Below are 144,179 nucleotides of genomic sequence, written 5' to 3'. Positions count from 1 at the left end.
ATGTTTCTTAAACAGGAATTTAAGAGTACCCTCCCTGTAGTAATGCCAAAGGCAAAATATTATGCCTCCAAAAGAGGCCTTTTCTTAGTTTGGGGAATGTCAAGTGAAGGGAGAGAATTGACTGTTTCCCAAAAGCTCTTTGTCATCCAAGTCCTATTTCTCAGTGACAAGGTATTTACTTCTGCCTGAAATTCAGTGATATTAAATCTTTGGAGAAGTTGTGTTTGGTACGGTCATAGCCCAAGGTTCCTAGAGGCTCTGATGATAACCCATAAGTCATTATGTTTTGTTCCATGATGCTGTTCCAGCTCAAGGGACAACCATTGATTACTATTAATAGGAGTAGTCTAGAGAGGGAAGAACTGGACTTTCAGCCAATAATTTAACATCAACTTCAATGTCCTAACCTCAATTTTTGGAACCCCTTTTTCTAGACTGAGGAGGGCACTGGCAACCCCACTGAGTGCTGCTATTAGAGATCTTAGAAATTTTGTTTGGAGCACTTCAGGCAAGACCTATTGTTAGCCATTTATTAAGGGCTTCCATACAATTGTTCAATATGTTCAATGTCTTTTGGACCCCAATGTATTCTGAGAAAGTGTGTTGGGATGGCAAATTCAGCTGTCGCTCATTTTGCTGAGCATTTATTTTCTTATCATTTATATTTTAGTCCCACAACATCTCAAGACATCTAAGGTAGCTTTAAATCATACTAGGCATACTTGCTATTCTAGGAGACTACTACTTTGCCTACATTTTCAAGCAGGACTTTTTAAAAACTTAAGTTAGTTTACTTATACTTTGTCACTGAATTATTTTTACTTGTTATTACCTATAAAATGAATATCCTATCAAAACCAAATGCAAATTTCATAATTCCATCCTACTTTCATTTAAAAAAAAAACTTAACTCGCTACATATTTCTCACAAACCAAAAAAATAACAAATCAAAGCCTGGATTTTAAGTAGTGAGCTAAGGTTTGTAGCATCTCCCTTTCTTCTGGTGGGATTTTTTTTATTTATTTATTTATTTTTTTATTTATTTATTTATTTATTTATCAAACACAACAGTATATATAAGTATAAACATGAAATAACCATACAAATTGGATACAATTAAAGGGAACCTATTAATTAATTAATTAATTAATAGAATTAAAGGGAACCTAAAAAAATCTTTACACCTAAAATAAGAGTATTTAAATGCTTCAATTCAATTCATTATTTGCTTCAATTATTGGAAAAAGAAGCTTCCATAATCCAACTGTTTAAATGAAATGAAAAGATTGTTTGTTGAGTGTTCTTCAGTGCAGTAATTTCTCAGGCACTTTTACACTGTCACAATTTTTACTACTCAATCCCTCATAAGAAGTTTGATGACAAGCCATATCATGACATCTTCACTTCCATTAACTTCCTGATCCTGAGAATAAAAAGTAAAAAAAAACCACACCACTGTTTTAAATTGAGTTGCTGCAGGGCCTAGAGAAACATTTCCCCCAATTCTTAATTTGCCCCAAAGAAACATGTAATAAAGTATATCTCCTCTCACGCACTTTTACATCTAATTCTTTATATATTTGTATGGTCCAGTACAAAAAAAAAGGTGGGGGAGTACAAAGTTATCAAACTTTCTTCCCTTCAGAAAGATGTGCTTGAGTGGCTGAAGTTGCAGGAGATAGAAAGAAGAAGAGGTACCTCAAAATAGGTGCATGAACCTACTACCACTAGAAAACCTCAGTATTGCAAAGAGAGTACTGCCATAGTTTTACCATGGTTTCAAATATATAATGCTAAGCCAGACACAAACCAGCTCAACTCTGTCATGGGATGGTGGCAATCACAGTAATTTCAAATTGTGGCAGTCCTTGTCCCTCAACTAGCAATTCTACGTTCCATTGTATTATGACTGTCTCCATCTCCCTGCTTCTATCTGACAGCCTCTATATCCATTGGGATAGATGGAAACTCCGAAAATTGAAGTTCCAACGTATCTATAAGATGCCAGTTGAAGAAGAATAATTTTGATGTTGGGCTCTTTTGTGGAAATTCAACCCTTTGGGCATTTGAAAGTAAATCTGGTTGAATCCATCTAATGACCATTACCCATGCAGAAAAGCACATACAGTTGTTTTGTATTTTAATTAGCTTTAATGGCATCTCTTAATGGTTCAATGTAGGACAGCAAAAATTGGTATTGCTGATGATGTCATTGATGGCTGTTGGCTGGAGTTTATCTCATGGCTGCCCCATTGGACCTGGACCCACCTGTTTGGAAGAATTGCCCAATGCTCTCTCAATCATCAATCGCTTGAAGAAGAGCCTGAAGGACTTTTACAAGACCTTAGTGGTATGTACAAGAGCTGATGGTAGGCTCTTTCTTTTCCCATGAATTGTGCCTTCTGCTTGACTAAGGTTCATGTGCTTAACTATGGTAGGAACTGGCGATATTTTTACCATTTAGGGTAAAGATCACCTTGTCCTCATGTGCATGAAGTTACATGGTGGACTGTAGTAGTATTTTTGCTTAAGCTGACAGCGAGCAGCAGCAGTTTCAAGGTGTATTAAATCTGAGAAGCTTCACTGTCCTTACTGACAGAAGCATACTCTTCTGTGCTTCTGTGTGTATGGGGGGGTGTAGAATCAGCCCAACATATATTACCCACATTAGATATGATTCCAGTGTTATTTATTTTCTTTATCAAGAGCTAGCAAAAACACTGGAGTTCAAAAGGAGGCTAAGCAGGGAAAACGGAAAAGTTTGGAGCTTGCAGAACTGGCCTTTGCAGGCCTGTAGCCAAAGAGCCATAAGCCCATTTTGGGTTGGCTGTGAGAAAAATTAGCTATCATCTGATTTACACACCATTTTTATTGAATTGTTTGCTTTTGACGCAGATATATTGATTTCCCAGAAGGTGCTTTCTGATCAAATGCCTGTCTTCCAAGAGATCAATATACTCCTGCCTACAAGCGCCATTCTGATTTTCTTTTTACCACAGAACTATCCATTTTCCATTTGGGGGAGCACACAAATGAAGTGGCATAATCAACAGGAAACTCTGTCCATCTCTGTAGCAGTGCTTTCTTGATTGGCAGTTATGGTTTTTTTACTTTTTGTTTTCCTATACAGGCAGTCCTCGACTTATAACTACCATTCAGCCCCGAATCTCCATTGCTACCCAAAACAGTTAAATGACTTTTGCCCCATTTTACAGCCTTTCTTGCCACAATTGTTAACTGAATCACTGCAGTTATTAAGTTAGTAACACAGCTGTTCAGTGAATCTGGCTTCCCCATTGACTTGGCTTGTCAGAAGTTTGCAAAAGGTTATCATATGTCCCCAGGGACACTGCAACCATCATAAATACAAGCCAGTTGTCAAGTGTTTGAATTCTGATCATGTGAACATGGGGATGTTGCAATTGATCATAAATTTGAAAAACAGTCATAACTCACTTTTTTCAGTGTCATTGTAACTTTGAATGGTCATTAAACAAATAGTTATAAGTCAAGGACTACCTGCACTCTAGAGCTATCAGTAGTTCAAGAAAATTATAGTCCCATAGTCCTATGGCAAAATAATCACTGTAATAGGAATCATAATAATAGTATTAGTGATCTTCTGACTGGCTCATTAGACAGGAGCAGGATGTAGATGGAAAGAGATGTCCATCTTCATGCCCCGTATATCCTAACTGAGAAAATTGGTTGGTTTGTTTTGACATAGGAATATTGATCTCCTAACAGATCAATTTTTTGTTTTGTTTTGTTTTGTTAACTCAATCAAGAAATCTAGTGGGACACAACACGAGCTCTGTCCTAGCACATATAAAGACCAAAGGGTGTTGCTTTTCCCATTAGTAGGAGACTTTGAGTAGAAGGGAAAAGGAAGCTAGGGAATCTACCAATTGTTACTCTGAAAGTATTCTGCATTAAATTTGTGAGTAAAGCATCACTTTCCAGTTTTGTGGCTGAGACATAGTGAAGCTTGGCTGTGTGAGCAGGGCAGTAGATATTTGCTAACCTAATTTTCCACTGACTCAAGAAAGGGAGGAATGCATGTGAACATGATCATGAGGAAGTACCCTTAAAGCGATGGTGCAATGGTTACAATGCAGCTACTTCTGCTGAATGCCAGCTGCCAGCAGTTTGGCAGTTTGATTCTCATTGGCTCAAGGTTGACTCAGCCTTCCATCCTTCCGAGGTGGGTAAAATGAGGACCCAGATTGTTGGGGCAATATGCTGACTCTGTAAACCACTTAGAGGGGGCTGTAAAAGCACTATATAAGTCCAAGTGCTATTGCTATTACTGGGCAATTCTTCCCCTTCTAAAAGATCATGTGTACTTCTGCAAATCCTGCTTCAAGCCAGAAGACATCCTCACCACTTCTGTGTGGATGATACAGTCTTTAGGAATATGAGATCACTACTAGAAGATTATCTTTATCATGAACCAAAGGAATGAAAAGTATTCATTACTGTTTTTACAACTGAAATGACTTAGGGCCAATTCTTTTGTTATTCTTTTTCTAATTTGCAGGATGAAGGTTTTGGAGTTAGAGAATTAAGAGGACCTGTATGTACTGGTGGTTTCAGAGACCAGTTGACGGATATGGTAAGAAGGCTGCTCCATTAGCCTGAAGGCTGCTACAGACTTAGCTCAGAATTGCCTCTCTAGACTATAGCAACTGACTCTGGTCAACTCTCAAAAGCAATAAATGGATGCAGTTCAGCAGTGTGGAGAAATTTAAAAACTTTTTATTTATTTAGTTAGTTAGTTAGTTTGTCAAGCATGTATGAGAAAACAAGTTTAAGTATGAACATAACATATAAACATATAAGTATAAATAGGTATAAGTATATACTGTACATATAAATGAGTATGGATAAATGGGGACAGTAGGACAGGAACGGTAGGCACACTGGTGCGCTTATGCATGCCCCCTTCCAGACCTCTTAGGAATGGAGTGAGGTCCACGGTAGACAGTTTAAGGTTAAAGTTTTGTGGGTTTGAAGATGTAACAACAGACTCAGGTAGTGCATTCCAGGCATTGACCACTCTGTTGCTGAAGTCGTATTTTCTGCAGTCGAGTTTGGAGCGGTTTACTTTGAGTTTGTATCTATTGTTTGCCCATGTATTATTGCGGTTGAAGCTGAAGTAGTCATTGACAGGTAATATTTGCAATGTACACAGGGAAAATGGGGTGCTTTGAGCCAAGTATTGTTGAGGTTCTTGGCATTTGTAAAGTTGGAGGGTGGTTTTTTTTTAAAAAAATAATCAGCTGAAGACAGTGGTGGGTTTCAATTTTTTTTACTACTGGTTCTGTGGGCGTGGCTTGGTGGGTGTGGCTTGGTGGGCATGGCAGGGGAAGGATACTGTAAAATCTCCATTCCCTCCCCACTCCAGGGGAAGGTTACTGCCATATCCCCATTTCCTCCCGATCAGCTGGGACTCGGGAGGCAGAGAATAGATGGGGCAGGGCCAGTCAGAATTTTTACTACCAGTTCTCCGAACGACTTAAAATTTCCACTACCGGTTCTCCAGAACTGGTCAGAACCTGCTGAAACCCACCTCTGGCTGACGATCTGTTCTAACTGGATGGCAAGACTACGGCTCCTGTCTGTGGGGTGTGGAGACTGTCCCTCTCATCCACAGATGCTATTGGAATAAAGCAGTGACATCCTTGGCAAGAGTTGCATTGTCACAAGCGAAAGGTCTTGCAGCTCCAGAGTAGGATTTTATGGGTTCATGAAGGCCCTGAATATTGTTCCCATCAAGGACAAAGATTTTTTTTCCTCTGCTTGAAGATGTCACAAAAACATTTCTTCACCAGTGGTTTTTAGAGTCTTCGAATGTCATAAGGCACCACTGAAAAATATAAGCCTTTTCCTCATGACTGTTACACATGAACTGTGGTTAGATGAGGCTAATGCTAGGAAGGGATATAAATCACCAATGAAGAAATGACCAGAATCTGGCCAGTAATGTCCTTGCTTAGTGTCTCTCTCCCTTTCCTCCATTTGTATCACAGGATACACGGTTGTGCCAATACAGCAGATGCTTTCAGCATTTTGCAAGTATCGTTGGAGAGTCCAGAGCACTGCAACCCAGCATTGAATATTGTCGGAAGTATCTCAATCAACTGGAAAATACTATTAAAAAAATGAAGGTAAGAGTGGTTCCTTTGGGTCTATTGGGGCAATTACTGGTTTTCCAAAATGACTTTCAGGCTCTGTGTGTTACAAAAGAAGAGTGGTCCTAGAGCAAAAGTTTGGGAAATCTTAGCAAGCTCCACAATGGGATTGTCTAACATTCAGACTTTTAAAAAATCACATTGAATAGGATTCTCTCCCACTTCATTTGCATGTATCACCCCACCTCTCACTCAACGTTGCTGAATCTGTATAAGTAAATTGAGACAGTTCAATTGACTCTTTTTCTTGTACAGGTTAGAATATTACATTGGGACTCAGGAGGAGAAACCTAAATTCAGAAGTTCATATGAACATGAAGTTCATTAGATGACTCCGGGTCATGTGCTCTCTTTCTCAGTCCAACCTACCTCATAGAATTGTTATTGGGGGTTAAGATGTATGCTCTCTTAAACTCCTTAGAAAAAAGGTATATAGTCATGTAATATTGTTTTTCACTCTTTCTTCAGCCACATCCCTCAGCCTCGTGTACCACATATTGCAGAATCTCCTGGTCCTCCACGGATCTCCGATGGCAGGACCTCATCAAAGGACCCCACCTGGCCCAGGAATTGCTTGAATATTTGGAGCAGCTCAACCTTTCTTGTAGCTGAGATGACCAGCACGATGGAACTGAATGATTATTGCCTTAGGTCATGCAACTGAGGTCAAAGTTTTCTTAGGAAAGTTCGACATCATTTATTTTATACTTTGTTATAGTGGAAAGGCAGTTTCTATATATCTTGAAGCGGTGTTTTGTAGAAGCAGAAATGATCTGTAATAGTGCAATACTGTACATATCTTTTTAGAAGTCAGTCTCATTGAGTTTAACGGCTCTTTCTTATCTGGAATGAAGTAAATGCTTCAGGAAAGTTGACACAATGTGCAACTTAGAGATGAAAGCAGCTGAATTGATTTTTGTTATTTGATTATTTATATATTAATAATAATAATAATAATAATAAATATTTTTGTTTGGTTAGCCATTATGTTCCCTGATATCTGTAAGGACAGAGTACAAAACTTTAACATTTTTAAAAATAAACTTGGATTCTTTTCTAAGTAGTTGATTGCACTGTATTTCTCAAAGGAATAGAAATTTCCTAAGACTGATCTGAATATTCTTACTGACTAGAATAATGTCTGTACATTGCTTTGTTGTCTAATCAGTTGCTTCCATGTAATTCCATCATTCCATGAGTGATCCCACCTATTATCTCATCATAAAGTTTGATAGTGAAATAACTATTTATTTGGAAGTCTTGAAAGACTCTCAAGATAATCGTGTGAATGGTTCACAGAAAATTGCATCTCTCTTTTCCAAAGAGGGGCCATGGTGGCTCAGGCTCTAAGATAGCCTGTTATTAAAACATAGCAGCCTGCCAGGCCCAAGGTTGACTCAGCCTTCCATCCTTTATAAGGTAGGTAAAATGAGGACCCAGATTGTTGGGGGGGCAATAAGTTAACTTTGTAAAAAATATACAAATAGAATGAGACTATTGCCTTACACACTGTAAGCCGCCCTGAGTATTCGGAGAAGGGCGGGATATAAATGTAAATTATAAAAAAAAAAAAGAAAAAGAAAAATAGTAGGAGTTGACTTTATTTAGGTACCTTCATCCTGCTGTGTTAGCCTCATATTCATCCACAAATATCAGGCAGACAAGTAGTACTTAATGTAGCTAATGCTCTTCCGCAGTAGGTTTATGGAAATGATGCTTGTTAAATCGTAAGAAAGCTACATTGGCATAAATGATAATCCTTAAATCAGCCAATTTAGACTGTTAAAAAAAACCCGAATGCTCTTGGGTTGAAATATTGCAACTGGCTATACAGTTTGTTTATTTAGAAAAAAAGAATGCTTAAAAAAAAGCAATTGAAAACATAAGAAACCAGGATCATGGCTAGGTCTCAGACAGCATTGCTCTCTGGTTGTTGTTAATTAATAATATTACGTCAACAGTCCATTGCTAACAAAGCCCCAGTGGCTCACTGAAATGGGAGAAATTATTATTTTTTCCCTAGAAGACTATTCAGTTATGCTAATGCCCATTTGCAGTCTAAATAATTTAACTCAGTTTAATCATTCCTTTCACCTTTTTTGTGAGAACTAGTTTAGGAGCACTTTTACATCACACTGTTTCCACTCTCCAGTAAACTGACCAGAATGCGCAAACTCATTGCTCAGTCAATGCTTTGTCCTCTGAGTTACTCAAGCACCAATTCTCCTCTCTCTTACTTTGTGCCTATAACACAGGTGGGCAACTATGGCCCCTTTATGAGCTGTGGACCAGTTTTCAGAATTTCTGAGCCAGCCTGCTGGCTCAGGAATTTTGGGAACTGAAGTCCTCAGGTCATAAAGGGGCAACCCACCTCTGGTCTATAAGGACAGTTTAAAAGATGGAAGTACTCTCCTGCCCTCTGATCTCCCCCCTCCCACTTCATGTTGCTGTGGTGGGAGGTTGAGGGCAGTTATTATGGGAAGAGCTGATATTATAAAGTCTTTCTTTGTCAAAGAGGGTGGTGCTGCCTGATCTGAAGGAGGCAGTTGGTGCACTCTTTCCTCAAGAGGCCATCCCTTGACCTCACAAGGTTAGACAAGTTCTGTCCAGTCTCCAATCTTCCCTTTTTAGGGAAGATCGGTGAGGGGGTGGTTGGCACAGAGGTACAAAGGGCCCTGGATAAAATAGATTATCTGGGTCCCTTTCAAGCTGGGTTCAGGTTGGGGCACAAATGGTGTTGTGGATGGAAGTACTCTCCTGCCCTCTGATCTCCCCCCTCCCACTTCATGTTGCTGTGGTGGGAGGTTGAGGGCAGTTATTATGGGATGATTTTTGGAGGGCTTGAGATGGGAGGGGTTCAACCGTTCTGGCCCTCCTGGAACAGTAACTTTTGATAATTTTTTTAATCCATTCATTTATTTATATGCCACCAGAGATGGGTTTCTGCAAGTTCTGACCAGTTCTGGAGAACTGGTAGCAGAAATTTTGAGTAGTTCGGAGAACCATTAGTAAAAATTCTGATTGACCCCGCCCCCATCTATTCTCTGCCTCCCAAGTCCCAGCTGATCGGGAGGAAATGGGGATTTGCAGTAACCTTCCATTGGATTGGGGAGGGAATGGCGATTTTACAGTATCCTTCCCCTGCCATGCCCACCAAGCCACGCCCACCAAGCAATGCCACGCCCACCAAGCCACAGCCACAGAACCAGTAGTAAATTTTTTTGAAAACCATCACTGTATGCCACCTTCATTTTCATAAACTATTCAAGGTGGCGAACATACCCAGATTTCCTTCCTCATCCTATCTTCCCCACAACAACAACCCTGTGAAGTGGGCTGGGCAACTGCCCCAAGTCACAATATTGTTCTGGATGATCTTTGGGGATTCAGAGTGGGATGGCGGTTCTCCTCTTTCCTCCTAGCTACTTCCTCGGTGTTGGTGCGAGGGGGAAGGTCAAAGCCTAGGCCACTGCAATGGTGCTCGAGTCACTCATGCCTTGGTAATTTTCCATTTGGATTACTTCAGTGTGGTCTACCTGGGGTGGCCTCTGAAGGCTACCCGGAAGGTTGCATAGGGAAAAGAGAATGGTATAAATGCAAACTTCAAGTTCAGGCTCCAGGAATGGAATAGCTGGCAGCTGGGGAGGGAAGAGCTAGGTCTTAGGGGCAGTGGTGGGATTCATTTTTTTTTACTACCGGTTCTGTGGGCGGGGCTTGGTAGGCGTGACAGGGGAAGGATACTGTAAGATCTCCATTCCCACCCCACTCCAGGGGAAGGTTACTGTAAAATCCCCGTTTCATCCCGATCAGTTGGGACTCGGGAAGCAGAGAATAGATGGGGGCAGGGCCAGTCAGAGGTAGTATTTTCTGGTTCTCCTAACTACTCAAAATTTCCACTACTGGTTGTCTAGAACTGGTCAGAACCTGCTGAATACCACCTATGCTTAGGGGGCAAGGCAAGGCAGAGGTTCCCTCCAGTGAGAGCACAAATCATCCACAAGCTCGCAGCCACAATGCTTTAGATGAGCCTTCAACTTTGCTCCAATTTCAGATTCAGAAGATTGGTTCAGATCTTCAAATTAGTCAGGGTCACATATACTCATGCACACTGAGAGTTGGTGAGCTCTGAGATCATCATGGGTAGACCTGGCTATACGATAATGGGTACTGACAAAAATCTTTTACCCCAAATTCTCTCCAGCAAATCTTAGTCTGAGATACAGCAATAACAGTCCAAGGAGACAATACAATTATATTTTATTTCTTAGAAGACCAAAAAGGACAGAAGGGGTAAAACATACAGAGATGGTGGAGCCCCTCTCATTTACTTCATGCCTGGCATAAATGAGTTTGGATTTCTCTTGGGCTCATAGATGCAAAAGGATATACAAAACACACCCAGAAGCAAGGAACAGATCTTTTTAAAAAAAGATAACCTGAAAAGATAAAAGAACCTTTTAATGGAAGAGACTAAATAAATGTGCTCCATGGAGTCACAGTTCCACAAGCCTCCTGATTATATTTTTCAGGTTGAGCTAGCTAGGGCAATCTGCAAGCTGGCTTTGTCCCATTAATGGAAGTTGGGAGGAAATGGAAAAGTTATGATGCCAGTGGGTTGGTGACACGTCCCAGAAAGACTGGGACCCTATGATCCCTCAAAAACAAAAAGATGAACGGCTGTTGCACTTCAAAGACTGTGGCTGTACGTGCTAAATTGATGGCTGTTGTGGCAGCTGCCTCCACTCCCTCCTCCGAGACTTCTAGGACAGCCTTGTGCTTGGCACTGGACACGGCTACTGATTCATCCGGAGTTATCCCACAGAAATCGGCATCAAAGAAAAGGCCAAAATCTGAAAGGAAACGTTGAAAGAATGCATAAGAAATGGCTCAACATTTGAAAGAAAAAAAGGAATTAAAATAGATCTAAATCTGCAAAACACCGTGTTCAGGTAATTTCCATATTACCTGCCTATACATAGCTGAAGTGTGCTGCTTTCCCATAATTATTTAAAGAGGAATTATGACATTTATTTGTAAAACACTACTCTAAAAACTTTGGCCACCTAATGAGAAGGAAGGACTCACTGGAGAAGAGCCTAATGCTGGGAAAGATTGAGGGCAAAAGAAGAACAGGAAGACAGAGAATGAGATGGCTGGATGGAGTCACTAAAGCAGTAGGCGTGAGCTTAAATGGACTCCAGAGGATGGTAGAGGATAGGAAGGCCTGGAGGAATGTTGCCCATGGGGTCACGATGGGTCGGACACAACTTCGCAACTAACAACAACAACAATTCTAAAAATTGGCAATGTCCTCCCTCATTGTAAAGGTCTTTCTGTGACACATATTGGCAAGTCAATCCCATTCTGCAATGTCTCCCATTTAGAATAATTCCTATTTAATTAAACATTAATTAAAGGCTCAATACTGTATTCAGTCAACTTCTATTACCTAATGTTTATGCATTTGATATATAGTTTTTTTTTCTTGTTATTTTCTTCTTCTTTTTCTTTTACAGCCATCTTTCTAAGTATCCTCTCACAAGGGAGGCCAAAATGACTAACATTAAAACAACCCTAAAAGTCTCAAAAGCATTTTCCTTTCCCCAACTCTTAATTATTTTCTAACATTCAAGAGAACTGCACTGAAAACAGAGCAAGGAGTGTTTTTTTCTATTTCCTCATTATCTTCCAAAGTTACAGGTAGTCCTCAACTTACAACCATTCATTTACTGAGCATTTGAATTTGCAACAGCACCGAAAAAAGTGATTTATGACCGGTGCTTGCATTCATGACTGTTGTAACATTTCCATGGTCATGTAAATCAAAATTTGGGTGTTTGGTATGAATGTATTTATAATGGTTGCAGTATCCCAGGGTCATGTGATCACTATTTGCAAACTTCCCAGCTGGCTTCCAACAAGAAAAGTCAATGGGGGAGCTGGATTTGTGATTCAATTAGCAACGTTACAGATTTGCTTAACAATCATGGCAAAAACTGCTATAAAATCAGGGGAGACTCACTTAACATCTGCTTTGTTTAGTCACAGAAAATCTGGTCACAGATTGAGGACTACCTATAATCCCGGAAGCAGAGATGAGATGTGAGCCCTAATTAGCTTCACTTTTCCAAGGAAGAAGAAAATATGGGAAAGAGAAAAGAAAATGATTTATTTTCAGTAACTTTTGAGCAATGCCAGTGCCAGGTATCCTTCCTGAGAATATCTGTTTTGGATGATGCCAAAAGACCCCACTAGGAGCAAAAGAGATGATGGCTATTTCTTCTCTGAATAAAGCCATATAACTGAAGTGAATTAAATATGCCTAGGATTGGCACGGAGGATGTTTATCATCCCCCCCCAACAATTGATTGACCTGATTGACTTGAAAGAAGCAAATATATTGTCCTCATCTCTAATGTTCCCACTGATTTAATTGCTTAATTTTTCTTACCCATTTCTCCAATGATTTCGGTAAGATCCTGAGATGATTCCAGCTTAAATTTTGGTAGAGTTACTATTGTTGGCTTCAAAGGCAAGGCCTCCAGGATGTTCATGGCAGACATGATGGTTGTTTCAGTGAGACGTTCCTCTATCTCAGAGAGGCTTATGAACTGGGAGCGAGGGATGAGGATCACCAAACTCAAATTGTCATGCAGCTGAAACCGGCCAACCTGACAAAGCAAATATCCATCAGCCTCTAGTGACTCTGTCTCTCAAATTCTCATTCTCTTTGACTTAGAAAAGCATTCATTTCCCTTTCTTTTCACTTTAATAGTCCTACCTGTCAATGACTACTTTAATAGTCCTACCTGTCAGTGACTACTCCAGCTTCAACCACAACAATACACGAGCACATAATAGATACAAACTTAAAGTAAATTGCTCCAAACTCGATTGCAGAAAATATGACTTCAGCAACAGAGTGGTCAATGCCTGGAATGCACTACCTGACTCTGTGGTTTCATCCCCAAACCCCCAAAATTTTAACCTTAGACTGGCTACTGTTGACCTCACCCCATTCCTAAGCAGTCTTTAAGGGGCATGCATAAGTGCACCAGTGTGCCTACCATCCCTGTCCTAATGTTCCCTTTAATTGTATTCATTTTATGTATTCAATTCATGCTTATACTTATATATATTATTTAATACATATTCGACAAAATAAATAAAATTTATTAATTAAAAAATTAATAGTGAAAAGAATAGTGAGGGGTTTGCATATAAATGTATTGCCTTTGTTGCTGTCCCCATGCTTACTTTTTATTTTTGTTTTATATTTCTAAGCAGCTAAAAAGGATTAAAAATTCAAATATAACTAATTATATATATACCGTATATACTCGAGTATAAGCCGAGTTTTTCAGCACGTTTTTTGTGCTGAAAAACGTCCCCTCGGCTTATACTCGAGTATATACGGCTTATACTCGAGTTTTTTTTTTCTTTTTTTCACATTATACCGGATGGTGCAAACTTGGCGGGCTTTTGCATTAGCGCGGGGAAGCCCTGCCGGTGCAGTGAGAGGGCGGGGCGGGGGAGCCGCCAGCCTTCTCGGCTGAGGGAGGGAGGCTTTCCCTGACCGGTAGCTGCCTCATTTCCCTCCCTCGGCTTATACTCGAGTCCCCAGTTTACCCCAGTTTTTTGGGGTAAAATTGGGGACCTCGGCTTATACTCGGATCGGCTTATATTCGAGTATATACGGTATATATATTCGTAGGTTTTCACGGGTATATGTATGCAGGTTTTGGTATGTTCAGGTCTTTTCCCGTGTAAGATTGGAAGTATTTAGGCAACGTTTCGATGAGATCTCACTCATCATCTTCAGGCTTCGGCTTTGTTCTTATGTGAGCAAAGTTTGTTCTTATGTGAGCAAACTTTGTTCTTATGTGAGCAAACTTTGCTCACATAAGAACAAAGCCGAAGCCTGAAGATGATGAGTGAGATCTCAACGAAACGTTGCCTAAATACTTCCAATCTTACACGGGAAAAGACAAAGTTTGCTCACATAAGAACAAAGTTTGCTCACATAAGAACAAAGCCAAAGCCTGAAGATGGTGAGTGAGATCTTACACGGGAAAAGACCCGAACTATATATATATATATATATATATATATATATATATATATATATATATATATATATATATATATATATATATATATATATATATATATATATATATATATATATATATATATATGCCACATAAAACATCAGCAGATGACATATCAATTTCCCAGAACCAATTAACTTCCCAGCTCCCTTATGGGAAAATAGCCACCTTTTAAAAGCTTTACAAAATGTCAGCAGGTTGGAACCAGCCAGGGATTCCAGAGTGCAGATGTTGTGATAGAATAGTCTTATTTCCTAGGTCCTTGTTAGAACTTACCTGTCAAGGAATTCATGGAATGTGAATACTTCATAGAAAGCATGGATCAGATAAAAGGGACTTGAAAGAGGCTGTCCTCGTCATGTGCACATTACCTTAGCCTGCAAATTGTAGTCGAAGTAGGAAGCCACTGGATATTTCTTACTGGTCATCATGGGTACCTTGATGGAAGGGAGACCAGGAAGGTAGAATTCTTCAAGGATTGTATTCTTTTTTCTAAATATAGTTTTCCATTTGGCTGAAAAGTTAAAAAAAAACTTGGATAAGAGGGAACCTTAATTCTTTAAGGAAATTCCTTAACAAGTTAAGGAAGCTAATTAAAACAGCATGGAAAATAGTATTGTCACAGCCCCCCCCCCGGTGTTTCTCTCCTTTTGTTAGAATTTTTGTAAAAGTAACTCAACAATCCACGTAACACCACTACTCCGTAGCCTGCACTGGCTTCCTGTGGTTTTTCGGGTGCGCTTCAAGATTTTGGTTACCACCTTTAAAGCGCTCCATGGCTTAGGACCCGGGTACTTACGAGACCGCCTGCTGTTACCTTATGCCTCCCACCGACCCGTACGCTCTCACAGAGAGGTTCTCCTCAGGGTGCTGTCCCCCAAACAGTGTCGGCTGGCGGCCCCCAGGAGTAGGACCTTCTCTGTGGGGGCACCAACGCTCTGGAACGAACTTCCCCCTGGCTTACGTCAAGTGCCTGATCTTCGGACCTTCCGTCGTGAGCTAAAAACACACTTATTTATTCAAGTGGGACTGGCGTAATAGTGTTAAATTTTAATTCGGGGTTTTATTAATATTTCTAAAATTTTAAAACTAAATTTTAATTATCAGCCTTTTTGTAATTTGCTAGGTTTTAAATGTTTTAATTTGTATATATGTCATGTTTTATTTTGGCTGTACACCACCCTGAGTCCTTCGGGAGAAGGGCGGTATAAAAATTTAATAAAATAAATAAATAAATAAATAAACAATGGATTGTACAAAGCTTCAAAAGTTTTCTTTGCTTCGACAAAACTTCACACAAATCATACCTTTGAGAAGCAATCTTCCTTCTCCACTTACAAACAGGAAGCAAGGCTGACATTTGCTTCACTTCATATTGCTCTAGATTTCATTTGGCAGTTCAGCTACTGGAAGTACCAGATGAATCTTACGCAATACTGGCGAAAAAGGCTCTTCAGATACTGGAATTGCCTTATGAGGCCTTTGGTGTCATGAAGTGTGATCAATCATATTGTCTCTGGGACATGAGGCACCACACTGAGGCCGGCTACAATCGCCTTGCACAAACTAATCAACACATGCCAATATCTGAATGTTGAATTTCTATATGTGTTTTAATAACATAATAATTGTATAACAATATAACTGGGTTGTTATATTTTTAATCCTTTAATGATTGCCATTCTTAATCCCAGATCCAGCAACATATTATGCGCAGTACAAAGAATACAATTATTATTATTTTCCCCCGGAGAAAATGATGATGGCAGTGAGTGAGTTCTAGATTATTTGACCCCCCTTTCTGTAGCATTTTCCTTCTACAGGAAATCAGAGAGAGTTAGATGTCAAGGGCAGAATCCCTAGAAATATTTTACTTACAGTGGAAGTAGACAGCGTTGAGGAGCACCATTTGGGTATCAGGATCTAGGTCATCCAAGAGTTTCTTGATCTTGTTACCAGTACGTTCACTCACCCATGAGTTGATATCAGTCACTGCCTGGTAGGTGTTGTTACTAAGGGGCTTCAGATTGGTTTGATAGAATGTACTTGTTAGATTATGAAATCCACTGCCCATCTTAAGCGCTGCGTGTCAAAAATGTAGATTAAAAAAAATTGAAATAGCAGGCATGTACCACTTACAATACAGATAATTATAATTCTTGTTCTCCTAAGATTTTACAGTTTGCTATTCATTTAAAAGATAAAGATGGATGGTTGCCAACTGTGGCTCATTTACAGAGAATATGTTATACTGTCATTAATTCATTTTCTTCACGGGACCAGAAGAGTGCTTTTTAAGGAGGTTCTTACATGAGAATTATAATTAATTCCTTTGTAAGCTATAGAATTTCCTTTAGAAGTACTTATCTGGAAAGCATTAACTCATTCTTTGTGTCTGTGCAAAAGGAAACAATAGCCCAACCTACCAAAAGTTGCATTGTAGGAGACAGAACATAAATAAAACTCAAAACAGTCAAGAAAGTGGTAACAGAACACCTATCCATTTAGACAAGCAAGTGTGAGAGTTGATGTAGGTGTCCTAGTAGACCATCACTTAAGTATGAGCCAGCAGTGTGCTGCAGCTGCCAAAAAGGCTAAATGGAGCCTAAGTGGCATCATTAGAGGGTTAATTTCAAGATCACTTGAAGTGATAATACTGCTTCCAATTCTGGTTTTACCACAATATAAAAGAAATGTTGAGACTCTAGAAAGAGTGCAGAGAATAACAACAAAAATGATAAGGAGTCTGGGGGCTAAACCATACGTGGAACGAACGAGGGAACTAGGTATGCCTAGTCTAGCAAAGAGAAGGACTAGGGGGTGATACGATAGCATTCTTCCATATTTGAGGGGCTGTCACAGAGAAGGGGGAGTCAAATTATTATTCAAAGCACCTGAGGGCAGGACAAGAAGTAACAGATGTAAGATCTAAGAGAGATTCGACCTAGGAGAAACTTCTTGACAGTGAGGAAAAATTAATCAGTGGAATGACTTTATTTATTTATTTATTTATTTATTTATTTATTTATTTATTTATTTATTTATTTATTTATTTTTGTCATAACAATATACACAAGCATCACACAAAAAGATTATATAGTATATAAACATAAATATGAGGAGAAACAAGGAAGTATAAGCATATATATATATATAAGAAAAAGAAACAATAGGACAGGAACGGTAGGCACATTTGTGCTCTTATGCACGCCCCTTAAAGTCTTCTTAGGAATTGGGTGAGGTCAACAGTAGATAGTTTTTGGTTAAAGCTTTTTGGATTATGAGAAGAGACCACAGAGTCAGGTAATGCGTTCCAAGCACAGATAACTGTTACAGAAGTCATATTTTCCAATCCAAATTGGAGCGGTTGACATTAAGTTTAAATCTGTTGGTTGCTCTTGTATTATTGCAGTTGAAGCTGAAGTAGTCTTTAACAGGAAGGACATTACAATATTCCAGACTTGTGTCTGGAAATTGTTGGTGGTCCATCACTGGAAGTTTTCAAAAAGAGACTGGACAGCTATTTGTCCAGAATGGGCAGGAGGTTGGACTAGAAGACCTTCAAGGTACCTTCCAACCATATTTATTTATTTATTTATTTATTTATTTATTTATTTATTTATTTATTTATTTATTTATTTATTTTTTTGTCACAACATCATATAAAAAGATTATATAGTATATAAACATATAATTTTATGTTCTATGAATTCATATGTATTTATAGATTAGCACTATGGGAAATGATCTGAATAATCAACTTCCCTTAGCTTCAAATCTATAAACAGCAATTAAATAGAATCCTGCTTATAGATCCAGGTAAAAAGTATATTTATAGGTGCTCAAAGAAGGGAAAATCAGCAACAAAAATGTTCAATCATAATAAGTCCAAAAATGTCACTAGAAGAAGAAAGGAGAAGCATAATAGTTTACATTACTGTGCCTTCATTTTTGTTCTGTTGCCATATTTTATATTTGTATGTTTTAAAAACATGCTAAAATTATTTTTGGATTACCGTATATACTCGAGTATAAGCCGAGTTTTTCAGCACGTTTTTTGTGCTGAAAAACGTCCCCTCGGCTTATACTCGGGTCTATACGGCTTATACTCGAGTTTTTTTTTTTTTAAGCCCCTCGGCTTATACTCGAGTATATACGGCTTATACTCGAGTTTGTTTTTTTTTTGTTTTTTCACATTTTACCGGACGGCGCGGGGAAGCCCTGCCGGTGCAGTGAGAGGGCGGGGCGGGGGAGCCGCCAGCCTTCTCGGCTGAGGGAGGGAGGGTTTCCCCAACCGGTAGGTGCCTCATTTCCCACCCTCGGCTTATACTCGAGTCCCCAGTTTACCCCAGTTTTTGGGGTAAAATTGGGGACCTCGGCTTATACTCGGATCGGCTTATATTCGAGTATATACGGTAAGTCTGTCAAAGGGGCAAAGAAAATATAGTCATAATAATATTAAAAAGTTCAAATTCAAAATTGTTTATAACATACTTACACACACAAATCTTTTTGCAGGGCCGTAGGAATATATGAATAGTAAAAAAAACAACTATTGCTAGTAACATTTATTAGCTAAAAATCCAATTATAATAAGTTATTTTTTTTCAAACTTTAAAAAACAACTGTAGGAACTACAGCCCCAAAGGGTAACAGGTTAGGGACGGCTATTCTAGCATTTGCTCATCAAACTGAAAGCAGGCTAAAAAAGTCCTTTTGCAATTTTATCTTGGAATCTTCCTTAAGGTAGACTGGTCTAGAGTTTAACCTAGTGATGAGACTGAACATCTGGCAGAACATATCTTATACTTCTGCAGAATGTAATTGTACAATCTGAAGTAAATAATTTTTGGATTTGAGCATTAATCTATTGATAGATTGGAGAGAGCCTCAAGTGTAATTTCCAGCAGAAGCCAGACTTCAGTTGTGTTGCAAGATTTTTCCTTTCCATTTGGGGAAATGGTGACTTTTAAAAATCAGGCCTTTAGTAGAATAAACCAATTGTTACTCACCCGGTTGGTAAAAAATTGCATTGGCTGAAGTCAGGGCTTTGGATTTCCCAAATACTTTCAAGGCTCTATGCACACATGCAAATTCTTTAGGATAGAACAGCAAACTCTCAAGACGATCTTTGGTTTCATCACAGGCTCCTGAATGGCGAAGATATGCGTATGGAGGAGTTATATGTCATTGTGCAAAAACACAGAATTTTTTTCCTGCAACCTACTTCAACTAATCATTGAACTCCCAAATTCTTGGATTTTATAACAGTGCCTTTGCTATGACAATTACTTTTCATGGCTGCCAAGTATAACTCATGGGCTTGATTCTGAGAGCTAGACCAGGGGTCTTCAATCTTGGCAACTTTGAGCCTGGCGGACTTCAATTCCCAGAATTCCCCAGCCAGCAAAGCAAAGCTGGCTGGGGAATTCTGGGAGTTGAAGTCCGCCAGGCTTAAAGTTGCCAAGGTTGAAGACCCCTGGTCTAGACAAAGGTCTATCTCTTCATTAATCTTACCCTTCACTTTAATGAACTTTCATGTTGCAAAACCACATTTGAATGTTCACATTGTATGGATAACACCAGCACTGGTGTTTCTTTTTGTTAATCAGGTAGAGGATACATTTTCCAGCTATATTAACACAATTCCCAGCAAAGAGAATGTTAAACTCGTGTGACATCAATCACTAACCACTGGATGATTTAGTGTGACAATGCGACCGGTTTCCCAGCTTGTTGTTACCAGCATTTGAGATGTGGATTAAGTGAAAGTACGGCAATTGTTTCTTCTCAGATATAGTAAGACATTTGAATGCCCTAAGATATTTCGGACCTTAACATATCAGCTTCAGCTGGTATGGCCAACAGGCATAAATTGTTGGTGCTGTAGCCCAAGATATCTGGTGATATCTGACTGTTCGTTTTCTGAAGAGCAGAAAACTCCTTAGACCAGAGAACAAGAGCTTGCAGTACTGACTCATTGTTCTGAAGACCTCATGGAAGGAAAGAAATTAGACAAAAATGGTGAAACAGATTGGATCAAAGGAAGGCTGGAATTTGATTATTGGAGCAAAACCTTTTAGTGAAAAATGAATTGTGTCCCCAGGGATTTTCAGCAATAGTAATCAGAATAATAGATTGTGCTTAACTGCCTGACACAATATATAAGGTAAAGGTAAAGGTTCCCCTGGAACATGTGTGCTAATCATTCCCGACTCTAGGGGGCACTGCTCATCTCTGATTCAAAGCCGAAGAGCCAGAGTTGTCCGAAGATGTCTCTGTGGTCATGTGGCCAGCATGACTAAACACCAAAGGCGCACAGAACACTGTTACCTTCCCACCAAAGTTAGTCCCTATTTTTCTATTTGCATTTTTTATGTGCTTTCGAACGGCTAGGTTGGCAGAAGCTGGGACAAGTAAAGGGAGATCATCCCGTTATGCGGCACTAGGGATTCGAACTGCTGAACTGCAGACCTTTCGATCGGCAAGCTCAGCATTTTAGGCACTGAGCCACAAGACAGTGGCACTGAGCCACTGACACAATATAGAGACAAATATATTCTGAGCAAATGCTGGAAAAATCTGTCCAAAGCTTTATTTAGGTTGCCAATGATTCCTAAGTGAATCTGACTCATTTCTAGAAAGATAGGAACTTTTTACTTAATTTAAATGAAGATGCCTGTAGTTTAGTACTATAACTTTCTCATAGCAAGAATGAGTTTGGAAGATAGAAATGTGTCTACTATATTAACAGTGCTATTTGAAACAGGGTTGCGTACAGCGGTGAAATCCCTCCGGTTCTATCCGGCTTGCCGAACCGGTAGCGCTGGCGGTGGGGGGCTCCGCCCACCCACTGGGACATTATTACATCCCATTTTTTAACCATCTGCGCATGCGCAGAAGGTTCTGCATATGCACAGAAGAGGTGCTCCCGCGCAGGAGCGCACCCAAACTGGTAGCGAAGATAAGTGGATTTCACTGCTGGATGCGTATGACAGGAGGGATGTTTCACAACTTACTTTTTTAGAGAAACATAATATCTAAGAAATTATGAATATCTTTTTATATTGAAGTGTAGCATACAAGGGAGCCTTTCATGCAAACATAAATCAAGGAGCTTACACATTTGTGGAAGTCTACATAGCAAGAGACCCACTCACACTGCACTTCAGATCCTCCAGGTAAGGGGAAAAAAATGATGCAGAGGCCCCAGTGGTGTATTCTTACCTAATAGGAGATTGGAAAGCGTTGTTATGATGCTAAGGGGGGAGAAAACCATGTTACCATCATTTTTCTGGACGGCTATTTTATAGAACCCAAGCGAAAATCTGGATAGAGCCTCAGCCAGCTTCTGTTCATCTTCTGGAGTGGATTGAGCACATGAAGGCCATGGTTTCCAGCGCTGTGAGCATGAATTGGGTGGACAACTGGTGTCAGACACTGTGGGAATGGGGGTAGTATTTATTGTGGTTGGTACTTCTGTTGGAACCTCAGCAGATTCTTTTTTGCCATTTGAAAGTTCCGGATCGATATCATCTTCTCCATTTTCTCCATTTTCATTGTGTATTGGTCCTTGTGTAATCTCATCTGAAGTCACCTATAAAATGTTGATATTGTAATAGTGGATTACATTTATACACATATGAATTATGTATCAGTAAAAGCAAAAATGATTGGCACTTTTTCTGACTCCAAATACCTAGGTTTTAAATTAGAAATAAGCATATTCAGCACTATATTGCATAGTAGTCACAATTAAATGTTTTCACATTTTGCAATTTAGATGGGTTTGACATATAATCAGTTTTGGAAGACATTTCATATAAAAGGAACTCTAAAAGATTAAACTTCAATACTTCGTTCCTTAAAACAAAACAAAATAAATTAGAAGTTTAAGTTCAGTACAAGTTAGGTTTTTCAAGAGGCTGACAGCCTGCTACATTGCTTTCATTGCTTTCTTTTGAGAAAAGTCTCAGGAGAATGGATTTGCAGAATTAGACAATTCTGGACACTGATTATTGCTATGAGCAGATTACACATTTTACCTTAAACGACTCTTTCTAAATTTTTGATTCTGAGATGTAGAAAATACATATTTTCTCCTGCATGCTGACCAGAGCACATAAATAATTTTTTTCTTTTATTTCTTCATGACCATATGGTTAATAGTTTGAAACTTATCAATAATGTTTCTAAAACAGAATGAAAATGCTGCTGGCTAGGAATGCCTAAGATAGTAAAATAGCTAAATTTTTAAAATAAATTCACTATTACTTTCAGTGCAAAAGAAAGCTGAGTTAAAAATTCCTCTTTCTGGTCTCCATTAGCCAACACACCTGATAATCCAAGTTCTTCTCCCCAAACTGTCCGTCATTGTCAAAGTTGATACCAGTATCTGGATTCACAGTTTCTTCACTTCTCTCAGTGTCTTGAAAGGGAGTGGGTGTTATATCATTTCTATTATCTTCTTTGATGCAAGGTGTCTTAGAAAAATAAATCCTCATTAGATAAATCAATATGGTCTGCTTTCATCATAAACAATACATTTTCTTTCTGATTTAAGGGAGGTTAGTTGTATTATGTTAATTTTTAGCTCAAAGTTTGGAGGAAAAGTTAGAGGACATGCTTTTGGAGAATTAACAAAATTGTGTTAGCTGATAGAATTAACACAATTGTGATCTGGATTTTGAATCACACCTTTTCCTTTCTCAAAAACCATGACCAGAACCTCTGCCATCTGGTTTCATCCTGGCATTTGACTACTTTCAGTTCTTCAGTCCTCTCATTAATTGTTTCTCTTCTGGATGCAACCTTGATGTAAGGTGTGATGGAGAAATACATCCGTGTTATTTAAATGCATATTCTTCCTTTTAAACTCTAAATACTAACCATGCATTTCTTATATCAACACTTCTTCCTGATTTGGTTAACAAATTGATAATTCAACAATTTTTAACAGTCAACATTCAAAACTTCAATACCTGAAGAAAGAATATTATTCCACCCTAATAATTTATCCTTAAAAGACAGACTTAGATTTGCTGACAATAGTCTGAGGTTTGCTTGCTCACTCTTCATTCATGGACAGGATGATTTTAAATTCAGACACTCTTCTTTCAGATAAATATTCTGTTCTGTTATTCTTTTGCACTGTCCTAGAAGACATTGAAAATCTGATTTGAACCACGAGGTGGCAGTGTCAGGTCACAAAGGACCTGAACTAGGAATCCTATTGGCTTCTTGGCTCCTCTCTAGGGAGTTAACTAGGGACTGTTTCTCTTGGGCATGTTAACGTGCATTTCTCCAGTCCATGAGTTGGCAGGAGAAGAATGTGCTGATATAAACGACACTGCCCTGATATCAGAGCCCTGTTGAGCTGCAATGCAAGGCTAGTATGTGTTGCCGTTCTTAATAGTTTTAATGAAGGCAAATTAAAGAAAGCAATTGGTGCATTTTTCTGGTGTTATTTCCCCTATCATTAAATACAATCTGCTAGAGGGAGATCATCTAGCAATTGCTCTGCCTAATGCAGAGTTCTCCAACCTTGGCAACTTTCAGACTGGTGGACTTCAACTCCCAGAACTGAGAGGGGATTCTGGGAATTGAAGTCCGCCGGACTGAAAGTTGCCAAGGTTGGAAACCTCTGCTCTAATGTATGATTGGATGGGTTGGGCAAATAAAGGCGAGTGCTTTGAGCCAGGGGAATTCTGGGAGTTGAAGTCCACCAGGCTTAAAGTGGCCAAGGTTAGAGACCCCTGCTTTGAGCAATGGGTTTAGCCAGCTGTCTAGTTGCCTAACGGTTTATAAATATGGAGGTGCCCCTCCAGTTTCATAATATGCGCTTCTTCACATTTTCAACCTGTCATCCAGGCTAGTTTTGGACATAAGTTTAGTGCTCTTTCAACAGTAATTAGACCTGTGTTTGGAAGAAGTGACAGGCATGGAGGCGGGCTCATGAGAACCATCAGGGTGCTCTTTCCCACTTACCCCACAACTTACCTCCATGTTTGTGACTTCACAGAGGAGGACTCTGGATGGAAGTGGGGAGGGGGAACGTTCAGATCAATAACTATTTTTGCAGGGACAAGTGCTGCAAAGGAAATTCAGTGCTGGCAATGACTGATAACGGAATAGGCAAAACGGGTGCCTAATCCCTTGCCCCATCAGGGAGTGAAGTTGGGGTTGCTGTTCTGTGCTCTGGAAAAGAGCTGCAGCCAGACAAAAATGCTTCCACCACCACTTATTATGCAATCATACATTCACTCCCAACTTTAATCACAAGCATCCAAGCTGGTGTGTCCAGCTTCTTGTGATAATGGAGCCACACTCTGGCATTTTAAGGGTGTGCTGATGTCTAGGGGCAGCTTCACCTGACCCAGGCCCTTACCTTACCAAAGCAAACACTAAGGTGGGGGAGTGGGGGTGTAAGAGAAAAAGTGATAACTGAATGGTGTACCAACAGAGGCATCATCTGGAAACGGTAGCTATTACAAGCAGGCAAGAGGGTTCAATTGCCAGAATCACAAGCTACCCTGGGGCAGAATATGCTTGATGAGACTCCTGCCTGGAGGTTGGAACTTTGCTGGGAGCTCAGTAGCCACCAGAAAAGGAGCAACCACACTGAAACAGCACCTCATCCCAACCACTGAGAACCTTTCGGAAAAAGTTAATGATTGTTTGCTACTTTATACATTTTAAGACTTTTGTTTGAACTGAACATTATAGGATTGAGTATTGAAAGACTGAGCATAAAGGACGGAGTAGCAGCAGCCACTCGCAAGTCCTAGATGGGTACTAGAGTTGACCTAGAATAATATAGCCTGTTGTTGGGGAAAGTGTGTGGTGCAGTAAAGCATTATGTACAGATTTGATATGCTGTGGCATATCCAGTCCTTGGAAAGCAAAGAACCTTCACACACTACAAGAACTAATAACCAGAAAATGGTCATAAGAAGACCTCATAGTCAGAAGAATACACCCCATCCCCACATACACACTCCTGCAAAGCATTTATTGGTGACAGAATTAGCAACACATAAGCTGCCAGAATGCCGTTTTCTCTCCTGTTTCAAACTATCTTCTGAGCACTACAAGGCTAGAACTTTCATCACTAAAGCTGAACGTAGTAGGAACATATATAAAACCCAACAAGCATTATAAAAGCATTGGTAAGGCATTACATTGATAGATGCCAATGACAAAGTCAGATTCTTATTGTCCATCCTCTTCTATAGCCCTGCTGAAAAATGGGAATGGATGGTGGTGCCCAGAAGGGGGTTTCCTATACCAGCTTATGGGGGCCAAAAAAAAGCAGGGCAGATGCCAGCCTCTAGCTGCATGATCAACCTCATCAGCAGTACTTCATTCTCAGATATTTGCCCTCATGACCTTGGCTTTCTCTTGTGATTGTGATCTCTCTAATTTTATCCCAACAACCAATATTAGGGTGCTGCATACTCTTAGAAATCTAATAAAAGTTTAAATCTTCTCCATTTGCTCTTAATAAGGTAAATAACAGGCACTCACCTGCTGGAGACTTGATATGGTCATAATGGCCAAACACAGAAGGATCAGCCAGGTCTTCATGGTGGCAGAAAGCCTACCAAATAAATGACTCTCGTTTTTAATCCCAGCCAAAGGTAGAGGCCTCTCTCCTATTTCTCAGATCTCCTTCCTTGAAAAGTATCAAAACAATTTCTTGCTGGAGGAATTCTGAAGAGCAGCCACTTATTACCTCCCTGTCTCAAGTAACTCCTTGTTGTTCTTCTCTGGCTGTTGGCAAGTTCCTCTCTCCCATTTTTCGCAATCTCTGATCACGTGATTAAGCACAACTTAGTTTCACTCTCTTTGGGGGAATTCCATTACTCCCGCAAATCTTGCTGAAAAGAAGCAATCAGAAAAATATGGTGAAATAAAGAGATTTTTTTCAAACAAGGAGGGGAGACAGGAAGTTCTCTGAATGGAAGAAAAACAAGAAGCAACTTTCTGCAAACTTCTGTAGATAATAGAATCAAACAGTTGTGACATATATTGCCTTACCTTGAGAGAATGGCACAAGAGGGAGTGAAATCTAGAGAACTATGAACAGTCCATTGGTTGGCTTTAAACGTAATCAGTTAAAAATTAAAGATGATTGATTCTCCTCTCAATCAGAATTCCCGTAAATCAAGAGGGTGGGGATAAAAGAATAGTCATGGCTCAGCCTGCAGAATATTCTATCATGCACAAAAAAGAAAGATAATATAGGTAAACAATAACAAGCTGTGACTGCAAACTGCTTATTGTATTCTGATCTCGCAACTTATTTTAAAAAGATGGCTTAGCCTTACATCAAGTAAATGCTTTTGCATAGTGATTAAAAAATTATTGTTGTTAACTTTGTTTTGAGAGGACTTTGTGAACTCGGAAGATAATTCAGTAAATGACATTTCACAACTATAAATTTGATCTGGAAATGCAACCTGTATGCTACAGGCTTTTATATGGAAACCAGAGATGGTATTCAGCAGGTTCTGACCAGTTCTGGAGAACCAGTAGCGGAAATTTTGAGTAGTTCGGAGAACCAGTAGTAAAAATTCTGACAGGCCCCGCCCCCATCTATTCTCTGCCTCCCAAGTCCCAGCTGATTGGGAGGAAATGGGGATTTTTCAGTAACCTTCCCCTAGACTGGGGTGGGAATGGAGATTTTACAGTATCCTTCCCCTGTCATGCCCACCAAGCCATGCCACGCCCACCAAGACACGCCCACAGAACCGGTAGTAAAAAAAATTGAATCCCACCACTAACGGAAACCATTTCTATGAACAGAAGTATCAGCATGGTAAAAAACTCCACGTCTCACAATCATTCATCTGTGTATATTCAGTTTGCACTTTATGATCCTCGGTTGCAAACATGTAGCAAAATGCTATGATACATATGTGATTTTTATTCCTATTCAATTATACATATTAAATCTCTTCTCATGTAGCAAATACAGCACTAGTTCCTCCTTTTCTTATTTCACTGCGCAAGCATGTTCACTTGTCCTTGATCTGAGTTTTCACGTAACTCCCTCTGTTGAATTTCTCAAGTTTCTGCAAAGTCTTGAAGCCCCTTTATTCTATTTGCACTTAAAATATTCCTGATAGGTGCCAGCACCAATATTGTGCACAAAGTGTCAGAAATTATTTCTTTGGCAGGCTTGTGCCAAGAGAAGACAGAAAATACTACTTTAAAACTGGAACGGCTAAGGAGTAGGTGAGGGATGAGATGAAGATGAAAATTTAGGAGGACATTTCCTCTAGAAAGGGCTAGCAGGCTATCTTGGTGCATTCAAGGACACATGTCATAAAGTGATTGGTTTGGTTTGGCTTTAGCATGTTGTGTAAACCCAGTCAATTATGGACAAGACCATAAATAAGGGGTATATGGGTGTGGCTTTTGTAATGTATGAACTTAGCCAGAACATCCTTAAAAAGATTACAAGTAGAACACTTAGTTTAGCATTTATTTAGATAGTTTTCAAGTATTACAGCCAATACTCTTAAGTAGCTTCATGAATGTCCTCATGAAGTTATGAGTTTCTGGGAGTCTTGATCCAATAAGCCAATTAGTTTTAGAAGGTAACTGCTGTTACTCTTGCATATTATATAATCCCATGGTCATCCATAACCCATGGTTTACAAATCATAATAGCTGAATAGGGGGAAGAGGTTGTGCAGGTCAGTTGCAGGCATAAGAGTGATGCAATTACTAGTGGACTATTGCATAGTTATGTCTGAGGATAAAACTAGAACGGAGAATTATGCCCCAGCACATGGCTTCCAAAGTAAAAAAAAACCAAAAAACCAGAATAACAGATTTGGAAGGGATCTTAGAGGTCTTCTAGTCCAACCTGCTGCTCAAGCAGGAGACCCTATAACACTTCAGACAAATGGCTGTTGAGTTTCATTAGCATTTTCTAGAAATCAGCTATGGTACTCATTTAGAACAAGATAAAATGGCCCAACATTCTGTTCCTACCATGATCATTAATGGGAAAGTCTGAAATTAGAATTTCAGCAACTGAGTACGATGTAGATTTAAACTGATCTGCACATAAATATTTCAGGTATGGTTGTACAATTTATTATTAACTGCAAAGTCATAAATGAATGAAGTTCCCAATTTTATGCTACTTCTCAATCTTCTTATATCATTTTGGGGGAAAAGACTTTAAAAAAATGAAGACAGCAAGCTAGCGACAAGTTAAATTTTAAGGCCTGTGAAAGATAATTAGAAAATTAGCAACTTCACATTTGAATGAAGTGTGAACTCAGATATAGATGTCATTATTTGCTTGTTTTTAAATATATTAAAAAAGTTATTTTTACCTTTGTCACTAATATTTGTCTTAATAATTCATATATGCATGGTTTGCTTCATTTTTGTTAAGTACAGTATGTGGTATGAACCTAGCATTTGGGTTTAACCCATGGTTTATGGTTTAGTATTTCTGCTAATCCAGCCAGGATTTAGTTTAGTGTGATTCATGATTCCAGCCTCAGGTTCTCAGACTCCCACAAATATCTATCCTGTGCTTTCTATAATGAATAAAATGCAATTATCTCCCCCCCCCGCCTTTAGTAAGCCATTGGTATCCAACAGTCCAAATGCCTTGTTTGACTGTTTCTGCCTCTGAGTTATTTAATGAAATGATGAAGTCATTATGATTCATGAATACGTGAACAAGTTCTTCAAAATCATTTTTTTAAAAAATCCTTATTGCCAATTTGCCTTTCTTTTTTTTCATACCTATACTCTGTTTTTTGTTATCTGCATTTCACCAAATTTCCATTTTCTGAAATGGATCTTTGAGTGTTTCCATGTGTCTAAGAGTTTTCTCGACATTGCTTGTCAAACATGCTGCTGATCTCCTAGACTTCCCTGATTTGCATCATGCTTTCTTAATTCACGTTACGTTGACTTAATGTTTCTTACTTCCTTTCTGCTAATTTCCTCATTTTTGAAAAAGTGCCTCTTTTGAAATGAAATGTGACTAAAAGATATTTCCATGGCAGTTTTCAACCCTATCGCTGCTCCTTTCTATCACTTCTCTCATTTCCATCTCTCACTAGGTCCTGCACATGACTTCAGGTTAAGCACAGAAACATATTTCTTTTGGATGATCCCCTCATCATATGGGGCAGTGTTTCTCAACAATGGCATCTTTAAGATAGGTAAAGGTAAAGGTTCCCCTCATACATATGTGCTAGTTGTTCCCGACTCTAGGGGGCGGTGCTCATCTCCATTTCAAAGCCAAAGAACCAGCGCTGTCTGAAGACGTCTCCGTGGTCATGTGGCCGGCATGACTCAACACCAAAGGCGCATGGAACGCTGTTACTTTCTCACCAAAGGCGGTCCCTATTTTTCTACTTGCATTTTTTTTATGTGCCTTCAAACTGCTAGGTTGGCAAGTAACAGGAGCTCACCCCGTTACGCAGCACTAGGGATTCGAACTGCTGAACTGCCGACCTTTCAATTGACAAGCTCACCATTTTAGCCACTGAGCCACCGCGTCCCAATATCTTTAAGATATGTGAACCTCAGTTTCCAGAATTGCTAGGGTATCCCTTGCATGGAGCCTTCTGTTGTGGGTTGTTTTTGAAATGAAGTATGAAGATCTACAAAGGCCTCTGCTTCAAAAACTACAAATCTTAGTTTAACAGCAGTTTAAACAGCAGTTTAAATCTTAGCAACTTTATACTTCGGTATGGTTTTTTTTCTATTTCTGACTCTGCACCTGGTTCATTTCAGCAAAACCAACAAAGTATGTGCAGTATGTACATAGATTCAGAGACGCATGTTTTCATAAATCTCCTCAAGAGTTATCTACAGTTTAATTTCAGTTTTTCTGCTCCTGATCATGACTGTGTTGAAATATACTGTTTCTTTTTCACAAGGGCCTCCAAAATTTAACAAAGCTTTTATATTATTTTACCCCCATGACTGGAAAAACTGCATGTAGCTTCTCACAGTTTATGACTGGGATTTGTCTCTATCAAACCAGAGTGATTGTTTCCATTCAGAATCTTCTGCAAACATGGTCTCTCTGACTCATCTTCTGTTCTTGCAAAAATATGTCAAACGTGCAACCCACCCTTTGTCCATGTGTATTACTATTATGACATCTCAAATATTATGCAAGCTCCAAAAGAGATATTTTAACTAGACTTTGCAGCCAGATTTCAGAAAAAGAAGGAGGTGGAAGAGGATAAATTATGGGTGCAGAAAATAATACCTTCTATATAAATAATTTGATAATTTGAAAAATAGACCATTTTTTCCTTTGTCCTTCATAATTAAACAATTACCATTATGAAGCAGGGTTGAAGCATTCTTTTCTAACACCTACTTCTATATAATATTATATACGTATTCTGTTTCACTTTTTTCCCATCAAGAGATGATAGGTTTTTCTCTACTGTGGTATCTGGTCCTTTGGGCATTGGTAGGTACTAGGTCAGTGTTGGCGAACCTATGGCACGCCTGCCGGAAGTGGGACATGAAACCGTCCCGTGCTGAATGCGCGGCCTCGCCAGCTCCTCGTCGCGCTCCTGCACTCATATGCGTGCCAGCCAGCTGGCCCCGGCGGACCTTGGAAGTGCGGCGGTCCATCGTGCATGCGTGAGCCGGCCTTCCGGGTTGGTGTCGCGCGTATGCATGATGGATCGCCGCACTTCCTGGGTTGCCGGCATCGCACGTGTGACAGCCAGCTGGCCAGCGTGCATTTGAGCGCAGGAACGTGACAGGACCCGACGAGGCCGTGCATTCAGCATGGGATGGTTTCGCATGCCACTTCCGGCACGTGGGCCGACATGCAAGAACGCGAAAGGTTCGCCAACACTGTACTAGGTGATTTGATAGTGGCACTTATAGCAATAAACACTTCTATGCCAAACCATTTTAAAATGCTGGCATTACCTTTGAAGCCCTGCTTAGGCCTTATCAGAAAATAAAATGATTTGCCTGGATTGAGTTTACACAAAAAGGGAATATATATTTTCAGTTAACAAATAACAGCGGTTTGCTTGTGCATACTTCTGAGTCACTTTATTTCTACACTAGTGATTTATTTATATCGCTTATATTGAAGTGATATTTTATTACGCTGGTATTTTAATACAATGCTGGTTGCATGGTTCTAGAAGTTATTATAACTGGAAATGAGCTGCATCTGAGTGAATCTACTGGCCCTTCAAGAAGACGCCTTGGACAAATTTTACAAATGCTTTTTAGGTACAAGATGCATATCAGTAGTGGGTTTCAAATCCTGTCACTACCGGTTCACTCGTGGATGCGTGCGTGCTTGCGCATGTGACACCTCTGCACAGAGACGTCTGGGCGGGTGGGTAGAGCCTCTTACCATTGCCGCTATCGGTTCGTCCGATCCGGGGTGAACCGGTAGCTACCCACCACTGATGCACGTATGAAACCACTAGTGCATCTAAGGATAAAGGAAGAAAGAATGGAACAGAATATTCAGTGCTATATGCATGCATGTGACTTGTACATATCTGAATATGTTTTCTGCCTAAGGCAGGAAAGAACTGTGGAGCTATGGTTGTGGTTACTATCTGAGAAATATTTGTCTTATCTATAGGGAAAATGACAACTGGAATGATAAATGCCTTCCATGGCACGCTCTGTAACAAAGGGCAACTAATACAGGGAGAAAAATCCCACGGCTAAGTTTAGACAGAAGCACCTTTAATATAAGAGGCCTTGCCCAGAAGCATGTGTTGGGGGACAATGTGTGTGTGTGTGTGTGTGTGTGTGTGTGTGTGAGAGAGAGAGAGAGAGAGAGAGAGAGAGAGAATATTAGGAGGTTCCAGCCAAGATGGAAGTGGGAGCAGCAAAAGAAGAGGTTGCTGGTTCAGAAGTGGCTGATTAGGGCATCACATTGCTCCTGGCAGGAATACAATGTTTACAGAGTCAAAAAGTCCCTACAAAATGCCCTGGCAGTGAACTGTGTGGAAATCATCACTAAAATGATTATAGTTTGTGATTATTGTGTCAGCAACTTTTGTAATGATGTTATCTTTTTAGTCTTAGAACATGTTTATTATTGTTATAGTTTAATTAGACTTTGAGCCATTTGATTTGATTGTCTTGAGGGTGGGGGAGAATTGTTCTACAACTTTAAACTTAAAAGGTATCTACAAATTTTATTAACAAAGATGTATAGAATCAAAAACATCATTAAAAAAGGACAACAAAGAATGTTCTTTCTGCGCCAACTCAGTAAGCTCAAACTGCCCAAGGAGCTGCTGATCCAATTCTACAGAGGAATTATTGAGTCTGTCATTTGCACTTCTATAACTGTCTGGTTCGGTTCTGCAACCCAACAAGAAAAACACAGACTTCAGAGGATAATTAGAACTGCAGAAAAAATAATTGCTACCAACCTGCCTTCCATTGAGGACCTGTATACTGCACGAATCAAGAAGAGGGCCGTGAAAATATTTGCAGATCCCTCGCATCCTGGACATAAACTGTTTCAACTCCTACCCTCAAAACGACGCTATAGAGCACTGCACACCAGAACAACTAGACACAAGAACAGTTTTTTCCCGAAGGCCATCACTCTGCTAAACAAATAATTCTCTCAACACTGTCAGACTATTTACTGAATCTGCACTACTATTAATCGTTTCATAGTTCCCATCACCAATCTCTTTCCACTTATGACTGTATGACTATAACTTGTTGCTGGCAATCCTTATGATTTATATTGATATATTGATCATCAATTGTGTTGTAAATGTTGTACCTTGATGAACGTATCTTTTCTTTTATGTACACTGAGAGCATATGCACCAAGACAAATTCCTTGTGTGTCCAATCACACTTGGCCAATAAAAAATTCTATTCTATTCTATTCTATTCTATTCTATTCTATTCTATTCTATTCTATTCTATTCTATTCTATTCTATTCTATTCTATTCTAGATAGACTCCATTTTGTATCTTGCTATATTAGTTACCATGTTTCTTCCTTATATACCAGCACTCCTTAGATGAATCTCTTACAGTTAAGAGAATACTTTAAATCTTTGGAGTGTTTACAGGCCTTCTACAGATCAAAGTTGCAACAGATATCCAAAAGGTGCTTATCATTCAATTCAGAATTTCCAACTGCTGCTGCCTCATTTTTTGAGGCAGTTGTTAAGCGTATTTGCAATTGTTAAGCAAACATTACAGTCACCACTATCACATGACTGCATTGGGGGGGGGGCCCTTGGCTACTGGGCAAAATTTATGGCTCTTTGCAGAATCCTATAGTCATGTGCTCGCAATTTATGTTTTTGCCAAGAATTGGTGTTTACTTCCAGTTTTTGACAAAACCACCCATAGCAAACAAGGGATTCGCTCAACAACTGTGGTGTTTGCTTAACAATTGCAAATACGCTTAACAATTGCCTCAAAAAATGAATGTGATGATCCATTTTATGACTATGACTTATGGCTGCAATGAGCAGGCTTCATTATGGTCGTAAGTCAAGGACTACCAGTACTCATTTCATTTTAGAACTAGTAGATATTGTTTTATTCAGGAATTATTTCTCATTTAATCACACTTATCTGTCAGACCAAAGGATAGCCACAGAATCTCCAGAAAAACTAAACTATTTATGGAATTTTTGAAAATCCACATGTATAATGAATTCAATAAATGAGATAATTTGTAGCTCAGGGTTGAGATGAGAGATCCTTGCTTGGTTGTTTTCTTGCAGGTGTTTCTAGCACTCCTAGCACTGATGATGTTTGGGTAATGAAACATCTGCAAGAAAACAATCAAGCTCAGAGAGCACTAATGACCCCTCAAAAGAAATTCAATTGTTTTTCATCATGTATGTTATTTTGATGTTGTTTTGCAGATGACATTTTCTTCATTTGGGTAGACGATTGTGAGCAACTTTATTTCACAAATGAATTAAATGCAGAAATAATGGTGTTCAATTTGTTCTCTAACTTTGTTTATTCCAGGTCCATTTGTAGGACATAATGATTAAATATTTAGGATTATCGATTTAGATCCGATGTAGAAAAACCTAGACTGTAATACTCTACTTAGTTTGATAGCCGTCACATATATTTACCATACAGTTCATTTTAAAGAGTTATGATTTTGACAAAATCAAACAAATTACAGAACAATAGATAGTGTATATTCCATTTTTCATTTTAAAGCAGAAAGACTAGAACTAGATCCAGGAGTGAACAGCATGAAATATTACTAAGAAAGTCATCTAGATCTAACATATGCAATAAAATAATGTGTAGTTTGATTCTATTTTCTTCTGGGAGGTGATATGTAGCTCAGTTCAGATAGTGATAAATTCAACTCTGTGTGAGGGGAGTGGTCCTGCCTGCACTGAAGGAGGTGATCTGCCTTTCCACAAGAAATCATCCTTCAGCTTGATAGTATCAGATAGGAACTCCTTCTTTTCAGCTTAGAACAATACCAGCTTTAGCAGACAAAAGTCTTTTTTGCACAAAAGCTAGATGTCAGCTGAAATGCTTGGCCTTGAACGGCCTCAGTGAAGGTCTTGGCTTTGCTGAATTACTCTAATTAAACCATTCTGCCATGTTTTTACGACCATGAATTATATTGAGTGTTAGGTATACCATTCTGTTTATTTTAACTAGTGGGAACTTGGTGGATAGGCTTTTAAGTATAGATGCAGTTATTTACCCGATTATGTGTCATTAAGCTATTTTTAACATCTATGACGACACTGATAGATTTTCTTCATAATTATCTGTCCTTAACCTGGTCTTTCAGTCTCCCATGGTGCACCCGTCTCCATTGTAACTACATCCTTTGCTGCTGGTCACCCTCTTCTCTTTCTTTTCACCTTTTCCAACATCCAAACCTTCTTCAGAAACTAGGCTTTCAAATGTGTCTGAAGTGGGATAATTTGAGTCTAATCTTTGCCCTCTGAGTGAGAACTTGTGGCTTTATCTGATCATTCGTCTGTTTTCCTGGCTGTCCATGGTATTCTCAAAAGAACTTTCTCCTATACCCAATTTCAAAAGTGTTAATACTTTTTCTGTCCTGCATCTTCAAAGTCCAATTTACAAGACTGAGGTGTTGAAAATTCTTTCTGCTCACATAGTTGCTGACAGTTATATATATAGCTGTATATGGATTTTTCCTAATTAATAGTACTCCCTCCCTGCAGCTAACAGTGTGAATGGAGACATATGCTTCTAATGTTATTTCCAGTGTAATCTTTTTTAATATTAGCAGTTTGTTGACTAATATGCTGTACGTACTATAAACTATCCAGCGTCCAATAGGAAATAAAATAAAGCATGCAATGCAATGCCTCATGCACTTCTCAAGCTAATGGAAACTGCTCACTTGTATATCCTTAAATAATATTTTTAATGACCAAAAAATGTTGACACCAGAGCACATCTACTTGCTTTCCCCATGCTGTGGCTACCCTATCAGACTTGCAGAAATCCTAACGTTTACTTTACTGTTGTTAGTCGTAAAGTCGTATCTGACCTATTGCGACCCCATGGATAATGTTCCTTCAGGCCTTCCTGTCCTCTACCATCCCCTGCAGTCCATTTAAGCTCACAACATTTGCTTCAGTGAGTCCATCCAGCCACCTCGTTCTGTCGTCCCCTTCTTCTTTTGCCCTCAATCTTTCCCAGCGTTAGGCTCTTCTCCAGTGAGTCCTTCCTTCTCATTAGGTGGCCAAAGTATTTCAGTTTCATGTTCAGGATCTGGCCTTCTAAAGAGCAGTCAGGGTTGATCTCTTCTAGGACTGACTGGTTTGATTGCCTTACAGTCCAAGGGACTCACAGGAGTTTTCTCCAGCACCATAATTAGATGGTAGCAAAAATTTAAGAGGGTTGTTTTTAAAAAAATCTTCTTGCTACTATCTGGGGTTTTGGTTTTGTAGCTCAGATATGCTAGCTGTAACCATTGGGCATCCTCATATATTAAACCACAGTTCCCATCTTCCTCAACCAGGTTGATGAAAGGCTGATATATGGACCCTGCTCCTGCTCCTACACAAAACTGTTTGAAGGGCATTCTTCGAAGACGTTTATGAAAATGAAACACAAACAGAGAAGGCAATTCCTATGCAAGAACGGAAATTATTTTTGACTCACCCACATCTCACTTTTTACCATGAAAGGTTAGCTTTTGCTCTCTGAGGAGTTAAAAAAAAAAGGAAAAGAAAAGACAGGGGCCTCTTATCTTAATAACATAACATAACATCAGAGTTGGAAGGGACCTTGGAGGCCTTCTAGTCCAACCCCCTGCCCAGGCAGGAAACCCTACACCATCTCAGTCAGATGGTTATCCAACATTTTCTTAATATAGGACCCTAGCTGGGGTTTTGAATCTGGTCTTGCAAGAAAAAGGGGAAGACTCAAAGGTCCTTTTTCAGGAGTCAACTGGACTGTCTTGTTTTTTCTTCGAAGACATTTGGCTTCTCATCCAAGAAGCTTCTTCAGCTCTGACTGGATGGTGGGGAACGGAAGAATGTATATGAGGAGCGAAATGTCTTCAAAGTAAAACAAGAAAATCCAGTTGCCTCCTGAAAAAGCATCTTTGATCTGGATGGCCGAGAATTTCCTTAGCCGGGAAAGGCTTGATCGCGGAGGAGAAAGCCAAGTTTCCGGCCAAGATAACGCAGCGCAGCAGCAAGAAGAGATCCTGGCGCGCGAGAGGGCGCGCGAGAGGGATCGGGGGTAGCTCGAGCGCATTCGGGGATCGGATCGAAGGAAAATGGCGTCAGCCGGCCGGAGGGTGGCGAAGGTAAGCGGATGAAGCGAGGTTGGGAGACCCTTTTAGAGCTTCGGAGGCATCTGGAGGAAGGCGGAAGAGGCGGGAAAGGAAGGTTGTGCTGCAAAAAAAGATCGCGAGCGATTGAAGTTGATAAGACGCGCCTCTTTTGAGGCGGCGACGGGGTCTCGAACCCGCAAGTCTTGGGGGGAAGCCCCTCCAGCATCTCCGGCAGGAAGGATACTTGCTAGGCAACCAGGCAGTTCTGGAGGCTTAGCCGGGGGAGTGAGCAAGCAGTTGCCGTCTTTGGCTCCTTTGACTAGGTTCACTGCGCGCCTTTTATTTTTAGAAAAGGCTTCTGCAGAAAATGTTTAGCTTCGGCTTTAAATACTTCGCTTCAGTTTTGGCTAGGGAGAGGATGGCTTTAACAGGATGCTCTCCGATACGTGGGCTTAGAGGAGCATCTGTCTGGACCAGGGGTCTCCAACCTTGTCATCTTTAAGCCTGGCGGACTTCAACTCCCAGAATTCCCCAGCCATCAAAGCTGGTTCTGGAGACCCCTGGAGACAAATTCTGGAGACCCCTGGGCTGGACTGTCCTAACATCTTTTTATACTTTGGTGCCCAGAATGCCTCCTTTAGAGCCGGAGAGGGATAATTTTGAGCGGGTAACCTCTATTTTGAAGGAAAATGCTGGAAACGAAGGCCGACAGAGAAAAGGAGCTGTTTAGGAGCTTTCGGTTTCGTTTCCTGCTGGCTGGAAAGCTTTCCGTGGAAAGGAGGGGGGGAGGAAATAAAACCGAACTGAAAAGCCGTTTTCAGAGATTGTGAAGTGATCTGTGACTCGGATAAGCCATAAAGCAGATCGGCGGGCTGCTAGATATAAGCCGTTGCTTATCTCTTTTTCACAATGCCTTGAAAATGAAAAGAAGATTCATTGGATTTCAACACACATCATTCCTCCTTAAATCCGGGATGAGAGAATTTAGATAGCTTGAAATGTGTCCGGCTGCTGTCAGCATTGATCTTGGAATTACTTTGTGGTGCGTGTTTTTTGTTGTATTCGTTGGTTCGTTCGTTCATCCATCCATCATCCATCCATTTTTGTCTTTTCAGGAACTTGATGTCATTAAAAAATTAAGGTTACGATGTTTTCGGGATATTCAAGCAGATGTGAACAATATTCTCCTTTGGAAAGGACTTTTAATGCCGGTGAGTTCAAAGAAGCTGGATAAGAACAATTGAGACTGACAGCTTGCAGGAGATTGTAATGTACTAGTCAGGATAATCTAGTATGCTGTCACTTCAAACAATGATTTAGGTTATCATGAAAACACCACAAAGTATCAGTGTCTTTATTTAAGTGGGAGTGGATTACATTTTCAATGTGGGTACTAGAAGGCTTTACATCAGGGGTAGTCAACCTTTTTATACCTACCGCCCACTTTTCTATCTCTGTTAGTAGTAAAATTTTCTAACCGCCCACCGGCTCCACAGTAATGCACTGTGTATTGTTGTCTGCGCATGACTCTCGCACATCGTGAATTGGGTTTGGGGGGGGGGGTGCCGGCTACCAGCTCTGCTTGTCTGTTGCAGCTGGGTGGTGTGTGGGGAGATGCGCGAGCTATTCTGGGATGAGGCTCTTTTGTTTCCGGTCACACTATAGTGCCATTTAGTTTCACTTACGTAACGTGAACTAAACTTATGCGCGGGCGATACAAATAGTATATTTTCAGAAATTTAAATTGTCACAGGGAATTTTATGAAAAACTAATGGCTATGAAATTTTTTAAAAAGTCAATTAAATTAAAAAAAAGGAAAGTGCTTCAGTATCAGACAAAACCCCTACTGCCCACCATGAAAGCTGGAACGCCCACTAGTGGGTGGTAGGGACCAGGTTGACTACCACTGCTTTACATATTCACCATTTGAGAAGGACTGACATCTTTAATTTTAGTTTGGTCTGCAAGGAAAACTGCATTCCTTAGCCTCCTATGAATCATGCTTGTTCCTGTCCTTATACCCAGGATAATCCTCCATACAATAAAGGGGCCTTCTGGATTGAGATAAATTTTCCATGTGAGTATCCACTCAAGCCTCCTACAATAAGGTTCAAAACCAAGATCTACCACCCCAATGTGGATGAGATGGGTCATTTCTGCCTGCCAATCATCAGCATGCAGAACTGGCAGCCTTACACAAGGATAGAGCAAGGTATGACATGGTCAGGATGGATAGAGCTGGGGCTGCCGGATGGCTTTCATTCAATTGCCACATTGTGTACGTTTTTCTCTGTTTCAAGGAAGTGTCACTTTTAATCTTTTCTGCAGTAATTCAGGCCTTGATAGAGCTGGTAAATAATCCTGAAATAGACCGCCCACTGCGTATAGACGTGGCCAAGGAGTTCAAGGAAGACCATGAGAAATTCCTGTTACGGGCAGAAGATCACACCTGCAATTTCAGTGAGAAGCGGCCATGTGAGTGACCTGTGCTCACCAACTGGAGTCTGCCTTATATAATTTTTTAGCCTCACAAGTCTTTGTCTACCAATGGGATGGTAGAGAAGAGGGACCAGACAAAAAATATGCATGATGAAAATTAGAACTTTTCTGAGTTTAAAGCCAGAACTACTCATTTAGGAACATTTAGATGCTTGAATAAGCATAGGTTCCAAGTTAAGATGCAGATGCATCTGAATTAAGTTTAAAATCTGTGCCTGTTCATGGTACGGATGAAAACCTGTGTTACTTTCTCCATCCTGGAGCTAAAATCTTATTATCTGAAAGGATAGTTCTGGCTTTAAAGTCAGTATTGGATTTCAATAAATTTCATATTGAACTGAAGAGATGACATAGTTTTCTAAAACAAAATATTTTCCCTCAAAAAAGCAGAACAAATGAGGACATTTGCAAAGTTACAGGAGTACATCATAGGAATAAAATTAGAATTCCACAGATAAAAAGTAGTAAGCTTTCTGTTTTCCAAATACTTTCTAAGCAAAGAATGGTTTATCTGGAACAGACCAATAGGAATACTTCTGGAAAAGAATATTGCAGTTGATGCTTGTTGCATGCCATTCTCTTGCTAGTATATCTTACCTTGGATAAAGAAAATAAGCACATTCTTAATTCTTTTTAATTTGTTCTTCATATAAGTTTCCACTTTCATAGTCATTCCTGTAGTACTTCAGGATTGTTTCCAAATCTTTCTTTTTCAATTCCAAGTTTAATTTATTTAATGTATTGTAGTGTTTCCCTTTTTTCTTAAACCTTAGTAATTGCATAGACTGTGTGGCTTTTTAACTTTCCTCCTGTCATCATGAAAGTATATGTTGAGCTGACTTTCTGTTCTGTAATAAATGTATGCTATAATATATTACAAATAATTATATATTACTACATTACAGATTCCTAGTGTCTCATTGTTTTCTTTTCATTTTCTCTATGTGAATTTATTTTACTTCTTTGCAGAGTTCTAACGACTGTTAAGAATACATGTGGCTTCACAAGCACAAAAATTTTCAATAATGCAACATTGTGTAACTGTATTGGTATGACATCAGTTTCAGTAGCAAAGCATGTAGACAAAGCACATAAGTAACCCTAGAAAGAGGGAAAGAGACCATTATTTCGGGCATTGTTTTTGCCTATCTGAATTTTCTTCTTCTTACAATGAATCATATGCCCAGTAATCGCTAAGAAGCAGGTCTGTGAAGTGTAACAGAATTTTGCTAATACTGGTCTGTCTAGTTTAATGAAAAGATCACTAGAAAACTTCATTGTGATGGTCGGGATCTTAATATTCTCATTACTGGGAAGATAAGCCAGTTTGGCTTGCAAGAGCAGTCTTCCAACATTTGAAGGGCTGTCAAAAAGAAGAGGGAGTCAACCTATTCTCAAAGCACCTGAAGAGAAGACATGAAACAATGGATGGAAATTTATTAAATTTAAATTTATTAAAGAGAGAACCAACCTAAAACTAATTTGTGGCTGCTCTAACACTGGGCAGTTTTAAGAAGAGGTTGGATAACCATTTGTCTGAACTGTTATAGGGCAGGGGTGTCAAACTCAAGGGCTGCAGCCTGCAGGCCAGATCCAGCCCGTGGGGTGCTTAAGAATAGAATAGAATTTTTTATTGGCCAAGTGTGATTGGACACACAAGGAATTTGTCTTGGTGCATACGCTCTCAGTGTACATAAAAGAAAAGATACCTTCATCAAGAATCATAAGGTACAACACTAAATGATAGTCATAGGGTACAAATAAGCAATCAATCAATATCAATATAATCAATATCAATATAAATCGTAAGGATACAAGCAACAAAGTTACAGTCATGCAGTCGTAAGTAGAAGAAGATGGGTGATGGGTACGATGAGAAGATTAATAGTAGTGCAGATTAAGTAAATAGTTTGACAATGTTGAGGGAATTATTTGTTTAGCAGAGTGATGGCATTTGGGAAAAAAACTCTTCTTGTGTCTAGTTGTTCTGGTGTGCAGTGCTCTATAGCATCATTTTGAGGGTAGGAGTTGAAACAGTTTATTTTTATTTATTTTATTTATTTATTAATCGTATTTATATACCGCCCTATCTCCCGAAGGACTCAGGGCGGTTCACAGGCAAATAAAAACACATAAATACAGAGTAAAATAACAATTAAAAAACTTATTCTAAAAGGCCAAATGTTTAAAAATGTTAAAATGTTAAAAACAATATAAAAAATAAAACCCATTTAAAACCCATAAATTTAAAATCTAATCCAGTCCTGCGCGAATGAATAAGTGTGTTTTAAGCTCGCGACGGAAGGTTCGGAGGTCCGGAAGTTGACGAAGTCCTGGGGGTAGTTCGTTCCAGAGGGTGGGAGCCCCCACAGAGAAGGCCCTTCCCCTGGGCGTCGCCAGACGACACTGCCTCGCTGACGGCACCCTGAGGAGTCCCTCTCTGTGAGAGCGCACGGGTCGGTGAGAGGTATTCGGTAGCAGTAGGCGGTCCCGTAAATAACCCGGACCTATGCCCTATGTCCAAGATGTGAGGGGTCTGTAGATATTTTCACAGCCCTCTTTTTGACTTGTGCAGTATACAGGTCCTCAATGGAAGGCAGGTTGGTAGCCATTGTTTTTTCTGCAGTTCTAATGATCCTCTGAAGTCTGTGTCTGTCTTGTTAGGTTGCAGAACCAAACAAAAAAACAAAACAAAAAACAAGCCTACAGGGCCAGCCTGAAAATAGCAAAGGACCTGCCTGCAGTGCAGTGGTGGGATTCAAATTTTTTTACTACCGGTTCTGTGGGTGTGACGTGGCGGGTGTGGTGTGGTATGGTGTGGCTTGGTGGTGGGCATGGCTTGGGTGTGGCAGGGGAAGGATACTGTAAAATCTCCATTCCCACCCCACTCCAGGGGAAAGATACTGCAAAAATCCCCATTTCCTCCCGATCAGCTGGGACTCAGGAGGCAGAGAATAGATGGGGGCAGGGCCAGTCAGAGGTGCTATTTACCGGTTCTCTGAACTACTCAAAATTTCCGCTACCAGTTCTCCAGAACTGGTCAGAATCTGCTGAATACCACCACTGCTGCGGTGCCTCTGGCAGCCTCTGTTCAGCTCCTGTTCAGCCTGTTTTCAGCCTGGACAGCCTGTAGAATTTCACTGGCCAAAACAGGGCCCATCTGCCCCCCCACCAGCTGGCCCATGGTGGAGAACTACAATGCTGTTCTGGCCCTCAAAGAAATCCACTTGACACCCTGTTATAGGATTTCCTGTTTGAGCAGGGGTTGGATTAAAAGATCTCTAAGACTCCCCGCTTCCAGCGGTTATTCTGTTATTCTGTAGGAGGTGTTAAGAGAAGGCCATATCATTCATATTTTGAAATACCTCAGCTGGGGGGTGGAGTGGCCATGGAAGACAGCTATTGTACATCACTAGAGAGGGCTATTGAGGAGGCAAAGCAAGCCTCTTCTGATGCTTTTCCTCCTGGTCCAGTACTTAAACATAGGCCAGAATACAAGCAGTAATTCTTGGTCAATGCAGTATGTGTGTGTGTGTGTGCTGTTGTCTAACTGAATCAATTTCATAGATCACAATGATGTCCACCAAGACTGTCCAGTGTCTCCAAAGATAGTATCTGTTATTGATACTACATATCAGTTAAGAGTATATAACAAAAGGGAAGTTAGAAGCAAAATACAATGTTTTCAATAGTGCTTGTTTCTTGTTTTTTTGTGATATCATTAAATAATAAGTAATGGAAACTGTGGCACTCAGTGGAGAGATTCAAAAAGATGTCTAAAATCGTTTTCCTTATTTTTAAAAATAATAAAGCTGTACAATTAGGGCTCAGTATATCATTGATGAAGAATGAACCATGAAAAAAAATCCAATATATTTAAATACTTAATTCCTCATCAATAATATACTGAGCCCTAATTGTACAACTTTTGTAACTTCCTTGTCCACTTACTGATACTATATTTTTGCATCAATTCTTTTTTTCCCCTTTCCCTTTTTCACTTCCTCCAAAGATTATACTGCTTTAAGTTTTAATTCAGCATATCTGACCTAGGAGAGAAGAAGCAAATCCCCAAAGCTTTAACCAAAGACTATCTACTGTTGACCTCACCCCATTCCTAACAGGTCTGTAAGAGACATGCATAAGAGCACCAGCGTGCCTCGTTCCTGTCCTAATGTTCTCTTTGGTTGTATCCAATTTGTATGGTTATTTCATGCTTATAGTTATATATATTGTTGTGTTTGACAAATAAATAAATAAATAAATAAATAAATAAATAAATAAATAAATAATAAAAAATAAAATAAAATAAAATAAAAAAATACTTAGAAAGCACAACTCCTTGTTGCTTGAGATGAAGGGCTTCAGGCAGCAGGAATCTCACTGAGACATGAGCAATATCTTGTCTTTTTATGTACACTGAGATCATGTGCACGAAAGACAAATTCCTTGTGTGTCCAATCACACTTGGCCAATAAAGAATTCTATTCTATTCTATTCTATTCTATTCTATTCTATTCTATTCTATTCTATTCTATTCTGTTCTGTTCTGTTCTGTTCTGTTCTGTTCTGTTCTGTTCTGTTCTATTCTGCAGAATTAAACCACTAGATCTTGCTTTCCTAGGGCTTTCTTTCTTTTCAAGTTCCCCCCTTTTTAAAGTAAGCTTTTCCTCTGAATGTTACTTGCATTGGCCACTGGAAATAGGCCTGTAAAGGAGTATGTATTTCTGCAAACTAAAATACCAGCATGTACACCTGTCTTTTGTTTTCAATAAATAAGAAACAGTTTGTAGCTCTCCTTCCTCTTTAGTTGAGACTTAAAGCCCTCTTCCTCCTCTTCTTTCCTTTCTAAATATAATGTATTTATATTTAAAAGTGGGAAGAAGAAGCAAAGTGGGGATTTTTTTACACTGAATTATATATCCTGTTTGCCATCTTGTAAAATGAGCTGTCTTCTGAACAATTTCAACTTGCTCCTCCCCAAAATCCTTCCAAGCTGCCCAGAACAGAGCAAAATCACCACATGTAAATCTCTGCCTCCAGAGAGGTTTTCATTGCCACACATTGAAAGCTTTGTCATTCAATGTTTGCCCAGCACTTTTCCTGTAAACCAACAAAGGAGGGAATCCCCCGCTCCCTCCAGTCAGCTTGTTTATTTTTAGCCTCTTATCTGCACAGTGTGATTTCTTTGCTCAAAGTTCAGTGGTTTGGGGAGCAGCTGAATGCAGAGCAGCTTATTTCTTAGGAAACAAACATAAGATTGGGTCACGTATGTTGTGTTGCTCAAACCATTCTAATATGCCCGGGCAGCTACTTCAAACAGAGCATGTTTGCATTCTCCTTTGGAAACCACGCTGTAGGCCACCTGAACTGCTGTTGCTAAAACAGAATGTGGCATAAAAATACAGTGTGACAGCCTTGACTTGGTAGAGTTGTGCTTTAATGGAACTGGTTGCCTGGTAAGGGAAAGGGTGACTGCAGCATGGGATGCAGGAAGGCTTTTGCAATCCAAAGAGAGGACAGGGAGTTGCTGATGGTAACATCTGGAAGGACACACTGCTTCTGAGTCATGTGTCTTTGGGGCAGGCTCTGTTCTGCTTCCATAAACACCAGATGTTTGAAGTGCTGACAGGACATTAGTAAGCGTTCCTTTCCTGCTCTTCTCAGGTGGCAGAAGGGTGGCACATAGCAGACTCTAGTCGGGGTTAAGTAGCAGCGGTTGATTCCAGTGCCATACTCAGGAAATTGCAGAATATATACGTCTTTTAGCCTGGGCACATCCCATGTTGCATTCTGTCTGAAAAATTAAAAAAAAAGACATCCAAATCTTGGAGAAAACACAGAAGCCAAGCACAGCTTCCCAACAAGGGCCGCAGTGTGGCTCAGGCTGTAAGAAGCCTGTTATTAAAACACAGCTGGTGGGACTAGAACCTGCAATTACTGCAGGTTCTAGTCCCACCAGGTCCAAGGTTGACTCAGCCTTCCATCCTTTATAAGGTAGGTAAAATGAGGACCCAGATTGTTGGGGGGCAATAAGTTGACTTTGTAAATATACAAATAGAATGAGACTATTGCCTTACACACTGTAAGCCGCCCTGAATCTTTGGAGAAGGGCGGGATATAAATGTAAACAAAAAAAAAAACCTGCTATCATTTCTACGTGTTTCTAAGTGGGTTTATAGCCAGTCTATCTGCCAACTGGATACAGAAGAACCACGGTCCTATGTTTCTTGGAAATCAGGGGGGAAATGCTCCCAGTTCGGACAGGATCAGCCAATATGGTAGCGATGGCGGCGGGTGATTCGGAGAATCAGTAGCAAAAATTCCTGCACTCCCCCGCCCATGCCCATCCAATCGCCCCATTGCCCACTTGCCCGCTTGCTGCTTCTTTTAAAAAATGCTTTTAAAAGGTAAAAATGAGGCTCTGATGATCCCAGCTGAGCTGCCTGATCATCAAAGCCTTTTTTTTACTTTTAAAAGCATTTTTTACAACTTATTCAGCCGAATAGGTTGTAAAAAAATGCTTTTAAAAGTAAAAAAAAAAGATCACCCCACCGCGCGCTGTTCTACTTACCCCATGCCTCCTTTTGGCATGCACACTGCATGTGTGCGCACACATTGCATTTGGTGTGTGCTGTGCACAGCACACATGCGCAGCCAGCAAACCAGTAGTAAAGTGGTTCAGATTTCACCACTGTGTGAAATCCTACAAACTTTAATGTGGAAAAGATCCAGCTGTTGAATAAAGTTTTTTTCCAATCTAGAGCTCTCCACATAGGTTGGACATGTTGACTGGGAATCTTAATGCATGAAGTCTCATATCTACAGGGCACCTGGTCAGTCATTGCTAGAACTCTCTGCTGTTTTTTCATCTTTTGCCTGGGACTATTCTTTCACATGTAACTCTCTTTATGTGCCATTTTTACTGCACCAACAATGTTCCCGCTAGACCTTTAACAATCACCTGGAAGTGGAAACAGCAACATTTATTTTATTTTTAGATATTCTGTCCATTTAAATAGAATATCTAGAAATAAAATGGTCTTGCAAGCCAAAATGGCTTATCTTCCCAGTAATGAGAATATTAAGATCCCTACCATCACAATGAACTTTTCTAGTGATCAAACACCTTTAACATCTTTAAGCATTTCTTAATCATTTATGTGTTATCCTTTGTTGTTTTCCACCGACTAAAGGAGCGATATCATCAACAGACATTTCCATTTAAGGAGATACTATATTACTTGGTTGCTAATAAACTAACATGGCATTGAGACCCATGAAGGAAAATATATCCCAATAAGAGTGCCATTCCCAAATTCTGTTCGGACTTAGGCTTCCTTAGAAATTAAATAGCACAAATTTAGTCTTGGCAAATCTCTTTAATTCATACGGCTGTAAATTACTTTCATTTATAGTCCGCAAGGCTTGATAAACAGTCTTTCATAGGAAGGTTATCAATACCCACCTATCTCACGTGGAACACTGCCAAAGAGCTAATTTCCAGACGCAGGGCAAGGCCAAACTTGGCACAGAGTCACAAACAGAATTTTCAAATCTTGAATCGACCAGATGAACTAATTGCTTCCTGCAAAAGCTCACATCCCGTTCGCTTCTCTTTTATATCTTATGGGAAGGGCCAATCACCTCCAAGCCTTACTCCCAAGTCAACCCTGTTTCCTTAATTGTTCCTGTCTCCTGGCAGCTCTGCGCATGCACACACTGGGAACAGGCTCACGCTGTTCTTCTGCCTCGCTGATGTCAGACTCCGGAGACTCCGGAGGCAGCAAAGAACTACCAGATGGCCTTGGCCCTCTCTCTGTCTCCGTGAGAGATCCTTCTATTATTTTGCAATTTCTTTTGGTTTTATTTAGTTGCACTTAATGCAATTCAAGAATTTCAAGGAGCTAGTCTCCTTTGAAGATGAGAACCACAAAAACCTTCTTACCTGCCCCCACCAAGTTTTTCTATAGCTTCCAATGAGCTTCAGACCAAAGCCTGCTTTGCATTTCTATTTCTTCTTGGTCTTTACTAGCCCTTTCTCCACCAAGCTGCGATAAAGTTCCTGGATATAGGTGTAGATGCACTTATTATCAGGAACACTCATGCGCACCATGTCCTCCACCTCCAGAAGTTGAGCACAGTCTGCATATTTCCTGGAAAAAGATGGACAAATAGTCAACTATGCTGCATACCTCAGTGATTTGGCAAAGCAGCTTGAGTATAGCTGTTCATCCCCCGAATTAACAAGCCTTATTCTAGAGAACCGGATCAGGATGCAAAGGTTTCCAAAATCATGCTGAGGTCCATGAAGATAGTGAATTTGAACCTCTTGCCTGTTTAAGTTGAATAAATTTCATTATAGCACTAGAGTAACACTGGGGACACCATAAGCCACTGATATTATTTTGAAACTTTGGGGAACATAATATAAATGCAGAACCTACTCTTGCTTTTGATTATCATTTTCCTTTCTTCTAGCAAGGACTCCTGCTTCTTTTTCAGAATGGGTCCTTACTCTGGCTATTCAAAGGCTCTGAATTCTCTCCTTCAGAGCTTAATGTTATCTTATTCAGCCTCAGCAGTAGGCTAACTGATTTAGCAATTTTGGTAAGAGGTGTCCTAAAAGTAATTGTCTTTTGCTGCTTGGTTTGAGTCTGCTTCATTTTAAAAATATGCTGCTTTCCTTTGTAGAGTAGATAATTACTGATTATTATTTATGATGGTTATACACTACCTCCAAGTTCAGAGATACAATAGTGTGCATATCAATACCACTACTGAAGGACAAGTGGGAGGTTGCTACTCAAGATTTATGTTTAACTGTTGAAGAACACAGTTCTGGTCTAGATTAGACTTTAATCCGATCCAGAGGACACTTAGGTTATTATGATAATGTTCTTGAAGGTGTGTTGATTTCTTGAAGTTTCCTGTTTTATCATACTTAACAGATGAAGGTTGATCAACGACGACATAACTATTTTTTCCTTGTAAAGCAATCCCTACTATGTTAAGCAGCTCCTTAGCAAACCTCACTATATGCCAGTTACAATTATTTCTTTTTAAAACAAGAGATGCTAACAAATAAAAGATAATAACTCCAGGGTTTTAAATTTCTATAGTTGGTTTCAAGCTTAGCTTTGGACCTAAAAAACTTTTTGAATCTCAGTTCTGATATTGCTAATTTTCATAGATGTTCGGTAGCTGGAAGTTTTGACTCTACTTATATTCCTGATCCTGGCTATCTGAGAAGGAATATCGATCAACCCAAAGAAATTGGGAAACTAGTGGGGGGCGTGGCCATGACCGTGGTGGGGTAAGGACCTTTCCTTCACTTCACAGGGCTTATTAATGAAGATTTATGAGAATTTATGCCGTTTGGAATGCACTGTTATGGATGAAAGTTAATAAATCATGAACTGAAAGTGTTAACAGCCCAGCAGATTGAATTTAAAACTGGTAGGTCATCTGAAACGGCTTGAATTAAGGAGTTTCTACAGCGTGGGTTGACCGAGCCGGCAGACAAGATAAGTTGGAATAAATTACTGTGTTCTGTTTTTCCAAAATTAACTATCTTGTTCTGTGTTAAAAAATTTTTTTCTATTGCTGAGGCTAAGGAATGAATATTAAGGACTGAATATTAAGGACTGAATTTGATAATGAGAAGAATTATTATTATTTTTTTGAGCCTTCCGGAAGTTCAGCCAAGAAGAATTTAATTGAAGAGAAGAGAAACTGATTTTTTATTGGATTGTTTGGCAGTAAGAGGATTTTACTGAGCTAATTTTTTCTTTATTTTTTTTTTCTCTTGAGAGCAAATTAATAGCTTGTTTATATTACAAAAAAAAAAAAAAAAGGATTTTGCTCCGTTTAAATTGGTTTGTCTTCCTTTCTGCTTTGCTGACGTGGAGGAAAAATGGCGCTGATTAATGTTAGCTGTGAAGTTTTGTGTTTCTTTGTGGAGTATCCTTGAACTTGAGAGATAACAGTGCAAATAAGCCGCTTCGCTTCAATTAAAAGACAGTCGTCCTTTGATTTTCACTAAGACCCTCTGTAAAATTGGTTTGGAATCTTAGTTTGGGAAATTTTTTGGTTTTTTTCAAAATGACTCAACAACTTTCAGAAACGCAGCAACTTGCTGCAGCTTTAAATAAAATTGGGGAAAAAATAGCAGGACTATCAGAGCGTATAGATAATTTGACATTGAAACTGACATCTAAAATGCAGAATTTAAAGCAAGAGATGAATGAAAACTTTGCAAAACAGAAAGAGGAAATGATAATGATTAAAGATGAAATGGAGCAGATGCATGTGCACGAGGTAAAAGTAGATTGGCAAATTGGTAAAATATTTTATAAAAATGAGCAGCAAGATAAGAGAATCTGTCTTTTGGAAGAAGAGATGAGGAAATATAATTTAGTTATCAGAGGAATCTCAGAAGAAAAGGAGGATAAATTGAAACAGCGGGTTCTGAAATGGATTAATGATTTGGATACGCAACTTACGTTCACAATAGCAGACCTGGCAAGTGTTTTTAGAATTGGATATAGAAGGCAAAATGGTTCTAACAGGAATGTGCTTGTCAGGTTCGCAAATCTTGGTGATAAGTTGGAAGTTATGGCCAAGGTAAGAGAGTTGGGAGATGCTTTGAGTTTGAAGGAAGACTATTCAAGTCTTCCCGGATATATCAAGAGAAGAAAGGGCATGGAGATTTTTTTTAAAATCAATTACAAAAGTTTTGAGAGATAATGGAATTAAATACAATTGGAGGCCACCACAACAATTGAAATTTTTTCATAAAGGAAGGACGCGTACAATCACCCCAGATACAGATGCATTATTATATTTACGGAGCTTGGACTGATTGAGATGGAGGATTTAATGGAGATAAAAGATCAAATGCTTCAGATGGGTGGAACATACGTGGAAACATCAATCCCAGAAGAAGAAAAAGGGCTATTGGAGGCAAGACTCCAAAGGGTTAAAGAGGAAAGAAATATCACCTGTGTTGGTTGAACAGAAGAAGAGTCGTGAGGATACAGTAGAGAAGAAGCAGATAAGAGTCTTGGAAAATACGAAGCTGAATGCGGGTCATCGCTATTTTTTTGTTTGAGTGATGAATTCAACTAGACAGCCCGAAAGAAGTGGCCCGGGCATTGGCACGTCCCCTCTCCCCCATTCTCTTTATAGAGGCGAAACCGATGAGGATGTGGGGGAAGAAGATTGTTTGTACTTTATTGTTTGTTTTGTTTTTCTGTTTTCTTATTGTTGTTTATACGTTAAATATGGTAGTTTAATGTCGGGTGGTGGGCACAGAAAGGAAGATGCGGGGATAGGATTAAAAAATTTATATTTTAAATGGGAGTTATAAAAATAATGTCATGGAATGTGAAGGGTACAGGGAATCAGATTAAAAGAAGAAGATTGGAGCTTAAGATTAAAAGGGATTTACCAGACATTTTATTTTTACAAGAAACCCATCAGAAATCTGAAGATTCAAATAGAATGTATATAAAAGGTATGCAAATATATGAAAAGGATTTTGGAACTTCAAAAGCTAGAGGAGTTGCAACACTGATATCAGATAGGGTGTACTTTGAAAAACATAAGGTAATTTTGGATGAAGATGGAAGATATGTAATAATTGTTGGAAATCTTAATGAGGAAAAAGTGACACTTGTTAATTTATATTTACCGAATGGAAAACAAAGAGAATTTCTTGAAAAAATAACAAAAATTTTGGAGAATGAAAGTGTAGGGAAAGTAATTGTGGCTGGGGATTTTAATTTAATCAGAGATAAAATAGATAGTACTAATCCCACCCGCTGTGGAGGAGCAAATAAAATGGAGATTTTGAATATGTGGATGCTTCGAAACGGCGTGGTTGATGTGTGGAGAGAGGTTAAAGGAATTGAGAGAGTATACACTTTTTTCTCTAAGATATATAATACATATTCTAGAATTGATTATATTTTTCTTTCTAAAGATTTGTTGAATAATGTGGATAAGGTAGATGTGGGAATTTTTAAAGATTCTGATCATGCAGAAGTTATGGTGGACTTAGATTTTAATTTTGAGAAAAAAAGAAGCTATTGGAGATATGACGAGAAATTGTATAAAAATGAAAAGGATAAAAAATGGATACTTAAAAAATTGGAGGAAAGTTGGAGATTAAATGATAACGGGGAGGTTAAATTTGAAATTGTTTGGGATGCGATGAAAGCGGTGTTTAGAGGGGAGAGTATCAAATTATCAAGTAGGAAATATAAAAATTATAAAATTAAAATGGAAAGAGATAAAAATCAGATTAAAGAATTGGAAAATCAATTTTTGCTTACTAAAGAAAAAAAATTCTTCAGGAGCTTAATATGTTAAGAAATAAAATGATAGAAGAAGATACAGAGTTAGTAAAAAGAAATTTGAGATTTTTAAATAGGAATTTTTTTGAATTTAGTAATAGAAATTCTAAATTATTGGCAAAGATGGCAAAAGATAAAAGAGAGAAGAGAGAAATTGGAGTTTTGATAGATGATAGAGGTATAAGATGTTATAAAAAATTAGAGAAATGTGAAGTGGTTAGAAATTTTTTTCAGAATCTATATTCAAAGAAACCAATTAATCGGGGAAAATTGCAAAGCTATTTAGAAAAGTATGTGGTGAAAATTGATCAAACATTGGGGAAAGTAATAACATTGAGAGTGGAAACTATATTATTGTTGGTAATTAAGGAAATAGAATTAACAAAATATGAAAAAGAATTGATTAGAATTATGATTATAATAGGTAGAATTATAATAGCTAGATATTGGAAACTAGATGTGATTTTTAGAATAGAAGAGTGGAATTCTGAAATGTGGAAATTAGCTTTAAATGATAAAATGACATGTGATATTAAAATTAGAAGTGGTGTGTATAAAGAAGATATTTTCTGGAAGACTTGGAAACCATTTGTGGACTTTGCGCTTGGAACATTGGACGCTTCAGTACCTGTACCTCGAGAACGTGGATTTTGGCAATCATGAGGATATATCCGAAGACCCAAATCTTCCTTTTATGTATAGCACAAGGGTGTAATAATGTATTTTTTTTTGTTTGTTTGTTGTAAAAAAAGTAATAAAAAAAAAAAAAAGAAATTGGGAAACTAGTAGCAGATAACTTTATGGATTGGAAAAATGTCAAAGTCTGTATTCTTCTTTTAAAATTCAGATTCTCAGCTTGATGGATTTGTGTGAATCTTAGATGGGGATGTCTAAATGCTAAGTGTGAGCAAAAAGAAAAAAGAAAAAAGGCCATTTGTCAGTGGCAGACACCTCTAAATACTGTAAAGATAACTAGGCCATGATCATCTATGTTTTTCTCATAGTAATGAAATTATAGACTATTGCAGTCTGCTGCATATAGGGTTGCCTAGGGAGATTTTTCATAAACTTTAAAACTGTTCCAAAATATTGCTGCTGAATATAGATAGCATTGGTGTTTAGAAAAATACGATGCCAAACTTTTAGCCACCAGTCAGTTTAAAAGGAAGCTGGAAGATTTCAGATTGTACATCCCACATGGTATGGAGCTCAAGTAACAGAATAAAATCTGCACAATAGTACCTGCATATGAAGATAGTTCTATACGCTTTTCTCTAGGTTTCCCTAGTTCAGGAGGTTATGTGCCTCCCTGCCCTTTCCACATCTGCTTGTATCAGTGGAAGGCCTTTTGATCATGCTACAATTTTAATCCCTGTTCAAGTTCGCAACATTTGCACATCTGCCAGTTTAATTGATCAGTTATTGGACACCGTTTTGATCTTTTGTAACACTGATATTTCATATGAACTATACAGGGCAAAATTACTCCAGAGAATAACTTCACACATTTACCAACACCATGGTGCACTTTCTGGAAGCTAGTACTCATCCCTGACTCAGCCTGCCCTATAGCTATGGTTGTGGCCAGAGGTCTAGAATGGAGGGGAGTGCTCACTCAGCAGTAGAGAAGGCCAGGGTGAAATTCTCTTTCCGATTTGCTGGGTCAAGATTTGCATAGTCAAAGGCATCAGGAAAAAACTTGTGGATGAGGGCGCAAAAAGCCATGCCACTTTTCCAACTGGTAGAAAAGTTCTGAATGTCCACATGCTGAAAATGAGAAAAAGAGATATTAAGCACAAAAGGTCAACCACTTCTCCTTTTTTTTTTTAGGGTTTCCTGCACTAGCAAGTGACTGAAACATGCATTCCTGTCTATTTAAGATAAACTTATCATTCTAGTAGAACACATTGTTGGATTGGAATAAATTGTGTGAATGGATTTACTTACATATGACATGAAATAGTTATCTGTAAAATATGGCAGTAATTGGGGAGCATTCTGAATCTAGATTATTGTGTTAACATCCTCCCCTTTTTGAGCATTGTTCATTGTAACTTGGAAGTGAAAGGAAAAATTGTAAGGTTAATGGAGAATTAACTTACTGCCCCCGTGTGCTCGGCATTCTTACTTCACCTTGCTATTATATTTTAAAATTTCACATAATGTTTCCATCATTTATCTTTCAGTAATCTTTCAAACCTGCCTTCATTATAGGTCATGATTTGTGAAGCCACCATTTCTGATACACAGCAACACATTGCATGTAGCAATGGTTCCATCTATTCTGCTGGATGTTAGTGCTATTGTGATAGGCCCTGTGTTTTGTAGTACATGAATTATCAACACATATGTCACCATTTTGACTGTATGCTAACAGTTTCACTAAACGTTAGGCATTATAACTTCAAAGTGTTTTACAGTCTCAATATATGTGGTATATTGGCTTTCAGCTAAGATTTTTAGTTCATGAACTCCTTCTCTTAACTTTTTGAGTGAAATTCAACATCTGAATGTAAAGCATAATGAGAAAACAGTACAGGCTACAATTGCACACATGACTCTTCATATTCACATGGTAGTGAGTATGTGCTGGTTAATAACAAAAAAATACCAACAGCGCACAAAGAAATACAGTATTTCCTGACCTAGTTCACAGAAGAGATTATTCTACTATGATCCCCCCAGGGCTTTGCTCTCCAACTCTGATCAAAAACAGGGCAAGAATTTGGAATACCATCAGAATCTAGAAATGTCTCTGGGATTACTTTAGATATATAACAACAACAACACAAGACAATACAAATAAAAAGTAGCATCAGGGGGCTTTTGGGGGGACGGGTGCTACAAGTTCATAGTCTTTAACTCTGGGTAGCAATGCTTTCCCAAATACTCTTTAAAACCCAGAAAGGTGTATATTCACTTCTGAGTAAAGTATGTTGGAGTAAGCTTGCCAGAACTAGGGGAATATTGTCTTCACATCTCTTAAATTCTGATCATCCATATAGGCCTTCCTGCTGTTGCATTACTGGTGCCCCTTAAACCTGATTTCACCTTCCAAGGTAAACCAATTTGCCTACTTCACTTCACAGAAACATTTAAGGGCACTGGAGCAATTTTCATTTCATAGCTGATACCTTACTTCATAGCCACGGGTCATGGCCCGACACCATTCCAGCAACATGGTCTTCACAGTGTTTGCACCTCCAGTCTTCTTGATATTGGGGGCAGGACCAGTTGCAGCCCTTTGGAAGACGATTAAGGGGAAGAAAGGGAGGGAATAGGAAGGTAGAGAATAAACAAATGTATTTTTTTTAATCATACACAGATCCTATGAGATTTGGCTGGTGTAAGTCCCTTTTTTCCCTATTACCGTGTTTTCTGCTGAATGTCAGGTGGGGCAGAGAACTGCCTGATTTGTAAGCAATATACGCTATCTAATTTGATTATGTAAATATGTATGCATTTTATAATTTGTGCAAGAGAAACACTTGGTCAGGCAAGTTTTTTTACTAGAGATGCTGAATATGGTTGTGTTCTGAAGGACTTGCTTAGCTGTGCAGACACCACTGGAGTGTAGCGGTGTGGGTTTTCGCTGCCCATATCTGAAGTTTATTGTGGCAGTTGGATCTAGTCACACTTCTTAAACATGTCCCCTTATAAATGGTCTTGGATGATAATGGTGGCCAGTGCTGCCTTGGGATGATGGATACTGCTTGGGGACGTCTGCTGCCACCGAATGCCTCTCACCGACCCGTGCGCTCTCACAGGGAGGGACTCCTCAGGGTGCTGTCGGCCAGGCAGTGCCGACTGGCGACACCCAGGGGAAGGGCCTTTTCTGTGGGGGCCCCCACCCTCTGGAACGAGCTTCCCCCAGGACTTCGCCAACTTCCTGACCTTCGAACCTTCCGCCGCGAGCTTAAGACACATCTATTTATTTGCGCAGGACTGGACTAGAATTTTAAATTTTTAACTGTTTACATTTTAAATCTGGTTTTAAATGGGGTTTTATTATTTATATCTCTATTTTAAATATTCGGCCTATGTAATAAGTTTTTTAAATTAATGTTTTACCCTGTATATATATATGTTTTTTTATATGGCTGTAAACCGCCCTGAGTACCTAGGGAGATAGGGCGGTATAAAAGTGTGAATAATAATAATAATAATAAAAAAAAAGACTGGGTTTTTATATTGTGGTAAGCCAAGTATGAGTAACCCTTAGCTCTTCAGGAATTATAGAGTTTTTCTACGTTATGAGCAGAATTGGATGATAAAGTGAGACAAACAAGGCAGTACTGTGTGAGCTACCTAAATATATGTATCTAGAATTTTGGGATTTTCTTTTTGGGTTGGGTGGTTGTTTTTTCAATGTTAAGATACATTGTGTGACAAATATACTCAATTTCTGTTGCATGATACCTTCCTTTTATTGAATGGCCCTTCAATAAAGCAATGGTAGCATAAAGTAAAGTAAAATACCTAACTTTCTTAAAAGCTTTGAAAAATCAGATTTGGGGTTGGGTTTTTTTTTTTTTTTTTGCTAATCTCTCACTTCAGCTATGTGTGAAGCACAGTTTCTTTCTTTGCTTTCTCATTGAACAGAAGGCTTGTCATACCCCTTGTTTCATAGCTTATGTTTCAGCCAGCCAAACTTGAAGAAAACTTCTCAAGTGCAGTTATGTTGGTATGAAACCATACATTCCTGCCAGCATTTGTTGGAATATTATACTCATCATCATGGCTGATCTGGCACCATAGAAGAAGAAGTCTTTCTTGGCTTCTCCGCATTTGCCAACGGTTTCCACAAAGCAATCCATCCATTGCAATGACCCAGATAACAGGCTATCTTGATCAATGTTTTGTAAACCTCAGGTAGTCCTCGATTTAAAAGAGTTCACTTAGTGACAGTTCAAAATTCCCACGACACTGAAAAAAAGTGACTTATGACCATTTTTCGCAGCAACGACCTTTGCAGCATCGCCATGATCATGTGATCAAAATTCAGATGCTTGGCAACTGGATCACATGACCTTGGGACCCGTTGCTGTGTCTCAAGGTCATGTGATTGCCTTGTGTGACCTTCCAACAAGCAAAGTCAATGGGGAAGCCAGATTTATTTAACAACAGGGTTATTAACTACCCAACCACAGTTATTCACTTAACAAATGAGGCAAGAAAGGTCGTAAAATGGGACAAAACTCACTTAACAAATGTCTCACTTAACAACAAAAAATTTGGGCTCAATTGTGGTCCTAAGTCAATTGTGGTCCTATATTGGACAAATGCATGACACTATATATATGAAGGGAAAGGGTTCCAGAAAAAAAAAGGAAGGAGTTTCTTTAATTTTGTTTTTGTTTGGTACTTTGTGAATTCACGCAGTGCTATGGTAGAATTAGGAAGCTATGGACCAGGTGATTAGAGTAGTTGTCAACCTTGGCAACTTTAAGACTTAGGACTTCAACTCCCAGAGTTCTGAGGAATTCTGGGAGTTGAAGTCCACAACTCTTAGAGTTGCCAAGGTTGGAGACCCCTGGATTAGAGTATTGAGGCAGGGAGACCGAACTTTTATTGACTGCCATTCATAGGTTGGCCTGCTTGTCACGGTAGTCAGATACTGAATATGACTGTGGATATAGAGAGGTGAGTAGTGGATGGCACTGAATTAGGCAGTATGATAAACACATTAGGGAGTTACACAGTTGCACTGTGAGAATGAAATGAAGCACATTAAGGATGTTTTGCAAATGGAACAAATTTATCACCCGGTGGAGCTCAACGCACAGCCTATTTTAGGGCTTATGTTAAATTATTCATTTGTTTTCAGTCTCAAAATGTCTGGAAACCATGCCGCAGAGTTTCATCGGTAAGTCGGGCAGGCCACATACAGCTGGAGAGGTGCTGCCCACTCCAGCGCTAAGACATAATATAATTGCCGTGGTTTTGGTTTACTGTAAGGCATGCATTTAGCCATCGGGTTTTGTAAGCCAAACTACAGAAAGGTTTATCGGTATATGCATCACCAGGGCTGAACAAACTGTAGTGAAACGAGCAATGGCAGAACCTGAGACACAGCGGCCTTACCCTCCAAACCTCTCCACAATGGCTTTGGGACTGTCCCTGGGTGGCATCCTTGGCCTTGTTATCTCTCTCCGGTCAAAAGCAGGCCTCTTCTTTTCTCTTTGGCAGCAGCTGCTTCCTCTGGTGCAGCAGGAAGGGCCTTTTCTGTGGGGCCCCACCCTCTGGAACGAGCTTCCCCCAGGACTTCGCCAACTTCCTGACCTTCGAACCTTCCGCCGCGAGCTTAAGACACATCTATTTATTTGCGCAGGACTGGACTAGAATTTTAAATTTTTAACTGTTTACATTTTAAATCTGGTTTTAAATGGGGTTTTATTATTTATATCTCTATTTTAAATATTCGGCCTATGTAATAAGTTTTTTAAATTAATGTTTTACCCTGTATATATATATGTTTTTTTATATGGCTGTAAACCGCCCTGAGTACCTAGGGAGATAGGGCGGTATAAAAGTGTGAATAATAATAATAATAATAAAAAAAAAGACTGGGTTTTTATATTGTGGTAAGCCAAGTATGAGTAACCCTTAGCTCTTCAGGAATTATAGAGTTTTTCTACGTTATGAGCAGAATTGGATGATAAAGTGAGACAAACAAGGCAGTACTGTGTGAGCTACCTAAATATATGTATCTAGAATTTTGGGATTTTCTTTTTGGGTTGGGTGGTTGTTTTTTCAATGTTAAGATACATTGTGTGACAAATATACTCAATTTCTGTTGCATGATACCTTCCTTTTATTGAATGGCCCTTCAATAAAGCAATGGTAGCATAAAGTAAAGTAAAATACCTAACTTTCTTAAAAGCTTTGAAAAATCAGATTTGGGGTTGGGTTTTTTTTTTTTTTTTTGCTAATCTCTCACTTCAGCTATGTGTGAAGCACAGTTTCTTTCTTTGCTTTCTCATTGAACAGAAGGCTTGTCATACCCCTTGTTTCATAGCTTATGTTTCAGCCAGCCAAACTTGAAGAAAACTTCTCAAGTGCAGTTATGTTGGTATGAAACCATACATTCCTGCCAGCATTTGTTGGAATATTATACTCATCATCATGGCTGATCTGGCACCATAGAAGAAGAAGTCTTTCTTGGCTTCTCCGCATTTGCCAACGGTTTCCACAAAGCAATCCATCCATTGCAATGACCCAGATAACAGGCTATCTTGATCAATGTTTTGTAAACCTCAGGTAGTCCTCGATTTAAAAGAGTTCACTTAGTGACAGTTCAAAATTCCCACGACACTGAAAAAAAGTGACTTATGACCATTTTTCGCAGCAACGACCTTTGCAGCATCGCCATGATCATGTGATCAAAATTCAGATGCTTGGCAACTGGATCACATGACCTTGGGACCCGTTGCTGTGTCTCAAGGTCATGTGATTGCCTTGTGTGACCTTCCAACAAGCAAAGTCAATGGGGAAGCCAGATTTATTTAACAACAGGGTTATTAACTACCCAACCACAGTTATTCACTTAACAAATGAGGCAAGAAAGGTCGTAAAATGGGACAAAACTCACTTAACAAATGTCTCACTTAACAACAAAAAATTTGGGCTCAATTGTGGTCCTAAGTCAATTGTGGTCCTATATTGGACAAATGCATGACACTATATATATGAAGGGAAAGGGTTCCAGAAAAAAAAAGGAAGGAGTTTCTTTAATTTTGTTTTTGTTTGGTACTTTGTGAATTCACGCAGTGCTATGGTAGAATTAGGAAGCTATGGACCAGGTGATTAGAGCAGGGCTGTCCAACCTTGGCAACTTTAAGACTTGTGGACTTCAACTCCCAGAGTTCTGAGGAATTCTGGGAGTTGAAGTCCACAACTCTTAGAGGTGCCAAGGTTGGAGACCCCTGGATTAGAGTATTGAGGCAGGGAGACCGAACTTTTATTGACTGCCATTCATAGGTTGGCCTGCTTGTCACGGTAGTCAGATACTGAATATGACTGTGGATATAGAGAGGTGAGTAGTGGATGGCACTGAATTAGGCAGTATGATAAACACATTAGGGAGTTACACAGTTGCACTGTGAGAATGAAATGAAGCACATTAAGGATGTTTTGCAAATGGAACAAATTTATCACCCGGTGGAGCTCAACGCACAGCCTATTTTAGGGCTTATGTTAAATTATTCATTTGTTTTCAGTCTCAAAATGTCTGGAAACCATGCCGCAGAGTTTCATCGGTAAGTCGGGCAGGCCACATACAGCTGGAGAGGTGCTGCCCACTCCAGCGCTAAGACATAATATAATTGCCGTGGTTTTGGTTTACTGTAAGGCATGCATTTAGCCATCGGGTTTTGTAAGCCAAACTACAGAAAGGTTTATCGGTATATGCATCACCAGGGCTGAACAAACTGTAGTGAAACGAGCAATGGCAGAACCTGAGACACAGCGGCCTTACCCTCCAAACCTCTCCACAATGGCTTTGCGGGACTGTCCCCTGGGTGGCATCCTTGGCCTTGTTATCTCTCTCCGGTCAAAAGCAGGCCTCTTCTTTTTCTCTTTGGCAGCAGCTGCTTCCTCTGGTGCAGCAGGAAGGGGCTCTTTCTCTCCCTTCAGGGCAGCTTCAGGGCTGAGAACCAGAAAATAAAAACACCCTGAGCCTGAAGCGCTGGAGAAGAAGTGACACCAGGTGAGTCTCTATCCTGGGCATTCAGGGAAAACCTCTCAGAAGAGATGGAGGGGTGAAATCTACTTACCTCCCCTACCAGTTCGGAAATGCATGCGTCACCTGTGCACGCTGACCCTCTGCACATGGGCAAACCCTTCTGCGCAGGCACAGAGGGTAAAAGACAGGTTACTTCCTGGTTAAAACCAGGAAGTAACGATGACCGGGTGCGTGGGTGGAGCCTCGCGCTGCCGTTGCTACCGGTTCTCCAAACCACCTACTGCCATTGCTACCAGTTCGTCCGAACTGGTAGCATTTCACCCTTGGTGTGGTGGCTCAGAAAGGGGAAGTCTCTTTCTGCCCACTCTTCAGTAAAGACTACCAACAGTTTGCAGCTAGAAATGTGAAGGTCTGGGGAAAAGCTGAAGCACTACCGTCTCCAGTTTTCACTTCTTCCCAATTTTTCTCATTCACCACCCCGATGTTTCTCTTTGCCCTTCCCAATTTTCTGAATGTTCACGTCTTTATTAACATCCTCCCTTGATTTGACCCAGAGGTGGGTTCTACGTACCTTTACTACCGGTTCGCAACATGCCCGCGTGCAGATCACTTTTGATGACGTTCGGGTCAGTGGGCGGAGCCTCCCGCCGGTTTTACAACCGGTTCTATATAACCGGTCCAAACCGGGGGCAACCCATCACTGATTTGACCTTTCATATATTAGGGAAGGTGAAGTTCTAGCCCCAGCACCTTCAGAAGGCATCTGTTTGGGAAGACTAGTTACTCTAATGCTTTGGAGGCCTGACATGATATGCCCACTTCACTGATCTCCTCCGAGCTTTAAGAATCTTTTCAGCAACCAATTTATGGCCGCAGAAGGGTATATATTAGAAATCTGAAGTCCTTGATAGAAGCTTGAAGGCCAGTATTTAACCTTTGGGTGGAGCGGAGGCGGGGAGAGAAACAGTTCTCCTCACTGTTACTACTCTTTCTCCCATTTTGGTCATCCCAGTCATTGCTGAACTTTGCTTTCTGAGTGCCCCCTGCAGAGTAAAAAGTGGTAATGCAGCCTCTGGGATGGGCAAAAGATGCAGAATTGCTGATAGACAATGATTTGCAGTCAATTGCCAAGGAGCCTTTTCTCCCAATGGTTTAAAAAGAAGGGCCCACCAGCTCACCTGTTCTTCCTTCCTTCTGTACCTAATGATAGACCTGAAGTGGAAAGAAGAACGTGAGGAAGGAAGGCTCGTGTGTTTAGCAGTATGAGCTATATTTAACTCTGAAACTCAATCTGCTCCTCACTTCTTCAATTCTTAGGTGTATATTTATTCATTTAGAAAATTTATTTGCTGTCCATCTCGCGTCCAATGATTATGGATATATCTTTTGCACCAAGTTCTGATAAGTGATTATCAGGCTTGTAACCATCTCCCCCAATATATCTTGTAAACCTGAATCTTGTCCATCTCAAATGTAGCCCACCTTCTAGAAAGGCTTCCAGAGATTATCTCACCTGGTGATTTCCGCTGGAGCAGCTTCTGGAGTGGTAGTTGGTGGAGGGATGCCACCTAGATTGGATTACAGACATATTATTAGTTTTTCTTACCTTGTGAATGAACCTCAGCCCCATGTCTGAACTGCGGTCTCTTTACTCTCCTCTGTATCTTGCCCTCATCCATGTTTTGCAGTATAGAAAATAGCAGCAGACAGTTTCATAAACCATTACAGGGAAATGGAGAAAAGACCAGCCTGATGGGGCCAGGGGGCAAAATTGGGATTCCTGCTTACATTGTCAATAAGGTATCAGCGAAGGTCATGAGAAAAATGTCTTCAGAAGGACTGAGCAGTAATGAAGGAAGTTATGAAGTCTAGAAACACTGATTGTGGAGGGTTTGATTATTGGTAAAAAAAATAATAATAACATGATTTACTCAGGATTAAGGTCCAGGCAGACTTTTTAGGATAAAGGGTGGGCAATTAATTTTCCCAGGGGGATGCATGAGAAACTGGGACTCTTGTGGAGGGGCACTGAAGCTGCCCTGCCCCTACAGCCCCGTTCTGCCACCACACTGATGCCACAGGCTGGAGACGGATAGATGAAGGGTCAGATGTAGCCCATGGGCCATAAAATACCTAAGTCTGTTCTAGGAGGTATTATTTTAAGCAAGAAATCCCAGTGTGTCTGGTTCTGGAGAACCGGTAGCAGAAATTTTGAGTAGTTTGGAGAACTGGCAAATACCACCTCTGGGTGGCCCCAGAGGGGGGTGGTAATGGGGATTTTGCAACATCCTTCCCCCAGGAGGGGAGGGAATGAAGATTTTTCAATATCCTTCCTCTGGAGTGGGGTGGGAATGGAGATTTTGCAATATCCTTTCCCTGCCACACCCACCAAGCCATGTCCACAGAACCGGTAGGGAAAAAATTTGGATTTCACCCCTGAGTGTGTCTCTTCTTCTTTTGGTCTATTCCAGAGGTCTTCAAACTTGGCAGCTTTAAGACTTGTGGACATCAACTCCCAGAATTCTCCAGCCAGCTATGGTGGCTTAAAGCTTAAAGCTGCCAAGTTTGAGGACCCCTGGTCTATTCTATCCAACTTTAGTGTATTTGGTCTTCTCAGTTTGCTGAATGGCGTTTTCCTTACCTGTCTCCAAACCTTTGAGCTCGGTTGGGCTTTGTGGACTTGCTTCAGGAGAACGAGGAGGGAATTCTGGCCAGAATTCCTCTTCTTCCTCCTCGGGATCCGGTGAAAGAGGCTCATCAGAAGTGCTGCCAGTTTGACCCTGCAGGTAGGGAAGGAGGATGGGGAAAGTCAACCAGATTAAGTTCTTCCTCCATTTGATTTTCTAGGTTCCTTCTCTGCCTTACCTTCAGCATCTCAAGGCAGCTTGCATAGCATTCTCTTCTCCCATAATAACTTCCCATTGTGATTAGGTTGGACAAAGAAAAAGTGACTGTCCCAAAGTTATCCAATGCTCTTCCTTCAGTTTGAGATGTCCCAGTCTTCCCCAGTCTAAATCCTTAAGCACTGCAGCAGTGGTGGGTTGCCCCTGGTTGGGACCAGTTCTATAGAACCGGTAGTAAAACCGGTGGGAGGCTCCGCCCACTGACCCAAATGTCATCAAAACTCTTCTGTGCATGCGGGCATGATGCGAACCGGTAGTAAAAGTAAGTAGCAGGGGTGGGTTCTACTTACCTTTACTACCGGTTCGCATCATGCCTCCCGCTGGTTTTACTATCGGTTCTATAGAACCGGTCCGAACCGGGGGCAACCCACCACTGGTAAGTAGAACCTACCCCTGCACTGCAGCACCCGGGCTCTTTCGTTCGTACCTAGGCCTTACAAAGTTCTTGTTTTGTTATGTATTCATATATTGATAAAACAAACAAACAAACAGAAATGATAATTTACAAATGTCTACATACATGGATTTCTTCTTTCTATTGAAGCCTTTCCTTGCTATTCTTCCCTTGTGCTTTCTAGTCTAAGGAGCAATAGTTTATCCAGTTATTACAGGGCTGGAAATTCTGACTTTTTCTAACCAGTTTCACAATGTAAGCAGGGAATTCAATATTTTTTCCTACTCAGTTTTAAATATACAGTATTGTACCTTTTATAAACTCATCTGGTAAAATCTCATCAAAATTTCCTGTAGGCTTTTCTTCCAGAACAGGTAACCTTGAGTCATTTCCCCAAAAGATGTTAGGAAGGCAAATAGTTAATACTAATGATATATAGGTTAGTTTTGCATTTGCAGCTCATTTTAAATAGTAGTAGGAAGGTCCTTCATAATTTGAGAGTTCTACAAAGCAATAATGTAATTTTCATTTTTAAAAATTGCATCCAATGTTTACCCAATTTCACTTATAAGTAAGTAATGCTAGTCTAAAGTGATCTCCTATCTTCATAAGTTCAGAGAAACCTCTAGAGGTTGCTATGCAACTATAGAACAAGGACAAACTCCCTCCCTCCCTTCCTTCCCCCTCCTTCCCTCCCTCCCTCCCTCCCTCCCTCCCCATAACTGAAATCCACAAAGGCAATTGCAATGACATTAAGATAATTTTGGGAAAAGTTGAGGAAGAAGTTGTGACATTCCTTGAATGAGGACATTTAGTTTTGAAAGTTAGATAACCTTGATTGGTCTATGTTTTCTTATTTTGCAAGCCTTTGTTTTTTGATGATTTTGTAGCTAGTTTCAGTGGCAGAAAATCAGTCATTTTGGGGGCTGTATGACAGTGACTGGGAATAGCAGGCTATAACAAAATTATCCCACTTCTTTCAACCATCTTCCCAAGGAAAAGTTCCTTCAATTGTAGTTTCCTATGAGTACCTATGGAAGAATAACACAGCTTCTTTGCTTTTTCTGTCTTTACCAACATCTTATGATTGGAAGAAATAGAAACAAGGGTGAAGAAGGCAAGTTACCATATAAACATGTTGTTATTTAACGATTATTTCACATTCTTTGTGAATGGTTGAATAACAGTATGACTTACAACCATTCTATTAGTGATCGTTTGAAGTGTACAACAGCACTGAGAAAAGTGACTTATGACTGTTTTTCACACTTAAAACCATTGCAGGATCCCCATGATCATGTAATTAAAATTCAGACGCTTGGTAACTGACTGTAAGTTTTGTATTTGTATGTTGTAAACATAATATTTTAATAATATAATATGTTAAGGGACATAATATGTTAAGGATTGCGGTGGCTCAGTGTGTCAGCTTTGGAAGCCATACTAGGCCGGAGGCTTCCGCGCTGCCACTTTCCAATGTGTGGGAAAGTAGGAGGGGGGGGGATTTGGTAGAGGGGGCCATTAGACATAATAACATTCTTCCTGCCGGTCAAGGTCAGGCCGAGCCTACATCTGGAGAAGGAGTGGCCGGAGTGATGTCTTGAGATGGGACGGTTGGCGATTGGAGCATGTGATCGGCAGAGGGGTCAAGGGGAGTGGGGATTTTGGAGTTTGTCTTACTGAGGAAAAACCCAGATCCCTGGATTCGGATTTTATCCAGTTGTGCCAGTTTACCTATGCTAGTAAAATAACTTTGAAAGATGTTTGTTTCAGAGTCTTTTCTGCAGGAGGGGGCTTTCTGGACCGCTGACACAGTGACTAAGACCCTGAGCTTGTTGATCAAAAGGTCGGCAGTTCAGCAGTTCGAATCCCTAGTGCCACATAATGGGGTGAGCTCCTGTTATTTATCCCAGCTTCTGCCAATCTAGCAGTTCGAAAGCACGTAAAAATGCAAGTAGAAAAATAGGGACCACCTTTGGTGGGAAGGTAGCAGCATTCCATGCACCTTTGGCGTTTAGTCATGACCATGGAGACGTCTTTGGACAGTGCTGGCTCTTTGGCTTTGAAACGGAGATGAGCACCACCCCCAAGTGTCAGGAACGACTAGCACATATGTGCGAGGGGAACCTTTACCTTTACCTTTAAACATAATATAAGCTGGCACATAGCTAAAGCTAAATTAAAATTAGTGACAGACACATATATAAGTCTGGGTAAGTGTATTTTGTCTATTTGCCCACTGACATGAAGTTACATAGAATAAAATAATGTGACATGAAATGTAAGGGCAAGGAGGATAAAAATACTCCTGATGTTTTATAGAAAAGAAGTGACAGGAGCTATTCTCTTGAAAGAAAAGAAGCAAATGATTACAATTTGAAATGTGTTCTGTTCTCACCTCTTCCTTGGCATTTTTCTTCAAAACATCAGCCTTTCCCCCTTCCTCTCCCTGTAGGTCTTCTGGTTTTTCAGAAACATCATCTTTGGTCTCAGATACACCTTCAGATTCTGGTTGGCTGCTGTCTTTGACTATCTTCTCCTTCTGGCTTGCCTTGGATGCCTCTCCCTGTAGGTCTTCTGGTTTTTCAGAAACATCATCTTTGGTTTCAGATACACCTTCAGATTCTGGTTGGCTGCTGTCTTTGACTATCTTCTCTTTCTGGCTTGCCTTGGATGCCTCTCCTTGTAGGTCTTCTGGTTTTTCAGAAACATCATATTTGGTTTCAGATACATCTTCAGATTCTGGTTGGCTGCTGTCTTTGACTATCTTCTCCTTCTGGCTTGCCTTGGATGCCATCCCCTGTTCAGATTCAGAAGCTTCTTCTGTAGATTCTTCCTTCTGCTTTGCCTCAAGTCCAGCAGCCTCAGTTTCCCCAGCCTCCTTCTCTCCATGCACCTCATTCCCAGCAGCCATCTTTGCTTTCTCTACTTCACTTGCATCATCCACCTCTTTCCCAGTTTCTTCTGCAAACTTTCTCTCCTCTTTAGTTTCTTTCTCACCAGTCTCTGCTTTTCCTGCCTCACTCTCCCCTTCAAATGCATTTTGAGTCATTTCTGACTTCTGCTGCAGCCCATTGATCTGCTGGTTCTTATCTTGTTCCTTGGTGTCTCCAGTCTCCATAATACCAGGTTTCTCTGTTGTTCCAATGGAGTGCAAAGTAAGTGGCCTATTCACGCTCCACTCCTGGAAATATATATATAATGGGGATAAAAACCATGAAATCTCAGTGTTAAAGGTTTCCACTTTTTTACACAAATTAGTAATGCATATTATAACTGTTAATTTGTCCCAACTGCTTGGGCAATCCTTGGCATCTCTAATTTGCAGTTAAATGTGTGATCTGACTCTATTGAAAAGCTGAGGGCATTTAATGTGATGAGGAACTATTCACTCAGAGAAGTCATCAATGAATGTGTGTGTGTGTGTGTTTGTGTATGTGTCAATTGCACTGAATACATTTATTCCTTAAAATCTACTGTAGATGCCAGGGGGAGGAGGAAGAGGATGATGATGATGATAACTGGAGAAGGAATATTGAAGGAGAGGCTGATTTTACAAAACCTTTCTTCTAAAGTATATAACAGTGATGGCTAACCTTTTCTGGATCAAGTGCCCAAAGTGTGTGTGTGTGTTTGCACGAATGTGCATGTGCGCGCCCGAACCCAAAATGCAGTGCACGGATGGGCCCCCGCATGCCCCCCCGCCCCCGTGCATGCGGCAGCCCCCCCCACATACGCACGCAGCCCTGCCATACTTGTCCCCCCGCAGGCTCCCCACCCCTCGTGCATGCACGGCAGAGACCCAAAGATCAGCTGGCCGGTGGGAGGTGCTTGTGCATGCACAGCGGGGCTGAACTGGGGAATCGGCTCGCGTGCCCACAGAGAGAGCGTTGCGTGCCACCTCTGGCACGCGTGCCATAGGTCCGCCATCACGGGTATATGACATGCAGCTAAGAAAATTCTGTAACTATTGCCAAACTGGAGGTTTTGCTGTGCTGAAAATCATTTTTGCATAGTAATCGCATCCACGGCAGTAAAAACACTTGCTATTCTCTGCACTTCTTCTGAATTTCAGAACAATTTGATCATACGCTTAGTATCAGCCATTAGAATTGTATTAAAGTTTTCAGAACTGCAGCTGCATAACCTCCTTTATTGGACATTCTAGTGCAGGGGTCTCCAACTTTGGCCACTTTAAGCCTGGAGGACTTCAACTCCCAGAATCCCCCAGCCGGCTTTGCTTAAAAGTTGCCAAGGTTGGAGACCCCTGTTCTAGTGCAAGTGGGGCTGCATTTGTGTGCATCCCTCTATGTTTCTGAACAAAGGAAACATGACCAACAGTCTCATATCCAATGTCTGAGATCACAAAATGTGGCTTAACACAGAACTTGGCAACATGTGCTTTAATCCGCCCTTCTTTGAGTATTAACAGACAGAACTATGCGCATGGCTAAACTCAACAACCTCTATCTGTGTTAATCCGGTACGTTTTTCTGTGTATGACAGGGTAGCAAATATTTCTCATCCCCAGCATAGATCCATGGTGTTATTCCAAGTAACTACAATATAAAGTCTTTTGGCGTGTAAAGCAACAATCCTGTAGACAATCTCCTCTTCCTCTGGCAGTAAAAACCCAGCAGTCATAAAAGTTTTAGAAGTTGCTATTCTTGCCTCTTTCTGCCTAATTGTGAGATTGGTCCCGTCTGAGAAACACTTCAAAGGAGCAAATTATCTGAAGCACAAGATAGATCCTCGGTGGCTGGGAAACTCCTGTCCTCTTCCTTTCTTATCACTTAATAAATCATCTTTAAATAAAACCTGCCAACGAAGTCCAGGAACAGCCAGTGACTCAGACATGGAAAGAGCAAGTGGCAGTTCTAGGGAAAAGGGGGCAGGTGAGTTGCTGTAACACCAACTAAAAATACCCTCCTGACATTTGCAAAGACAGTGGAGAGATCAGGATGCCTGGAAGTCTCTTAGCGCGTTTCGCTTGGTACCCCATTATTCTTCTGTGGGCTGTAACTCCATATTCAATTGAAAGCAATGGATTTGTTAGTTTTTAATTACTAAACATCTGGTAGTTTAGTAAAAAAACAACCCCACAGTGGTTAGAATGCAGTACTGCAGGGCTAACTCACTACTCACTCCAGGAGTTCAATTCTGAGTGGCTCAAGGTTGCTTCAGCCTTCCATCCTTCCGAGGTTGGTAAAATGAGGGCCCAGATTGTTGGGGGCAATATGCTGACTCTGTAAACTCTCGCTTAGAGAGGGCTGTAAACGTACTGTGAAGCGGTATGTAAGTCTAAGTGCTATTGCTATTGCTCTGTCAATAAAAGTGTTCTTTCAGTTAAAAAAGCCACACCATTTATTATCTGTTCTTTATATCCAAGCTTCTGCTATCCTGTTTGCTCAATATAAGAATTGTAGCAGAGGTGGAACTGGTCAGCACAGGTTCTGACCAGTTCTGGAGAACCGGTAGTGGAAATTTTGAGTAGTTCGGAGAACCAGTAAATACCACCTCTGACTGGCCCCGCCCCCATCTATTCTCTGCCTCCCAAGTCCCAGCTGATCGGGAGGAAATGGTGATTTTATTTATTTATTTATTTATTTATTTATTTATTTATTTATTTATTTTGCAGTAACCTTCCCCTGGAGTGGGGAGGGAATGGAGATTTTACAGTATTCTTCCCCTGTCAGGCCCACTAAGCCACGCCCACAGAACCGGTAGTAAAAAATTTTGAATACCACCACTGAATTGTAGGGGAAGTTTCCTATTGTTTTCAGGAAAACTTTTTCCTGAAAAATCAAGTCAGAGAGAAAGAGTTACAAGAAAAAAGCCCTCGCTGAACAATGACTGGGTGTAATTTGTCTAAAGATGGGAACCTTATGATTCCAAAGAATCATTGGCAGGTAACTGTGTATGTCCATTGATTGGTTCCAAACGTATTTTTCCTACTTTGTTTTCAGCCAATCCCCACCTAGGGGTCATCCTTCCTGAACTGTGCCCATGTTCTTCTCTTTCATCTCCACATTTCTGCCTTGGATTTCCAGTGACATACTCATAACTCAGTCACACGATAGCATCTGTAGAAATCCTTAGGTGCCCTTTCATTGTAGGACTTTACTAAATTATGAGACTATTCGTAACACACTTGGGAGGAATAGATGTTTTTGTTCAGCTAAGAGGTAGCACTTAGCTGACCTCAGATGATTTAAAAATGCTTAAATGGAGAGGAGCTTATTAGAATCAGGATGGGAAAAGTCAGGGCTGTAGGCAGGACTGAGAAATTGAAAAAGCATCCTGGAAGGGTAATGGCAAATCATTTTTGTAATGCTGATGAGATACATCCACAAAGTTATAGAATAGAATTTTTTAGAATAGAATTTTTTTTTTATTGGCCAAGTGTGATTGGACACACAAGGAATTTGTCTTGGTGCATATGCTCTCAGTGTACATAAAAGAAAAGATACGTTCATCAAGGTACAACATTTACAACACAAATGATGGTCAATATATCAATATAAATCATAAGGATTGCCAGCAACAAAGTTACAGTCATACAGTCATAAGTGGAAAGAGATTGGTGATGGAAACTATGAAAAAATTAATAGTAGTGCAGATTCAGTAAATAGTTTGACAGTGTTGATGGAATTATTTGTTTAGCAGAGTGATGGCCTTCGGGAAAAAACTGTTCTTGTGTCTGATTCAATTCTTGTTTTGAATTGAATTGAATCTGATTCAATTCTTGTTATCAAGAATTGAATCAGATTCGAAGGAAGTGTCAGAGTACGTCTGCTGGGATAATGGTACAAATTTCACTCTTCTCTACTGGAGCTACAAGCATATTCACTAAGTGACAGAAGACGTTTGAATAGATTAAAAACCATTTTACTGAAGAAAGAAATTCTTCAAACCTATGCACGCCAGTCACACAGAATATAAGGCATTTTTTTGAGCTAGATGCTGAATATTGTGGTGAATTCTGGATGATTGAGTATTACTGCCTGCCTTATTCTCGTCCTTCTTACACCAGTTGATGCCTTTCCAGCCTTTGAATATGCAGACATGCCATAAGTTCTTTGAAACCAAACCAACTAAAGTCTGCAGCTGTGGGCAAATCCTAAAGACTATAGTCCTGTGTAACTTTCTTGAAATTGGTTTATATGAGATTTGTACCAACTTTGGTATTTTTATTTCTCTCTCCAAAACCAGAAAAGCATAGCAGAAGTTCCGTGCCTTGCTGACTTGCATACATTTTAAATGATTTACAGCTCCATGAATATGTTTAAATTGAAGATATATTCCAAAGCTCCTTGAGAGTTCCATCATAGAGCATTTGGCTGTTTTCCTTCATACATCAGTATTCTCAGAGCTGTCACCATTGTAAAAAAAAATTGAGATTCTTGGCCTTCAACGTTACACAATAAACAGAAATTCAAAGGGTGTACCTTCCAAAATATACCTTTACCACTAACAATACTAGGAAGTTACAGATTCAGAGAAATAGAGACAACACATTTATTTTTTATCTGAGGAAAAGGATTGCCTAACTTAGCCTTCAATGAACATTTAGACTGAATATTCCAAAATAATCTCAGATGTATAGTAAAAACACTTTTATACAGCATATAAAAAGGCAACATAAAAGTAATCAATAAAATGTAAAGCACAGGAAAATAATCAGAGATCAAATAGGTTGGATAATATATATTTGGTTTAAAGACTCTGTGAAATCAAAAGCTGTGGGTCTGTAGATAACTAGAATAAACACCCGTTGAGCCTTTTTGATGAACTAATGCCACAACCAGAACACCATCCATGAGAAGGCTGTTTCTGGCCATTTTTTGCCACCCTGAGATGTGGTCCATCTTTGCTATTTTGAAGAACTCTCAGCAGCATACGCGTAGTTAGTTTTCTTCTTTTTTAGTTTTCAATGTCTTCAGTGAATACTTTAAAGAATAGCTAGTTCCCATACATAACCATTCTTCTTATGTCTCCTAAATTTTGGGGGGTGAGATAGGAGAACATAATATGTGTTTAAGTATAACTTTACCCTGAGGTTTCCTCCCTCCCGTCTCTATTTCTCCTTCCAGAGTATAACAACAAAATACCTTACCCCACCAGACTTGAAATCCTAGGCTTAGAAAACTTGGAACTCCGTCGCCTTCGACAAGACCTAAGTTTATCTCATAGAATCATCTATTGTAATGTCCTTCCTGTTAAAGACTACTTCAGCTTTAATTGCAACAATACAAGAGCAACCAACAGATTTAAACTTAATGTTAACCGCTTTAATCTAGATTGCAGAAAATATGACTTCTGTAACAGAATCATCAGTGCTTGGAATACTTTACCTGACTCTGTGGTCTCTTCCCATAATCCTAAAAGCTTCAACCAAAAACTTTCTACTATTGACCTCACCCCATTCCTAAGAGGACCATAAGGGGCGTGCATAAGCGCACAAACGTGCCTACCGTTCCTGTCCTATTGGTTTTTTTTCTTTTCTTTTCTTCTTCCTATATATTTTTTTTTTTTGTTTACATTTATACCCCGCCCTTCTCCGAAGACTCAGGGCGGCTTACAATGTATAGGGCAATATATATATATTGGTGCTTATACCTCCTAATATTTACTCATATATATGTTTATATACTATATAATCCTTTTTATATGATGTTGTGACAAAAATAAATAAATAAATAAATAAAATAAAAATAAAATAAGAATCCTACCTGAGCTCTCTAGGACCTGAACATGGTGTAGGAGTCATCGAATAGCCATCTCCTTACATCTTGGGAATAAACACTTACCTGGAGTCACACCTAGGAACAGTTCTTTAGTGAGCTCAGAGTCTACTATGGACCATTTAGAAAGATGATGCCGTAGAAATCAAACTCCACCTACCTATTGGTAGGTCCTTCCCGGAGGCTAGCTGACTTTCTTTGTGCCTTCTTTCTCCTGGCTTCTTCTGCCAGTATCTCAATCCCCACTCCTATCGCTATGCCTGCCTGCAGCATTTCTCTCATTGTTTACTACTCTGTTGATACAGCCACCCTCCGTTCTGTGATGGGTAACTAAACACTCCTATTTTTATCAGGAAGCCAGCAGGTGCTTCTTTCAATCATAGCCCCTACTTCTCAGAAGGGCCAGATGGAGCCAGGGCAAGGTAAAGAGTGATAGCTGCTAGCAGCCTCTTAGAAGTTCAGCTCAACTTTTAAGGGAATCACAGGAAAGAACTATTTTTCTCTTTTAGGGGGAAAGTGATGTCTAGCGATCTGCCTGTAAGAGATTTTTCTGCCTGTGTATTGGTCTCTCGAGGCAGCAGCTGTATGGGAGAATACTCCAGTGCTATTAATAATAGACACAGTTTCCGTAGCCTTTTGTCACTTCTGATATACAACAGACATTCAAAGGAAATTTGAAAGGTGGTCTACAGAGATTCAAAGAACATTTATACAAAAAGCAAAGGAAACTGCCAGAATACTTTAAAAATAAGTCATATCCTTAAGAGGATAGAAGGAGCTGTAGAAGTATATGAAATGTCTCCATTTAGAGCAGAACTGCCATTTACTTCCCTTATGTGTTGTTATTTAATGCATAAGATGTTTTGGGTTTCGGTAAGAGGAGAAAAATTCTAAATAAATAAAAGCAGGAATCCAGGCTCTAGTGCTTCCCCCCCCCCCATTGAGGATTAGAGATGATACAATGCAGGGCGTTGAGTGACCAACTTTGCCGTACTTCATTTTTGCACTCTTTAGGATGGGTTTAGCCCTGGGACACTCTTTACTCTTGAAAAGCAGTCAATTTCACAGAAATGGAGAATGTCTGAAGGAATATTGAGACTTCATCAATCTGAATGAAGTTGAATAGTTTCATCAAGAGACAAGTGCACCTCACTCATCTCGGATAAAGCAAAGAGAGCTTTGCTTGAATTATTTTAATTTGATATTGTAGCTTACATATCAACTATCAAAAAAATTGAGATATGTGGGGATTTTGATACATTACCTTATTTTTTCAGAGTATAAGACATTCTAGAGTATAAGACACACATTAGTTTTTGGGGAGGGAAACAAGAAAAAAACAAATTCTGTCTCTGCCTACCAGCATCCATTCGTATTCATCTGGCTAGCATCCTTGCAGCAAACAGCAAACAGCGTGGTCAGCTTCAGCACATTATTGCAGCCTGATTTAGCACGATCAGCTGATTGGTGGTTGGATTGGCCTCCCGGAATACTGCCAATCAGCTGTTCCAGGCTGTGGGGATCGCCAGAACCCATCGCCACCTCCATGCGTTGTGTTATCAGCCTCCGTGTGTTGCATTTTTGGCCTCCGCACGCCCCGTTTTTGGCCTCCATGAGTAGCATTTTTGGCCAGTTCCCCACCACCTGGAACTATGCATGGAGGCCAAAAATGGGGCGTGCGGAGGCCAAAAATGCTACGCGCAGAGGCCGATAACGCAACGCATGGAGGTGGCGATTGGCAGCGATCTGCTGTGGTGATCCCTGCAGCCTGGATTGGGTCTAAAACGGGGCTTGTGGAGGCCAAAAACACGACGTGCAGAGGCCGAAAATAGCTGAAGGGTGGGGGCTGGCAGGTGGGTGGGGCTTCGGCAACATTCGGTATATAAGACGGACCACAATTTTCACCCAGTTTTAGGGGGGTAGGGGGAAGTGTGTCTTATACTCCAAAAAGTACGATGTATATATAAAGTATGAAAACGAAGCATGTTTGCTGTTGAAACTAACCTTCATTCTATCTCCTTCCAACATGGATTCCCACTGGCTTCAGTGGAACAATATCTATTAGGAATGGTTAGAGTTTCAACCTTCTTCTAAGGGACATACTGACTACAGATCATATTTAACATTTAGATAGCAATTTCCAAGGATGCAATATCAAAAAACATGTTCATATTATGATTCGGGCAAATATGTTTTTGAATATCATCACTTCAGTTACGTTTCCTTGAAGAAGAAGAAAAATTCTGTGATAGAATTATGCTGCACTGGCAACGCAAGTTGCACAAATATTGTCAACACTCTTTTTCCCATCTTTCACAACCTGGCAGAAAGTATTTGCTGTAAACACTGCTATGGGAACAAAACTGAGATAGCTCTCTGCTGAAAGGAACTCATGGTTTAAATATATGATTTGCCAAGGACTCTGGTTGACTTAGTTTATAATGTGCTCCTGGGGTGACAGTGAAAATCTGGTGAAAACTATGGGATTAATCTCTTCAGTATGACAGTCACACAAGTCCAGTTGGTTATACCCACTTATTTATTTCTGAAGCCACTCTGACGCCTTGTGGCCAAACAAGACTTAGTTCCTAAAATTAGACTATAATAGGGACAAGACATAGGGATGGAGAACAATAACAAGAACTGCATTGTGATCCAGAGACAAAAACAAACCTTACTTTTATTACACAGAAGCTTCCTCACCAGAATACAACTGGAAGAAAGGCACGTAATACATTATGAAGCCGCCATGCCCAGATGTATAGGAAGAGTTTATTACATTAACAATCTACAAGAAGAAAAATACTCACTTGTAATTAGTGTTTTGTCTCCAAAGAAAAATTATACGCATTGGAGGTTGAAACCATGTCGGGGGTTCTGGTAATCTTTTTCCTAAGCACTGATTTACTGCTTTTGTTCTTCTTAAGCTACCTTCTGGACATGTTGATGTGCCCCAACATTATTATAATTTATATAAGCAATTAAAACTTGGTTATTTCAAAGGACCTTTGACAGGGAGATGATTGAAATTCCTTCTGTATATGACTCTACAGGGTTATTATTTCTTGCATAGGAAAGCTATACAATGTAGTACTTTAAAATTATTAGTTTGGACTTCTTTTGCTATTATAATTTTCTTTACTTAGATTAAGATAGAATGATAGGATTATCATCTACTGAATCAGTTGTTGGCTGGAGTGACATAAGCCCAATGAAATAAATCTTTTAAAAACCTGGTGCTTGGAATTGGTCTTCTAATTAGAGAAATAGCATGTTTTCAACAGCCTATCTAACTTGTTGTATGATCAAGAGGAATTCTCTTTTTTCTTCACACTGCAGGTTTTGTCTAAAGTAAACAAACATGCTTATTTGGGATGAGCTTCTTCTTATCAAGTCTGTATTGATTCATGGGCAGCAGAGAGAAATGATTTTATTTGCTCTTTATATAACAAGATACACAAAGATGGTATCAAATTACTTACTAAATATAAAAGCAATGTCAGCCAGTAAAAGTTACTGCATGATAAAGGTATTTTCTAACCCTCCTAATACAAGCACTCGATGAAGAGCCAATTCCAGCCAGAGTTGTGGTCAAACTCAAGAAACATTGATTTCTCTTTCAGTGAGTCACAGGCAGACAGACTGCAATTAGTTGGGCAAAAGAACAGACAAATTTGTCATTTGGGCTTCCAAATTTAGTCTTGATTAAAATAGTCTGAATGACATGTTTCGTAAAATTAATCTTTGCTAGCACCCATGTTTTAGTCAATGCATTTGACTTGAATGAATTGGCATTACTTGCAACACAGCAAAAATGATTCTGAAAGGCCTATACTGTAGTAACTATTCCAACCAGTTCATGTGTTTGTCCATGGGCAGAAGGAAGAACCATTAAACTATTTTATGTCTATGATGCAAACATATCCCCAGGAAAGCAACCGCTGCAATATTTTGTTACATGCAGAGCATTTAGGTTTATGACATGGTTAACAGCCAACAAGACAATTTAAATCTGAACCATGATAATTGCCAGGGTTTTTTTGCCCTTCTTTGGGCCATACCACCCTACCTGCTGTCCAGATGTTGTTGACCCACTGCTCTGGGAGCATATAGTTGTTGCATATACTATACAATAATATTTCAATCTTAAGGAGAAAAACAAAACCCAGAAATTATTGTTGCAGAATATTGGAGAGTACACATTTTATAATGAATGAACATCAAACGTGAGAGTCCCTTTTTGTTAGATGCATTACAGTTTGTTATCAATTAACAGATGATAAATACACCTAAATAATAGGATGAGAGCCAGCTTGATGTAGTGGTTAAGACATCAGAGTAGAATTCAAAAGACCACTCTGTGCCTTAGGCACAAAGCCAGCTGGGTCCAGTCACTTTTTCTCAGCCTGAAAATGGGGACAATGGCAAATCAGTTCTGAAAAAAAATTGTCAGGAAAACTGCAGGAAATTCCAGGCAGTCATCAAGAATTAAACATGATTGAACTGGAGGGAAAAATGGATATAAAGGAGAACAATGGAAATGAACTAAATATACTTAATTGGAGTGCCAAGTACCAAGTAGTGACCACAATACTATGTGTTAGTATGATGTACTAGCAGTAGGAAGAACCAAGTCTACTCTCAGACATGGAAATTCACTGGATTACTTTGGACCAGTTTATATTCTCTCAGTCCAAGGATTGCTATTCTAAGCATAAAACATAAACATTCCTCTATAAATATTTTTTTGCTCATAGAGGAAAAGTAGTATCTAACTGACAGACAAGCAGAGTTTGGTCATAACAAAATCTTAGTCTTGTTGAGCTAATTTAAGATTGCATAGTCCAAGCATTATAAACTAGCATGTGTTTATGAGTATTTTTACTTATTTGGATTCAAGAAACTTACATTCTAGTTGCAACTCACAGAGACATTTTTACATCAGGTCAAGCTACTTCTCCATTAATCCAGCTCAGCCCAGAAATGGCAGCATCTTTGCCCAAGGACTATTAACTAACACCTGTCCATAGAGTTCATTTGCTCTGTTTGTGTCAGGAATAGAATTTAGAATCTTCTCCTTGCAAAACAGGTCCTCTCTTGAGCTATGGAGGGAGCTATGGCTCTATCCTTAACACCCCCCACCCCGCCTGATGTGGTATCATTGTATATGCCAATCAAAATACAGAATATAGAAAGAGAACAAGCCATATGGGTTGCTCAAGCTCATCCCACATTGCAACCTGAATGATCAATTATCTGACCAATTGATTCTTTGTGTCTCCAAACTTCTTGTGGCCTACTTTTAAAGAGACTATCTGATGTTTTAAAGCTTCTGAACAGTACCAATGAAGTGTCTGCTTACATCAGTTGCCACTGCAGAAGTTAATCAGACACAAGGCAAATCAAATTTCATTCAGCACTGACCTACAGTAAACTCAAAAGTCGGGAAATCATCTAGTCTCAGAAAATAATCAGGCAGACAATCTGTCCCTCTAGGTTGCTTCCTTGCACGATCAGAGGACAAAAGGACAGAAATAGCCCTTCACAAAATGAACCAAAATTCGTTCTTGTCTCAAGACATAATTTACAAAGCTATCAGTCTGGGGCATAGGTTTAAGTTCCAGAAATGTTGGAACCCCCTTCCTTGGCTGGCATTAGCTCTGGATGATATTTGTATCCAGGGAAGTTATTATCCTAAGATTAGATCTAAGGAAAGAGTTCACCAAAGACAGGATTTGAGCAGCTTAGTCCATGCAGGTGGTATACTATAGCAACATGAATAGTTTCCTGCAGCATTTCAGATATATCAGTACATTTTGTTTGTTTGCTATGTGGTCACAGAAAAATTCAATATAAATCTTAGAACAAGGTATCTGAAAGCAAATTATCAAGGGTGAAAAACCATTACAAAATAAATGTATCATGTTTTATCAAAAGCTTTTTTGCTTTTGCTTAACATAGAAGCAATGCTTTCTGATGATTGCAACAGGGAAGTTTTTACAACTTTTGCAAAGATTTTGCTAGCCAGATTCTTCAGTAAACAATTTAAAATTTCTGACTGGGGTCATCCCATGTTTTTAATAATAAAGACAGAAATTATTTTTGCATGCAGATAAAGTATAATGGGCAATTTCACAAAATACAAGCTGCTGCGATACTTGTATATGCATTTCTACTAGTAAGGGATATTCTTCATTTTCCTTTCATAACTTTAAAATCTTGCCACTGAGAATGCCTTTCTATGAAGGCCAGAAAGGGTATTATGAAAATATTTAGGAGTGGCATAATAAAGGGATCCCCAACTCCTAAGCCATAGACCCATACCAGTCCATGATCTTTTAGGAACTGGGCTGTGCAAGCAGTGGATGAGCGAGTGAAGTTTCCTCTGCGCGTGCATGGGATTTCTACACTCCCCCCACCCCCATTCCCAGTCTGTGGAAAAATTGTTTTCCACGAATTGTCCCTGACACGAGGGACACGAAACTGGTCCCTAGTGCCAGAAATGTTTGGGACTGCTGGTATAATAAATGTCATCAACATCCCAAAGAGTAATAAATGCAAATATGTAACATTTTGAAAAATAAGTGTTGCTGCCCGTGCTTGATCTCATTCTTTTTTGGCCCAATATCAACAAACACCTTATCATATTTTATTGCATATTCCATGACTAATACCTGTCACTCTCTGTATTAGAGTGTAATAAAATATTTGCTTAGGGGACTATCACTATCACTATGCACCATGGGGTTTTGTTAGGGAGGCATAATGATGGGCATGCTGCCAAGAATCTGAAGGAGACCAAAATGTTGGCTTTATATTTGATGAGACAGATGGAAAGGATTTAGATGATTCTCAGTTTCCAAAGTTGTCAACTTACAATCTCTTTTTTCTCAAACCAAAAAATATATTCAGTACAACTATCAGTCCCTAATCATATTAAATTTTCAGTTATCTTTGGATGACAAACTTGCCCAAGGAGAAGAGAGTAACACAAGCTATAAAACTAGGTGAAAAAAATAGAAAGATTGAAATCTAGTATTCTGTGCATGTTTATATAGAAGTAGACCCAATAAGATAAATTAGCAAACCCTGCCAGTGTGAAAATAACACTAGGAAGAAGTGTTATTCACTAGACACTCACTAGACTCAGTGAGTTGAATAGTTCTTTCAACTACATTTTTTAAAACCCACAGAATAGAAAAAGTGCATTGCTTTGTTGTATTCAGGTTAACTAATGCAGTTCCTTTTTAGAAAATACATTGTTAACAGTATCCCAACATTATTATGTAACAACTAGGATTTTTCTAGGGTTACTGAGCCTGGATCTGTAGTATCCGAATTATACAGGAATTCATGTTAAAGTATCCCTGGTAGATGATGGTCTTACCTCAGCTCAAAAACATCTCCCTGAATAACTATCAACTAGGATCAACTGTAAACTTGGCTGACTTGCTGTTACCCTTAAGTCAAGGTGATTTATGTTTAAAAAAATACTGATCCCAAAATACATTCTTGATGGGACTTCAGTTCTTATTTGTCTCCACTGAGCAAACTGTCTTGTTTATTTTTTTACAGAGTTTTCCGATTTTTACATAGTTTTCTGATTTTTATAGATTATGTAATTATAGAGATAGATTCTCTTATCCAATGATCTCTAAATTTACTTAAGAGCCTTGAGGGATTTGGAGATATTTAGCTTTTCAAAAAGCCTTTAAGATTGTTGACATATCACCATCTATTGTATATATGTGTTTCTACAGGCATATTCCAAAAGTGCTAGAAGGTAATTCACATCTTTAGTTGATTTCTCTCTCCATATATATATGCACATTAAAAAGTGGGATAAAATAAGGTAACAATAATGTTTATGTAGTGCATATTGGAGGTGGTGACCCTTTGAGAGCTGTATGCAACGAAATTTCATTTTAATGTATGCCGATTAGTGTACATTCAAACTGACAACGAAGTCTATAAATTTTATCTTTGTAGATTACATGCTTATTTTCCTTCGGGATGGCTTGTTAACTGTGCAAAGGTAGGATAAAGTGGGATAAAGTGCAAGCGTTATTTCCCTTAGACTGGAAACTGCATTTTCTCTGCATATATGCTCTGAGAAACCCGGACAGGTTGATTAGTTCCGTCTTTCGCTCAAACTCGGAAATGTGGTGTTGAAAAAGCCTTAGGTACAGTGAATCATCAGCGCCTGCTGCAAATGCGACCACGTCTCGTGCAAAGGTTCATTGATAAAAAAACAGCAGTCCTAGTTTATCTTGCCCTTCTCTCAGTTAAAAACCAACAACACGCAATCGTCCTGTCTTGCTCTCTTCCCTACGATGCTCCGGAACATCAGGACAACCTTCTTGGACCTCTTGGACTACAACCCCCAAAATTCCCCAGCTAGAAGCCATGCCGGCTGTGAATTCAGGTAGCTGCGATCCACCGCTCTAGCTACCATATCTCAAACATCTCCTCGCGGCTCCCTCCTCTCTATGGTTTGAAATAGAAATAATCCGCTTCCGTCATGTTGCAGCTGCGCAGTAGCTCTGCGCCTGGCACGTGATGTCAAAATCCTTACTGTATTGGACTGAGGTAATTCGAGAACTTCTCCGGCTGCCTAGAGAAGGCAAAATTCCGTCCGGAAAGTTTCTATGGTATCCGCGAAGGGAATGAAACCAAAGGCACACTGGCGGAAGTGCTGCTTCCTCGTGCTTCCGGTTGGTACCTGGGCCGAAGGTGAGTTTTGATAGCGATGAAAGCGGGAAAGGCTGTTGAGGTGTTTATAGTAAAGTTTATTGGAGAGGCAGAAAAAGGATGGAGCGGGGTCTTTTTGGTGGAGGTGAGGCTGCAGGCACAGGGACTGAAAAAAAAAGGGGAAGATAGGGTAGGAAACACCAATAGGTTTGCTCACTTTCATTAGGGCAGGGGTCTCTAACCTGGGCAACTTTCAGCCTGGCGGATTTCAACTCTCAGAATCACACAGCCAACAAAGCTGGCTGGGGGTTTCTGAGAGTTGAAGTCCGCCAGGCTGAAAGTTGCCCAGGTTGGAGACCTCTGCATTAGGGAAGCTAGTAAAAAGACGCGCCTCCCTCCATCATCGCCAGCAATAGCCGCCAAAGTAGCTCACTCTGTGCGAAAAATCTTTGAGATCCGTCTTTTTTTTTTAATTTATTTTTTCCCAATATAGCAAAAGTGTGTTGAAGATTAAGAGAGAAAGCCCTTCTTCCTATCAAGTTTGTTTAGCATCACGATTAAAATAAAATAAATCTTGATCAAGGCAAAACAATAGATGCAATCTACATAGACTTCTGCAAAGCTTTTGACTCAGTAGTACACGATAAACTTCTCCTAAAACTAAAATCCTATGGCATTTCAGGACCCCTTCACAAATGGATATCTGCTTTTCTATCTAACAGACAACAAGTGGTCAAAATTGGCAATGCTCTATCAAATCCTGTTCCTGTCAAGAGTGGCGTTCCTCAAGGCAGCGTCCTTGGACCAACACTCTTCATACTATACATTAATGATCTTTGTGACCATATCGCAAGTAATTGTGTTCTCTTTGCTGACGATGTCAAACTATTTAACACCACAGACAATGCATCTATTATCCAAAAAGACCTTGATCATCTAACCACTTGGTCTAAAGCTTGGCAACTCCAAATCTCAATCAGCAAATGCTCAGTCTTACATATTGGAAAAAAGAACCCAAACACTAAGTACATACTTGATGGACATTACCTTACAGATGACCCCCACCCCGTTAAAGACCTTGGAGTTTTCATGTCAAATGATCTAAATGCCAAAGCCCACTGTAACTACATAGCAAAAAAGGCTCTAAGAGTTGTAAACCTAATCTTGTGTAGCTTCTTTTCCAAAAACACTACACTACTAACCAGAGCATATAAAACATTTGCTAGACCAATTCTAGAATACAGCTCGCCTGTTTGGAACCCTCACCACATCTCTGACATCAATACAATTGAACGTGTCCAGAAATATTTTACAAGAAGAGTTCTTCACTCCTCTGAAAACAACAAAATACCTTATCCCACCAGACTTGAAATCCTAGGCTTAGAAAACTTGGAACTCCATCGCCTTCGACAAGACTTAAGTTTAACTCATAGAATCATCTATTGTAATGTCCTTCCTACTTCAGCTTTAATTGCAATAATACAAGAGCAACCAATAGATTTAAACTTAATGTCAACCGCTTTAATCTAGATTGCAGAAAATATGACTTCTGTAACAGAATCATCAGTGCTTGGAATACTTTACCTGACTCTGTGGTCTCTTCCCATAATCCTAAAAGCTTTAACCAAAAACTTTCTACTATTGACCTCACCCCATTCCTAAGAGGACCATAAGGGGCGTGCCTAAGCGCACAAATGTGCCTACCGTTCCTGTCCTATTGTTTTTCTTTTCTTCTTCCTATATATATATATATATATATATATATGTAGGTCTTTGGTTATTCGGGTTTTCTCCCGCGTAAAATTGGAAGTGTCTTGGCAACGTTTCGACGAAGTCTCATTCGTCATCTTCAGGCTTCAGCTTCGTGCTTCTGGGAGCAATGTGTGACTGCAGCTGTTTCTTCCTTTTTAACTGCTAGTGGGGGTTTGAACTAATTGGGTGGGAGCTTGGCTATGCTCTGATTGGATAGGGGTTTTTTTGTGCTCTGATTGGCTGGGAGTGTGTCCTGTTTGGGTGGGGGCTTGGTTGTGCTCAGATTAATTTGAGTTGCAGGGGGATTTGAGATTAATCTGAGCACAACCAAGCCCCCACCCAAACAGGACACACCCCCAGCCAATCAGAGCACAAAAAAACCCCTATCCAATCAGAGCATAGCCAAGCTCTCACCCAATTAGTTCAAACCCCCACTAGCAGTTAAAAAGGAAGAAACAGCTGCAGTCACACATTGCTCCCAGAAGCACGAAGCTGAAGCCTGAAGATGACGAATGAGACTTCGTCGAAACGTCGCCAAGACACTTCCAATTTTACACGGGAGAAAACCCAAACAACCAAAGACCTATATATATATGCTTATATATATATATATGCTTATATATATATATGCTTATATATATATATGCTTATATATATATATGCTTATATATATATATATATATATATATATATATATATATATATATATATATATATATATATATATATATGCTTATATATATACATGCTTATATATATACATGCTTATATATATATGCTTATACCTCCTAATATTTAGTCATATATATGTTTATATACTATATAATCTTTTTATATGATGTTGTGACAAAATAAATAAATAAAGGGGGGGAAAAGCATACTATGTGACATACATTTAAAATACAAAATACAAGATTACAATGTGTACAAGTTAAATTTAATTTCTATCCAAGTAATTGCCATCTTATGCTTCTCCCTTCCTCATTGAGGCTTTTTTGCTTCAAGAGTTGACATAGTGGTTTTTTTTTCCTTGCCATGACACTGATTGTTAAAGTGGCAAATAGGACTTGAAGTGATTGATGCACTCTCACATTTTATTAGCCAGATTACAAATAGTATTAGGTTATCAAAAGAGGTTTCTAAAATACCGAGCATGTACAATTTTATTGAGTTAGTCAATGTGCGTGAATATATTTTTATGGTGATAGAATTACTAGCTTCTAATATTTGTGTTCTCCAGCTATAAAAAAGCCATTTACTTGAGATTGAGATGGATCCTCTGCGGGCTCAGCAGCTGGCAGCAGAGCTGGAAGTGGAGATGATGGCTGATATGTACAACAGGTATTAACATTTATAAGTTCAAGTTTTTTTAAAGCTATTTTAGTTTTTTAACCCCATGAAAAAACTAACAGTTATTATCTCATTCATTCATTTTGGACTACACCATTGGAATATAGTCATAGGTATCTGCAGTTTGCCAAGTTGATGCTAAAATGGCAAAACCTATTTATATCCTTATAAGGAAACTCCAATTGTCTTTGAACTTTGATCATGGAAGCTGTTTTCTGCTAGGCAATGGTGGCCAGTGCATGAAATGCTGGAGCTTAGTGAGACCTCCATGTTTGTCACTCAGGTGACTGGACAGACTTAGGAGCTTTTAGTTGTAGAGATGCTGGTGATATGACTGAGAAGGTGTGGGCTCCTCTACTTCTGTAGCTCTGGTGGTAAGTCAAATGACGAAGCATAACATAGTACCAGAGAATGAGGCTGCAAATTATGAGAGAAGGAAAATATAAGAAGGAACTTTTTCTAATCTTTTGATGTTTCATAGTCATATAATTTAATTTCTATGTTGTTTTATTGGTTGTATTATATTGTACACTGTCCTGAACCCCTCTTTGCAGGAGATGGGGGGGTTTAGAAATATGAAGTATAAATAGATAAACTGGAGCAGGTGAAATACCTAAGAAGCCTGGTGAGATAACTGGATAGCTCTGGGAGACAAAGAAAGTGGAGGGGGAGTATAGGTATAGTAATATCACTAGTATGGGGCAAGAGCATTTATGGGCAATTTGCAGCTATGATGCATTGAGTGTGGCAATAGCAGAAAGACTTGCACGCTGGAAGGAAGAGAAATAGTAGCATTACCCAGGAAAAAAAGAAGGGATCAGACAAAATGGCTGCTGTTATTTTTTTTAGTCTCCTCTTAGAGCAGCCTAGTATTTTGCTCCCTTCCACTTCAATCCAAGCAGTGAAGTTGACTTTTTTGTCAATATCTCTTCCAGCAAAAAACAAAACAAAACTGTGTAAGGTTTTTTTTAAAAAGGTTTCATGTGTATTGTGGGCCCCTTGTAATGACTCTGCAGTTTTCCAGGAGTCTGTGGCCCACTGTTTGGGAACTATTGATTAGATATTTATGATAGAGTGCTATTAATGCTCAAATGGTTGTTAGAGGTAAAATTATAGAAAGAAAACTTAAAGTTGAACCTGTAATTAGTGAAGATAGTTGAGTAACGAATGACTCAGTGTTAACTGGTTATTGAATTTGGGATAAATAATATGATATCTAAAGTACTTTTTGTGTTAATATAGCTGTGTATTTATTATCACTGTTTTTTTATTTAATATTAGTATAAGTGGCTTCCAAACTTCTTTATGCCAGTTACTGTATAAGTACAATTATAAATGTCCTTCGTCCTCTAAAGTTACAAAATGTCTGCCTTCTTTCTATCATCTATCTCAGGGGTGTTAAACTCAAGGCCCCGGGGTTCTTAGATCTGGCCCGCAAGGCCACCCTGGAAGTAGCAAAGTACTGGCCCAGCAGGCAGCCCTCCCAAGCTCCGTTTTCACTGGCAGAGGGTTACAGGATGCCATCGTAGCCGAAAATGGGGCTTAGGAGCCCATTTTCGCTGGCAGAGCGCTCGGGCCACCACAGACACCCCTGACATGAGTGATATCAAGCTGGCCATGCCCATCCCGGCCACGCCCATCCTGCCCCCCCACCCCCAGATCAAACACAACCCTGATGCAGCCCTCAATAAAATTGAGTTTGACACCCCTGATCGATCCTATCTAATCATCAAAGCCACAAATCATAAGTTCATTTTTTTTCTATTTTCTGCAATAAATCCGTAAGGGGTTTTTAATCAGCAATTAACATGGATAGTGGCTTTTCTCTCCTTGGGGAATTTGGCTATCTCAGCAGGTTCCAATCACCTTTACCAACCATTCTTCTCTCATAGATTTTGCTAAATGTTTTCCTCTTTGGGCATACATGTCCAAATGTGATTTCTATAAGACCAGCTTGGACTTCCTAGGCTACCAAATGGCATAAAGATGGACTCTGGGAAGGTCGAGCGATCCTAGTGTGGGAGCCTCCGTGAACACGTAGACAACTAAAATTTCCCTCAGTTTAGCTAACTTGCATTGTCAGTTCATCCCCATGTTTGCTCAAATAGGCCTACCGATCACAAACGTGTTGAAAACAAAAGGGGAAGCTAAACCCAGGCTCAGCCAACCCCTAACCTGGTGACTGGAGTGCCAAGCCGCATTCGAGAAGCTCAAACGTCTCTTTTCTGCCGTCCTAAAACACCCTGACCAAGATGAGCCCTTTGTAATACAAGTGGATGCCAGTGATGTGGCCGTGGGGGCAGTGCTCCTTCAGTAAAATGCAAAGGGAGAATTACAGCCATGTGCTTACCCTCCCGCAAGCTCCTGAGACTGAGAGATGATGGGCTGTTTGGGAGAAGGAAGCCTATGCAGTCTGTTGGGCCCTCCTTACTTGGGGGCAATTCCTGGAGGACAGTAAAATCCCCTTCGAGGTGTGGACAGACCACAAAAACCTAGAAGCATTGAAGACTCCCTGTTGGGGAATCGAACCCAGGTCTCCTGTGTGACTGGCGGGGATACTTACCACTATACTAATGAGGAGTTATCTGTTGTAGTTATCGGATGCAACAATAAAGTTCTATGACTTTTTTTCCAACTATCAGTTCCACCTCTGGTCTCCAATTTATTCAAATTCAATTTATTCATTTACTTTTACCCAAAAAAATATTTCAAAATTAATTCCATCCAAATTTTTTTTAAAGAAAGTAAGCTTGTGCAAACTTTGTGTCCATATGGGCTGTGTTAAGGCTATGAGTTTACTTGAAATCCCAGCCACCCAATTCACGAGTCAAGTGCAAAAACCTCAGTTCTTGCAGTCTATTCTCAAGAAGCACCTGCCCCAACTGCAGATGGCAATCTCACAATCTCTCTTTATATCCAAAAAGAGATTGCTGGCCGAAAGTCAGTGAATGGTCATCAATCTCTGCCAATTTTGGTTCAAGTACCGTATATACTCGAGTATAAGCCGAGTTTTTCAGCACGTTTTTTGTGCTGAAAAACGTCCCCTCGGCTTATACTCGAGTATATACGGCTTATACTCGAGTTTTTTTTTTTCTTCTTTTTTTCACATTATACCGGATGGCGCAAACTTGGCGGGCTTTTGCATTAGCGCGGGGAAGCCCTGCCGGTGCAGTGAGAGGGCGGGGCGGGGGAGCCGCCAGCCTTCTCGGCTGAGGGAGGGAGGGTTTCCCCGACCGGTAGCTGCCTCATTTCCCACCCTCGGCTTATACTCGAGTCCCCAGTTTACCCCAGTTTTTTTTGGGTAAAATTGGGGACCTCGGCTTATACTCGGATCGGCTTATATTCGAGTATATACGGTAGTTAAAAGTGGGGGCTGGAATTTTGTACAGTACTTTCAGTTTTGCAAAATTGATGATTTTGCTAGGATTGATAGGAAACAGAACAAAATGAATGAATTAACAAACTTGAAAGTCTGAAAGTACAAACTTTCCACCATCACTTTTAATTGCTGGATATTTTAGAGCAGGTTCTTCCCAATTTTCTTTCTTTGATTGTTAAGCCACAGGGGGCTCCTGCTTCTCTTCTCTTATTGTTTCCTAGGTAGCATCTTTTCTCCTCGTTCCCCAAAGTCATCCACCTGTTCCATTACAACTACTTATCTCTAGTCACTGTCATTGATTAATAAATACAAAAATGTAAGATTTCCCCATTTTGCTTGTTTTTGCATATTCTTTAATTTCCTGGTTTCCATTGACCTTTCATACGAATAGGCTTTTTATATGCTGACACAGGCTTCTTATTTTTTGAGAAATGTATAAACATATGTATATTTATATCTGCAAACTAAGCAGACATTCAGGAATCTGTGGAAACATTAAAAAAACCATAAAACATGAAAAACAAACATGCAAATAAAAGGAACTGGAACTGGCACACACTGGCAGTAACAGTTATATGGGAAAGGGACAAGTAAGAAAGGATGTCTTGGAAGTCTAAATCTAATAAGATGTGTTGGCTCCCCTCAATCCCATCCACCTATATCTTTTCCCCTAAATATGCCAAACATTATCCACTACTTGCATCATATCCCCAAAGTATGTAAGTATCTGCTTATTCAATTCTTTATTTCTGTTTACACCTAGTCCTCGACATACAACAGTTACTTTGGTGACCATTCAAAGTTATAGCGGCACTGAAAAAAAGCGACTTATGACCATTTTTCACACAACCATTGCAACATCCCCATGGTCACATGACCAAAATTGAGACGCTTGGCAACTGACTCATATTTATGATGGTTGCAGCATCCCGGTCATCATGTGATGACCCTTTGCGACCTTCTGACAAGCAAAGCCAATGGGGAAACCGGATTCACTTAACAACCGTGTTACTAATATAACAGTTGCAGTGATTCGCTTAACAACTGTGGCAAGAAAGGTCATAAAATGGGGAAAACTCAATTAACAACTGTCTCACTGAGTAATAGAAATTTGGGGCTCAATTGTCATCGTAAGCAGAGGATTACTGTATTAATCAATTTTATTTTGTTGTTAGTTGCAAAGTCGTGTCCAACCCATGGACAACATTCCTCCACGCCTTCCTATCCTCTACCATCCTCTGGAGTCCATTTAAGCTCAATCAACTTCATAAGGTTGCCTATCTATGCATTGAAACTCTCGGCCAATTAAAAAATTAAAAATATCAACGGTCATATAAAAACCCAAGCTGATGCGCCTCATTAAAAATCTCAGAAGATACCAAGGCCATCTGTATCTTTTGCTGCTTATCATCCAGGGGAAGTGCCAATCATTATTTGGTCCAGGACTAATTGACCAATGACCCTTGTATTCCATGGTGTTTTTAGTAACCATTTCAAAGCCATAATCTGAAGGTATCCATCTTCTTTCTCTCATTTTTTCTTGTCCAGTTTTTTTTAACTACCCTATCATTGCTTTAACTATGCTGACATTTGTTGTTATTGAAATCCTCCATGATGGTTTTTAAATTTGCAATTTCTTTCTAAGAATAGTCTTAGGTTTTCTTTCCTGAGTGCAGTATCCATCCATATTTGTTCTGAAGCCCTGCAAAATGAAACTGATGATTGCATTACGTTTTTTGCTGCAAGCTGTATGTTGACTAAATATAAGTTGGCATTATTTTTTAAAAAAAAATCATCTATAATTTGTATTACTGCATTATTGTAAACCTAACTAATACATTGTATTATTTGAATACAGGTTGTCCTCGATATAACAACCATCCATTTAGTGACCGTTCAAACTTACAATGGCACTGAAAAAATGACTTATGACCGTTTTTCACACTTAAGACCATTGTAGCATCCATAGGGTCACATGATTCAAATTCGAGCGCTTGGCAACTGGCATGTATTACAGCAAGATACATCAAACGACATGATAAAGGTTTCTGTTTGAAACTTAATAAAATGCTTAATACAAAGGTCACCACTGGTGTGTTATTTATTATTGTTTTTAGAGATTAAAGAAAAAAGACAAAATTAATAGCAGCACAAAGGAAAAGGAAAAAGGCTATTTGATTTCTAAGTTCTTCATTTTCTGCTTTTGCCATTTTGTGATGTTCACAATTATTTAGGCCCCCTTAACATTCATCCAGAGTTTTTCTTTCATGTTTTTCCACTATCTTAAGTCTTACTTGCAGCTAATAAAGTGATATGGCTGCATGTTAGGACTGTGTATTACTTTGGAACTGGAAGCAAAAATATGTTTTTCCTTGTGTTCTCATTTAAGGAATTAAAGTATTTTTAATGTATTTATTTTAGAATCCAAAGCAATGTACAACTCGATCGCACATTCAAATTATTGCTGTTGGTCACAGTTTTAATTTCAGTTGCTAATTGTTTCAGTTCTGCTTTTTATGTGACATATTTGCTGAACGAGGTAAACAGATATGATGACAACATGCTTCCTTGTCTCACTTCTCCTATTTTAAACTTCCTTATGATAGCTTCTCATTCATTGTAAAGATTACTCAACTGACTCAAGTATTCTGATTCATTAATATGAATCATTAATATTCATTAATATGAATCAATATATTCCATGTTCTGACATACTCCTCTTGTAATTCTCATACTGTCTCCATTTTTCTTATGCTCGCTACACTACCTGATTGGGTCTCTGCTGAATTTGTGCAAAATACTTCATTTGGATTTTTTTTCATTCTGAAAATTTCACAATATTTCCTGTCTTGAGCATGGAATGGATTCCTTCAAGCATTTTGGAGAACATTTCCAATCCAAAACAGTAATTTTGCCCTTAAAGGAGGACATTTCATGAAATTTCATGCTTGAAACACTTAACAATGAAATATTTTGCATATCTCTATTTTTTTAAAGAAACTTTTTTTTATTTGGCATTTTTCTTTCCATGTATAGGTAATCCTCAACTTACAACCATTCATTTAGTGACATCACTAAATTTAGTTACAGCAGTACCAAAAAAGTAATTTATAGCTGTTTTTCACACGTACGACGGTTGTGGCATCCCTGTGTTCATGTAATGAAAATTCAGTCGCTTGGCAACTGGCATGTATTTATGATGGTTGGAATGTCCCAGGGTCATGTGAACCCCTTTTGTGACCCTCTGACAATAATGGTCAATGGGGAAGCCAGATTCACTTAACAAGTATGTTATTAACTCAACATCTGTAGTGATTCACTTAACAGTTATGGCAAGAAAGGTTGTAAAATGGGGCAAAACTCACTTAACAACTGTCTTGCTTAGCAATGGAAATTTGGCGGCTTGATTGTGGTCGTAGATCAAGGACTACCTATATGGCTCCTTTTTTAAAAAGTTAAGTAAATATTTATTTATTAGCTTGTGGGATTTCAGTAATTTTTGTGAAGTTTTGTATATCCCAGGTTTTCAGCCCCATATAGGTACATACACTTTGTTTTCAACTGTCTAAGCCTCATGTAGAGATGTTAGCATTAACTATCTCTTTTCCTGCAGCTTTAAAGGATTCAGTGGGCATTTCATCTGCATTTGATGTATTCCCGTTTGAAGCTATTCTATCGGGTCACGTTCTTGTTGAGCTAGTTCCTAAATATATTCTCTCTCCCTTCAAATGTCTTTGTCAATTTACAATCTCTTTTGTAAACGATCCAAGTGTAGTCTTTTCATCTTCCTTGAATCTCATTTGCCCATTCAGATATTTTCTATGTTTTTTGTTGAATATTTTACCATAGCTGAAAAATTTCCCTTGACTTCTGATTTTTTTTCTTGCTACTTTTCTTTTTCTTGATACTTGCCCCTATTTATTCACAACCTTAACTTTTTGTGCCTTTTTTGATATTGAATGTCTGTGTCCAGTCTTCATACATCCTTATTTCCTTTCTTTGATCTTTCCTCAGCTATCATGACAGCTTATTCTGAAAGACACTTGAATCTTTTACTTGGTAAAATTTGGGGTTTTTTGGTTTGGTTGCTTATTTGTTTTTGCTTTGATTTCCATAGGATCTCTTCTTACATACCTTGTCAGGTTTAGTTTTGCATAATTTAAGAATACTAATCTGTACCTTGTGTTTCAACTATATAGCCCTCTCGGTCATATTTTACTAATACTCCTTTTTTCTTTGATTTTCTAAGTTTAATCCATTTGAATAGGAGTAATTCATGGTCTGTTTTACAACTTGTAACTGGAAGTGTCTGACTGACTCGATTATGCTTTTTCATCAGAATGGTAGCTAAAAGAAGATGGCACTGGTGGCAGAGAAACATTTGAAGAATTGTTACTAGAATAAGAAACCTACCGTAATTCAGCTACTGAGGCAAAATATGGATTTCTGAATGAAGTGCTGCTACTCATTCCATCATAGTGTCATCTGGATTAGAATATTAAAATGTGGTTAAAAGTCACTCAGAGTGCTTTGAATCTGCAATGTCCAATATACAAAATTCAGTATTGAATTCAGTATTGAATCCAAAAGTATAGTCTAGACCAGGGGTCTGCAAACTTGGCTCTTTTAAGACTTGTGGACTTCAACTCCCAGAGTTCCTCAGGCAGCAAAGCTGGCTGAGGAACTCTGGGAGTTGAAGTCCACAAGTCTTAAAAGAGCCAAGTTTGCAGACCCCTGGTCTAGACTATTTGTAGACCAAAAAGGGCTCATTCTGTAATTTTTATCCTAAAGAAACCAAAGCTGCATCAGAGATTAATTAAACTCTTACAGGAAATATCATGTTTTAGATACCATTAGAGTTGTGGGCATGATGGTCTTCAGACGTTTTATGTTGTCAGAATGAAAAGCACATGTTGAACTCTGAAGAATCACCTGTTTTCTCAAGTTCTTTTGTTCTTGCACAATCACAGAATGACCAATGCCTGCCATCGTAAATGTGTTCCTCCACACTACAAAGAAGCTGAACTGTCAAAAGGGGAATCCGTGTGCCTGGATCGCTGTGTCTCCAAGTATTTGGACATTCATGAGCGGATGGGCAAGAAACTGACAGAACTCTCAATGCAGGATGAAGAACTGATGAAACGGATGCAACAAGGGACTGGACCTGCCTAAACTCCCACTTCCGATTCTCCCAATTTATCTCTACACCTTGTGTCTGGACTGGTGTTAATTCTCGCTTTTGCCAATAAAACATCCATGCTGTGTTTCCTCTGCTAGCTGTTAATGAGGCTGAAGCTTTGCCTTCCATTTTTAGGCCTGATAAATGATTATGCCTTGTGAAGGAAAACAGGCTCATCTCTGGAACTCTTTTGTTAACTTATTCTTTCTCGTTGAACATTGGAAGCTGAACCTTTGGGTTTGCTTAGTGGGCTATTTTAACACTTACTATTCAGCTCCACAGAATTTCCTGGCTTGTTTCCATTCCCTTGATACACTAACAGGAAAAAAAAGAAGCAGTTTATTATCATTCAGTTAAAACACCTTTATTTATTGGGTATGTTCAGTTTTTAAATTCAAGACTAGGCAGGATACTTGAGTAGCACCTGCTTTTACTTCCTTAGAGCAGTTGCTATGTCTTTTCCTGAGATCTGTTTACAGTACTGTACACCAAACAGATTTGTAGACATGCTGTGTGCATCTCCCCAGGTGTCCCCCTTTTGCTTTTGACGTCAAAGAACTGCAGGCTTTTCTGTTTAGAAAAGTGTTTCCTTGCCTAGGCAACTCTGAGAGGAGTGGAGTTCAACTCCCAGAATTCCCCAGCCAATATGATCATTGCTGGAATTCTGGAAGTTGAAGTCCAACCTTCAAGAAAATGCTGGTTTAGAATCATAACAGCTGAGGGGTATTAGGGCATTTCTAATATGTTCCCTCCTGCAGCACATGGAACCATTTAACTCACTTCCATGGGGAATGGGAGTGGTGCATGACATGACACAACTATCTCTTAGCTAATCTTGGTGGTCAGCCAAGCTAAATGGGCGGAAAACAATGCAATTTACCAGCCAATGTCAGGAAGAGGGAGAGGGAGAATCTTCCCTTTCTCCAAATTTCAAATATCAGATGCTTCAAAAGCAGACTTTTCCACAAAGGAAAAGGAACAAGAGCGGTGATCATGCTGGCCTATATGATAAAGCCTGATAACGTAATTGTTAATGTTTAAATAATTGATGTGAGCTGAGTGTTTCCTGTGTTTGGGCTCATTGATAAAACTGGCTGCTGTTGCAATAGATAATCGGAAGGGGGAACTAGAGTCTGCAACTTTGAAGGCCCCAGGATTGCTTGGTTTGGTTTGCAGATTTTAGGAAGTAGGAGCCCTCATATGTGGAACTCTTAATGGACACCAGGCAGAGATTGAGTAATGTATCTTGGAGAATTGCAGACTATTTGATAAGTGGCTTCTGATTCAACCACTTCTTCAAAGAAAGTTTACTGAAATTATTAGCTTCTTGGCTGAAATATAGCTGCTGTTCTTGTTTGATGTACTTACTGAGCCAGCAATTTTTCATTATAACCTGGTAGCTTTTTATTGGAGGGTACAAACCATTTCTCTGTAATTTGAAGCAGAGATCCTTCACGTGGTCTTAATTTTGCTGGAAATAAGGTGCGGCACTTTGTTGCTTTCCAAATAGCTTTTTGCCTCAAATGCACTTGTAATTCAATCTCTGCTGAAGAAGGACTCTGTGTTTCTGCATTGTTCTGGGTGCTGCAGTCTCTAGTGTGACATTTATGAACATATAGGTGCTTTCAGAAGGCTGCCATAGGGATCACTATGCAATTTCTTTCTCCCCACCCCACCATAGATCGATATTTTTAAAAACTGTCTCCCAGAACAGCAATTATTTGCCTGCTTGGTGTGCCTTTCTGGGTCCTTAACACACACACCCACTTTCATTTGAATTTCACAGCATATTTGTGGGTTGTGGAGGCTAAATTATGCCTGTTGTGGCTTGTAGGAGAAAAATGTGAAGGGGGAGGGAAAAACAGATGGAGGCCATGGGAGGAAGGTGAAAAAGCGTGGGTTGGTCCAGGATGGTGCGTGCATGGGAGGGAGGGAGAAATAGAAATAAAACCACGAATAAAAAAATCAATGCAATTAAATAGAAAATTCAGTGGAAGAAGTCTGGGTGAAGGAGACCATGGGGAAACGGAAGGGAGAAAAAAAAGATGGCAGTAAAGAGGTTGACATCTCCTCTGCATATGTACACACACACAAGTGTGAAACAAAACTTCGCGATTGGTACTTTTTAAGGGGTGAGTTGAGCTGATTAGCATTGACTAGGGCAGAGGTCTCCAACCTTGACAACTTTAAAACTTGTGGACTTCAACTCCCAAAATACCTCAGCCAGCAAAGCTGGCTGAGGAATTCTGGGAGTTGAAGTCCACAAGTCTTAAAGTTGTCAAGGTTGGAGACCCCTGGACTAGGGAGTAGGAGAAATGAGTTGACTGATGAAGGCAGAAGGGCCATTTACCTTTTTTTTTTTTTTGCTTTACAAAATTGAGGTTCTATGGAAGCAGAAAGCCTTGGTTTCAGTATTCGCCACCCATCTATATTGGCACTTAATTCCACAGGTAAATTATTGCTATTTGTCCTTCAGCCTCACTTGCCATTCTGTGTCAGCACTCACAGCTTTTTTTTTTTTTTAAAGAAAACACTTGAGTATACTTCTGAGCCCCAAACCCTTAGACATCCAGCTAAGCACATTGCTACATCTTATGGCCAGCAGGGGTCGGTGGTCAACAAAGACTTGAGCGCTACTTTTATCAAACAAACAAATAAATTTTAAGGTATGGCTAATTTTTTAATGAGTATGGTTCATAATTGGGCCCTTTAGATTTCTTTTAGACTCACTCTACCTTTTCTAATTAAATAGCGGTACTTAGCCAGAGGGTGATTTATTCAATTAGAGCTGCTTAAAGCAATTAGAAGTTATTTAAAACCACATGCTGGAAGTTATTTGGCATCCCTTGCTTGCGGTTTTATTTCTACCCGGGGCAGGATGCTATGCTGCAGTTGCTTTTGTGGATCCCTGTATGCACCCTGCGGGGGCTGGGGAGAGCAACCAGAGTTTAAGACACAGCGGCAACAACAAAATTGTAAGACATTCACAGGATTCCGTGATTGTGCAAAAGTGGGAGGAGGAAAGAGAAATGGAACCAATACATGTTTCAAATAAGACCTGGAATTTGATTCATAATCGTTCACTTTTATTCTCCAATTTCGTTTCTTTGAGAGGAAGGTCCTACAGGTAGACCTCAAATTACAACCATTCGTTTAGTGACTGTTTGAATCTTGGAGAACTGAAGTGTTTGAAGTTAACAACGGCACTGAAAAAAAGTGACTTATGCCTGTTTTTCCCATTTATGACTTGCAGCATCCCCAAGGTCATGTGATCAAAATTCAGATGCTTGGCACCTGGCATGTGTTTATGATGGTTACAGTGTCCCAGAGTCATGGGATCATCTTTTGGGACCTTCTGACACGTGAAGTCTATAGGGAAGGCAGATTCATGTTAACTACATGATTGTTAAGTGAATCTGGCTTAACAACAGCAGTGATCGACTTAACAACTATGGCTAGGTCATAAAATGGGGCAAAATTCACTTGTCATGCTTAGCAACATAAATTTTGGACTCAATTGCATTCATAAGTTGAGGACCATTTGTACTCCAAATGTTAGGAATCAAAAATAGACTTTCATTCAAATGTTTGCCAATAGACCCAGTACTGTTCTATATATCTATGTATCCTAATAAACATATTTTATAGGTACTTTACAAATTAAAAATATGCAGTAAAAATGCATATTCTATTTTCTGCCCAGATCGTGCAGGTCCTGGTTTCATATTGCCCCTGTATAAACTGGTCCTATACCGTAGATTGAACAACCATCTGCATCTCTGAAGATTTTTCACCACTACTGGCCTGAAGTGCTTACAACCATTGAATTAGCAGAAGACTCTGGCATGAAATTTGCCATCGTCATTGCCAATCCCTCTCTTGCCCTCTACTGTCTCTGTTTTCAAGGCTCAGCAGCCACCTGACTTCCTTCCAAACTAATGGGTAACAAAAGCAAACTATATCTCATAGTTGTCACTGAACATGGTTAGCTTAAGGGGAAAGCAGTATTTTAGTATGGTTCAGGAAAGCTTAAGATCGTCATCTTGTGGGCTGGGGACAAGGTGAAGGTGACATCAAGAAGACACAGCAACAAATGATAATGCCAGGGCATGTGTGTGCTATTGTTAGATGCAAGCGCAGAAAGATCCTTTCCTGCAGTAGAGGCAAGCTGTCTTTCAGATTATGGATATTCCTTTTGGGGAATATGCACAAGAATCTAATGTGTTTCTTCAACAGGCTGGGGTATCATCGGGCGACTTTTTCTTTCTAGTCTCTCACATATGTAATTGGTTTGTATTTTCCCATATAGGTTTTGCCTCCTGTTTGATGACTTTCTTATTTACATTTTTCCCCTCCAGGTCCACCGCCTATTCATTTTAAGAGTATAAACCTCACGCATTCAGAGGGACAGGGGTGGCTTAGCCTGTCCCTTCTGTTGCTTCCAAAGTTTTAATCTGCATTACTGTTGATCCCCAAACCATGTCAGCCTTAGCTTTATGCTTGCCATTGCCATGTTAGCAATAAAAACCTGCATTTCTATTATCGGGGGCTCTAATAGAAGCTAATTTCCTTTGCCATGGCTTCTAAATGGAAGGCAAATCCATGTTTCTTCTGCAAAGGGTAACACTGAACTTACGGCTCAAGCAAGCTATGCAATGTTTACAGATCAATTTATTAAGCTTAGACCCATATATCTCAGGCATTTTCACCTTTTGTTGCATTGCCATTCTGTGTCCACCCATTGACCTTAACTATCAAAATGCTTTTTCTATATTCGGGGGCATGCAGTTCCTGCTTCATATTCCTTCACTCATTAACCACCTATAAGTCTCCAACCCTGTCTTTTAAATAATCAGATAGCTGAGATGCTGCCCCTACTCAATTCAGTGTGAGAGGATTATTTCATAATTACTTGCTTTTGCTCAGCAGCCAGATCTTCCTTATTTAGCACAGTATTTTCTCCTATGGATTTGAAGGCATTTTTCATGTTGCTCAGCTAGGAATTTCAAGAACAGGATTAGGTGGAGAGAATTTCAGGCAGGATCTTCTATACCTGGTACGCTGAAATTACCTGCAATGGGTTATATTTTTGCAGTGTGCTAAAGACTATGAATATGTTGCTTCTGATACAATCTCACATACATTGTCATGAATAAAAGAAATGTAAATGAGAGCCAACTGCCAGTATGATGGATATGTGCCAGGTTATTTATTTATTTATTTATTTACTTACTTATTTATTATTTCAATTTCTATACCGCCCTTCTCCCGAAGGACTCGGGCGGTTTACAGCCAACTAAGAACAACAAATATAAACATTAAAAACAAATTTAAAAGATTAATTTAAATAGGCTGAAAATTCTAAAAACTACTAAAAACCCCCATTAAAAACTATTAGGCCAGTCCTGCACGATGAAATAAAAGAGTCTTCAACTCACGCCGGAAGGCCTGGAGGTCAGGGAGTTGGAGTATCCCTGGGGGTAGCTCGTTCCAGAGGGCTGGAGCCCCCGCAGAGAAGGCCTTCCCCCTGGGGGTCGCAAGTTGACATTGTCTGGCCGACGGCACCCTGAGGAGACCCTCTCTGTGGGAGCGCACTGGTCGATGGGAGGCCACCGGTAGCAGCAGGCGGTTCCGTAAGTAACCCGGTCCTAAGCCATGGAGCACTTTAAAGGTGATAACCAACACCTTGAATTGCACCCAGAAGGCAACCAGAAGCCAGTGCAGCCTGCGCAGGATAGGTGTTATATGGGAGCTTCGAGCCGCTCCCTCAATCATCTGCGCAGCCGCATTCTGGACCAGTTGAAGCCTCCGGGTACTCTTCAAGGGGAGCCCCATGTAGAAAGCATTGCAGTAATCCAGGCGGGAAGTGACAAGGGCATCAGTGACCGTGCATAGGGAATCCCGGTCCAAGAAGGGACGCAACTGGCGTATCAGGCAAACCTGATAAAAAGGTCCTCTGGCGACGGCTGTCATATGTTCTTCTAACGACAGCCGTGCATCCAGAAGGACGCCTAAATTACGAACCCTCTCCGTGGGGGCCACAGTCAGCCCCCCACAGTCAGCCATGGCCTCAGCTGATTGTACCAGGATGCCGGCATCCACAGCCACTTGGTCTTGGCTGGGTTGAGCTGGAGCCTGTTTTTCCCCATCCAGACCCGTACGGCCTCCAGGCACCGGGACATCACTTCAACGGCTTCGCTGGGGTGGTTTGGGGTGGAAATGTACAGCTGCGTGTCGTCAGCGTACAGATGACACCTCACCCCAAAACCACGGATGATCTCACCCAGCGGCTTCATATAGATGTTGAACAAGAGGGGCAAGAGAACCGATCCCTGTGGCACCCCACATAAGAGGCATCTCGCGGTCGATCTCTGCCCCCCTGCCAACACCGTCTGCGAATGGTCAGAGAGGAAGGAGGAGAACCACCAAAAAATAGTGCCCCCCAGTCCTAACCCCTCCAGCTGTCGCAGCAGGATACCATGGTCGATGGTATCAAAAGCCGCTGAGAGGTCTAATAGGACCAGGGCAGAGGAACAACCCCTGTCCCGGGCCCTCCAAAGATCATCAACCAGCGTGACCAACGCCGCCTCCGTGCTGTACCCAGGCCGGAAACCGGACTGGCACGGGTCTAGATAGACAGTTTCATCCAGGTACCGAGGAAGCTGATTGTCGTGTCCCACTCCTCCGCTGACGGCCAGGTCAGGGAAATCCGAATCAGGCTTGCCTCTGCAGCTCTGCCCGAAGTCCTAAGAGCAGGCAGGAGACCAGTAAGTGACTTCAGCAAGATAAGTTCGACTTTGCCTGACTCAGAGACTGCCAGAAAGCAGATCCTTTATATAGGCCATGGGGTGTGGCTCCATGACTCAGCACTCATTAAGGCCTGCCCCTCCCTTCCTTCTGTTGCCTCCGCCTATCCAATCTTCTGATGCGAGGGTCACTCCAATCAGCTGTTGTTGGAAGTAAACTTTCCTCAGGCTCACATGCTGTGGAGGAGGGGGAGGGGTCTAGCTGCTTCGTTTGCCTGGGCATGGAGCCGGGGGATGCTCCCTCCTCTGCAGCCTGCTTGGGCATGGAGCCAGGGCTGGGACCGGGAGGTGCCCCCTCCTCTGCAGCTTGTCTGGGCATGGAGCCAGAACTGGGGCCGGGAGGCATACATTCCTCCGTGTTCGGGAGCAGATAAGCAGACCCCGGCTGCGGTGAGAGCGGACAAGACACAACACTGATGCGCCACCACACTCTCAACAACCTTTGCCACAAAGTGAAGGTTGGAGACCGGACGATAATTTGCTAAAACAGTTGGGTCCAGGGAAGGCTTCTTGAGGAGGGGCCTCACCACCGCCTCTTTCAGGGTGGTAGGGAAGACACCCTCCCTCAAAGAAGCATTAACAATTCCCCGGAGCCAACCTCGTGTAACCTCCTGTGTGGCCAGCACCAACCAGGAGGGACACGGGTCCAATAAACATGTGGTTGCGTTCAGCCTCCTCAGTATCCTGTCCATGTCCTCAGGAATCACAGTGTCAAACCCAACCCAGACAGCATCTGCCTCTGTCATCCCGTCTGGATCTACCCAAACTGCGTCTAGCCCATCCCGGATCTGAGCGACTTTATCGTGCAGATCATTTCCAAAGTCCTCAGCACATCCCTGCAAGGGATCTTCCCTGGCTCCCTGAGCAAGAAGGGAGCGGGTCACCCTAAACAGAGCAGCTGGGCGATTATCTGCCGATGCAACAAGGGGAGTTAAAAAATGTTTTCAAGGTGTAGTAACCTAGCTATGGTAAACTAGGGCTATTGGAAGGATTATTCCCCCCCCCCAAATTAATTGTGCATCATCGTATCCTATTCATAAATCTCAAAGCAACATTGATAAGGGGATGGGGCAAATACTAACTCAGGATTTCCCAAATTGTGAGGTATGTGAGGTATGCCTGCCTTGGGGAGGTGCAGATAGAGGCCAGAGGAGGTGTGAAGATTTTTTTTAAAAAAAATGTCTTTATTGAAAATAGTTTATTGTTTTTATTTGTTCATTTGTATTCATATGCACCAAGACAAATTCCTTGTGTGTCCAATCACACTTGGCCAATAAAAAAAAAATTCTATTCTATTCTATTTGGTTTTTGATTTTTAGGGGAGGTGTGTACATTAAGATTACACTGAAGGGAGGTATGATGGCAAAATAGTAGGAATCCTTGATCTAACTGTTAAACAAAACAATCAAATTACACAAAAACAACATTAAAACAACAATGTCACTGTTATAACTCCAGAGCTGGATTGACAATTTAAAATGACACTCTGTGAAAGGAGACATAGGGAAATGTTTATTAGATTTATATTTTGCCTTTCATTCAAGAATTCGGGACAGTAGACAAAGTACTAGCTTCTAGTTTTCTCAAACTTATGAAGATAGGATGGGTTGAGAGAGAGAATGCCTTATCCAAAATCATTCCCATTGGTTTAATGTTTAATTTTCATCTGATCAGTGGTCAGGGATGATGGTTATTGTAGTTCAACAGCCCTAAATTCCCAAGTTATAAGCTTAAGTGATAGAAAAAGCAAATAAATGCCTAGATAAGACAAGCCATTTCTTAACTCTAACTGAAGCACAAACTAGCTAAACACATTTCAATTTGGCATGTTGCCTGAACCCAGCCTATAATGTTCATAAGCGCAGTTTGTTCGTGATTGCAGAAATGAGTGTAGATGGACTAAATTATAGTTAAGCTAATGATAACTAAATTTGTGGTACAAACCCAGCTGTTCAGAAACACCTGAGTGTAACATACACTGCATTTGCTAGCTATATCCTATATCATGAAGCTTTCTAGATGTACCAGCATTATCTCTAATCAAAAATGTTTTTATAATGTATTTGAATACTAATGGAGTATATATACCATCATCTCCTTATCTGAGTAATCATAAGGCAATAAAAGCAGCCATTAAAACAAGCAATAAAACAAATAGCCATCTATTTAAATAACAGCACAAATAAAAACCTCAAACTTGCATGAAAAATGAAAGCAATCTGGCTTCTGGACTGCTAGCTTTTCAGCTATATTCTCACTTCTGGGAGCTACCCAGAGTTTGGTATAAGATGGGTGACTACTACAAATGTTTTAAACAAATGAATACATTCCCACATTATACACTACTGTACCCCTAATAGAGGAAGCAGCTCCTTGGCAAACTAATACTCATGACAAGTGAAGATATGGGGAAAGACATTCCCTCAAACATTACAGTCGCAAAACATTTAGATGTCTAAATAGTATTAACATTAACTCTGACTGGAAGCATAATGGAAACCAAGCAATTCCTTTAAAACAGCGATGAAATCCAAATTTTTTTTACTACCGGTTCTGTGGGCGTGGCTTGGTGGCATGGTGTGGGTTAGTGGGCATGGCTTGGTAGGCGTGGCAGGGGAAGGATACTGCAAAATCCCCATTCCCACCCCACTCGGGCCAGCCAGAGGTGGTATTTACTGGTTCTCCGAAATACTCAAAATTTCCGCAGCCGGTTCTCCAGAACCTGTCAGAACCTGCTGGATTTCACCCCTGCTGTAAAACCAGGAATGGTTTTGGTACCAAGCCACCACTATACTTTGAATCAGCTTCAATTTGAACGTTTTCAAAAGTAATCCCAGGTGAAGTACATGAGAGTACTCTAAAATATATAAATTCCTGTTCTATGATAAGGTCACAGCTCTACCACCAACTTGTGGATTCCCCATCAACTTTTTATAGTCTTCAACAGTGATCCAACAAGTATGTTTTTCTATACTATACCATTCTGGTGATGTCACCTAGCAGCTTCATATAGAGATTAGACTACACAACATTTCCAGTTTTTGGAATCAGCATACACATAGTGTGAAACCATCACATAGCCACCATGCATAGCTGGTGCAAAAAAATTATTTTGTTGTTAATAATTTATTTTTATTAATAAAAATATTATATAAAAACTGGTGAGAGACACAAGCGTGCTAGCAAGATGGCAATTACCTTATCTTCCTTCCGAGTCAGGTCAAGCAAGACCACTTCAGTCTAGAAACCTTATCTCCAGAACATGAGTGAATGGTCATAATTCATAGATAATTTCTCCAAGATGTCTGAAGCTGATTGCCTGTCATTATCTCAGTATTTTATCTGGAAAGCAACTGGTTGATTGCCTTTTATACCTGAGTTCTGGGAACTCTTTATCTGAAGAGACTGTACTATCGTTTTTCATAACCCCCTGCTCCTGATTAGATACAGTCCCCCTCTCCTTTCAAACCAGCCAGCCAAATTCTTCTGCTTGCTTTTGTAAGCCAAATGATTAAGACTGCATTTAGTGGAACAGATTGACTCAAGCATTTATCTTCTTTTTCAGGCCTTGCCAACTGAAACCAATTGAAACCATCCCATGCTTTTGATACCAATCGAGATAGTCTTCAATTACAGTGTTAAATTCTGATTAGATACAAGAAACCTTTCTCAAAGTACTGAACAATTTATCAGAGCAGATGGGCGAGAATTTCACTTCTACATCCACCAAGTAAAATGCTAAGCAAATGCTAAATATTACCACCTGGAACAAGTCTGCTGGACAACACTTTGAGGATACCATGGTGGAGATAACATGTCATAGAATGAGCCAAACAGCTGGACCTAATTATCTAAACAGCTCTCAGAGGTTTTCACTATAATAGCATTAAGCAAACGGGTTAGTGAGAAGCAATTACTTTTGGGGAAAGAAGGACAAGGTGCATTTATGTCTACTGTCATCTGCTGTTGCTCTGGCTATTAATACATAGGCACATAATACAAATCTGGGGATTTTGCATTCTCAAATGATATTTCTGGGATACTGATTCTATGTGTTATCTAGGATTGTGTTTCTAATACTAGCCACCAGTCTTCTATAAGATCTTACTATGCTGCCCATCTGCTATGACTGTTAGAAAACCGTGTTTAAACAAATAATAAACTATGATGGCTGAAAACTTTTGCATAAGGACCGTAAATAATCATATATCCATTTTATTTGGAAAAGATCTTCTTGACTTATATTGACCTATGTTCAATATTGCATCAAAATGGAGCACTGAGAAAGAAATATTCACTATCTTGGTGAGAGCAACTTCATGTGGGTTACAAATTTCCTTTTAGGATCTTAAAGATTACTTGACACAGTCCATCTTGTAGCAAAAAGTCAGAGTCTATAGCAGTTGGGCAGTGTTGTCCAAGAAACACCGTCTATGAAAACCTTTACCAATATATTAGTCATCTGGCACCTTTTATGATTAACCAATTTTATTTAAAAGACATAAGCTTTTTTTGAGCTGCAGCTCACTTCAACAGATACATAAAGTGTATTTAAACTGTAGTGAGGGAAGTAGAGGGAAGGGAGGAAGAGAGAAGCTGGTTATGCATATGCAGGTAACATAGGAGGCAGATTACATGTAGCTTGTCAAGTAGTCATGAGTCTTAATTGTATCCCAATTCAAGGTGCTGGTCATTACCTATAAAAGCCCTACATGGCTTGGGACTGGGGTACCTGAGGGATTGCCTTTTTTCAAGAGTCTGTACCAGTGGTGGGTTTCTACCAGTTTGTAGAACTGGTAGCGGTGTGAGACTCCGCCCACCCACCCACCCAGACGTCATCATGGATGCTCTGTGTATGCGCAGAACATAGGAGGCAGACTACATGTAGCTTGTCAAGTAGTCATAAGACTCAATTGTATTCTGTCTCCTCAAGAAATGAGGAGGAGTCCGGCAGCACCTTTTCCAACTAATCAATTTTATTAAAAGCCATGAGCTTTTGTGAGTTGCAGTCACTTCATCAGATGCACAGAATGGCTCGATTAGAAGAAGTTAAAAAAATGAAGTTTTGTTGAACTGAATAAACAACACTAAGCAGGCTTCTCAACTGAGCTCTTTGCATGAGCCCTAAATAGGCACACGGTTAGGGTTAAGGATATTACCAAGCAATTAGTGAATTATCCTTCTGCCTTAAAACACATATTTTAGCAGTCTCTTCAACTGAAGATCCATAATAGCTATACTTGTCTTATGAAAACTAAACGCTTACTCCATCTGTGCAGGCACACGTACAATCATACATGCTTTTGATCTCCAAATAACATATCATTTAGGCTGTACCATGCTGTTAACTTGCATTGGCCTATGATCCTCCTAACTTTACAGTGCTACTAAAATGACCTACAAATGTTTAACATAGTTGCAACAAATAGGGTAGTTTCCCTCACATGGATTTCACTGTGGTTTATTTAGCCCACCCTCTCTCCCCTGACTCTTGTTTCTTTACCCGTTCTTGCTACGTGATAGACATGAGCTCAGCTACCTTAGCTAGTCTGGCAAGTTCAAGAGATAACCAGTTTAGAGAGTGTGCTTTGTGATGCACCCGAGGACATAAGAACGTGCACAGGGAATTTAAAAGGTTTTTATATATATATATAATTTCAGAATTTCAATGTCTCTGTCTTTCTCAGTGGGTTTTTTTTTGTTTTTCAGTCCATTGGATCAGAATTACACGGTTCTTGAAATGACACAAGAATTGGTGAATACACAAATGGTATGTCACAACAACTGATGGAGGAACACAAACCACAGAGCCATAGGAAGGAGGAAAATCTAAGCAAATATGCTTGATGAGAGGACAGTAATTTCGCAGCAAGAGCTCACAGTAGGGAGCTGTGGATATATACGGCTTAGAACATCAAACAATATTCTTAGAATTCTTTGTCACAGGGCATATGTCATTCTTATCCTCTTTTCTCGGAAAGCAATTTTTAACTAGACTCTAGGATAAGGGAATCTAGAAAAACAAGAAAAATCTATCTAAGGGGGATTATACTGTGAGATAGTGTTTTAGCTTGCAAGACATTTCATTTTTAAAAATTATGGACTGCCATTGATTTGTAAGACGCCTCTGGCAAAATATTGTTTTGCTGACCTCTTCCCTTAAGAATTTTGTTAACAACTGCCCTATTTAATGACTGTTTAAAGTTACAATGGTGCGGAAAAAGTAACTGTTATGACCGGTCCTTGAACTTATGAGTGTCACAGTGTCCCACAATCACAATTGCCATTTGCCGCCAACTTCTGACAAGCAATCAATGGAGAAATCACAAGTCATAATCACATAAGTCACAGTCATCTCACATAACAACTGTAGGTGATTTGCTTAATGACCATGATGGAACTGATGCTGTAAGTCTGGTGAAGTCACATAGAATAGAATAGAATAGAATAGAATAGAATAGAATAGAATTTTATTGGCCAAGTGTGATTGGACACACAGGAATTTAAAAGGTTTTTATATATATATATAATTTCAGAATTTCAATGTCTCTGTCTTTCTCAGTGGGTTTTTGTTTTCAGTCCATTGGATCAGAATTACACGGTTCTTGAAATGACACAAGAATTGGTGAATACACAAATGGTATGTCACAACAACTGATGGAGGAACACAAACCACAGAGCCATAGGAAGGAGGAAAATCTAAGCAAATATGCTTGATGAGAGGACAGTAATTTCGCAGCAAGAGCTCACAGTAGGGAGCTGTGGATATATACGGCTTAGAACATCAAACAATATTCTTAGAATTCTTTGTCACAGGGCATATGTCATTCTTATCCTCTTTTCTCGGAAAGCAATTTTTAACTAGACTCTAGGATAAGGGAATCTAGAAAAACAAGAAAAATCTATCTAAGGGGGATTATACTGTGAGATAGTGTTTTAGCTTGCAAGACATTTCATTTTTAAAAATTATGGACTGCCATTGATTTGTAAGACGCCTCTGGCAAAATATTGTTTTGCTGACCTCTTCCCTTAAGAATTTTGTTAACAACTGCCCTATTTAATGACTGTTTAAAGTTACAATGGTGCGGAAAAAGTAACTGTTATGACCGGTCCTTGAACTTATGAGTGTCACAGTGTCCCACAATCACAATTGCCATTTGCCGCCAACTTCTGACAAGCAATCAATGGAGAAATCACAAGTCATAATCACATAAGTCACAGTCATCTCACATAACAACTGTAGGTGATTTGCTTAATGACCATGATGGAACTGATGCTGTAAGTCTGGTGAAGTCACATAGAATAGAATAGAATAGAATAGAATAGAATAGAATAGAATTTTATTGGCCAAGTGTGATTGGACACACAAGGAATTTGTCTTGGAGCATATGCTCTCAGTGTACATAAAAGAAAAGATACGTTCATCAAGGTACATGATGTTTCATTTAATAATTCCTTCACTTGGTGAAGGAGTTGGCAGTCCCAATTGTGGTTGTTAAGCGAGGAAGATTACCTGCATTTGCTACTCTTACATTGAGACAACAGGACAGTCATTAAGACTAGATAGGAAGTTTGGAAAGAAGGGATATTGTCACTTTGTAGAAAAATAACTCTATGCAGCTCATAGTTGTTAGGATGAGCTACCTGGAACTGCAGCAATATGCACACCAGCACTGATAATTTCAGATTGTGCAATGCATACACGTGCTTTCTCTGAACCGATATACAGCACTCCTTTTGCAAGAAGTGAAATCTGACATAACCGAGCACACATTGTTGGAGAATGGAGAATTGATTCTCAAAACAAACTCTGGTGCCCCCCTCCTCGTGTTATGGCACTTTTGTGCAATGCACAACTTGCACACCTGCTTGCAGAGATCCTGATCACACTACCATGCTTGAAATGCTTGAACCAAATGCTTGAAAAATATACTTTGAATTAAGGTCAGCTCTTCCTGCACCCCATTGTGGTAGTACAGACAGCATGAAGGAAAGGAGAAACATAATGTTTTATTTATTTTTTTATCCTGGAGCAAAGGCAAGCAGCCCAGTATGACACTTTGAAACCTATTGTCCACTGCATGCATTAGCTCAGCTGAATCAATGGATAGAAATACGTGCTTTAAGCAGTGGTGGGATTTAGCCAGTTTGCACCACTTCGGGAGAACCGGTTGTTAACTTTCTGAGCAATTTGGTGAACTGGTTGTTGGAAGAAATCATTAGAGCAGAGAACTAATGTTGTTGTTGTTAAATTATTTGAATCCCACCACTGGCTTTAAGGCAATATTTGTTCTCCTCGCAATACTTTATGTTTTCTTCTATTTTCTCTGTTTCTTAGACTTAGACTAGCCCTAAACATGTTTTGCACAGCTCTGTTAAGCATCACATCACAGCACGGCACTATGGGACGTATATTTCTGCACCTGTGTTATAATACCAACGTTTATCTTGTTAGACCTCTTGTGCTTCTATTTGCTTACAACAGGGTCGGTTTCTCTCTTTTCTGGTTCCGTCGTTTATGGTGAGGGTGCCCAAGACAACTTTAGGTGACGTTGCAGCAGAGGATCGGCCTCTGAAATGAGGATTCCCCCCAACTCCAAACGAAGTTGCCCTATTGGCTACTGAGCCAGGACGGGACAAAAGCGGCCGAACCTGAAATCCAGCAGAGCCGAAATACCTAGGCGAACGAATTGGGCAGCCTTCCAAGAGAAGCCTATCGCTCTGCATATTTGCCGTGTACTTTTTCACCCCTCCTCGCGATCTTGCCCCAAGTTCCACGTTCTTTTTTTTTGGGGGGGGGGGGAGGAGATACCCAAACACGCTCCGATGACCTTATAAAGTCACAGGCAGGCGAGCCTCTCGATTCCTGTCCCCCCTTCCCTCCTCCCGTTTTGACATGAGCAAGGAACACTTCCTGCCCGGGGGCACCGCGTGGAAAACCCGCTTCTCTTTTCTCCAGGTTGAGCAGACCCCCCCCCTCGCAGCTGGCAGGCGAGCGAAGCGGCGACGCCAACCGGGCTCCGGCAGCAGCGTTCAATCGCCTCCTTCTCGGCGGCTCGCAGGGGAGGATCCGGCCGCCCGCCCGCCCGCCCGCGCCCGGGGCAGCCCCGCTGACAACGCCTTGAAGGCAGATCCTCCGAATAGTCGGAGGAAAAGGCACGCCTTCAGTTCAGCCCGCCAAAGGGCTGGAGCCGAAAGTGAGTTGATTGAACTTGGGGAACAGTTTGGAAAACCGGGGCTGGAAGGAAGGCTTGAAGAGGGGCAGCGGGGTAGGTGCCGGGAGCGCAGGCGATCGGGGAGTTGCCCGAAAGCCCTCTTTGTATGGCTTCACTCCCTTACTAGGCAGGGCTCTGGCTTCCACGTGGCAGCGGCAGCGGCAGCGGCAGCGGCTCCTTCCAGCTTGGGCTGACTTGGGTGGAGGGCGAGCCCTGCCAGCCATGTCTTGACGCTTGCCCCTCGCGGCGTTTTAGATTTGTTCCGAGTTGGGAAACGGGGCCGTCTCTCGGCCTGCCCCTAAGGCGGGAAGACAAAAAAACGGGGAGAGGAAGGGGGTGAATTGGGGGTGAGGGGGGCAGAGAAGAGGATCGCCCGAGTGGGGAAAGGAGGGGACGAGTTGAAAGGAAAGAATCACGGGTGGCAATTATAACGCATTGGAGAATGTGAAGAACTGGGATGTCCACAGTGGCCTGCCTCCCCCCTGCAGATTTTGGGATGTCCCTAAGGATAATAAAACAGGGGTCACAGGAAAAGGGTGGGAAGCGACTATAGGATTTGATAAACCCGCTTATGGCCGGACTACATACTGTGGGCGCAGAGGGCTCGTGGTCTCTTGCTTGGTTGGCATTAAGAGGGAGGGAGCCAAGGGGGGGTCTCAGGCCTCAAACTTTGCTTGAACTGTGCTTCAGCTTTTAAAGATCTCTCAGAAGTTTGCAGAAGAACTTGACTGGGCTACTATTGGAGCTGCACAATTGGTAAGGGAATTGTAAGATTTCTAAAGAGCACCTTTACACTCTTTAACTACTGAATACCGTTTTTGTTTTTGTTCACCACCTCTAGACTTTCATAGTTTAAATTCAAACAGATGTCAGTTCCCTGGAGCACTTTGTGTTCCTTCTCTATGTTCATTTTGCCTGATATTTTCAGATCAAAAGCTTATCTGTGTTCAGATTAAACTGTAGCCAGCAGCACAAAGGTGAGGGATTTGGGGTGTTTTCTTTCCACTGTTGGTAAGCTGAGTAGAATCACAGTTGTATGTGTGACCACCATACAAGTGTGATACCCCGTTTGTAAATTCACACGCAAGGGAGAGATTCCTGAGACTTGATTTTAAATTTGCCACACATGTAACTTTCACTGAATACAAGTCACAAATCTAAGCCAAATGTACTCTTTTATAAGGGGTCCTTGGTGTTCTCTGAGCTTGGTTGGTTTTTTTGCAGATGTTTCATAACCCAAACTGGGTAACAATAACATCATCAGTGCTAGCAGGGAATAGGGTTTATCCGACTGCCTTTTAGTACTGATATTACCCAGTTTGAGTAATGAAACGTCTGAAAAAAAAAAAAAACAAGCTCAGAGAGAGCACCAACAATCTCTCATTTCAACCCTGAGCTACAAATATTCTCCTTTATTGGTACTATTTTATCCCTGCTCAGATGACCTGTTCCTAAATCTTTCCAGATGATCAGCCTTCCGGGGAGGGGCAGTGAAAATATCTGCATGTCTAGTGAAGCAGGTCCAAGAAATTGTTAATTGGCCAACATTTGAGTTATAGATGAGATGGGCTTTTATTAATGAATCCTAGTCTAACAACAGTTTAATTGTTGATGTCAGTGACAGTGGTCAGTAAAACCAGCAGTCTTACAGTATAAACTTTGCGGTCACAAAGTGGTCACAAGCAAGTTCTCTGCCCCTAGACTCAGGTGTTAAGTGTGCCTGGAGTTTTCATTATCAGGGACTGGTACTTGGGTCCCTTTGAACCCCTCTGCCTTGATTTCTGTCAGGGACTACCTGTATCAGCACATCCCTGAAACGTTTGATCCAGATCTCCAAAGTGGCCTATCCATACAAAAGGTATCCTTTGTCTCTGTACAATCTTGGCTATTTCATAATAAAGAGAGCCCTTGGTTATCTCTTCACCATCCAATTGCTCTGTTTCCTGCTCCTTCCCCTCTACTTCTCTAGATCATGTTACCCTCATCTTATCTTATCGTCTCTCTATAGCTCCCAGAGACAACTAGAGACTTCTGATACAGAAGCAGAACAATATAAACAAGGCTGACTATTTTATAATAGTTCATCTGCCAAACTTGAAGTTACACTAAGGCAGTCAATGACCCAACCCATTTATCATTACAACGCTGTGTTTTTTCATGGACTGCCAAGAATAATGTGGTACGAGGGGGAAACTTAAATTGCATCCCTCAAATAATAATAAAGGTAGATTTGCATTGATATCCTACTTAGGCCTGCTCAGAAGTAAGTTCCTCTGAGCCATGCTTCTAAATAAATATGTATTGGATTTCTGCCTGAATAATGCTTGACAATGTGCAGTTCTGTAGCGTGACTCTAACATGATCAGTGCCTTCCTCTGCCTATTAAATTCTCTCTGGTTAGCTTAGTTAATTCTCCGTGACGTACAGGTGAGATCATTATCTAGTGCCTCTGCTGAGATGACAGTGCCCATTTGGAAGCTTCCTCTCTTAAAAAGCAAAGCAGGGATTCTCCAGAGGTTTTTCAACCATATTTATAATTCTAAAAAAAGGTATAATGTTCTCTCACTGCTAATATACTGTTTTTCTTGCTCTCACATTGCGTTGCAAGCAATTGTGGAAAAACTAGAATCACTCTTACAAGTTTTGCTAAGATCGCAGGAAACAGTGGTGTTTGCTGGTTCATAGTTTGCTCAGGCACCTGCATGCTGTTATTCTGCTGCTGAAAATAGGAGGAAGGACCACTACTTACTTAGAAGTGGAATCCTTGAATGTATGCATTGTTCGTTTTAATATAATTGGGCAACACTGGATAGCAACCACTCTCATTTCCTCCTTTGTAAGGATGCCTATAGGATCTCCCTAAGTCGAGTTTTCTTTGCAGCATAACAGTCCCCTATTTAGTTTTGTTTCACAGAAAATGCTGTTTGTATAAGGTTATGTGGGGTAGGGATCTTGATATAAGGGGAGTCTGATAGATTAATTCTTTCAACGAAGAGAAACGGAACCAAGAGAAAGAATCTCTTCCTATTAGTATGTCTTCTTTCTCCTTTTCTTTTGTTGTACTTAACTAACTTAAAAGAGGAATAGATTTTTATCTACCTTGCAAGGCACACACATTGGAGTTGTATGGAACCCAACAGTTTCATTCTTGGATGTTTATCTTAGCAGCCTTAGCCTAGGTATTTCCAAAGTTTTCTTTTCTTTACTCCATGCGGGACAGAATCTTGCTTTCCATCCCTAAAACAATCGGGCATCTGATTTCCAGCCTATTACTGTAACTTACTGAATTTCACAGAACATTTTGCTGTCACTAAATGAAATGCAGGGCCGGGTATTTATTATTTTTGTGATTTATACCCTTCTGCCTTGAATAAGATACAGTCAGAAGCCCTGTGCAGTAAGGAAATAAAAACATAGGCATATACTTGCCTGCTTCAGTCCAAGAATTTTTCCATCTGACCTCATGCTCTGTTAAAAAAAAAAGCAGCAATAGTTGTTCATTTACTTTATTCAGGATGCATAAAGATAAGTGGAAATTCAAGGAGCCATATTAAAAACTAATGATTTGTAAGGATCTGCCATGCACTTTTTAGGTATGGAATATGCACAGTATTATCAGAAGCTCTAGATCCTTGTTTTTCTTGAAATAAGTCATCAAGCAAGTTTAACATTTAGATAACTGATGATTGGTAGCAACAGGAAAATATTTGTTTATTTTTCTTCACTGGTCTCATTAAAGAATAGTATGGACAGTTGCAAATATAGTATTGCTTAACATCGGATGGTCAGCTGAGTGTTATGAAAGAGGTCTGTTAGGATAGCATAACCTTTCCATCCGGTGGCCTTTAAACGTGTTGGACTTTAACTTCTATACAGTAGTTTTCAGCGCATAGGAAGTTTTATCAGTTTTAACATTCTGGAAATCTGGAAAGTACAGTACAGGTAGTTCTTGACCTATGATTGGGTTGCAACTGTTCAAAGTTACGTTGGACCCCCCTAAAAGTACTTATGACCTGATTTTATAGTTAACAATGATCACACACAACAGTCACATGATTGCATTTTGGGTGCTTGGCAACTGCCTCGTGGCAGCTTGCAGAATCTTACATTAATCGCTCTTGCAGCATCCTGTGATCATGTCACTGATTTTCATTTATTTTTTGCTGATTATTTGCTGATTATTTTTCACTTACTAGCAAAAAACATGCATTGGATAAAATGTATTTGCTTAACAACCATGGTTCAACAGTCATGGTATTCGCTTAATGACCACCGCAAAAATGTTGTAAAATCAGGTCCGGTCATGAAATGACCTGCTTAATGACTGCAACAACTTACAACCTTATTTCCAGGTTCAATTATGGTAGTGAGTCAAGGACTGCAAATTTCTAATATTCCACATTGTTTCTATGACTTGATCTGATTGTTGATCAGGTCAGAATCTGCTAAGATCTGAATACTTGTATCGAAAAAATTTCCATCTTTTGCGGAACATAGCACCAAAATATATCATTTTCTGGTTATATTCAGTTAAGGAATATTCTGATTAATACAGGCAAAATATTTTTATAGACTAGAGATATTTTCTTTTCGTGCTTTTCAGTCGTTTCACTTCATTTTGGAGGAAATGAAATAAATTTACCTTTTTTCCTCCATGAGAGAAAAATTCCTTTTAAGGGCAAATTTTATAATTTTAAGATGGCCTAGAATTAAGCATAATGTAATCGTTTCTATTGATACGCAGCATCCCAAGTTCTATAGAATTTAGCTACAGTTCAAATAATGACACCATGAAAGGATTCATTCCACGGCACTTTTTACCCTTAGGATGTATGAGCAGCCATGGAAGCAGATCCCCCAAGAACTCTCTAACATCTCATAGTAACAAAGGATGCTCAGATACCATCAAAGAAATTATAAAGCAACAAAAAAAGAAGTATAAAACAGAACCCCATTTTTCTGAGGTGTAGGAATAATCTTTCAGAAAAGTGGAAGGCAGATTTCAGCGAAGTTTTAAAAATGTTATAGAGTAATCCATTTTTCTAAAGGAAGGGGGAACAAAAATAAAATTACAGCTTAATGTATTCTCTAATCCAGATCAAAGTAATGGGACCAGGGTATCAAATATGAAACATCTTAGCATTGCAGAGCATAGAACCCAGATAGAGCGCTGTGTGTGCATCCCATCCTCTGTGGTTTATAAAACTAGTGATTCATCAGCTAAAGCCAGGCCTCCAGCCTGACAGCCATTTGGCTCAGTATTCCAATCTTGCCATTCATACCTTTTAGGATTTGCCCGCATTTTTTCTAGGAAGGGAACTTGGCCACCCCTACTCCACTAGCGCTGTGCAGTGTATAGTCTCAGGCTTCCAATGTTTGACGACACATTCCTGTAATATGGATTCTTAAACATTTTAAGCAGCAGCAACTGCTTTTTGGCACTGGATACTTTCGAGTAACATCTGTCTTGAAGGTTCCTCCTTCTTTTTTTTTTTAAGTTTCTGTGCTAAATGATGCAGTCTTTTATCTTCCAGTTTTCCATTCTTTTTGGTTTAAGAGCTATCAGCATCTCTTTCTCTTCCCCTATTGTATTTGTTTACAAATGCTGCTGGATCTGGTGTCATCTCTGAATTTCATTACCAAGCTGCTTACTCCCCATTCTGCCTCATTATCTAAAGCATTAAATCAATCCAGACCTGCCTTGTATCTCTGGAACTTCAGAAATATTAGTCCCAAACCAAATGGTCAAAATGAAAAACCTAAAATTCACAATTCAGGAAGTTGGCACATTTTAAGGAAAATCAAAGTTCTGTGCCAGGACAATCTGACGTTTGCATGTTTAGGTTACACATTTACATTTTTAAGTTGTCTGTTGACATTTGAAGTTTTTAGAAGCACTTCTGAAAGTTTGCCTCCCAGGTAGGTCTTTAACCTAGAATGTCCTGATTTACTTCTGCAGCCTCTTTCAAGGTTTTAAAAATGAATGTTTAGATTGCCACCTCTGGCTTATGTAAATATTCATACCCTTTTCTTCAAGAAACACTGTGCTTAGTGAATGTGATTTCTTCTTTCACATTGTCATCCTCCCAGTATTCTCCTGAGAAAGGCAGAATATTTCAAGATCATTCAAGTAAGCAAGTGGGGGATTTAAATTTATGGCATATATCTTTAGGTCAATACTCCAATTGCCACATTAGAATGGTTCCCCTTCAGCTAAAAACTTCATGCATGATCTATTTATGACTTCAGTCTAATTCTCTGTAAACCTTTCTCTAGTCTAGGACTAGGTTGTTCTGTGAAGACTTCCCTTGTCAAAATAATACTTCTGATACAAATAAATTGTAAGCTTTAGTATACATATGCATATAAGCGAGCAGCTGCATTATAGCTGATGTCCACTTATGTACCGGTAATTGATTTTCAGAAAATACACATTAAAAAAGCTCATAGGAGCATGTTTGTTTGTTTTTTTAAAAAAGAAATGGTACTTGAAATATCCTTGCTGTAAAAAACAGGTTAGCAAGCAGGTTACTCTCAGCCTATGGATAGGCAATTTCAAGCAGAAAACTAGCAAATTGGCCTGGGCTGGTTTTGACCAGCAAGCAAGGAACAAGATCTCCTTTCATAATCTATGAAACTCCACAGTGACATTCTAACCCAGGCATGTAGAGGAAAGGATGTATATTGACATTTCCATGAGGCAGAGCTTGCCACTACTCGTCTGCATAGTTTTTATCTTATATTTTATCTTCCTTTTTGTTCATGAAAAATGAAAAGGGGAAGGGGAAGGTGGCAACTCACAAAACAGATGGAGGCTCCAATGATGCATGTGTTTCTGCAGGGAGGGAGCTGCAACCTCTCTGCGGCTCCTGCCCTGTGAGTGGCAGCAGCTGCCAGGCTGCCCTTGTTTAACTCCAGTAGCTACAAGTCAACTGATTGTGTGGCTTCAGACCTCTGTCAGAAGAAATCCTAGCAGCTGTTTGCCCTCAGGCTAATAGCTGGGCCAGCAATTTCCTTTTTAAAATAGTTTTCAAGGTTATATATTCCTCCTCCTATAGTATTTTGCTGCTAGATCTTGCCTTCCAGGATATAGTAGTCAACAAGTATCACCACCCCAATGTGTAGTGTCAAGCTGGAGTGCTGCCTCATTACTTGTCTAGTTTTTTAATAACTCCAGTGAGTTCGGAAGAGTTTTGTGTCCCATTATTTAAAAGTAGGTATCTCCTGCTATCAGATCTGACTATTGTTCCATCTAATATAGGTGGTGATGGGCAGAGATCTACGGGTTTTCCTTCTTAACCCTTTTTGAAGGGAATAGAGATTGAATTTGGGACCTTTACCCTGTAAGAGCCGTGGTGGTGCAGTGGTTAGAGTGCAGTAGTGCAGGCTACTTCTGCTGCCTGCCGGCTGCCAGAAATTTGGCAGTTCAAATCTCACCAGGCTCAAGGTTGACTCAGCCTTCCATCCTTCCGAGGTCAGTAAAATGAGGACTCAGATTGTTGGGGGCAATAGGCTGACTCTGTAAACCCCTTAGAGAGGGCTGTAAAACACTGTGAAGTGGTATGTAAGTCTAAGTGCTATTGCTATAGCAAGTGTCTTACCATTGAGTTATAGCTCCTGTGTATCTTACCTGTAATTTCCAGGTCAAAATCAGTGGAATAGTAAATAAGACCTGGGTGCCAAGAAAGATGATGATCTTGTTTTGTCTGCAGCCTCCTCCTACAAGCCAGAGGGAAGATGGCACCCACCTTGCATCAGGCATACCGGCGACGCTGGTGGATGGCTTGTACTGCGGTGGTGGAAAATCTCTTTTTCTCTGCTGTTTTGCTGGGCTGGGGCTCCTTACTCATTATGCTCAAACTTGAAGGCTTCTACTCCCATATGTGCACAGGTGAGTAGGATGAGGGGGGTCTGAGCCTATTAGGTGAGGTAAAATGATAATTTGGGGTGTGAGGAGGTTGTGGGTGCTATTCTGAGCAAAGTGTTGCACTTTTCATTCCCACAGATCCTTGCTTGCCTCATCCCCAATTCTGCACTTACCAATGAATCTGACAGAACTTTGATTAGTTTATATTCCATATATATATATGTTTTCTGAGGTTTTTGCAGGTGTTTGTATGTAGGTCTTTGGTTATTCGGGTTTTCTCCCACGTAAAATTGGAAGTGTCTTGGCGACGTTTCGACGAAGTCTCATTCATCATCACACACACACACACACACACACAAAAACCAGCCAAAAAAGCACAAAAAAAACCAAACCCAGCCAATCAGAGCACAGCCAAGCTCCCACGCAATCAGTTCAAATCCCCACTAGCAGTTAAAAAGGAAGAAACAGCTGCAATCACACATTGCTCCCAGAAGCACGAAGCTGAAGCCTGAAGATGACAAATGAGACTTCGTCGAAACGTCGCCAAGACACTTCCAATTTTACGCGGGAGAAAACCCGAATAACCAAAGACCTACATACAAACACCCGCGAAAACCTCAGAAAACAAATATATGTGTGTGTGTGTGTGTGTGTGTGTATAATATATATATAATTATATATTATAATTATATTGTGTACTTGATAAAAGGGAGGGAAACTCAATGCAAATGGGTTCAGCAGCTTCAGCCTTGGGGTCTGGCATTCATATGGTTCTCTCAAGGATTCTACCCAAATTTTGTAATATATGCGGGAGACTGAAAATGGAAGAATAAACAAATTAATACCAAATTGATAGAGCTGGTTTTATTACATGGTAATGGTTTAAAACAGTTTCTGTGGAGTCCTTTATCATGCATTTTCATAAAACATCTCCACATTGTAGTTTCCCCATGAAGTGAAGCTTCCCATGATCCTAATTCGTGCTAAAGCTGTGAAGCATTCCGTGTTGTAGGATCTAGCAGTGCTCCCTCGCTGTGACCATGTGAGATTAACAATCCCACAAAGCTTGTTTAAAACCATCTTTTTGTAATAAACACAGTGGACGGGTTAGCTCTTATTTTCCTACTATTTTTCTCAAGGACCCTGAGAAATCTTAAAATAGTGTTCTTCCTTGTAAATTGACTTTGTATTTATAGGAAAACCAGATTACAATTCCTCCAAGTGCCTGAACCTCTCATTTTTTGGAGTCAGGCTTTTATTGTTTCTTGTGATACAGCACCTCAGATCACGGCCTGTCTCCTAAATCTTTGACAAGCAACAGATTACTGTCTGACTTTATTAAAATTTTAGAAAGAGCTGCTCTCACTATAAATGATGGCCAAATCCATTACTATCCCCTACCCACATTCTCTTTTAACTTAGAATCACTCCCTGCCATTTTTGGCTGGCTATTCTACTAGCAAAGCAATCCCTTTATGTTCAGAATGGGCCCACAGCAATCAGCTGGAATACTCAGAATGTGATTCAGATTCTGTTCCTTCCTAGGTCATTTTGCTCCTCTTTTTGCTTTCTCTGCTGTGCATGAGAACGTTGTGTTTAATCAACAAGGTTGAACCAACAATCAAGAAATAATACCCCAATCAAGGAACTACCAACTCAGAAAAACAAGCTAATAATAAACAGCCTAGTCAAGGAGCCACCAGCTCCTACAAACACTGACAGGGCAAGCCACTAGTATATAAAATGAGAGCAAACCCCATTCCCTTCTACCACTGATGATGTTACTTAGTTTGGTAATGCAGTGTCTGAAGAAAACATCCAAGCTCAGAGAGCCCCAAAGACCTCTACAATTTTGTGTTTTCTTCAATGCAGCAAGAAGGAAGATGTGCAACAGGACTTGATTGTGCTTCTTTAGGAACAAAAAACAATCATGCCCTAGGGTAGAATAGATGTAAAAATGGGATTTGAAATCAATCTCCTAATCTATTTTGCCATTTTCTCTTTAGATAAGAATAACACCGATGTTTCGACTGTGGTTAATGTGACCCATCCCTTCAGCTGTGTGGAGCAGGAAGAAATGCTGACCCTGGGTTTCACCATTGGCTCCTTTCTCTTGAGTGCGGCTACTTTGCCTCTTGGCATCCTGATGGACCGACTTGGACCCAGGCCTCTTCGCCTAGTTGGCAGGTGAGAAGAACAAGGTCTCTGAACTGGGGCAAATGACACGGTGGCCTATTGAAGAAAATACTTGGAAGGAAGGAAAAAAAGTGGCTGGAGTTTTACTAGGTCGCAAATTCTCATTTCAGTAGAAATGAATAAGTATTAGAAAGTTGTATTTGTAGATTAGAAACTGCACTGGAACCCCGGGGGTGGGGAAACGACTGACAATAGATTGCAGCTTTTAAGGCCGAGAGTGTCATTGTGAAATAATTGGGGGAATAATTTTCAATAATTTTTGGGGTCTTTTTGAGGCAGAATTTCCATACCTGGAGCTTTTCAGTTGTGTTGCACTACAACTCACAATATGGCCACTAGAATTCTGGGAGTTGTCATTTATACGTCAAGGGGGAAAGCTGCTTTGAGGACATAACTTAGCTCAGCAATCTATATATATAAAAGAGAAAACCACTCATGCATTAATCACGAAATCTCTAGAACTGTAAAGCCTACAAACTTGAAATTTGCCACATATGTTCCTCTTGGTTTCTAGGTGCTCAATAAGAAAGGATTTTTCAAAGTGACTATCAGAGCATTAGCATTTCCTATATTATTATAACACGCTCTGATGCTAATTAGTTTAGACATTCTACTCCCCCTCCCAAATTGAAAACAACTCTGGAGAGAATGGGATAGCATAGGATAGGCTTCTGTGGGGCAAGCCTGAGGAAGAGAAGTAGGTAGGATAAGAAAGGCTTCTGTGGAGCCAGACTGAGGGAGAGGAGAGGAAAGTCCGATTGTAACTACTCATTAATTTTCAAACTTTAAATGTCGATTTATCAAGTCCAATCACATATTTCGTAGCGGAGCATGGGTATTCAGCTAGTGATTTGATATATGTATTATTTCTTTATAGTGCCAGCTTTGCTCTCTCCTGTGCTCTCATGGCTCTGGCTGCCTACAACCCGTTAGGTGAGAAGAATTTTTGTGTTAATTGAATTAGTAACTTTTAATTACTTACATATGGGAAAGTCTTCTCTCTTCTGTGATTTCTCTCCCCTGATTTTCTCCTGGTTCTGTCATACAACTCAGCAGCCCACTCATTTTGGTTTCCTGCCTTTGTGGCCTCACATCTGCACTAAGAGTAATCCAATTAATAAGGAAATGGCCCTGGGAGGGTTATGGCTACATCCTCCTTAATGGCTCTAGATATATTAAAAAGACAGGTTCTCAAATTGGCAATTTTAAATCCCTTCAACTATCTCCACTCTTCAAATGTGCTAGATTACAACTTGCGTCTTCCCCAACTGGACATTTGTGGAAAAGATGTACCTATTCCTTATACCATGTTCTCAAGTCTTTCTGCTATCCCACTCAGCCTTCCATTATATTTCTATTTCCTATTACAAATCTCCTCCATTCCTTGTGAACACCATCCATCTTCTCATCCCATATTTGTTCTCCTTCCCAGTTCTTTCTCCATTGATTTTTCTTGGCCTTTCCTTAAATGGTTTTGGTGGAATCTGCCTGACCTTCACCTCCTTAACTGTAAGTACTGAAATAACCTTTTGCTTGGCTTGTATAACTAGAATTCTTCCAGCAAGATCAGAACAGCCTGTTTGAGATCAGGCTGGGATCATTCTGGTCTTAAGTTATTTTGCCCACCCCGGATTTTAAGATACAGAGGCCCACTGGCTTAGTTTTCAGAGCCTGACTCCTAATTAGTTTGTTCATTTTACTCAGACTCTCTATATTGTTCAACCTTGGCTTTGCCAAGACTTTCTACTACATTTCTACTAAGCTGAGACCACAGCTTTGGGTCTGGGCCTGTTTTGATTGGGTGTGTCTGTTTCATTTCATTTCAGACACATTGATTACATACTTATTCTTAACTCAGCCTAGATGTACTCTTGTACTCTTGGCTGAACTGAAAGGCACATCAGGAATCTCATGTCTTTTAGAATGTAAAGTTTACAGAAAGCGTTTGCAAAAAAAAGGGAGAGATTCCTCAGATCACTAAGCTTACAGCAGATCTATAAATTAGATCCAGTTCTTTTGTAGTCACTGCCCCAACCTCTTTTTTTGTGGCTTGTAGAGCTCTTTTTGACTGTGATTGCAGAAATAGGATAGTAAAGAACTATTTGGTGGCTGGGAAAGGGGCAAGGGCCATAGTGGGTGGTGATGGTTTATTATAGTAGCCCTAAAAGACTCTAGATCCAGTATATAATGTAAAACATATTGCAAGATAATTCAACTCACTGCCAGGAGTTCAATCCTCACTGGCTCAAGGTTGACTCAGCCTTCCATCCTTCCAAGATTGGTAAAATGAGGACCCAGATTGTTGGGGGAAATATACTTACCCTGTAAACCACTTAGAGAAGGCTGTAAAGTGTTATAAGTAGTATATAAGTGTTATTGCTATTTCAGCACAGTATAAAGAGTCATAATAATAAAATAAAAACATACACAAACAAACAAACACATGGGCGTGTGCGATGGGGGCTCCACTAACACATAAACCCTGGGCATAGGAACAGAGGTAGATCTGAAAAGATTTCCCCCCAAAATTGGAGAGCGGGAAGCATGTGTGTCTTAGAGGCGTGGCTTTTTAGAGGACAGGAGCTATGACACAGAAGGTGTGCTTCCTCAGTCCCATAAGAAAGAGAGAGTTTAATTGACACGATCTGGACTGGCCCCACTCCACCCGAACAAATCAGTTGGGCAGAATGATTGAAGTCAACTAGTTCCACAAATGTGGCAATTGAAACAGGGTGGCTACTTTGTGGACTTGGGCTGGGATATTTTGTCTTGAATGGGTTGTGAGAGAAGGTTGGCTTATTTTTGTTTCTAAAACATCATTAAGCTTATTTGAGGTTTACAATGCACATCTGTATGGTCCTCTTCTCAAAACAATGGGAATCCAAAGTTTAGTATTGTAGCCAGAAGAGACATAAGCAAGTTCAAGGTTGCAAAGAAGGTCCATTGCTGTTCTAGTAAAACGTCACCTCCTTGTGGAGGGGGTGTATTCTAAAAAGAACAGATTTGGCACTTGGTAACACCACTATGATGTGACAGTGGCTTTAAGTGCCTGTCTGCAGAAAGGAGGAGACTGTGTGAAGGTCTCTACCACTGCCACAGCTCTGCTGGGAATTGCTGCACCTGTAATTTGATCCACCAGCTGATTGCTTGCTTGAGTTTATTGGAAGCAGTTCTAGACAGCATACCAATAGAAGAAACAATTTAAAACAGGTTTAACATGCATAGCAGAAAAGAACACCAACTACTCACATTGGGGAAACAGCAATGCAAAGCCACATACCCCAGGTGAGGTCATTAATTGCCCTGTCCCAGAACCTATTGAAGAAAACCAAGGTATTAAGGCTTTCCTAACAGGCTGAGTGGGACGGATGGTGCTCCAGAGGTCAAGAACAGCCTCAGAGAAAACACATCTCTGAGCTCCAGTCCGGCATGGTGGCGTTTCTTCAGGGATGGACTCTGGAGCATATCAATCTTGTTAGAGCTTTATATTGCATGATTTTCTGTTCATGGCTTGCAGGACTGACTAAATAGCTCCTGTAGTTTGCTTGTACAACAATGAATGTAATTGTGCTTCAAATCTAATTGCTCGGACCAAAGAAGTTCCAAGAAGCATGGATCCATCATTTTTGCAATGCCTCCTGCACCATGAGCCACCATGAGCTCTGATTAGTCGTGATTAGGATACTCAGACTTTCCACGTAAAAGCCAGGATACATTGTGCTTCTGGGCCACTGGAAGGATAGATGTAATTCTGAATTCTACATGCTTTTTAGTTGTGGGGGGAAGGGGAGAAAAAACGAGGTGCCAAAGATAAATCTCTGTCTCAGCACAATTTTGAAAAGCATACTCCTGTTCTTCCCCATTGGCAGTTTTTAAAAACTTTCTTGACAATTTGTGCTTCAGCTCTGTTTTTGCACCATGTACATTCAAGATAATATTTTTATAGTGATTTTATGCATGTCTATCAGAATTGAAACTGTACTGTGAAATCTATTGAGACGGTTCCTGTTGCAGGTAGACACCTTCAGTAGCAGAACAGAGAAGTATGAGAGGGGGTTTGTTAACTCACCCTTGGTGCCCCTGGAAGTCTGTCTAGAAGTCCATTCAGACGTTCCTTAGAAAGAGACCCTGGGTTATAAGGGAAAGATGATATCAGAGGGGGAAAAAGATTTTCTTTCTACTGCTGTTAGTTTGCTGGTGCAAAACCCGATTCTTTGGGATTCCTTCAAATCAATTTGCATCACTTCTGTGTAATACCCAAAAGAATTTTTCAGCATCTGTGCTTCAGGTTTGAGTGGTTTTTGTTTTCACAATGGTAATTAAAGCTTCGCAGTTTGGGCTCAGAGGGATTGCTCATGTGGCACCTGTTGGTATGTCCCTGCCTGCATGTCTTTAAACAGCCCACTAAACCTCGGTAAAATGCAGCTTCTTTAAAGCATTACGGAAGATGCTACACGAGTGCTTCACATTCATCAACATTTAAATTTTAAAGCTGGAATTTAAAAAACAACAACCCCGCACAGCAATAATGGCAACACTGCACACAAAACTCTGTTTTTATGAGACAGCTGGCCCACAAATACGATATGAATATCAGATGATGTGGATGATGATAATACACCTTGACAGGAACTGATGAAGATGGTTATCTGCCTGAAAAATCATGGGGCTCACTTGCTTGATTCCAGAATTTGTAATTCATCGAGTAGTTTGTGGACATAGATATGAACATCTCTTTACAAAAACATAATGATCTATGAGAATATGTGCCCTGACTTAATGATTTTATAGCTGCACCATAAAGTTGCATCTCTGCCCACATGGGCAGCTTGAGCAGGCAGGGGTATGATTTCTGAACTGATCCCTTTAAAATATATATTTAGAAGGGTCTGTGCAAGACACATAATTGTAATGTAATCATATATGTGTAACTGATCTTTTGAACATGGTTTTCAAGGAGGCATTGTTTTTACAGCAGGCCTTGAACCAGTCTCTGGAAAGATGCTGAGTTTTCTCCACAGGCTTGTTTCTTTAGCTCTTCTTATGCCGTTGATCTATTTGCCAAAGTACAAAGCTCACAGAATTACCCTGAAAATTTGCTTGTCTTTCTCTTTCTCTCAGTGTTCTTTATTACAGTAAAAAAAAAACCAAAAATAATTTTAATAATGATCATTACTGATTAAACATTCTCCGCATTAAGCAATGAGCAGCAGACTCTTTTTTCCCCAAATGGAAGAAGTGCCAGTGATTTTAATGGGGCATACTCCCTTGTAAGTTTGAAACTGGACTCTTATTAAGCTGCTCTCGGAACCAGTCCAACTGCAAATAAATAATAAAGATCACAGGTTGCCCATGGCCGTCCGGTTATATATGGCTCTCTGATCCACTTTTTTTGCTCCCAAATTGTATTGCCCAAGTTCAGTGACACAACCATAGCTTTTTAGTAATAGAGTTCTCTGACCATTTTGTCTATAATGAAGGACAAAGCTGATGTAATAAGCTTCCATGACAGTTAAGGTAATTATTTCTCCCCCACCCCCAAAACGCAAACAAACCCCAGACCCTTGGTGAGAAAAGTCACATTACCAGCCATGATACCTGTGGTTGTCAAAAGATGAGAAAAAAATTAAACAACTCTAAGCTCTGGCCCTGCTTTAAAACTATTGCTCACCCCAACAATAGGCAATTTACAAAATATCCATGGCTTTTCTTGGCACAGGAGTTTGCTTTTGTAGCGTAGAGAATAAATATAGCATTTCTTTGGAGCCAGATTCTCAAGCATAACAACTAGTGAGTAGAATAAAGTCTTTGTGCCCCTTTGAAAGGCTGAGTGTTTTTTCAGACAAAGGGGAAAAAAAATACATTCGTGCACAAAGAAAACATATGTTTGGAATATTAGTATATCTAATCAATTAGATAAGGTAGTAAGTCTTGCCCAAATACTACTAAAACTCTTATTGTCATGACTTTTAATTGGGTGAAACAGTGCATCCTAGGTAACAATTTTTAAACAGATACCTCAAATGGTTGTGCAAAATCCAGGACCCATGACTTTTGAGGGAATGAAATTGGGAAGGTTGTGATTGCTTCAGGCTGATCCTGTGGTTGGGTTTCTACTTTGGTCATGTGATATTCATCTGGAATATTCTATAACAGTTTCCCAGCCACTCTCATAATCCCTTGCTTCCACTCCCCCAGCAGCAGCCGTTTCCCTGCCTGCTGGGGAGAAAGGAAGGAAGGACCCCATACATCCTATTCAGCTCATTCCAATCCTCCCATGGGTCTGTGCCACCCCCTGAGTGCCTTCCATAATTCACACCACCCCTTTTGAGTGTCTTCCCCATCACACAATACACATTGTGCACTCTGATGACAGGGAGGGAAGGAAGGAAGGGGAAAGGAGAAAGGAGGGAAGGATGCAAGGATGCAAGGAAGGAAGGGAAGAAGGAGGGAGGAAGAATGGAAGGAAGGATAGCATGAAGGAAGAAAGGGAGGAAGAAATGTCAGAATGACAGGGAGGGAGACAGGGAAGGGAAGGAAAGGGGAAGGAAGGAAGGAAGGAAGGAAAGAAGGAAGGAAGGAAGGAAGGAAGGAAGGAAGGAATTCTTAGTGCTCCTCGGCAGCAGGAAAGCAGAAGTTGCTCCTGTTCCCATTACTATTTGCTAATTCAGTTTCTCTGATTAGAGAAGGCAATATCTCTGAAACAATAACCCAGCAGGGTATGGGATGTCTACTATTTTTTAACATGCTGGATTTCTCTCTTTCTGTTCTGATCATTATCCACTTATGTGATCCTCTATCAGCAGACAGAAGTGCTTATTTTTTACCTTTATTTGCTAGAGGTAAATCCAAAGCAAAACAAAATGTTACAGGATAAAAGCATTAACAATCTGAACATTATTCTTCTGAATCACAGTTAACACCCATGCCTATGAGATTTTTTAATGTTATATCTCTCAGCCCTACTGGCTCTCATTAGCATTTCTCTGTGCTCATATAATTTAAGTAATTTACAGGGATAACAAGCGAATTTAAATATCTGTAGTTGTAAAATTTAGCAATATTTAACCCTTGTATGACAAATGGTAGAATGCAAACGTACAGATTTAAACATCTTGCTCTCTCTATGTGTTATGTGTGTTTCTAAATCTTCCTTGTTGGGCTGTTTGTATATGTAGTATAAGCTGTATGGGTTGTGTGGTGTATGTCACTCTGGTAGAGTGTCATGAGCTCTTCTCCTGCATGAGATTCCTTGAATGCCATGTTTCATGAGACAATACTGTGAAATTTGGGTGACCAAAGATACCTTGTGCCTTTAAGAGACATACCGAAGAGAGATTAGTGGCACTCTCAGCTAGGGCTCAAAGATCTGTATCTGTTGGAATTTCCTGTTGTTCACCATTTATAAAAGCACAGGGTGACTCTGGTCACTTCAGGTTCTCCAAAGCCCATGTTGAACGAGTCAGGATTATGACCTTGGCAGGAACTTCTCTCTCCCTGTTTGCTTGTCTAGGTGACCTGATCAACAGCTCTTCCAAGCCCTCTGCTCTATCCCATTGCTAAATGTGTAAGAGAGACATTGCTGTCTCAAAACATACAAGGATTATACCTGCTTCACTAGGAGACCAATGCATCTTTTGGAATAGACAGAAAAACACCCTCAGGGCACAGGTGGGGAGTACCAGCCAATGAGCAGTCAGAATAAAGTGCCACACCTTTTCCCTTTGCCTTGGAGAGAGGCATATATTAGGGAACTAGAGAAGGAGCCATTCCTTGCTTCATTGTTTACCCAAATCCAGTGTTAGGTTTGGCACCATGCCTTCCTTAGAGCTGTTCTAGAGGAAAAGAAATGAGCTTAAAACTGATAGTACAGGTAGTCCTTGACGTGCAACCATTTGTTTAGTAGCCGTTCAAAGTTACAACAGCGCTGTACGACCATTGCAGCATCCCCATGGTCACAAGGTCAAAATTTGGGCGCCTGGCAATTGGTTCATAATTTTGAGGGTTGCAGTGTCCCAGGATCCTGTGATCAGTTTTTGTGACCTTCTGACAAGCAAAGTCAATGGGGAAGCCAGGTTTACTTAACAACTGTGTTATTCATTTAACAACTGCAGGGATTCACTTAACAAATGTGGTAAGAAAAGTAAAATGGGACACTTAGCTGTCTCATTTAGCAATGGAAAATTTGGGCTCAATTATGATTATAAATGGAGGATTACCTGTTAATATCACTCCTACATAATAGCAATAGCACTCAGACTTATGTACTGCTTCATGGTGCTCTACAGCCCTCTCTAAGCGATTTTACAGAGTCAGCCTGTTGCCCCCAACAATCTGGGTCCTCATTTTACCCACCTCGGAAGGATGAGAGTCAACCTTGAGCCTGGTGAGATTCAATCTGCCAAACTGCTGGCAGGCATTATATCAGCAGAAGTGAGCCTGCAGTACTGCACTTTAACCACTGTACCAGCGCGGCTCTTCCAACAGCCTCTCAATCTGAGTGATTGTTAAGGGCTTAATTTTGAAGATTCCTGGGATGCTTCAGTGTTCATCCTTGGATTTCCTGGCCTGTGCTGGGCTTCAGGGATTTGGGTTTGTTTGTTTTTGTATTTCTACTGGGCAGAAGGGTGGTGGCACCTCCTTTACATCTGCTCTCTTGCCTTGCTCGGACTACTTCTTACTGAGACTATTCTTCTCTGCAGAAGTGACTAACCTGTTAGAGTGATCTGCCCCCCCCCACCCCTCCTTCCCAAGAGGTTGATGGGTTTCAGATTTTTCAACTAGTGCGGTTCATGTTTCTGTTGATGATTTGGCTGCCTCTGGAATATAGAGATTGATTATTGCCCCTTGAAAAATTTCTCCCACATCATATAGCCTGTTCATTCCCTTGATACACATGAGGGCAAATCAGGAGATGATTAATACACAAGTGGAGAAAAAGCACATCCTGAATCTGATCAAACATAAGAGCTCATTATCAAACGTACTTTGTGGTGGTGATGGAAGCCGAAAGCAGTTTCTCTTCCACCACTGCATCTCTTCCCAGTGTCATCCAGCACAATTTTCCTGAATAGATGAGGGTTATTTGGGATCCAGCTGAATACAGATCATAATAATCCTTGATGGCTAGCTGTGTCATGTTAACTATTGATCACAATCATAATTTAGACTCTGCAGCTTCAGACCAATTTGTAGGTTTGTTCAGGGCTCGGTTTTTCATTAGATTTCGTTGGATATTTTATTTTTAGGGCCTGCTAACACTGAGTGTTTGAGCCAGCCCCACATCTGTTTGCCTGTTATCCTTTATGGCTTATTGTATTCAGCAGGAATGACATGCTCAGCTTGGTCTGGAAATTATAAATCCTGCTTACATAAATGATCCTAACCTCATTAAAGGGAGGTGTAGCGAGCCTATTTCTGGGAATAATATCAGTGACTCTAGAATATTTAAATAATTTTTAGGCCAGTGGCCAGCATTCCCTTTCTGGATAAGGATAATAGCTAATCAGGTGGAGATGCTGATGGATGGAACAATTTACTAGATCCACTTCAATCAGGTTTAGGTGTTTTGACACGGAAACTGCCTTGATAATCTTTGATAGAGGAGGGAAACTTCATTGATTCCCCAGCTTCTTGCAGCAGCTGACTATCAACCATGGAATCTTTCTGGAGACAACTAAACAGCTTAACTGTAGGTAGAATAGTCTGGATGTGGTTGATTGGTTGGTTAAAATTGCAGCTGAATGGCTGCAAAAGATGATAATGGAGGACTTGTGACTGACTATTGTGGGGCTTCACAGGTTTCAGTTTATGCTCCATGTTGGTCAATACCTACATGGAACCAGGAACTTCATTTGGTAATGGACTGGATGACCAAGAGCAACAGATTGAAGCTCAATTCAGAAAAGACAGCATGCTGTTAGTGATGTTTGTGCCCAGAGTTTGTTCTGAATGTGCCTTAAAGGATTAGGTTCATAGCAAAAGGCTATTTGCAGAATGTAGAGGCCCAAAAAGCCTTTGAATGTAGAGGCCCAGATAGCCTTTGTGGCATAGAGTTCCTTTATCAGTTTAGGCTGATGTGGTACTGTAGCTACAGCCCTAACTGGATAGACATACAATAGCTTCAAAACAATATTTCTACGTATTTCTTGTTGGATTACTATAATGAGATGTATGTGAGGCTACCCTGAGACAGCTCAGCAGCGTCACTTAGCACAGAACTCTGGTAGCAAGAGTATTGAAAGGAATTGGGTAATATGAATACATCATGCCAGTTCTTTATGATCTCCATGGTCATGCAGTTTATTTCCACTTCAAGATGCTGATTTTAGCCTTTTATAAATTTGGGACTGTTGTACCTGAAGGAATCCCACTTCCGATAGGTTTTGACATGACAATGTCATCTTCAAGAGACTTTGGAAAGGTCTCCCAAGGGAGCTATTATTATTTTTTTTTTTTTAATTTGCATTTATATCCCGCCCTTCTCCGAAGACTCAGGGCGGCTTACACTATGTCAGGCAATAGTCTTCATCCAATTGTATACTATATACAAAGTCAACTTATTGCCCCCCAACAATCTGGGTCCTCATTTTACCTACCTTATAAAGGATGGAAGGCTGAGTCAACCTTGGGCCTGGTGGGACTTGAACCTGCAATATTGCAGGCAGTTGCTGTTAATAACAGGCTGCATTAGCCTGATGAGCCACCAGAAGCCCTATTATTGACTCAGTGCCAGGCAAATGCCTTATATTTTTGTTTTCCCCAGTCTTTTAATTATAATGTTGCTGTGATTTTTAGATCTTCTATTGCTACCTTTCTTATAATTTTATTACAGATTGTGTAAATATGCTTTAAACAACATGTTATTGTTTTAATTCCTGGTTGTTATGCTTTGAGATTTTTAAGGAAGTAGTATATAATTTAAAAAAAAACATTGTATTAGTTAATGCTACTATCCTAGGCCACTTAGTTCATTGGGTCTTGGCTTTTGAGTACACAAGTGAAGCTTTATACTGTAAATTGCTAGGCAGTGATGATACATGTAGTTTGAATATGTATCTTTGATGGAAAATTAGAATTTAGAAGAATGGGAATGATTTAGAAGAGAATATGGAAAATAAAGAAAGATCCAGCTTTTTTGGTTAGGGTTATAGTCTACAGAAAGTAAAAGACTCAAGAGAGTAATTTGAAAGGACCAGACTGGGGGATATATTTCTGTTTATTGTTGCTTCTTTTTGTATCTCTTTAGCTGCCCAACATGTTTGGAAACTTGCGTTCTACTTTCATGGCACTCTTGATTGGCTCTTATGCTTCTTCTGCTGTTACTTTTCCTGGAGTTAAGGTATGTAGTAGAACAGGATGATGCAGCAAGGAATGTCCTAATCCCAAATTCCTGATCTGGAGAGTCAAAGGCAGCTGTGGGTTGTATATCTGCGTGTTTCTTTCTTGGCTGATAAGACATTCAGTAGGCTGAGAGAGACACTTGAGGAATTCAGATGTGTGGTCTACCAGCAAAAAATCTACCGGTGGGAAGAGGAAAAGCAGGCCTGACTGACAAATCATCAGTCATTCAAAAGGTGCTTTTCAAAAGGCAACTGGACTTCCTTGTTTTTTTTCCCCCTTGAAAACATTTTGTTTCTCATCCAAGCAGCTTCTTCAGTTCTGAGGGTAAGAAGCAAAATGTTTTCAAGGAAAAAAACCCAAGAAAGTCAAGTTGTCTTTGGAAAAACACCTTTGGAACCACCATAACCTGGATGATTGAGAATTCCCATAGACATCATCTGTCATTGCTTCCCAAGAGATGGATGCACGTTCTCAACTGTGTGCACAGAATCCACAGGAATTACTTTCTGTATAGATATTAGAGAATTCATCAGTCTCTTCTGTGACTACTTATTGGAATGTCCAAAGCCATCCCATCCTTTCTCTGTGGCTTTTCTTGTACCATTCCTCACATTTGTTTTGCCTCTTGTCCTATTGCTATTAGCTCATCTATGATGCAGGAGTTTCCTTCATCATTATCATGCTTGTCTGGTCAGGCCTGGCTTGCCTCATCTTCCTCAACTGCATGATCAACTGGCCTAAGGAGTCCTTCCCAGCTCCAGAAGAGGCCAATTATACGTAAGTAGGAATTGCATGGTAATGTAGCTCTAACCAATCAAAATTATACCTGTTTTCTACAAGTAAGCCATCTGGTAAACAGAGTGCAAGAATGATGATTCTCGAGAATTTATATTGTGGCTGTTCTCCTTCTTTAGAGCGGACACTGTACCACTCTATCCCCATCAGATGTGCTCTATTTATTACCCTTAATTCCTACCTATTTGCCATGTTCGTTGGAAATTTTGGGAGTTCAGGAGCACATCAGCTTGTGGACAGTTACATTACACTAAATGGAAGTTGGGCTGATTTGCAATTTCTTGCCTGTCAGGCTCAGCATTCTCTGCTTTTAGTATCTTAAGTAGTACTGTTAAAGAGAGACGTGGCAAGTTCTGTGGAGCTTCTTTCACAGACTTTGTTTCCTTCTCAATTGCCTTGGCTGTCTTCTGATGGCATGCTTTGCTGCCATGTGCTGGCTTTGGAGGAGGTGTTGTTCTTCGACCTTTTGCTAAAATTTACATCTTTGTTAAGTGTGTATTGCAGAAAACTGGCTTGCTACTGGGTTACTTAACTATATTCGGGTTGGTTGATGATGAACAGAAAGCTTAGCATGCAGGAGAACGTCAGGCTTTCAAAGTGATTTTTACTTCTGTAATATTCCCCTGGGTCAGAGACTCGGGGGAGGGGAGGAGATGAAAAAGATGGTATACAAACATCTGGCACTCTTCCTGAAACAGGCATCGTACACCCCATCCAAACCTTGGCAGGTTCCTAAAGGTGCCAGATGTTGATGCCAGCCTTGGCTCAGCTTTTCCTTTCAACCCCAAGGCATTTCTCTCAAGAGTTTGAAGAGAAGCTTGTTTTCCCTTGGAAAAGTCCACAAGTCTTGAAGCTTTCCCTAATGCACCGCTTGTATTTGGCTGGGGTCCCATCAGGCTCTCCTGGTAGATGTTCTATTGTACTTCAGGCTCTCTTGTCCTTTCTTCACCTCTGTTTTCTGCCAAGTAGCAGAAATTAAGGGAGGGAAAGCCCTTTTTTTATCAGCTGTAGTGGAGAAAGCCTAGGCTTGGTCTTAGCTAATATGAGGTGACATTGCCAGGATCATTTCTGACCACAGTCATACATTATCTACACACCACGATTTGCATAATTGTAGTTTATTAAACAAGCAGCGTTTTATGCAATTAAGACAAAATTCATTTACTATACTTTTTAACTACAGTGGTCCTATGTCCTTAATTATAAATGACAATCCTTTATTTCAGAAACGTTTTAGATTTAATTTAATTTATTTATGTTCTAAAATTTTCCTTTGTAAAGCAAAATTATAAACAGAAACATTTTTAAAATCCCTACAGACCTCTTTCAGGTTTGCCCCCTTTTCGTGTTTGTCCTCTATTTTTCTCAATAAAAGATGGTCACTGTATATATAAAACTCACGAAGGCTGGTTTCACTTGAGAGACTACCAAGAGCCAAAGAGTCTGTGTAAGGGGTTTGTTCAGTGTGTGAGCCCAACTCTCTCTCTCTTCCTCCTCTTCCTTGATCCCTGAAACAGGAAGAAGATCAAACTGAGCAGCCTAGCTCTAGATCACAAGGTGACCGGTGACCGATTCTACATGCATGTGACAGCTGTAGGGCAGCGGCTAAGCCAGAGGGAGCCGCAGCTGAAGGGGGGCAAAGAGGCACTCTACCCATCAGTGCAGGACCTCTGCCAAGGACCCACCAAATCTGCCCAGCGTGAGTGCTCCTCTTGCTTCGCCATCCCTCAGTTCAGTGAGAGAAGCTGGGTGGGGAGAGGATGTGGGCAAGGGGCCTTTTTCACAAAGCTTGCAGTTTCATTTGTCATGTGCCTGACTTTCAAGGCTGCTTCTGGAAAGGCTGCTGGGGGTTTGGGGGCTGGTACCAGCCTTCCTAAGAAATGGGAACTTCTACAGTTTGTAGATTTGGCACTAAGATGTAGCTTCCCTCCCAGCTGTTCCTTCCTTCTCCAACTTTGGGCCTGTTGCATCAGGGGAAGTTGTTAGCTGTGGCTGCCACAGCTTGAGGACAGGCCCTGGCATCTGGCTCCATCTGTTGGCAGGAGACGGCCCCAGCATTTTTGTTTGTTGGCTTTAGTCCTAATTTTGGAGGGAAACACCACCTCCTAGGCAGTGGTGAGTGGGAAAAAAACAAAACAAAATTCAGGATAGAAATAGGAATGATGGGATCACCAGTGCAACTACTGTTCTTTTGACCATGCAGAAAAGCAAACAAGCAAACAACAACAACAACAACAAACAAATGTTGTAGTTGAATTAACTCTGCATTGTTCTCTTAATGGAACAGTCTTTTCGCTCTAAGTTTTTAGCAATCCTGTAGCAGTATAGGTTAGAACACGGGTGTCAAACATGATGCATCACGTTGCCATCACATGACGTTTGGGGCCTTTTCCCCCATTTGCGGAGCTGGGGTGGGTGTGGTCTGCATGTGATGCATCTGGCCCGGCGACCCCCAGTTTCACACCCTGAGTTAGAACATCAGCCAGGGAAATAGTGAAATTTGTAAACAAGTAAGTAATGTAGCCAGTACCTTTGTGGACCTTGAATTCAATCCAGGCTTACAAGTAACAGAAAACATTTATTTAATTGTTTAAGATACAAATATTGTAACACAAAAAACCTCCCTGCTTGTAGGTAATCCTCACTTAATAACCACAGTTGGGACCGGCAACTTCTTCTCTAAGCGACACAATCATTAAGCAAATCATCATGTGATCCCATCTACAATTGTACTGCTGGCTTCTCCATTGACTCTGCTTATCAGAAGCTGGTTGTGAAGTGTGCTGATGGTGATCATGTGACCATGGGGTACTCCATTGGTTGCAATTGCCCTCTGGTTATGAAGTGCCCCGTGTTAATCACGTGATCACAGGGATGCTGCAATTGTCACAGGTGCAAAGACTAGCAGAAAAGTAATATTTTCCGTGCCATTATGACTTGAGAATAGTCACTAAACAGGAGTTGTTCAGTGAGGACCCCCTGCATTAAGCATCACTGCCTTTCTGTTATATCACCAGATCTCTTCCTAAGAGATATAATCTTTGACCCTGAGGTGAATCTTTATTACCGACCTTTAAAGTTTAAAGTTGTCAAGGTTGGAGACCCCTGGTTTAGGCCAGTCTTTCTTGGTCTGATGCCAGATAGATTGGCTGGGATAGCTTACTTTTTCTGGGGGGCCATAGTCATAAAGCACCTTATGGAGAATCCAGTCTTGTTTGAGTCACAATCCAATTCCTTCCTAGTAAGTAAAGCATAAATGGAAAGGATATTCATTTGTTTGTCCTAAAACCATTCTAATCACTGCCATGTATTCCTTCTGGCTGCAGGCTCCATCCCCTTCTGCCACAGTGTCTGTTCTCCCATCTTTCTGTGGAGCCTCATCATAATGGGAATCACCCAGTTGCGAATCATCTTCTATATGGCAGCCATGAACAAGATGCTGGAGTTCCAGGTGACGGGTGGCGTGGACCCGGGTGAGCTCAATGGGAAAGGGTGTCTCTGGAAGCAATGCAGGAGAAAAAGGAAGCAAGGGGAGGAAGGACGTTTCTTCCTGCTTAGTGAACTTCTAGTTAAAAGTTCGATCCTGAAAAGAAAATCTGGTTAATCTGATGTGGGCTTTTTCTTTCTTTCCTTTTTTTCCAGTGCCAAAAGAATTGGAGGATAAAGCCGAGAAAACAGGCAGGAGCCTTAATTGCCTGGGGCTAAAATAGGTCTCTCAAAGTATATGTGTAATGTAATCTGATAAAGGACTTCTACATTCAGTTCTCTGTCTAAGCTTTAAGGTGAAATCTTCCATTTCCTAGGAAGCAAACCTTTCAAATATTCCCCATGTCCTTCAAAAAATTCTAGCCATTGCTGTGAACTCAAACCCTGCCAAACACCCGCCCCCTTTGTGTTCTCTGATTACTGGGAAGATGTAAGGGGATGATTTGTCACATTAGTGAAATCAAAGTGCTGAAAGAGCAGAACCATAATTACCACTGTGAATGTTAACAGGAGCTTCCTATAATGGAATGAGAAGTGCAAGACATAAAATCATGGTCAGCAGGTTGATCCTGTTGACCATGGAAATAAGCTATGGAAATAAGATGGACCGGAGAATTTCTGCTGTTCGGAAAGAAGTTTTCATTTCTGTTATGATGTGATTTTATACTTCTATCCCATCCTCCCTGCCCACCCCAATTTAGAATAATATGCCTTAGGGCTCCAAAATGATTTATTTGGGTTAGAGAAGGAACATTTCTCCTGGTTCTTTGGATTATATTCTCATTCCCTCTCTCCTTTCTTTTTTGTTGGACAGTCAGTTTCTACTCCTCCATCTTTGGTGTCATGCAATTGTTATGTCTTCTCACTTGTCCCTTCATTGGCTATGTGATGGACTGGCGCATAAAGGATTGTGTGGATGCACCAGGAAATATAAACCGTGCTGGATCTATCAAGTGAGACTTCGATAATTTCCAAATGTCAAAACAGCAAATCTAGAATGCAACCCATGCCTTGAGGGTAGAGATACTGGGGCGCTTAACAGAAGGACCAATGATAACTTTCCTTTATCTTCCTAGTCCTGAGGTGAAAGGAATTCCACCTAAAGTCCGCTACCTTAAGATCCAGAAACTCACCAATGCTATCCGAGCTTTTGTCACCACCAACCTTCTGTTGGTTGGATTTGGTGTCACCTGTTTGATCAACAACCTTCCTCTGCAGGTAACTTCTTTGTGTTCTTCATTCCTCTCTGATTTTCCTTGATATTCCCTCCTTTTGATAATGCTCTTCTGTTGCCTCAGTGCTGTTTTCCTTCCCTCACCAGCTCCTTAGCTTGTTTTTCATTTAATGGCTCCTGTTGATTTCCTCCTCCTTTCTTTGTGTCTTTTGCCCTACAGTATGTGACCTTCATTCTTCACACCATGGTGCGTGGCTTTTTCCATTCTGCCTGTGGAGGTCTCTATGCTGCTGTGTAAGTTATGCCACTGGGGGGAATCTTTTGCACTTAAGAATGGGTGCAAGGAGATTGGCCTAGATTGGTAGAATGATCTGCTACTCAGGTTAAAATGGGGTCGTCCTTCTAGTCTGAGCAGTGTAGTCTCTCCAAGAAGACGAAAGCTGTGTGAGTTTGGCTTTCTTTTCTTGCTTATTATCTTTTTTTTCCCCAAGGGAGCAAATCTTCCCTAAGAATGGAAGAGGATGAAATAGAAGACAAGCATCAGTTAAATTTCTTTTCCAATTACTGAGTCTAAATACTGTTCATGGTTTTTAAACAAGAGTGGCAGTTTATCTTCTTCTTACATTTTCCATTAGCATTTTCTTAGACCTAAATACACGTTTAATCCATTGAGGCTTCTAAATCTTTATAATATTGATAGATTGGACAGCTTTTGAGCAGGGTGGGGAACCTGTGGCCTTCTAAAGGTTGTTGAACTATCGTTCCCAGAGTTCTCCATCATTAGACATATTGACTGGGCTGCAGACAGTTGCAGTTGAGCAGTTTCTAGAGGACCACAGGCTCCCCAACCCTGAACAATTAATAGATTTCCATTTCTCTAAACAAAATAGAAACCTGTGGTTGTTAAGAATGGATATTTCTGTGTAGATGTTGGGATAAGGGTTGTCAATAGCCTCTCTGGCTTTTTGAGAGTCATTTTCTTCATATTACATTTGTTCACCAGGTATCCTTCCAATCACTTTGGTACATTGACCGGACTCCAGTCTTTGATCAGTGCCGTATTTGCTCTCCTCCAACAGCCACTTTTCATGACTATGGTGGGGCCATTACACGGGGATCCCTTCTGGGTGAGTTTCAGCAGTTTGAATGAAGATGTTCTGTTTCCCTTCCCCCAATACTCCCAGCAAAGAGTCAGTCAGAGGCCTCCTTTTCTGATTTATTTACATATATATAAATGTCCTGGCTACGTCTACCCAAGGGCCTGCCAAGTTTCTGGAGATAACAAGGAAATTACAGATAAGGCCAGAATTACTCACGAATATATTCTTCCCTCCGTTGATACAGATTGCCCGCCCAAATTCATTACTTTGTCCAAGACAAAAAACCAGGAAGTCCCGCCTCCTATTTATAGTCTCTGCAGATGTCACTGCATGACAATTATGACTTGGCTTTGTCCCAACTCTTCCGCTGCTGCGCACGCCGATCAAGTCTACGTAACCTTGCATCACTCCAAAACTGTTCTTGGGGCATTGCCAAATCAGACGGAGGCTCCATGGAATCAGGCTTTGCCGGCCCCTCCTCCTCCCTTTGAGTGGGTGCCAGGGAGGGAAAGGGCTCAAGAGAAGCAGGGCTGGCCAGGTCTTCTCCCTCACTTTCTGAATCATCCGAGTCCAGGAGTCTGGGTCCAGGAACCTGGGTCACAACAGAAGATAGGAGTTTCTTGAAGAAGAGACGTGGTGTTTTTTAACATCCAGCGTGAAATCCACTTCATTATTTAGATATACTAACAAAACACTCGAGCAAGCTCAGTGCCAAGCTGATATGCTTCTTCCCATACTAACAATATGTTTGGCTTCTCAGTTTTCTTATTCTGTACTTTGTGTATCAGCGTATCCCTTACCTTGTTTTCCCCAAAGCTGTTGTACCCAAACCCACATACATCCTCTGTCTAATTTTCAATTCTCACTCATATCAGCCACTTTTTAAAAAAGGTTTTTAAAAAGTGCTTTACAGATTTGGAAAAAAGAGGTATTGGCGATGTCACATAAGCTCCACAGAATTGCTCTGATTGGCTTTGTTATCTGACTTTTTCTCTGGGAAGTTGTTGCAGGATAGGGAGAACGATTCATATGAGCATGTAGTGTAATTATCTATTGTAGGTAGATAGTGATCTCTAAAATAAATAAATGTGCACGATCCCATTTTGAATTAAAGAATATTAATGCAAAATTAGGGCTTTGATGCAATCAAAGCAGTCTTCTTTCAAGAAGCTACTCCAGAAACAAAACTAGCAATTCTGTACCAGTTACTATCACTGCTCATAAATGGACATAATTCGTGTGATGTTCCTTGCTTTATTCATAGGTGAATCTTGCCCTCCTTATCTTCTCATTTATGGGCTTCCTGCTCCCCTGCTACCTCTTCTACTACCGCTACAAACTTATCCGGAAGCAAATGGCCAAAGATGCTGCTCATATGAAATTCCAGGACAATGCAGCTGCCAATGGCTTGCTGAACAACGAAGCCACCTCTTTATAAACTAGGCATGGGGAAAGTGGGGAGTTGTGGATGATGGAGAACGGAATGCGGAATCGGTGTGCCTAACAGATGGAGCAAGGCGCCGTGAGCAAAGGGATGATACAATACTGTGAGAACATTACATTTGGGAACTATGAAAATAACGGAGGTGCTTTTAATTCTCAACAAATGCCTATCTATATTTATATCTATATTTTTTATATATAGAAACAAAACTCTATTTTTTTGCAGGGTATTTTAAAAAGCTCAGTGATTTTTAAATAGACAATTAGGAACATCAGTCACTAAGCATTGCAGACCAAGAAGCATTTATGAAAAGATCTTGGATGAAGAATTGGCAGGATGGAGTACTGTGTCTAACCTAGAGCACCTTAAATAGCCCACGCCTGTCATAATTTTCCAGGGCTGTTTGGCCCTGGTGGGGAGGAAATGGACTCTCACTACTTCCCGCCTCCCTGCCTGATAATTATGACAGAGAAAATCAGGAAGTGTCTGCAGCACCCCCCCCCCCAAGAAGTAAATTCAAAGGGATTATTGTTTGCCAACAGTCCCAGGGAGTCCCTTGTGACTCTGTCCCCCTGGGTTTTGGCAACTAATGTTGGGGTGTCAAAGAATTTGATGCCGTGTTAGATCATTGCTTGGTAATGAATGCTGCAGGTTGTGCCTTAGCCCCCAATCTTGTTTTGAGCTTTATAAGACAAGCCACCTCCCCATGAATTGTCCCCCAGAGATGAATTTAATGGCCTTTTGAGTGCTGTGAATTTTTCCAGATATTGTTCTTTGATCTGTCTTGATTGCAAGTGTGACAAGGTTTGTATACTACAGAAATGTAGGGAGTCATTGATTTAACAAGAGTTGTGTCAGAAGAATAGAAGTGCCAATTTTTCATGACTGACTTTCTGCCTGGGCCCTTCCAAAATAAATTTTAAAATCCTAGCAACTGGATTTGCACTGGTAGATCCCAGCCAAACTTTTTATTTATTTATATGGAAATTCTGTTGCTGCCTTTTTATTAAGAGCAGGCTGTGGTTTTTCTTAAACAAAATAAAGCCATACAGTAATTCCAATGATAAAATTAAATAAATTTCTGTGCAACATTAAACCCAATAAATGTCTTAAAAACTAAATAAGCCAACTGGCAACTGAGTGATAAAATGTAAGGTAGATTAAAAATAGAAATGATGGAAACATGGTTCAAAATGTTTTATGAGGTATATAAAGTAGCATTTCACTGGACTGGGCTGACTCTTCCTTGGGAGTAAATTCTATATATAGGTAGTCCTCGACTTACGACCACAATTGAGACCAACATTTCTGTTGCTAAATAAGACATTTGTTATGTCAGTTTTGCCCCATTTTACGACCTTTTTTGCCACAGTTGTTAAGTGAATCACTGCAGTTGTTAAGTTAGTAACAGAGTTGTTAAGTGAATCTGGCTTCCCAATTGACTTTGCTTGTCAGAAGGTCACAAAAGGTGATCACATGACCCTCGAACATGGCAGCCATCATAAATATGAATCAGTTGCCATGCGTCTGACTTTGTGCTGTAACAGTCATAAGTGTGAAAAATGGTCCCAACTAGTCACTTTTTTCCCGGTGTTGTAACTTCTAATGTTAGAACTTCTAACAGTTCTACATGAACAGTTCTAAGTCGCGGATTACCTGTACTAGAACCAACTCTGAAAATGTTTTAGGCCTACAAAGATACCTGCAAGTTTCCATTCAATGGTTGTGGCATGGAAAAAATGGAGGAGAAGGCACTATTGGCTGTGGTTGATAAATATTCTATTCCAAAACAACAGAGGAGACAGGATCGTTCACCCCACTTTTACAGCTCTGGCAACTTCAACCTTAACAGGTCAAAGTCATCAACCCTCAGCTAATATGGTAGCCGGGACAAATCGTATTTGGCCTATTCCTGCTCAAAGTCTGGCTGCCATATTCTGAATCAGTGAAATTTTTTGAAATAGTTTCAAGGACTCCTCTCTGTATAGCATACTGCAGAAGCTAAGTGTGAAAATTGCTAGATGAGCAGCATTTGGAAACATTATAGCACTTTCACTGAATGGATGCCATAATGGGACTTGCCCACCCATGAATGCCTACCCTGGTGGGCCTTGTAGTCACAAAACATCCGTTTACTCGGAGATACACTGGTGAGATGATCTTATAATACTTCGCGCCCAGCATTCCAACATTGCTCAGTCTTTTTTCCTGGTGAGTTAGGAGTGTTTCCAAACAAATGATGCTGATCCTTCATCATTTTCAAAGAATACCTAAGACCTTTTTCAGAAATATTCTTCTTTTTTGGAAATAAATGTGAAATTAGAATCTGACATTTTGTTGTATATCATTCCATTATGTATAATATCAGCTGGGGAAGGGAAGGTTGCTAGACACCAAGGAAAGTATCCCTTGGTATATTGGTGCCCATTGACATCATTTTACTGCCATATAGTGGAACCTGTGCAAAAATAACTGAGTCTAACCACTGGAAAAGAATTCATCTGATATAACTGTCAAAGCTGGAAAAGAGCCTATTTGTGGATATGCCAGTTAACTGGATGTAATGTTTCCAGGGTTACTTTTAAATTGCAAATATATAAGGGAGCCAGAATGGGTTATACTTACCATTCCTACCTCAATTCATCAAATCTTTCCTTTAGAGCAATATCTGTCTATCCATCCATCCATTTATCGATCTATCAATCATCTGTCTGTTATCTATTCATATTATGTGTGTGTGTGTCCTGTATGTGTGCATCTCTCATCTGTGTATTAAACACAAAGTGACACTACTTCAGTTTGTCACTCATCTGATTAGAAGCAGCCTCTGATGAGTGATGCTCTCATGCCTGATGTACTGGGAGAGGACAAACACAGCAATGGCATTTAAATGGGTCCATCTTTCTACTCCTCTTAATGGTTTTTTCTCAAATCATTTTGCACAAATGCAAAAGGAGGAGGTAGAGGCCTGCAGTACAATTGGGAAGGCCAATAGTTTTCTAGGATCTCTTCCTGCTGGACCATTTTCCTACAAGGCAAGAAGAGGGGCTTCTGCAAAACCTATTGCTCCCAACCAGCCGAGAAAGATACTGTAGCCACTGTCCATTAGAAAATGCTTAGCAGAGCTTCTTGTCCCTCAATACAGGTCTGTCTTCCAGGGGCAATTGGAACAGTCTGCATCATGAACACTAGAGTGAAATGGATTTATCTTACTCATTTCATCCGGAGTAAATGGAGTTGATACGTCACTGTCTGCCTGATAACCTTAGCCAAGCTACTGATAGAATAAGAATAGGCCAATGGCCAAGACGGAGAGAATGAGAGAAGGCCTCTTTAAAAGCAGTATCAGAAGCATTTAATTAGGGGGTTGCTTTAGAACATGGCAAAGACATAGAAATAGTGATGTTCCCAGTCCATCCAGCCTAAAATGAGGAATTGCCTTTCTCTAAGTAGGATACTATCTGACCTGGCATCAGAAGATAGGAAAGATCCTATTCATTGTGCCCTTGGAAATTTTCCAGAGCTAAAGTGTTCTGTGTTGTGGATTAGCATAAGACAAGTTTCAGAACACAAGCGATAGGGACTTCCATATCTTTTAGGACAACGCTGTTACTTGTTTGATAGTTTGACTTACTTTTCCTTAGTCAGCTACCCTCATTCAGAATTGTTCGTTTCCCAGCATCAGCGCTGAACTTAAAAAATAAACAAACACCAGGTTAAAGTTAGTTAGCCTTATGCCCACATCAGTGCAAGGGATGTGCATATGAAACTTATTCATTTCTGTGGCAATCAACACATATATCTATTTTTCTACCGTTACCATTCAGGGGAAACAAAAGAAAAAATCAAGATTGTTTGTAGCCCTGCTAATACTTCTTAATCTGAGACAGGCCAGAATGTGCAGATCCTTGGTGCTACCAATAAATAACCCACCCTCATTAACCTGCTTCTAGTCCCAGTTGTGTTTTAAAAAGGCATTTAGAGGTAAATCTTGAGTTAACGACCATAGAAGAGCCTGCCCATTATGGTTGTAATTCATGGCGGTCGTAAAACGGAGTCAGTCATATGATGACCTTTGTAGTGGTCGTTGCTGAATGAACCAATGGTTCACTATGAGTGTGGTTTTGCCAAACACCAGAAATAAATGTCAGTTTTCTGAAAAACTTGTAAAACATGGTCATGTGACCGCAAGATGCTGCAAACAGCTGTAGATGTAGCCTGGTTACTACCTGACATTCAGTCATTTGATCCCGTGGAGCAGGGGTCTCCAACCTTGGCAACTTTAAGCCTGGTGGACTTCAACTCCCAGAATCCCCCAGCCAGCAAATTCTGGGAGTTGAAGTCCTCCAGGCTTAAAGTTGCCAAGGTTGGAGACCCCTGCTGTGGAAGGCCTAAAGTTGGAACTTTGAATCTGGGTCGTCAGTAAACACCCCCCCCCCCGCAGGTAGGTTTAACAGAACTTTGACGGTTGCTAAGCGGCTGGTCATAAATTGAGGACTACCTGCGCACATGTCCAACTGCACCAAAATGGAGATAACGCTAAATATTCATGAGACATCAAAAGCAATGCAATGCATATATATTCTGGCTGCATTTGGATATTAATCCGACGTGCTTTAGTTCTGAACTAATAAGCTATTTTATAGTAGGCTTGAATGTTTGCATAAATCTCCCTGACATAACTGGATTACTGGTATGTGTGGCTGAGGGAAGAGTTTCACTTGGAGGTTTGCAACTTGTATCACACTTATATCAAAAAAAAGGACAAGAACTGGCAAAAAGCTGTAGAGAATAAAAGGTGGCCAGATGTCGTGACACCAAAAGAAGTCTCAAGCTTTGAATGAGACAAAAAACATTCAAAATCACTTCAGAAAGCTGGACAAACATTCTGAGTTGATTGCATTCGTGTTCAGAAGCAGGTTATAACGTGTACCGTAATGAGTGGTTATAACTTGGGGATGATGCTCAATACGTTTTCTGTTTCTGAATGCTAATTTGTGCAATTGTTTCAGTGAGGAAAACAAGACCAGCTTTCAGGGTGGTGACGGAGGGCATCTTTTGTTGTTTTCCGTTTAATTTTTATTTATTTAGAGAATTTATATGGCTGTCCGCTCACTTTCAGTGACTTTAGGGGACTTACAAAAAATAGAAATTCTACGGCTTTCCTATTTTATATAATGAACCTAGTTGGCTCACAGCAATCCATAAAACTATGGTTAAAGACAAAAGTACCCTTCCTTCCCTTCCCCCAAGTGCCAGACCAAACATCCCCACATGCTTGGGGGAAGACAGAGGTCCTCCAGAACAGGGGTCTCCAACCTTGGCAACTTTAAGACTTCAACTCCCAGAATTCCTCAACCAGCAAAGTCTTAAAGTTGTCAAGGTTGGAGACTCCTGCTCCAGAAGGCTTAAAAAACAGGGCTCTCTCTGGTTTCATATAGGAGGCTGTTCCAAAGGGCTGGGCGGCTATTTGTTGGTTGTGTGCTTGCAGTCTTTTTTTTTTTAATTGAAAAAGTTTTTACAAAAATTTTCACCCTCCTTTCCCCTCCCTCCCTCCCTTCCCTCCAAAACCACCCTCCTCCCTCCCCCACCCCCCCACCCCTGACTTCCCAGAAGAAACACAAGGTATAGTTCAAAAGAAAAAATCATTCGCTAAATTTTCCTTAACACAAATTATAATCCTCCCCTTCTTCTCAAATCCTTCCCCCCTACAAATCAGAGATAAATACATCCTAA

The 144,179-nt window shown here is 40.2% G+C and overlaps 5 protein-coding genes across 14 annotated transcripts; 3 read left to right on the top strand and 2 right to left on the bottom strand.

Moving 5' to 3' along the window:
• Positions 1 to 10,435: 10,435 nt before the first annotated feature.
• Positions 10,436 to 26,130, bottom strand: SERPING1 (serpin family G member 1). Of its 2 annotated transcripts, XM_058196656.1 has the most exons (9): positions 25,833 to 26,127; positions 23,004 to 23,117; positions 22,643 to 22,789; positions 21,534 to 21,903; positions 19,319 to 19,456; positions 16,185 to 16,388; positions 14,678 to 14,820; positions 12,647 to 12,866; positions 10,436 to 11,045 (listed from the first exon to the last, which is right to left on the bottom strand). In XM_058196656.1, exons 1-9 carry the CDS (start codon positions 25,890 to 25,892, stop codon positions 10,795 to 10,797), a joined length of 1,647 nt encoding a protein of 548 aa, XP_058052639.1. In that variant the 5' UTR covers positions 25,893 to 26,127; the 3' UTR covers positions 10,436 to 10,794. The 2 variants fall into 2 exon arrangements, with proteins under 2 accessions (XP_058052639.1, XP_058052646.1); XM_058196663.1 differs by lacking the exon at positions 23,004 to 23,117 and having other exon boundaries at positions 25,833 to 26,130.
• Positions 26,131 to 36,820: 10,690 nt separating this feature from the next.
• UBE2L6 (ubiquitin conjugating enzyme E2 L6) lies at positions 36,821 to 40,487 on the top strand. Of its 3 annotated transcripts, none has more exons than XM_058196721.1 (4): positions 36,821 to 37,116; positions 38,199 to 38,294; positions 39,110 to 39,296; positions 39,413 to 40,487. In XM_058196721.1, the coding sequence occupies exons 1-4, from the start codon at positions 37,087 to 37,089 to the stop codon at positions 39,565 to 39,567; spliced, it is 468 nt and encodes a 155-aa protein (XP_058052704.1). In that variant the 5' UTR covers positions 36,821 to 37,086; the 3' UTR covers positions 39,568 to 40,487. The 3 variants fall into 3 exon arrangements, with proteins under 3 accessions (XP_058052704.1, XP_058052712.1, XP_058052720.1); XM_058196729.1 differs by lacking the exon at positions 36,821 to 37,116 and adding an exon at positions 37,227 to 37,406; XM_058196737.1 differs by lacking the exon at positions 36,821 to 37,116 and adding an exon at positions 37,446 to 38,125.
• A 4,518-nt stretch (positions 40,488 to 45,005) lies between these two features.
• On the bottom strand, positions 45,006 to 74,048 carry SMTNL1 (smoothelin like 1). 5 transcript variants are annotated; one of them, XM_058196673.1, is made up of 9 exons: positions 74,027 to 74,048; positions 66,321 to 67,106; positions 63,267 to 63,405; positions 62,139 to 62,193; positions 60,419 to 60,589; positions 55,082 to 55,184; positions 53,558 to 53,709; positions 47,532 to 47,739; positions 45,006 to 45,380 (listed from the first exon to the last, which is right to left on the bottom strand). In XM_058196673.1, the coding sequence occupies exons 1-8, from the start codon at positions 74,030 to 74,032 to the stop codon at positions 47,595 to 47,597; spliced, it is 1,557 nt and encodes a 518-aa protein (XP_058052656.1). In that variant the 5' UTR covers positions 74,033 to 74,048; the 3' UTR covers positions 45,006 to 45,380; positions 47,532 to 47,594. The 5 variants fall into 5 exon arrangements, with proteins under 5 accessions (XP_058052656.1, XP_058052671.1, XP_058052665.1 ...); XM_058196688.1 differs by lacking the exon at positions 74,027 to 74,048 and adding an exon at positions 72,827 to 72,937; XM_058196682.1 differs by lacking the exon at positions 74,027 to 74,048 and adding an exon at positions 72,733 to 72,871.
• A 7,202-nt stretch (positions 74,049 to 81,250) lies between these two features.
• On the top strand, positions 81,251 to 93,106 carry TIMM10 (translocase of inner mitochondrial membrane 10). The gene is made up of 3 exons (XM_058196751.1): positions 81,251 to 81,399; positions 84,350 to 84,450; positions 92,809 to 93,106. Exons 2-3 carry the CDS (start codon positions 84,380 to 84,382, stop codon positions 93,008 to 93,010), a joined length of 273 nt encoding a protein of 90 aa, XP_058052734.1. The 5' UTR covers positions 81,251 to 81,399; positions 84,350 to 84,379; the 3' UTR covers positions 93,011 to 93,106.
• A 15,656-nt stretch (positions 93,107 to 108,762) lies between these two features.
• On the top strand, positions 108,763 to 139,541 carry SLC43A1 (solute carrier family 43 member 1). Of its 3 annotated transcripts, none has more exons than XM_058196633.1 (16): positions 108,764 to 109,020; positions 109,729 to 109,794; positions 116,751 to 116,929; positions 118,912 to 119,092; positions 119,979 to 120,034; positions 120,534 to 120,610; positions 130,350 to 130,442; positions 131,088 to 131,221; positions 132,757 to 132,938; positions 134,566 to 134,712; positions 134,882 to 134,917; positions 135,540 to 135,678; positions 135,802 to 135,943; positions 136,120 to 136,193; positions 136,903 to 137,026; positions 138,264 to 139,541. In XM_058196633.1, the coding sequence occupies exons 3-16, from the start codon at positions 116,776 to 116,778 to the stop codon at positions 138,435 to 138,437; spliced, it is 1,713 nt and encodes a 570-aa protein (XP_058052616.1). In that variant the 5' UTR covers positions 108,764 to 109,020; positions 109,729 to 109,794; positions 116,751 to 116,775; the 3' UTR covers positions 138,438 to 139,541. The 3 variants fall into 3 exon arrangements, with proteins under 3 accessions (XP_058052625.1, XP_058052616.1, XP_058052606.1); XM_058196623.1 differs by having other exon boundaries at positions 108,764 to 109,092; XM_058196642.1 differs by lacking the exon at positions 109,729 to 109,794 and having other exon boundaries at positions 108,763 to 109,020.
• Positions 139,542 to 144,179: the final 4,638 nt, after the last annotated feature.

Source organism: Ahaetulla prasina, chromosome 1 (genome assembly GCF_028640845.1).
Source record: "Ahaetulla prasina isolate Xishuangbanna chromosome 1, ASM2864084v1, whole genome shotgun sequence".
Lineage (NCBI taxonomy): Eukaryota > Metazoa > Chordata > Lepidosauria > Squamata > Colubridae > Ahaetulla > Ahaetulla prasina.
The sequence above is the reverse complement of the archived record's forward strand: the minus strand, read 5'-3'. Positions and strand labels throughout refer to the sequence as shown.

Bases quoted from the DNA above. Each gene is read 5' to 3' on its own strand.
- UBE2L6 (XM_058196721.1), top strand. From the start codon at position 37,087: ATGGCGTCAGCCGGCCGGAGGGTGGCGAAG. The intron at 37,117-38,198 runs GTAAGCGGATGA...TTGTCTTTTCAG, and splicing joins CCGGCCGGAGGGTGGCGAAG to GAACTTGATGTCATTAAAAA. The intron at 38,295-39,109 runs GTGAGTTCAAAG...CCTTATACCCAG, and splicing joins GGAAAGGACTTTTAATGCCG to GATAATCCTCCATACAATAA.
- SERPING1 (XM_058196656.1), bottom strand. From the start codon at position 25,892: ATGAAGACCTGGCTGATCCTTCTGTGTTTGGCCATTATGACCATATCA. The intron at 21,904-22,642 runs GTGTGTTGGCTA...AACATTTTATAG, and splicing joins AGAAGAACTTGGATTATCAG to GTGACTTCAGATGAGATTAC. The intron at 12,867-14,677 runs GTAATGTGCACA...TTGCTTTGTCAG, and splicing joins ACTACAATTTGCAGGCTAAG to GTTGGCCGGTTTCAGCTGCA.
- SLC43A1 (XM_058196642.1), top strand. From the start codon at position 116,776: ATGGCACCCACCTTGCATCAGGCATACCGGCGACGCTGGTGGATGGCT. The intron at 120,611-130,349 runs GTAAGTACTGAA...GTATCTCTTTAG, and splicing joins TGACCTTCACCTCCTTAACT to CTGCCCAACATGTTTGGAAA. The intron at 130,443-131,087 runs GTATGTAGTAGA...TATTGCTATTAG, and splicing joins TTACTTTTCCTGGAGTTAAG to CTCATCTATGATGCAGGAGT.
- SMTNL1 (XM_058196673.1), bottom strand. The intron at 63,406-66,320 runs GTGAGAACAGAA...CCCTACCTGCAG, and splicing joins AGAAAAATGCCAAGGAAGAG to GGTCAAACTGGCAGCACTTC. The intron at 62,194-63,266 runs GTAAGGAAAACG...AATCCAATCTAG, and splicing joins GCTCAAAGGTTTGGAGACAG to GTGGCATCCCTCCACCAACT.
- TIMM10 (XM_058196751.1), top strand. From the start codon at position 84,380: ATGGATCCTCTGCGGGCTCAGCAGCTGGCAGCAGAGCTGGAAGTGGAG. The intron at 84,451-92,808 runs GTATTAACATTT...GCACAATCACAG, and splicing joins ATGGCTGATATGTACAACAG to AATGACCAATGCCTGCCATC.